General features: G+C 38.9%; 4 protein-coding genes and 2 pseudogenes across 6 annotated transcripts; 3 read left to right on the plus strand and 3 right to left on the minus strand.

Moving 5' to 3' along the window:
- Positions 1-14,047: 14,047 nt before the first annotated feature.
- Positions 14,048-22,539, minus strand: LOC137013827 (E3 ubiquitin-protein ligase TRIM39-like). Its single transcript, XM_067377797.1, has 8 exons — positions 22,409-22,539; positions 22,035-22,162; positions 21,354-21,889; positions 21,028-21,117; positions 18,736-18,969; positions 18,120-18,255; positions 14,874-14,900; positions 14,048-14,721 (listed from the first exon to the last, which is right to left on the minus strand). The coding sequence occupies exons 2-8, from the start codon at positions 22,120-22,122 to the stop codon at positions 14,177-14,179; spliced, it is 1,656 nt and encodes a 551-aa protein (XP_067233898.1). The 5' UTR covers positions 22,123-22,162; positions 22,409-22,539; the 3' UTR covers positions 14,048-14,176.
- Positions 22,540-22,937: 398 nt separating this feature from the next.
- On the plus strand, positions 22,938-31,968 carry LOC137013826 (E3 ubiquitin-protein ligase TRIM39-like; annotated as a pseudogene).
- Positions 31,969-37,136: 5,168 nt separating this feature from the next.
- LOC137013828 (interferon-induced protein 44-like) lies at positions 37,137-46,133 on the minus strand. The gene is made up of 7 exons (XM_067377798.1): positions 46,039-46,133; positions 44,454-44,487; positions 38,922-39,126; positions 38,621-38,767; positions 38,358-38,529; positions 37,920-38,020; positions 37,137-37,790 (listed from the first exon to the last, which is right to left on the minus strand). Exons 1-7 carry the CDS (start codon positions 46,079-46,081, stop codon positions 37,620-37,622), a joined length of 873 nt encoding a protein of 290 aa, XP_067233899.1. The 5' UTR covers positions 46,082-46,133; the 3' UTR covers positions 37,137-37,619.
- A 1,917-nt stretch (positions 46,134-48,050) lies between these two features.
- On the plus strand, positions 48,051-54,226 carry LOC137014424 (E3 ubiquitin-protein ligase TRIM39-like; annotated as a pseudogene).
- A 3,749-nt stretch (positions 54,227-57,975) lies between these two features.
- On the minus strand, positions 57,976-79,987 carry pdcd6 (programmed cell death 6). 3 transcript variants are annotated; one of them, XM_067378381.1, is made up of 6 exons: positions 79,809-79,987; positions 77,201-77,262; positions 66,173-66,217; positions 64,745-64,903; positions 61,952-62,061; positions 57,976-58,678 (listed from the first exon to the last, which is right to left on the minus strand). In XM_067378381.1, exons 1-6 carry the CDS (start codon positions 79,889-79,891, stop codon positions 58,580-58,582), a joined length of 558 nt encoding a protein of 185 aa, XP_067234482.1. In that variant the 5' UTR covers positions 79,892-79,987; the 3' UTR covers positions 57,976-58,579. The 3 variants fall into 3 exon arrangements, with proteins under 3 accessions (XP_067234482.1, XP_067234483.1, XP_067234484.1); XM_067378382.1 differs by lacking the exon at positions 79,809-79,987 and adding an exon at positions 79,711-79,729; XM_067378383.1 differs by lacking the exon at positions 77,201-77,262 and having other exon boundaries at positions 79,809-79,896.
- Positions 79,988-80,421: 434 nt separating this feature from the next.
- rec8b (REC8 meiotic recombination protein b) lies at positions 80,422-104,871 on the plus strand. Its single transcript, XM_067377951.1, has 18 exons — positions 80,422-80,839; positions 81,200-81,268; positions 81,401-81,543; positions 90,736-90,811; positions 90,952-91,075; positions 91,345-91,402; positions 91,495-91,562; positions 91,870-91,951; positions 94,915-94,996; positions 95,912-96,068; positions 96,252-96,392; positions 99,217-99,289; positions 100,419-100,576; positions 103,053-103,101; positions 103,510-103,585; positions 103,757-103,873; positions 103,958-104,064; positions 104,138-104,871. Exons 1-18 carry the CDS (start codon positions 80,784-80,786, stop codon positions 104,212-104,214), a joined length of 1,713 nt encoding a protein of 570 aa, XP_067234052.1. The 5' UTR covers positions 80,422-80,783; the 3' UTR covers positions 104,215-104,871.
- Positions 104,872-113,378: the final 8,507 nt, after the last annotated feature.

Consider the following 113,378-nt stretch of genomic DNA (forward strand, 5'->3'; position numbering starts at 1 on the left):
ATACCTCGCAATTGCGACTTTATATCTCAGAATTCTGACTTTATATCACGCAATTGCAACTTTATATCTCAGAATTCTGACTTTATAACTCGCAATTGCGACTTTATATCTAGGAATTCTGACTTTATAACTTGCAATTGTGACTTTATATCTCAGAATTCTGATTTTATATCACGCAATTGCGACTTTATATCTATGAATTCTGACTTTATAACTCGCAATTGTGACTTTATATCTCAGAATTCTGACTTTATACCTCGCAATTGCGACTTTATATCTCAGAATTCTGACTTCATAACTCGCAATTGCGACTTTATATCTCATAATTCTGACTTTATATCACGCAATTGCAACTTTATATCTCAGAATTCTGACTTTATACCTCGCAGTTGCGACTTTATATCTATGAATTCTGACTTTATAACTCGCAATTGTGACTTTATATCTCAGAATTCTGACTTTATATCACGCAATTGCGACTTTATATCTCAGAATTCTGACTTTATATCTCGCAGTTGCGACTTTATATCTCAGAATTCTGACTTTTTATCATGCAATTGCGACTTTATATCTCATAATTCTGACTTCATAACATGCAATTGCGACTTTATATCTCATAATTCTGACTTTATATCACGCAATTGCAACTTTATATCTCAGAATTCTGACTTTATATCTCGCAGTTGCGACTTTTTATCTCAGAATTCTGACTTTTTATCATGCAATTGCGACTTTATATCTCATAATTCTGACTTTACAACACGCAATTGCGACTTTATATCTAGGAATTCTGACTTTATAACTCGCAATTGTGACTTTATATCTCAGAATTCTGACTTTTTATCACGCAATTGCGACTTTATATCTCAGAATTCTGACTTTTTATCACGCAATTGCGACTTTATATCTCAGAATTCTGACTTCATAACTCGCAATTGCGACTTTATATCTCATAATTCTGACTTTATATCACGCAATTGCAACTTTATATCTCAGAATTCTGACTTTATATCTCGCAGTTGCGACTTTATATCTCAGAATTCTGACTTTTTATCATGCAATTGCAACTTTATATCTCAGAATTCTGACTTTATATCTCGCAGTTGCGACTTTATATCTCAGAATTCTGACTTTTTATCATGCAATTGCAACTTTATATCTCAGAATTCTGACTTTATAACTCGCAATTGTGAGATATAAACAGCCATCCTCTGCCCGTTCCTGAGAGACCCTGGTCACACCTGGGAGTGGACTTCGTCACCGATCTCCCTGAGTCTGATGGTCACACTTGCATCCTGGTGGTGGTAGATCGCTTCTCAAAATCCTGCCGTCTGATCCCCCTGGAGGGTCTACCTACCGCCATGACCACTGCAGAACTGATGTTCAACCATGTTTTTCGTCATTATGGAATACCCGAAGACATAGTCTCTGACAGAGGACCCCAATTTATCTCCCACGTCTGGAAGGCCTTCTTCTCCCTCCTGGGTGTGACCTTATGGAATGGAAGATCCAGGAGATAGGCCCCTTCCTGCGTACCTTCTGTCACGGCCACCAGAACTCCTCGAACCAGTACCTGGGTTGGGCCGAGTACGCACAAAATTCCCTCCGCCAAGCCACAACTGGACTAACACCGTTTCAATGCGTACTCGGCTACCAACCCCCACTGTTCCCCTGGGATGGGGAACCCTCCAACGTTCCGGCAGTCGACTACTGGTTCCGGGAGAGCGAGAGGGTTTGGGACTCAGCTCACCACCAACTGCAGAGAGCCCTGCGCAGACGCAAGATGGCAGCCAACCTTTGGCGCTCCGACGCTCCAGTCTACCAACCGGGGCAGAAGGTCTGGCTGTCCACCAGGGACATCAGAATGCGTCTGCCCTGCAAGAGGCTGAGTCCCCGCTTCATTGGCCCGTTCACCATCGTCCGACAGATCAACCCCGTCACCTATAGCCTCCAGCTTCCTGCACAGTACAGTAGAATCCATCCCACATTCCATGTTTCACTACTCAAGCCTCACCACCCTTCTGTTCTTCCCTCCACAGAACCTGACGTGGCAGCTGCCGAGCCCCCCCTTCCACTCATCCTGGATGATGGCACTGCTTACGTGGTTCACGAGATTCTGGATTCTCGGCGCCGTGGTGGTCAACTGGAATATCTGGTCGAGTGGGAAGGCTATGGCCCCGATGAACGCTCATGGGTTCCCAAGAATGATATCCTTGATCCTATCCTGTTACAGACCTTCCACACCAACCACCCGGACAGACCTGCCCCACGCCCTAGAGGACGACCACCACCACGCCAGGGTCCGCGGCCCTCAGGAGCGGGCCGTGGAAGGGGGGGTACTGTCACAGACACGTCAGGTTCCACCTCACTGCATTATCCACGCACACAATCACCAGAGTTCTAATCACCGCCACCTGCACGTCATCAACCCAGCAATCACCAGCACCATATAACCACTACACTCACACACAGTCTTTGTCCGGTCTCGTTTGCACTACAACCTCTGTATGCTTACCTTAAGGACTCCAAACGCCATACTTACCTGCTCCAGTCGTCTCCTTCATCTCCTTCATCTCCTGTTCTCCTCGTGTGCCTACCTGCCTGTGTGTGTGAGTGTCTCCGCCATCACCCTCCAACGCAACCATCCATCTGAATCTGAAAACATCACAAGGACAGTATCACTTCCTCTCCATCATCCAAGAACTGCTTTATCTGCTCATCATTACCATTTGCTCTGCTGTTTCACCAATAAACCTACCTGTATTGCTTTTACGCCTGCCTCCATGTCTCTGTTGTAACAGGGCTTCCATAGATTACTCATAAATCATGAAAAGTGGCAAGGCTTTATTTGATGCTCACTAGTCACAGTTGGTTGTGAAGAGCAGTGAGGAAACAGGATTTAGATGCAGCAGTACTATTTTTATTATGAAGATAACTGAACTCAAAAATGTAAGAGAATGAACTATATTAAACTATAGTTATAGAAAACTAGACATGACAATGGGCTATGCTTTATACTCTTTCAGGTCACATCACTCTTTCAGGGTTACATCACTAAGCATGCGTGTGACAGGAGTTGGCGCTAGTGAGCATCCAATAAAGCCTTGCCACTTTTCTTGAGAAGAATTGAAAATCAAGTCAATTCACCTTCATTTATATAACGCTTTTTACAATGCAGATTGTGCCAAAGCAGCTTTACAGTGATAACTGTCAAAATAATTTTTAAGAAGTCATGCAGTTAGTACTACCAGTACTGTTCCAACATGCTCTGAAGTGAAATTTTGTTTACTGATTTGATGGGTAAGCAGTGTTAGTTTATAGTTATCTTAAAGGGGACATATTATGCAAAAATAGCTTTTTGAAGAGTTTGAACACAGATGTGTGTCCACAGTGTGTAAACAACCAGCCTATAATGGTAAAAATCCACCCAATACGTTTTTATAATGCCCATTTATCATTTTCAATCTCTCAGAACACGCTGTTTGATATTTCCCCCCTACTCCTACGTAAGAATAGGGAAACCCCGCCCATGACTGGTAACAATCTGTCCTGTTAGCATAGACACATCCCTGAGTGAGAAGCACAGAGTCCGCCATTTCTATGTACTTGCTGTATCAGCTAGAGATATATAATGTCTGTGCCAAAACAAATAACAAATATTCTGCTGTTGGATGTACCAGCGAACATACGAGGCTCCTCGTATAGCCATCTCAGTCACTGAGGACACCGTGGGAGAAAGCGCGCACTTTATTTCAATCCATCGGAGTTGCTTTATGGATACAAAGTTTACCAGTTTATTAAGCACCCCGAAAAGGCATAAGGTAGGTCTGTATATATTTGTTTACTGTTGTAATGAGTGTTTTTGTAATTCGCTGTGTATGTTAATGATAATGCAAGGGAGAGTTTATAGATAAAAGACCCCAAAATGTGGCATGTTTAACATGTTATAAAGAATTCTCTGTGGGGTATTTTGAGCTAAAAATTCAGATACACACTCTAAGGACTTCAGAGACTTATTTTACATCTCTTAAAAGGGGGCATAATAGGTGCTCTTTGAACAAATAACGTCTCCGGTGCTCCCGCTTCTGTCGCGTGCAGGTACTGTGTGGATGGGCAAATACTAAAGTTACAGTATCCTTTAGCATGATATCAAGAATAATTATTAATTGCTTATTAATCGTTCAACAATAAAATATGTCACCAGGAAAAAAATACTATCTTCTGTGTCTGCGTTAATAAATACATGATTCACCTGTGTTCACTTTACATTAAGGTTCACTTTCACAGGTTATTAATGTTTATAACCCATGAATAAATGGTTCACATGTGTTTCCTTTACATTAATGTTCACTTTCACAGGTTATTAACATTTATACCTCATGAATAAATGGTTCACATGTGTTCACTTTACATTAGGGTTCAATTTCACAGGTTATTAATGTTTATAATTCATGAATAAATGTTTCACGTGACTTGTCTTAAAGGGACTTTGATTATTACTCATTAACAAACACCTTTATAAACCCTTTAAAAAGGGAACCTTAATATAAAGTGTTACCACTGATTCAAATATTCATAATCATAATAAGTCATGAATAATTATTAATATTTCCCCTCTAACTCACCAAAAATCGTGTTTCAAACTATTAATAGGTTTTTTAATCCAAATGCCATCATGATACAGTACCTTCATCTACAGAGTGTTGTAAGAAGTTTTCTCTGGAAAAGGTCCAGGTTTCGTGATTTGGATGGAAAGGTAGCAGATGACTCTATTAATGTCAACACTCTTGATTGAATTTGATCTGGTCACTTTACATTAAGGTTCACTGTAACGAAGGTTCTTTGTGTAATGGGAAGGAAGAGGACAGGAATCGGCTTTAGGGCTGCTGACAGTCTTTATTCTCACCAGAGAAAAATATCCAACACATAAACAAAAAGACGGTGCAACGCACACTCAATAATTCCACATCCAAGGACGGGCTTCACTCCACGACACGAGCACAGCTCACTTAGTCCGACTGTCAGCAGTCCCTCTCTCTCTCACACGCTCCTGCTTCTCCTGGCGTTTTATCCTGTCTCCACGCCAGTTACTGGAACGAGAAACAGGTGTTCGTGATTTACATTCAACCCGTTCAATCACCGCACATCCCCAGACACTCCCTCCTGCCGCAGACCCCGCTAAACCACGCCCCCCTCGCCACATACCCCCACCGCCCGACTCAGGCCGGGGAGCCGTCCGGCCTGCAGCCCCCCCCCATTTCTGGAGAGGAAGTCGGCCACAGCCATCTGAACACCCGGCCTGTGGATCACTTTGAATTTAAAAGGCTGTAAAGCAAGATACCAACGAGTGATCCGCGCGTTGGTGTCCTTCATGCGGTGGAGCCACTGCAGAGGGGCATGGTCCGAACAGAGGGTGAATTCCCGCCCCAGGAGATAATAGCGGAGGGTGAGGACGGCCCACCTGATGGCTAAACACTCTTTCTCCACGGTGCTGTACTTAGCCTCTCTCTTAGAGAGCTTGCGGCTAATGTACAGCACCGGCCGCTCCTCACCCTCTATCTCCTGGGACAGGACCGCACCCAGCCCTCTGTCCGACGCGTCTGTCTGCAACAAAAAGGGGAGAGAGAAATCAGGGGAATGAAGTAACGGCCCGCCACATAAAGCAGCCTTCACCTGGGTGAAGGCCTGCTGGCACAGCTCCGTCCACTGGACCGTATCTGGTGCATCCTTTTTAGTCAGATCAGTCAACGGGCTGGTGAGGTCCGAATAATTAGGAACAAACCTTCTGTAATATCCCGCCAGCCCGAGGAACTGTCTTACCTCCTTTTTGGTCTTGGGACGCGGACAGGTTGCAACCGCTGCTGTCTTATCAATTTGGGGACGCACCTGTCCATATCCCAAGTGGAAGCCCAGATACCTTACTTCCACGCGCCCAATTGCGCACTTCTTCGGGTTGGCCGTGAGCCCAGCCCCTCTCAGCGATCTCAGGACAGCCCTCAAATGCTGCATATGCCGCTGCCAATCATTACTAAAAATAATAATGTCATCCAGATAGGCAGCCGCATACGCAGCATGGGGCCGTAAGATCTTGTCCATGAGTCGCTGAAAGGTAGCCGGTGCCCCGAACAGCCCGAACGGAAGGGTCACGAATTGGTGTAATCCAAACGGCGTCGTGAAAGCGGTCTTTTCTTTGGATAATGGAGACAAGGGGATCTGCCAATACCCTTTTGTTAAGTCCAGTGTCGAATAAAAGCGAGCTGTACCGAGCCGGTCAAGCAATTCGTCCACACGCGGCATTGGATACGCGTCGAATTTCGACACTGCATTCACCTTGCGATAATCCACACAGAACCGTACTGAGCCGTCTGTTTTGGGGACCAAAACTATCGGGCTCGCCCAGTTACTGCTGGATTCCTCTATTACCCCCATTTCAAGCATTGCCTCTAATTCTGCCTGAACCACTTTTTTTGTGTTCAGGTAACCTATACGGCCGGCTGCGAATCACCACGCCCGGCTCTGTCTCGATGTGGTGCTGAATGAGGTCAGTACGGCCCGGTAGGGGAGAGAACACGTCGGCAAATTCAGCCTGTAATTTGGAAACATCAGTGAGCTGTGAGGGCGAAAGGTGATCTCCCCCCGGGGCCAGAGCGAGGGATTGTTTTTTTACATTCGCCTCTGGCCCGAGATCATCCTCCCCGCTAATCACCGTCGCCAGCATCACTGATTCCGCCTCACTCCACTTTTCCAGGAGGTTGAGGTGATAAATTTGACGTGCCCCTCTCCTATCGGACCGTATTACTTCATAATCGAGATCACCAACTCGCCGTGTGACCTCAAATGGTCCTTGCCACTTCGCCAGTAATTTTGAGCTTGATGTGGGGAGTAATACGAGCACTTTCTCTCCCGGTGCAAATTTACGCAGATTAGTTCCCCTGTTATACAACCGGCACTGTCTGTCCTGGGCTTGTAACAAATTCTCCATAGATAGCCGCCCCAAAGTGTGGAGTTTTGTTCTCAAGTCCAGCACATACTGAATTTCATTTTTTGATTGAGACGGTCCGTCCTCCCAAGATTCTCTTAGGACATCCAACACCCCGCGGGGGTGGCGCCCAAAGAGAAGCTCGAAGGGGGAAAACCCCGTGGAGGCTTGCGGGACCTCTCGCACAGCGAACAACAGGGGTTCCAACCATTTATCCCAATTTTTGGCGTCTTCTTGAACGAACTTACGAATCATGGATTTAAGCGTGCGATTAAAACGTTCGACCAGCCCGTCCGTTTGTGGGTGAAAGACGCTGGTTCGAATCGAGTTAATGCCCAACAATTCGTACAGTTCGCGTAGCGTACGTGACATAAACGCCGTGCCTTGATCAGTGAGGATTTCTTTCGGAATCCCCACTCGGGAGATTAAACTGAAGAGGGCGTCCGCAACACTCTTAGCGGAAATGTTGCGGAGAGCCACTGCTTCTGGATATCGTGTTGCATAATCCACAATGACCAATGCAAAACGATGCCCTCTCGCTGATCGCTCTAATGGCCCGATGAGGTCCATGCCAATTCGTTCGAAGGGGACCTGCATTAATGGAAGGGGGCGCAAAGGAGCTTTTGGAGTGGCCGGAGGATTTACCAGCTGACATTCACGACAAGACGCGCACCACCTGCGCACGTTCTCGTGAATGCCCGGCCAAAAGAATCGGGTCATGAGGCGATTTAGTGTCGCTGTTTGTCCTAAGTGTCCAGCCATTGGGTTGGAGTGAGCCGCATGGAAAAGCATTTCCCTGCGGCTCTTTGGTACTAACAACTGGGTTGTATCTTCCTTTGATTGAGTGTCTTGGGTCACTCGATACAACCTATCTTTAATAATCGCAAAATAGGGATAAGTTAGTGGTCGTCCAGGCTGGAGAGGCTGACCGTCAATCGTACTGACCCTCTCAAACGCATTTTTCAGCGTCTCATCGTGAGACTGCTCCAGGGGAAAATCATCACGGTCCGAGAGAATCAGTCTCCCGATCCCGCTCGGTTCCCCTGAGGCAGTCACCACTGGTCCCCGGTCAGTCTCCCCCGCCTGCACTCGCACTTCCCTTCCCCGCGTACACTTACTCCAAGAGGCACCCGAGCATAAATGCCCCAATAATTTATTAAATGCGGGCCAATTCGTCCCCAAAATTAACGGGTGCCGGAGGTGCGGATTAACTGCCACCTCCACACTATGCTTTTGACCCCTAAATAGAATCCCGACTGACACCAACGGATAACTCGCGATATCCCCGTGCACACACCGTACCTTAACCACGCGGCCTGTATCCAATGCCCCGGATGAAATCAGGCTTTGATGCACGGAGGTTTGGTTACAACCCGAGTCCACCAAAGCCTGATATGTACCCCCTTGATACTCACTGGTATCTGGTACTGACCAGCCTGACCGGGGGCGACCTGCAGGTCGTCCGGGACCCGGATCAATGTCCCCACCTCCATCACTGGACACCGGTCTATGAAGTGATCCGGGTCCCCGCAACGCCAACAGGCCGGCCCAGACCTGCCCGCCGCTCCAGTGGCGGAGAACGGGCCGAATGATTGGCGTGGAGAGAGGGGAGAAGCAGGCGCGGGGTCCAGCCCGGCGGTGGCCAGTCCCGCCCCCTGGGCGGGGCTCTTGGCGCCCCGAACTGCCGAGAATCCGTTCCACCCCGCCCTCGGGGCGGAACACGAGGCGGGCCGGGCGGACGGGACCTAGGTAGAGGGACAGGTTTAGAGAGAGAGAGGGGAAGAAGAGAGGGAGAGAGAGAGACAGATGGCAGGGATTCGCCGACCCCTGGGCACGCCACCAAGTGGTCCTCCGCCAATTGGATGGCCGAATCCAGCGACGTGGGCCGGTGGCACTGGACCCACTCGGCGGTCTTCTTTGGGAGCCGAGTGGTGAACTGTTCCAGCACCACGCGATCGATCATTTGCTCCGCGTCGCCTCCGTCGGCCATCAGCCATTTGCGGCACGAGTCCCGGAGCTGTTGGGCCAACACGAAGGGTCGGCCCGCCTCCCCCAGCTCCAGAGACCGGAAGCGCTGACGGTGCTGCTCGGGGAGCGGCCGACCCGCTGCAGGATGGCCCTCTTGAGGTCGTTGAAGACCAGGAGGTTCTGGACGGGCAGCTGCTGTGCTGCCACCTGCGACTCGCCCGAGAGCAGCGGGACGAGCCGCATGGGCCACTGGTCCCGGGGCCAACCTGAGACCTCAGCAGCCTTTTCGAACAGGTCCAGGAAGGCCTCCGGGTCATCTTGCGGGCCCATCTTCTGCAGTGGCAGCTGGAAGGGGCCAGCAGCTGCCGCGCTGGTCGCCGTGGGAACCTCCCGGTCTATCCAGCTCCGGAACCTCTCGCGGTCCTCGTGCTGGCCCTGGATGATCGCCTCGAAGCGGCGTTCCTGGTCACTCCGAAGATCCATCAGGGCCCGATGTTGTTCTTGATGCAGGACCGCGAGGGATGCAATGATGTCCGCAAACGGCTTTCCAGCGGCGGGGGATGCCTGCATGGCGGCGGCTTCCGTCTTCCTTCCCGGGTTTCGGCACCAGTGTAACGAAGGTTCTTTGTGTAATGGGAAGGAAGAGGACAGGAATCGGCTTTAGGGCTGCTGACAGTCTTTATTCTCACCAGAGAAAAATATCCAACACATAAACAAAAAGACGGTGCAACGCACACTCAATAATTCCACATCCAAGGACGGGCTTCACTCCACGACACGAGCACAGCTCACTTAGTCCGACTGTCAGCAGTCCCTCTCTCTCTCACACGCTCCTGCTTCTCCTGGCGTTTTATCCTGTCTCCACGCCAGTTACTGGAACGAGAAACAGGTGTTCGTGATTTACATTCAACCCGTTCAAACACCGCACATCCCCAGACACTCCCTCCTGCCGCAGACCCCGCTAAACCACGCCCCCCTCGCCACATTCACTTTCACAGGTTATTAATGTTAATAACTCATGAATAAATGTTTCACACGTGTTCACTTTACATTAAGGTTCACTTTCACATGTTATTAACATTTATACCTCATGAATAAATGGTTCACATGTGTTCACTTTACATTAGGGTTCAATTTCACAGGTTATTAATATTTATAATTCATGAATAAATGTTTCACACGTGTTCACTTTACATTAAGGTTCACTTTCACAGGTTATTAATGTTAATAACTCATGAATAAATGTTTCACACGTGTTCACTTTACATTAAGGTTCACTTTCACATGTTATTAATGTTTATAACTCATGAATAAATGGTTCACAGGTTTCCACTTTACATTAAGGTTCACTTTCACAGGTTATTATGAATAAATGGTTCACAATTGTCCACCGTACATAAAGGTTCACAGGTAACTAATAGTGGAATTAAATTTTTCATTATTAATATCAAGTTATGGTTATAATCTCATGTTTTATTTTCATAAAATTTATTTTAATGAAGTTTGAATTTCAACTTGATAAACTAGAAATCAGTTTTTATACACTGCTGTGGATAGGAATCATGACCTTTTTGGAGAGTATCATAAGTAAGAGAAACTTCTGGAAAGCAACATGGTAAGAAAAGTGGCAGTTATGAGATATTAATTAAATAAAACACCCTTCAGTCTAATTATGATAGTCAGTTTTTGCTGCATCATGAAATAAATCAAGAATCTAGTTTTGAGTTAAATACGTGTGAATAAATACTTTTTATTAAGCATTTATAGCATGTGAGTTAAAAACGGCTCACTATTTGGCAGGTATTGCATTAAAGTTGCCCTTTTTATTCATGCAGTTATAACTGCTTATTAATGATTTATAATGCATTTGTAAATGAATTATTACCAAAGACTATAGAATAACACAAGACGTGTCACTCGTATTGTTTTGAATGGGAGAAAGTGTAACGCAATATGGCGGAATAAGTCCCGCCTTCTAAATAAGAGCCAATCGCTGACAGGTAAAGTCATCTCATGACTGCAGTGGCCGTTAGAATCACCGGTTTCTATAGAAACAGTCAGAAGCATGCCTCCAAAGAGATGCGCATTTAGGTTTGCGCATGCGCATTAGCTTGATCCAGTCTGAAAAATATAGTTTTTTTGTCATGATTCGAGCATTTAGAAACTAAATTTATGAGCCAGTTGTTGTTAGATTTCATTGGTGATTTCAAATATGAAATTTAATCGTAAGGTTGGCGAAGAGTTTTGGAGAATTTGATGTTTCCCCATTCAAAGAGATTGCATGATGCCCAGGATGCCCGAGAGGCATTTCAAAGATGGCTGCCAAGTGAAATGACTTGTCTTAAAGGGACTTTGATTATTACTCATTAACAAACACCTTTATAAACCCTTTAAAAAGGGAACCTTAATATAAAGTGTTACCACTGATTCAAATTTTCATAATCATAATAAGTTATGAATAATTATTGATATTTCCCCTCTAACTCACCAAAAATCTTGTTTCAAACTATTAATAGGTTTTTTAATCCAAATGCCATCATGATACAGTACCTCCATCTACAGAGTGTTGTAAGAAGTTTTCTCTGGAAAAACTAAAAACATTAGGTCCAGGTTTCGTGATTTGGATGGAAAGGTAGCAGATGACTCTATTAATGTCAACACTCTTGATTGAATTTGATATGGTCATCTACCGATATTAATCATATTATTGCTAAATTGAAACGCCCAGCTACCAGTTGGGATGTTTTGCCTTCAAGTTTGCTTGGTGCGACAGCTGACTTTATTGGACTGAGTATTACATCTATTGTGAACTGTAGTCTTTCCACATGTATTTTTCCATCATGGTCATTCAACCTTTTCTCATTACCGGCCAATTTCGAAGCTGCCTTGTATTTCAAAAATATTGGAGAAAGTGTTGAGCTCTTTTTTTGGCTGATAATGATGTGCTACATGCAGTCTGGTTTTAAGGCAGGACACAGCAACGAATAAGCTTTATTGCGAGTTTCCAATGATTTGTTACTCATTGCAGACTCAGGTAGTCGAGGAGCTTTAATTATGCTCGACCTTAGTGCAGCTTTTGATCTGATAGATCATGACATCCTTATTAAACATTTAGAGCATGTTGTGGGTTTGAGAGGGACTTTTTTTAAAATGGTTTTCTTCTTATTTGAAGGGACGATCCTTTTCAGTGAATTTTCTTCCTCTTCAGTTCCTATTGACTATGGAGTACCTCAGGGCTCCATTTTGGGACCTATTCTGTTTTCACTATTTCTGTTGCCTTTAGGCCTTATTTTTTTAAAAACACAGTATGCCTTATCATCTTTATGCTGATGATATTCAGATTTATCTACCTATTAGATCTGGAGGAAGAGCTGGCTAGAGCAAAATCGCCTACAGCTTAATGCGCGTAAATCTTAAGTAATCATTTTTGGGCCAAATAAGGTTGACTGTGACATAAACTATGTGTTAGGTACAAGGACAACAAATGTTCAGTCCCAAATAAGAAATTTGGGTGTAATTTTTGACTCTGCTTTAACGTTTGATCGTCAGATTAAAAGTGTGGTGAAAAGTTGCTTCTTTCAGTTGAGGACTATTGCAAAAATGAAATCCTTTCTGTCTGTTGCTGACCTTGAGATAGTGATACATGCATTTGATGTACATGCAGTGATACCTCTCCTCCCACTAGTAATGCACTTTATTTGGGAGTAAGCCAAACTCTTATTTCAAAATTGCAATTGGTCCAGAATGCAGCTGCGAGGCTCCTTACTAATACAAAGAAAAAGGAGCATATTACTCCAGTTTTGGAAAAGCTGCATTGGCTTTCGGTTAAATTTTGGATTCAGTACAAGGTGTTGCTGTAAGTATTTAAAACTGTCCATGAGATGGCCCCAGAATATATTACAGACCTGATTCATATGTAGATCTCAAAGATCATTTAATTGCTTACTGCTCCTAGTTCCGAAAACTCACCTGAAAACAAAAGGAAAACTCGCCTGAATACTCTTCCACCTGACATCAGATCTGCACCCTCAGTTGATGTTTTTAAATCTTGTGTGAAAACATACTTGTTTTTTTATGGCTTTTAATTGTTGACTTTTGGATGATGTATATTGTTTTAAATGTTTTTCTCTTATTGTTGATTTTTTGTTTTTTTGTATTATTTTTGTTTGTTGTGTTGCTGTACATTCCTTTGGTCTACTGTAGTTGTCATGAATCCTGTCAAGTTCCGGACTACATCTCCCATCATCCTCTCTGCCACTCACCTGCACACACTTAACACTAATCACTAATCATCACACCCAGCTGCAGCTCATTACCAGGACTATTAAAGACTCTTACACACATCACCTCACTGCTAGGTCTTGTTTTCCCAAGTGTTGCATTTCCAAGCGTTATTTCCTGTCTGCCTGTCCTGTGTTACCGTTCCTGCCTGTTTCCTGTTTGTTGACCCGTTGCTGCCTGTCCTGACCATCGCCTGCACCTTGACTACGATTCTGCCTGTTCCTTGTTGTTCCCGTTTGCTCCCGTTTGACCCTGCCTGTATGACAACGCTCACTGTAAATAAAGCTTTGCATTTGGATCCCTACCTGAGTCCCGCCTTCGTTACAGTAGTGAAAAGGGCTCTATAAATAAAGTAGACTTGAGACTCGAGACTTTGAGCTAACTCGCTACAACATTGAGCCTGAATCAACAACACACTCAATCTGAGTACTCACAATTGCTGTACCACCTCGGGTATTGTGGGAATTGTCGTTTTCATCACTCCAAAATAATGAAATAAACTACATTTGTCTGAACTTATCTCACTTTACTAAGCTTTTCTGTTATTTTCTTTACCAATCATTTTTATATATGGGACTATGCAATGTTGTGACTTTTGGTAGCTACAATAAAATGGTGTTTCTCTTATCTTTAGATAATAAGATTTTTTTCCCAGCTTTCTATATTTGTTTTTCATTCATTCCAACATTGGGTCCACGAATAATTCACTAATAATTGTGTAAATTAGGCCCATTCATATTTATATTTATGCAGAGGTGAACTTCTCACAAAAAAACAACAACATGGAATAAATATATCAATTTTATTCAGGTACTGTAATCACTTTGATGTAAACCAAGTAGCTATGATTCTCATCCTTTGTGTAAGAACACATACATGTCTGATGTTTTAAACATTAATTACAAGAATCATTATTTTCATCAAGTATTTCCTATTTGGGGTGTACATTCATTTATTGTAATTGACAGGTGTGATGATCAGTGGAGTTGAGTTTTTACCTCCATTGAATGGACTTGGGCTAAAAAATGGATAGAGTTTGCCAAAGAAAGACTGAGCAGTGAAAGAATAGATATGAGAGTTGGACTCCACATCATTAAAGGAGACCAGACGCTCCTCATAATCCACAAACACACCGACCCGCTGCGGCTTCACTTTCAGATGCAGAGAGACAGGAGGATCAGCACTGGCACTATATACATTGCCATTACACTGAATTGACCAGTGTCCATTACTGGGACTCAGTGTGATCAATCCCTTCCTGTTAATGGATTCTCTGGCCACTCCTAAAATCCAGTCAGTCTTTCCCTTCACCTGCACCTCAAAATAAAATTTCCCAGAGGAGAATCCCTCCTTTCCCAGGACATTTCCATACATTTCAAATCTCTCTTTTTTGTCTGTGAGTTTCTGTCTAATGTCTCCATGTCTCACTTGTTTTCCATCATCAGACAGGATGAGGTTAGGATGAGCTGTATCAGGATCCAGAGTCACATCAACTGAGAAAACAAAGAATATCAATCTCAACTTTAACAATATAAAGATTTTATGATGATGTTTTAAATACATAATTCAGTTTTTAGTCAGTTTAAACTGCAGTGATGAAGCTGTGAGTATGAATATATACTGTAGGTCAGACAGCACACTGTACCTGCATACTGCTGCATCCTCTTCAGCTCTGTAGAGACACATGACAATATAACATCAACAGATCTTTACGTGTGAAATTACAGACAAGCTTTGAGGTTATATTTAAATAATTCGGTACAACATCATGCTTTTATCTGATCAATGTACACTATATTGCCAAAAGTATTGGGACACCCCTCCAAATCATTGAATTCAGGTGTTCCATGGCCACAGGTGTATAAAATCAAGCACCTAGGCATGCAGACTGCTTCTATAAACATTTGTGAAAGAATGGGGCGCTCTCAGGAGCTCAGTGAATTCAAGCATGGTCCATTCGTGAAATTTCCTCACTAGTAAATATTCCACGGTCAAGTGTTAGTGGTATTATAACAAAGTGGAAGCAATCGGGAACAACAGCAACTCAGCCACGAAGTGGTAGGCCACGTAAAATCACAGAGCGGGGTCAGCACATGCTGAGGCACACAGTCGCCAACTTTCTGCAGAGTCAATAGTTACAGATCTCCAAACTTCATGTGGCCTTCAGATTAGCTCAAGAACAGTGTGTAGAGAGCTTCATGGAATGGGTTTCCATGGCCGAGCAGCTGGATCCAAGCCTTACATCAGCAAGTGCAATGCAAAGCGTTGGATGCAGTGGTGTAAAGCATGGCACCACTGGACTCTAGAGCAGTGGAGACGTGTTTTCTGGAGTGACGAATCACGCTTCTCTGTCTGGCAATCCGAATGACAAGTCTGGGTTTGGCGGTTGCCAGTGGAACAGTACTTGCCTGACTGCATTGTGCCAAGTGTAAAGTTTGGTTGAGGGGGGATTATGGTGTGGGGTTGGGTTTGGCCCCTTAGTTCCAGTGAAAGGAACTCTTAATGCTTCAGCATACCAAGACATTTTGGACAATTTCATGCTCCCAACGTTGTGGGAACAGTTTGGGGATGGCCCCTTCCTGTTCTATCATGACTGCACACCAGTGCACAAAGCAAGGACCATAAAGACATGGATGAGCAAGTTTGGTCTGGAGGAACCATTAGTCGTGACCTCAACCCCATAGAACACCTTTGGGACGAATTAGAGCGGAGACTGCGAGCCAGGCCTTTTCACCAACATCACTGCCTGACCACACAAATGCGCTTCTAGATAAAATGGTAAAAAAAATTCCCATAAACACACTCTAAACCTTGTGGAAAGCCTTCCCAGAAGAGTTGAAGCTATTATAGCTGCAAAGGATGGGCCAACTCCATATTAAACCCTACGGATTAAGATTGGGGTGTCATTAAAATTCATGTGCACATAAAGGCAGGCGTCCCAAAACTATTGGCAATATAGTGTATGTCTTTTTCTTTTCTTTTTTGTAGTACTTAGCACTGCTAAAAACTACAGGATAAAATATCACAGAGCAATCTTCCTCTTAAAGCCAGGATGTTTATCAATTTGAAAGTCTGCTTTTGTGGCTTTGTTAAAAAAAAAAAACAAAAAAAAAACCGATTTGGTAAAACATTTAAAATTCTTCTCTTGAACTGCTAAATAGAGTGGTGCAAGTAGTGGGACAAACAGTGGAGTGCTGTGTTTATCTTTAAATATTTTAGTATGCCCTGAATGTGTGAGTTGTCCAATCACCCAATCTTGTGAGTATATAAAAGGGGACTTTTAAGGCACCGTTTGTGTGTCTCTGGGGGGATAAGAATCAAGGGTGATTGTATGTGAGCTGGTAGAGTAAGGTTAGGATTAGATTAGGAAGGCTGATGAACCATCTAGACCAGGGGTGCCCAACCCTGTTCCTGGAGATCTACCTTCCTGCAGAGTTCAGCTCCAGCCCTGCTCAACACACATGTCTGTATTTATCAAGTTCTCCTAAAGATCTTAATTAGCTGATTCAGCTGTGATTTATCAGGTTTGGAGCCAAACTTTGCAGGAAGGTAGATCTCCAGGAACAGGTTTGGTCACCCCTAAACTAGACCACAGAATTCAGACTCATCACCCATGTAAGTTTAATCTGCCATCCATTAAAGTAGGTGGCGATAATGCTCCCATGCTAACCAACTGCTTGTGTGTCACTGCACTAAGGCCCGCCCATTCCAGTTTTGCCCCGTTCTTGCAGGTACGTGTTGTTTGGCTAACTTGTTAGCATTGTCATGTTTGACTTATAGTTTATAGCTTTCCGAGGGACGATCGTCATTGTGACTGGTTGGCGGCTCCCTTCCTCTTCCTTTCTTTCAACCTTCTCCTTCTATAATCCCATGATTATTGGTGTATTGCTGTCCACGCAATTGGATTTTACGTAAAACGGTCAGGGCTTTGTGGTTTTATATCGACTGCTCGGCTATCTTTTGGCAGTCACCGTAGCAGACAAAGAGCTGGTCAAGCTCTTTGCATGCTCTGGTGGCTGTACTAAGGGACGAGCAGTCTCTAAACAGAGGCTTTTTCACTGGATAGTGGATGCTATCTCTATGGCTTACGCGAGCCAGGGTCAGGAATGCCCTTTCAACATCAGAGCTCATTCGACAAGAGCTATTGCCTCTTCATGGGCCTGGGCTAAAGGCAGGCCTATTTGGGAAATATTTTGCAGTTGGCTGGTCTTCACAGAAAATTTTTGCCAGTTTTGTATGTTCCATCTGTGACGTCTCTAGTGCTTTCGGTGAGTGAATAGCCTCACTTATTCTCTGGCTTATTGCTTCTGGGCACAGTTTGTTACCGCTTCTAGCTGTTGACACTGTGCATGCCTATGTGCATTACATATGAATGCTTACTTTGGGTGGTCTTTAGCATGCTTACAATCTTTAGTCTATTCATAAATTGAAAACCCAATAACAATTATAAACTCAATTATAAAACCCAATTATAAAAAATTATAAAATCTTGAAGGAACAAGCAGCGAATTAGTCTTCCAGGGTTCTGATGTCATACCTGCACCACACAACTATGAACACCCTTAGGAGATGTATTCATAAAATATCAATGGAACAACTGAATGGGCAAATAATCATAAGCTTAATAAAAAATGAAAGTTTCTCTTGATATTTTATACATGTTTTACATGTTTTCTGAAATTAGAGCTGAAAATGACCTGCTTTCTTCAAGAAGAACTGTGAGGTGATGATAATGAGGTACAAAGACATGATCATGATACTTTGACATACACATGTCATACATACACATGTACAAAGACATACACATACTAATTTCAGACTAATTCTACGTTACTGAAATTAAAAGATGATGAATTTATGTATCTGTATGGTGTATTTAATACTGATGTACCAGTTTGCATGAGCTTCTCCTGTAAAATGTCCTTCAGTTTAATCAGAGCTCTCTGAGTCTCCAGATTCTCATCAGTCTTCATACTGATCTCAGGCCAGTTCCTGTTTTTTCTAGGGTTGCACTGGGATGAGTAAATCTACAGCAGGAGAGAGGAGAAATCGTTTAGCATGAGGAGTCCCAGGTAAAAAAGTACACTTCCATGTACTTAAAGTGCTCTAGTTTCACATACTAATTTTGTACTTAATATACTAAAAATTCCTTAGTACTTCTTAAGATAATCTTAAGTACACTTGAACCTGTGTTTGAAAAGAAAGTGTATGAAAGATGGGTTCAAGTGCACTACAACTGGTGACTAAATACATTTTTTTTTAATACAGAGATAGTATGTTAAAAGCACATTTTAGTTCATATTAATGGTGTCTCAAAATAGCACAGTTGAGTATACTTAGAAGTTCTTAAGATTATATTAAGAAGTACTAAAAAATAACTTTTAGAATATTAAATACTTAGTATATTAAATGTACTTTAAGTACATTATGGAAGTGTACTTTTTTTCACCTGGAGTGTTCTGGTGTCATATACTGCACTATCATTGATCAGAGAGATGTAGACTGACCTGTAGGAGGTGGAGGTGATCTTCAGTGTTTGAGAGCTGCTCCAGCTCAATGTTTCTCATCTTCAGCTCAGTGATCTCCTGCTCCAGCTCTTTAATCAGCTCTTCCTCCTGTTTCTTTGCTGCTTTCTGCTGTTCCTCCATCATCTCCAGCAGTTCAGTCTGAAATATCTCAATGGAGCGCTTGAGATCAGTGAAGAGCTCAACATGGGCTGCTTTCTCCTTCTCTGTGTTTCTCTGGGGGCCAGAGTAATCAACAAATTATTAGTTATTAAATATAGATTATCTATGTCCAAGCACCAATGGCTTATGTAGATGAAATGGTAATACACTTGCCATGTCTCTTTTCAAATATCTATAAGTAGCCTATTACTTTACGGAAGTTTTGTATTATATATTATATTAAAGTAGAAGTGGATTATTCCCACTTCATTTTAAAAAAAAATATGTTTTCAAAATCTTTAGGATATAAACATAAAACAACATTCATTTTTTTAACTCTATTGTCTGATTCATTTAATCTAACGGATTAAACTCTATTTGGCTATAATAAACTGTAATGAATTAGTATGCATTTTTCAAGTTTTTAAACCAATTCAGATTTTATATGAGACCAAACAGGTTTTGTGTCCTGTGGCTCTCTGGTGGACAACATCAAGGCCATCCGCATCCGCGCACCGTTTAGCCCTGCGTAATTTTCCTCATCATGGTTTGCGGATGGGTTTGCAGACAGGAACCCTCCAGATGACAAAATTACGCAGGGCTAAATGGTGCGCGGATGCGGATGGCCGAAGTATATGTTGGCCTTGATGTTGTACTCTGGTGTACCAGTGATCAGGGGCCATATTCACAAAACATCTTAAGGCTAAAAGTAACTCCTAACTTGCCGATTTAGGAGAAACTCTTAAAAAAAAATGGGCGTGTCAGTCCTAATTTTAGGAGTCCTAAATTTTTGCTCTAAGAGTATTTCACAAAACATTTTAGCGCTAAATCTAGCTCCTAAATCTGTGAGACATTAGGAGTAGTCAAGAGGACTCCTAAATCACTAAGACCAAATCACAAACTGTCCTAATCCACCCAAAGACACTGAACACCATTGAGACAATAGCGATAGAGCTTTATACTATATATATATATATATAATAAGCGTATTTGGTGTGCTGTCCAAGGGGATTGAGGGCTCCGAGCTTGGAATTTAGCCCAAACCCAAAGTTCTTCCCGTATCCCCAGCCAAGAGTGAGGAACGGGGTGGTGAAGGGATGTAGAAACCTGTCAAAGTATCTATAGGCGAGTAGGCTCTCGTCTGTGTATATATTCCTCCTCTTGAGCTGATTAGAAAGACTGTTTGAATGTGTTTCTCCTAAACTTTGTTTATAAAACATAATTTGTCACTTGAATTCTGCAATCTCTTGAGATGAAGACATCCAAGAGGTGGACAATTAACTGTATACTAGTTTAATTAGTGACATTAGCCTACATTTTAAAACCTTTATGGCAACATTTTATTTTGACTATGGCAACATTTTTATTAAAACGTATTTATTTGAATAGGGCAACATTTGTATTTTAAAACATTTATTTTAATATGGAAACATGACACCTCATTCTACAATATTTCTGTGATTAAATCACTGACTCCTCCCCCATCAGCCAATCACTGTGTGTTTACTCCATAGCAACGAGGTCAACCCCGCCCTTACTCTTAGCTTAAGACTTCTGTCTATTCCTTAGTAAAAGTTTGTCTCAGCAGCTTTGTGAATAGGTTTTAAGAGAAAACTCTTAGCTAAGAACTTTTACTGCTATTTAGGAGAACTCTTAGTGGTAAGATAAAATGTTTTGTGAATACGGCCCCTGGTGTATCAAACTTCAGCAGCTCAAAATATGGCCTTCAGCTTTCATTCCCATTGATTTAAATGGCTAGCTTTAAGCAATTGCTGTTAGACTGCATCAAAATTCCTTTAACAACTTTAGGAAAAAAGTTACAATGGCAGATAAACTTAAATGTATTTGTGTCAAAACTAGCAAAATGTAAAGTTGCTTATTATAGGATCACCCTGTGGACTATTTGGTCTCATTTTGAAACTATATACAAACATGAAGCATGAACAAACTATAAACAAACATGGTACAAGCATGATATGTACCATGTTTCATGCAAATTGGACCAAGGTCTAAGAGAAGTTGGAAAAAAAGTCCCTGACCCCTGGATCACCTGCTGCATGTTTTAAGTGTCCAATAAGAAACCATCTAACAATAACCCAAAAAACACCCTGGAAACCTCCCATAACCACTTACTTTTCTGACTTCTGCTGAGCGTTTGATCTCTTCAATTTTCTTGACTCTGTCCTGGATCATCTGCTGCGTGTCTTGAACCATCAACTGAGTCTATAAACAGAGAACAGCACTGACACATTTATCATAACAGAGATTTCTATTTTATATTCTTCAATGTAAATGGCCAATCACATTTGAAACAAGTAACAGCACTTTGTTGCACTGACACACGTGCTGCAGTTTTCTGTCCTGGTCTAGAAATAGCAGCCTCAAATTTTCAAACCTTCATCCTCTTTTTAAAGATTTATCACTGAATGTACAGAAGTTTTAGTATTTATAGTACTCACTTCTTCTAAAGAAACAGTGTTGTGGTTCCTGTGGTCTCCGTCAGTACAGAACAGACACACGATTCTCTGATCATCTCTACAGAACAGCTCCAGAGGTCTCTCATGTTTCTGACATATATAGTCCTCCAGATTACTCACGGGATCCATCACTTTGTGTTTCTTTAAACCTGCCACTCTCAAATGAGGGTCCAGGTGAGTTGCACAGTAAGAGCTCTGACAAAACAGACACGACTTCAGTGCTTTCAGCTTTCTTTCGTCACAAACGTCACACAAAACGTCAGGTTTTTCCTCACACCTTTTCTTTTTATAGTGATCTACGAGCTCTCTGAGTGTGGTATTAATCTTGAGATCAGGTCTGTGCTTGAATGTTTCTTTACAATATGGACAGTTGCAGGTCTGGCTGTTGTCCCAGCACTTATTCAGACAGGTCTTGCAGAAGTTGTGTCCACATGGAGTGCTGACTGGATCAGTGAATACGTCCAGACATATAGAGCACCGAAACTCCTTAGTAAGTGGAGCGGATGATGATGTTTTCGCTGCAAAGAGAAATGATGAAGATAAATCTCTTGCACTATAAGTGAAAAGTCAAAATGTTGTTGAGACAATTTCCAGAAATGAATCTAGACAAGGTTACTTTCAAGTTAAAATTTTATATAGATATATGATTGGTTATTGACTCACATGGAGAAACATCTGTACTCCCACTCCTGGATTTTTGTTTTTTTGCTGGAGCTGAGGAAGATTCTGCCTTTGTTCTTCTTCTCTTCATGATTTTATTTATTTATTTATTTATTTTTAGAAACTGCAGTCTAACAAAGGAAAGGTACAGATAATAAATTCCATTAAAAATCAACAGATATTTTGTATGACCAAGTGTTTTAGTTACAAAAAGTTTTCAGATTGAGCATAGAAAGTTTGTGTTCAGTCTGCTTGTCATTTACTTCCTCTTTATTTAGCCTTTCTGTCATGTGACAAAATGACAGAAATGCCATTGCTTTACAAAACATGTTTAGAAACCTGTTCAACACAATCTCTCTTATATTTCTATCTCTTACCTGTTAGTATCAGATGTTTTCTCAAAGCTCTTTGAATGGCTCAATAAATATATTGTTGTTTAAATATACTGAGGTTGATCGTTTCAGGCATCCATGCGGTGGTTGTTGAAGTTAGTTTCACTTTCTCTGAATCTGTTACTGAACTGCAGTGATGTCAGAGCTCCTCCTGTATTTACACATTTACATTTGTCCCTCTGTTCAGTGTTTTGGGTTCATGTGTGTCTGTATTTGGGCCTGATACAAGTAGGCCTACTTTTGGTGCTTTCAGATGACTATAAGAAAGTTGAAATAAAAATTAAAAACAAATATATAAAGATGAAAAAAAAGTTGGAAATGGTAAAAAAAGATAATAAAGAAAGATAAGAGAACATAACTCTTAAAAATCTTGTCAAACAATAAAGCTTCTGTAAGTCTGCTGATGTCTCTTCATGACCTGATTGAAACATCAGGCCCAAATACAGACACACATGAACCCAAAACACTGAACAGAGGGACAATAAATGTGTAAATACAGGAGGAGCTCTGACATCACTGCAGTTCAGTAACAGAGAAAGTGAAACTAACTTCAACAACAACCATACGATCAGCATCTTTAAACAACAGCATTTACTGAGCCGTTCAAAGAGCTTTGTGAACACATCTGATACTCACAGGTAAGAAATAGAATATAAGAGAGATTGTGCTGAACAGGTTTCTAAACATGTTGTAAAGAAAAGTATGGCATTTCTATTATTTTGTCACATGAGACTAAAAGGCCATTTACACGTCACCGTTTTCAAGTAGGCCTAGTTTTGACAAAAAATGACGGAGTATTTTCCGCTGTTTGATCGTGCCGGTGTCACTGTGATTTTGCCAAGTATAAGACATGTTCCTGGAACAAAATTCCTGTATGAAAATTTAGTCTTAACCCTATTCCTACCCCTAAACCTAATCCTACCCGTAACTTATCCCTAAAATCAGATGGGAAAGATAGGTGAATAACATTGATGTAGAAGCACCTAACCCAGGTTGCAAGCCTAAACTTGACATAAACGTTAAACTTGTTCCTCAAATCTGATTGGTTGATTGGAATGTTGTTCAACAAAGATGTTGATCGAGAAACATTTCATACTTGAAATCACATTCACCGTCACAGCATATACAACCACTGCAAACGTGACATTATAAAAAAAAACATATAAAAATGTACACTGCTCAATTTAAAATTCATGAGCCGTTTCAATTTGGTGTTGACGATGGGGAGGATGATTTGAACTGCGTTTCTGACACAATGACAGGAAGACTAAATAAAGCAGACAGACTGAACACAAACCTGCTATGCTCCATTTGAAAATGTATTGTAACTAAAACCAAATTAGATCACACTTGGTCATACAAAATATCTGTTGATTTTTAATGGAAATTGTTATCTGTACCTTTCCTTTGTTAGACTGCAGTTTCTAAAAAAAAAAAAAAAAAACATGAAGAGAAGAAGAACAAAGGCAGAATCATCCTCAGCTCCAGGAAAAAAACAAAAATCCAGGAGTGGGAATACAGATGTTTCTCCATGTGAGTCAATAACCAATCATATCTATATGAAATTTTAACTTATAAGTAACCTGTTGTCTGGATTCAAGCTTTGTCAGTTTAGGACATTGTCTCAACAACATTTTGACTTTTCACTTAAAGTGCAAGAGATTTATCTTCATCATTTCTCTTTCCAGCGATATCATCCTCCAGGTCTCCACTTTCTAATGAGTTTCGGTGCTCTATATGTCTGGACGTATTCACTGATCCAGTCAGCACTCCATGTGGACACAACTTCTGCAAGACCTGTCTGAATAAGTGCTGGGACAACAGCCAGACCTGCAACTGTCCATATTGTAAAGAAACATTCAAGCACAGACCTGATCTCAAGATTAATACCACACTCAGAGAGCTCGTAGATCACTATAAAAAGAAAAGGCGTGAGGAAAAACCTGACGTTTTGTGTGACGTTTGTGACGAAAGAAAGCTGAAAGCACTGAAGTCGTGTCTGGTTTGTCAGAGCTCTTACTGTGCAACTCACCTGGACCCTCATTTGAGAGTGGCAGGTTTAAAGAAACACAAAGTGATGGATCCCGTGAGTAATCTGGAGGACTATATATGTCAGAAACATGAGAGACCTCTGGAGCTGTTCTGTAGAGATGATCAGAGAATCGTGTGTCTGTTCTGTACTGACGGAGACCACAGGAACCACAAAACTGTTTCTTTAGAAGAAGTGAGTACTATAAATACTAAAACTTCTGTACATTCAGTGATAAATCTTTAAAAAAGAGGATGAAGGTTTGAAGATTTGAGGCTGCTATTTCTAGACCAGGACACAAAACTGCAGCACGTGTGTCAGTGCAACAAAGTGCTGTTACTTGTTTCAAATGTGATTGGCCATTTACATTGAAGAATATAAAATAGAAATCTCTGTTATGATAAATGTGTCAGTGCTGTTCTCTGTTTATAGACTCAGTTGATGGTTCAAGACACGCAGCAGATGATCCAGGACAGAGTCAAGAAAATTGAAGAGATCAAACACTCAGCAGAAGCCAGAAAAGTAAGTGGTTATGGGAGTTTTCCAGGGTGTTTTTTTGGGTTATTGTTAGATGGTTTCTTACTGGACACTTAAAACATGCAGCAGATGATCCAGGGGTCAGGGATGTCCAAACACATTCAGTGGACGCTACAGGTGCTGGTCATATAATTAGAATATCATCAAAAAGTTGATTTATTTCACTAATTCCATTCAAAAAGTGAAACTTGTATATTATATGCATCATTACACACAGACTGATATATTTCAAATATTTATTTCTTTTAATTTTGATGATTATAACTGACAACTAAGGAAAATCCCAAATTCAGTATCTCAGAAAATTAGTGCAATTGTGAAAAGGTTCAATATTGAAGACACATTCTAATCAGCTAATTAACTCAAAACACCTGCAAAGGCCTTTAAATGGTCTCCCAGTCTAGTTCTGTAGGCTACACAATCATGGGGAAGACTGCTGACTTGACAGTTGTCCAAAAGACGACCATTGACACCTTGCACAAGGAGGGCAAGACACAAAAGGTCATTGCAAAAGAGGCTGGCTGTTCACAGAGCTCTGTATCCAAGCACATTAATAGAGAGGCGAAGGGAAGGAAAAGATGTGGTAGAAAAAAAGTGTACAAGCAATAGGGATAACTGCACCCTGGAGAGGATTGTGAAACAAAACCCATTCAAAAATGTGGGGGAGATTCACAAAGAGTTGACTGCAGCTGGAGTCAGTGCTTCAAGAACCACCACGCACAGATGTATGCAAGAGATGGGTTTCAGCTGTCGCATTCCTTGTGTCAAGCCACTCTTGAACAACAGACAGCGTCAGAAGCGTCTAAATACAAAACGGACTGGACTGCTGCTGATTGGTCCAAAGTTATGTTCTCCGATGAAAGTAAATTTCAGAGTCTGGAGGAAGAGAGGAGAGGCACACAATCCATGTTGCTTGAGGTCCAGTGTTAAGTTTCCACAGTCAGTGATGGTTTGGGGTGCCATGTCGTCTGCTGGTGTTGGTCCACTGTGTTTTCTGAGGTCCAAGGTCAACGCAGCCGTATACCAGGATTTAGAGCACTTCATGCTTCCTGCTGCTGACCAACTTTATGGAGATCCAGATTTCTTTTTTCCAACAGGACTTGGCACCTACACACAGTGCCAAAGCTACCAGTACCTGGTTTAAGGACCATGGTATCCCTGTTCTTAATTGGCCAGCAAACTTGCATGACCTTAACCCCATAGAAAATCTATAGGGTATTGTGAAGAGGAAGATGCGATATGCCAGACCCAACAATGCAGAAGAGCTGAAGGCCACTATCAGAGCAACCTGGGCTCTCATAACACCTGAGCAGTGCCACAGACTGATCGACTCCATGCCACACCACATTGCTGCAGTAATTCAGGCAAAAGGAGCCCCAACTAAGTGTTGAGTGCTGTACATGCTCATACTTTTCATGTTCATACTTTTCAGTTGGCCAAGATTTGGGATTTTCCTTAGTTGTCAGTTATAATCATCAACATTAAAAGAAATAAACATTTGAAATATATCGGTCAGTGTGTAATGAATGAATATAATATACAAGTTTCACTTTTTGAATGGAATTAGTGAAATCAACTTTTTGATGATATTCTAATTATATGACCAGCACCTGTAATTGTCACTATAATTAGTACTTATGCATTTTAGTCCAGAACTCTAGGGCTAGACAACAGTCAAAAGTCTTTTTCCCCTCTAAATCCTTGAGGCAAGTGCTACAAAATTTACATACACTGTTTTATTGGAAAATTCTTCCTCTTGCTCCTTTTTGAATTTTCTGAAAATCACAATTTTTTTTTCACATCAAAATCCCAACTTCTCTTAGACCTTGGTCCAATTTGCATGAAACTTGGTCCATATCATCTGGAGACCCCCATGACAAAACTTATCAAAATAATTTTGATACATTTAAGCATTGTGAAAATATAGGCAAACGAAATGGTCAGGTGTCACCCATTTTTGCGAATTTACTTGAATGCAATGTCCAAACTTAAATGATACAACAGCATGTTTTGAGGACACACAAAAATCGTGTCAAATTATAGCTATAGGGTTGATACAACTGAAAATTGTTAATGCTTGTAACTCCACAGCTTTATCATCAATCAAGTTCAAATGCTTGCATATGCTTTAAATATCATTTGGATAAAAAACATATTTATTTATAGTTTAAAAATGAGGCTGTGTACCAGAGAGTCCACAGAGTGATCCTATAATAAGCAACTTTACATTTTACTAGTTTTGACACAAATAAATTTAAGTTTATCTGCCATTGTAAATTTTCCCTAAAGTTGTTAAAGGAGTCTAACAGCAATTCCTAAAAGCCAGCCATTTGAATCAATAGGAATGAAAGCTGAAGGAAACTTCCATAAAGAAAATGGGCTATATTTGAAAAGAGACATGGCAAGTGTATTACCATTTCATCTACATAAGCCATTAGTGCTTGGACATAGGACATCATCTATATTTAATAACTAATAATTTGTTGATTACTCTGGCCTCCAGAGAAACACAGAGAAGGAGAAAGCAGCCCATGTTGAGCTCTTCACTGATCTCAAGCACTCCATTGAGAGATTTCAGACTGAACTGCTGGAGATGATGGAGGAACAGCAGACAGCAGCAAAGAAACAGGAGGAAGAGCTGATTAAAGAGCTGGAGCAGGAAATCACTGAGCTAAAGATGAGAAACACTGAGCTGGAGCAGCTCTCAAACACTGAAGATCACCTCCACCTCCTACAGGTCAGTCTACATCTGATCACTCTGATCAGTGATAATGCAGTATATGACACCAGAACACTCCTCATGTTGAAGGATTTCTCCTCTCTCCTGCTATAGATTTACTCATCCCAGTGCAATCCTAGAAAAAAACAGGAACTGGCCTGAGATCAGTATGAAGACTTATGTGAGTCTGGAGACTCCGAGAGCTCTGATTAAACTGAAGATTTTTTTACAGAAGCTCATGCAAACTGGTATGTCAGTATCAAATACACCAAACAGATACATAAATTCATCATCTTTTAATTTCAATAATGGAATTAGAGATGAGATCAGGTCTTTGTGGCTTATTATCATCACCTCACAGTTCTTCTAGAAGAAAGCACATTTCCATCTCAAATTTCAGAAAACATGTACAACATGTATAGAAGAGAAATGGCAAGAAGTAACATTTATCTAATAACTCTGTGATTGTTTGCCCTTTCAGTTGTTCCATCAGTATTTTGTGAATAATTTCCTAAGGGTGAACAGTTCAGTACAAATCAGTAGCAGCTCAAGAGACAAATTTTAAATGTTTTATGAAAAACCACAAAAGCAGATAGTCAAACTGAGAGACATCATTGGTTTAAGGAGAAGAAATGTTGTTCATGAAAAGACTGATATGTTGGTGACATTTCAGGCCCGTTGTACTAAATTATTAAAAAATATTACCTTAAAATTTGACTATAATTTAACATAAACATATCTCAAAGATCAGATGATGTTTTATTGTCAGGTGTCTCTTTGGTGTTGAAGAGGATGCAGCAGTATGCAGGTACAGTGTGCTGTCTGACCTACACTACACTGTGTTTCAAATTATTATGCAAGTGACATATCAGTAAGATTTCAGTAGAATAAACATTCAGATTTTAGTTTATCTAAGAAAATGTTTGTTTGTTTGTTTGTTTGTTTGTTTATCCATGTCTTTTTAGATAACTGGTATCAATCTCAGACAAAATAATTTGCAGGTCTGTGGAAACCCTACTTAGAGGTTGTTCCACATTATTAAACAAGTCACAGTTCTGATGCAATATGGGGAGGAAGAAAGATCTTTCTGAAAATGAAAAGCGTGAAATGGTGCAATGTTGTGCGCATGAAAACAACTAATATTGTGTGAAACTGAATGAAGATTATAAAATTATCATAAGATTTGTGAGTGATCCAGAGCACAGCAGAACTCGGTCAGATAAAGGCTTATTAATGAAAGTTCCTGTCAAAAAAATTATTGTATTAAAAGGGCAGCTATAAAAATAAAAAAAAAAGCTAGTGTTGAGCAGGTATTTGAAGCTGCTGGTGTCTCTGGAGTCTTGAGATCCTCACCATGCAGGCTGGCAGTTGTGCGTAAAGATGCATTTTAGCCACCATTAACCAAAGCTCACAAAGAGAAACATTTACAGTGGGTGTAGAAATACATTTTCAAACAGTTTTATTGCTGTGGTGTTTTTTTGCAGCATTGGATAGTGCATAGTGCATTGTATTTCAGAAGGCACTATCCTCCTTTTTATACCATAACAGAAAATGGCCAATTATGAACTCCATATATCTTGCAAAAGTCATTTTAATACCCTCAGAGACCCTAAAGGCACATTCCATCTCACTTCCCAATATTCCAGCCAAATCATCACCGACCAGCTCCCTGCTGACATCTTGTTGGAACGTGGTGGCCATTCACCAATACAGAAATCCATCCATCTAGACCATCCATTGTACGGCATTAGTCAGTGAATAAAACTATTTAAAAATGAGTCTTCATGTATTTCTACACCCACTGTAAATGTTTCTCTTTGTGAGCTTTGGTTTGGAGTGGCTGAAATGCATCTTTACGCACAACTGCCAGCCTGCATGGAGAGCTTCTCGAGACTCCAGAGACACCAGCAGCTTCAAATACCTGTTTGCTGCTCAACACTGGCTTTTTTTAAAGCTGCCCTTTTAATGCAATTAATTTTTTTGACAGGAACTTTCATTAATAAGCCTTTATCTGACCAAGTTCTGCTGTGCTCTAAATCACTCACAAATCTTATGATAATTTGATAATCTCCATTCAGTTTTAATACAATATTAGTTGTTTTCATGCCTTTTGCACAACATTGCACCATTTCATGCTTTTCATCTTCAGAAAGATCTTTCTTCCTCCTCATATTGCATGAGAACTGTGACTTGCTTAATAATGTGGAACAACCTCTAAGTAGGGTTTCCATAGACCTGGCAAATTATTTTGTCTGAGATTGATACCAGTTATCTAAAAAGACATGGATAAATAAATAAACAAACATTTTCTTAGAAAAACTAAAATCTGAATGATTATTCTACTTAAATCTTACTGATATGTAACTTGCATAATAATTTGGAACGCGGTGTAGTTTACATTCATATAGGCTTCATTACTGCACTGCATCTGATTAAAAACTGGATTATATTTTGAATTTGTGTTTCATATTCTCTGTTTTCTCAGTGGATGTGACTCTTGATCCTGATACAGCTAATCCAAACCTCATCCTGTCTGATGATGGAAAACAAGTGAGACATGGAGACATTAGACAGAAACTCCCAGACAACCCAAAGAGATTTGATCCATATGTAAATGTCCTGGGAAAGGAGGGATTCTCCTCAGGGAAATTTTATTTTGAGGTGCAGGTGAAGGGAAAGACAGACTGGGAATTAGGAGTGGCCAGAGAATCCATTAACAGGAAGGCAGTGATCCCACTATGTGCCAGTAATGGATTCTGGATTGTGATTCTAAGGAATGGGAATGAATATAGTGCCAGTGCTGATCCTCCTGTCCGTCTGCGTCTGAGAGTGAAGCCGCAGCGGGTCGGGGTGTTTGTGGATTATAAGAATGGTTCGGTCTCCTTTAGTGATGTGGAGTCCAGCTCTCTTATCTACTCTTTCACTGCTCAGTCTTTCATTGACAAACTCTATCCTTATTTTAGCCCACATCCAAACAATGGAGGTAAAAACTCAACTCCACTGATCATCACACCTGTCAGTTACAATAAATGAATTTACACCATTAATATCAAATACTTAAAACAGTTCTTTATGTTTAGAAACATTAAATATGAGCTGCTAGTCAAAGGATGAGAACGAGTTTGCATCTAAGTGAATCTGAATAAACATTATTTTCTGACATTGCTTGTATTTTTAATTGATTAATTGTTTAAGCTGTTGTATTGTGCTCTACCCTTAGAGACCATGCATGCATTATTTTTCTTTCTTTCTTGTTTTCCTGTGATTTTGACTTGAATTTCTCACGATCTCAACATAACATATGACAATATAAACAAACAGTTTCCTGTTGGACATTCATTAGACATTTGATTTTTTGACATTTTCTAGAATATTAAATGATATGTGTAATCACAAAATAGTGGCAGTTCATGCTGTATCTTGTTTAGATCATGCACATACAGTATATGTTCATATATTTGCCTACAGTATATGTGACCCTGGACTACAAAACCAGTAATAAGGGTCAAATTTTTATTTGGCCGAAATACAACTATTTGAAAATCTGGAATCTGAGGGTACAAAAAAATCAAAATGATGAGAAAATCGCCTTTAAAATGGCCAAATGAAGTCCTTAGCCATGCATATCCACTAACAAAAATACATTTTTGATATATTTACAGTAGGAAATTTACAAAAAAATCTTTACTTATTATCCTAATAATTTTTGGCATAAAAGAAAAATCGATAATTTTGACCCATACAATGTATTGTTGTCTATTGCTACAAATATACCCATGCGACTTATGACTAGTTTTGGGGTCCAGGGTCACATATGGACCCCATTGAGGTCCAAGTACCAATGGTACTCAGATTTATCTACCTATTAGATCTGGAGGATCAACTTCTCAGTCATCTTTGTTACTATGTCTTGAGGAGGTGAAGTGCTGGCTAGAGCAAATCGCCTACAGCTTAATGCTTGAAATCTAAAGTTATCATTTTTGGGCCAAATAAGGTTGACTGTGACATAAACGATGTGTTAGGTACAAGGACAACAAATGTTCAGTCCCAAATAAGAAATTTGGGTGTAATTTTTGACACCGCTTTAATGTTTGATCATCAGATTAAATGTGTGGTAAAAAGTTGCTTCTTTCAGTTGAGGACTACTGCAAAAATGAAATCCTTTCTGTCTGTTGCTGACCTTGAGATAGTGATACATGCATTTGATATACAGTACAGTCCAAAAGTTTGGAAACACTAAGATTTTTAATGTTTTTAAAAGAAGTTTCGTCTGCTCACCAAGGCCACATTTATTTAATTAAAAATACAGTAAAAAACAGTAATATTGTGAAATATTATTACAATTTAAAATAACTGTGTACTATTTAAATATATTTGACAAAGTAATTTATTCCTGTGATGCAAAGCTGAATTTTCAGCATCGTTACTCCAGTCTTCAGTGTCACATGATCCTTCAGAAATCATTCTAATATGCTGATTTGCTGCTCAATAAACATTTATGATTATTTTCAATGTTGAAAACAGTTGTGTACTTTTTTTTTCCAGGATTCCTTGATGACTAGAAAGTTCAAAAGAACAGCATTTATCTGAAAAACAAAGCTTCTGTAGCATTATACACTACCGTTCAAAAGTTTGGGGTCAGTAAGAATTTTTATTTTTATTTTTTTGAAAAGAAATTAAAGAAATTAATACTTTTATTCAGCAAGGATGCATTAAATCAATCAAAAGTGGCAGTAAAGACATTTATAATGTTACAAAAGATTTGATTTCAGATAAACACTGTTCTCAGATAAAAACTTTCTATTCATCAAATAATCCTGAAAAAAAATATTGTACACAAATATTTTGTACAATTGTACACATTAAATGTTTCTTGAGCATCAAATCATCATATCAGAATGATTTCTGAAGGATCATGTGACACTGAAGACTGGAGTAATGATGCTGAAAATTCAGCTTTGCATCACAGGAATAAATTAAAATAAATTACTCAAATATATTCAAATAGAAAACAGTTATTTTAAATTGTAATAATATTTCACAATATTACTGTTTTTTACTGTATTTTTAATTAAATAAATGTAGCCTTGGTGAGCAGACGAAACGTCTTTTAAAAACATTAAAAATCTTAGTGGTTCCAAACTTTTGGACTGTACTGTACATGCAGTGATACCTCTCCTCCCGTTTGGACTAGTAATGCACTTTATTTGGGAGTAAGCCAAACTCTTATTTCAAAATTGCAATTGGTCCAGAATGCAGCTGCGAGGCTCCTTACTAACACAAAGAAAAGGGAGCATATTACTCAAGTCTTGGAAAAGCTGCATTGGCTTTTGGTTAAATATCGGATACAATACAAGGTGTAAGTATTTAAAGCTGTCCATGAGATGGCCCCAGAATACAGTATATTACGGACCTGATTCATATGTAGATCTCAAAGATCATTTAATTGCTTACTGCTCTCAATTCCGAAAACTCACCTGAAAACAAAAGGGGATCGTGCATTTTCGGTTGCCGGCCCAAGACCGTGGAATACTCTTCCACCTGACATCAGATCTGCACCCAGTTGATGTTTTTAAATCTTGTGTGAAAACACTTGTTTTTTATGGCTTTTAATTGTTGACTTTTGGATGATGTATATTGTTTTAAAAGTTTTTCTGTTATTGTTGATTTTTTTGTTTTGTTTTTTTATATATATATATATAAATTTATTATTTTTGTTTGTTGTGTTGCTGTACAGTCCTTTGGTCTACTTTGTAGTGAAAATGGCTCTATAAATAAAGTAGACTTGAGACTTTGAGCTAACTTGCTACAACATTGATCCTGAATCAACAACACGCTCAATCTGAGATGACCCGGAAGTACTCACAATTGCCGTACCACATCGGGGTATTGTGGTAATTGTCGTTTTCATCTCTCCAAAATAACGAAATAAACTACATTTGTCTGAACTTATCTCACTTTACTAAGCTTTTCTGTTCTTTTGTTAACAAATCATTTTTATATATGGTACTGTGGCGGGTTAAATGTAAATCACGAACACCTGTAGACACTATATCACATATAAAAATGATACTGACTAAAAAGAACTAAACCGTCTTTCATGTCAAGGTACAATGCTGTTTCTTTGGTCAATTTGCACACTGCACATGGGTTGAAGCTCTTAATTTTGAGCTTCCAAAGTGCCCCAGATTGATGCATTTAACCTTAAAATGTACTAAATTTTCTTCCGGGAACATTTACATTTTCCCCGCTATAGGAGGTACACCTAACAAACTTTTACAAATTAAAGTGCCAAAGCCAAATCATGTACATTTTATGAACTTTATTCAAGAATAGCTACTATATAAAAAAAAAAAGCTTCTTTCATGTCAGTAAAGCTGTTAACAGAAAATTAAAATGCCATTGGAAAGATACAGATTTGGGCTAAGCCCCGAATGTTAACAATGTCTGGCTCTGCCCCTGTTTGGCTAACTGTGTGATGTTTGTGTGTTGCTGTGTTAAGAGTTTAGAAAAAGTACTTTAAGTATTGCTAAACGCTTGTTAGCAATTGGAAAAAAAAACAAACAACTGTATTAATTTCTCTACCCAGGCAAAGGGATTGTTTTGCGATCACAGCCAAAATGTTTTCAGTTTGATGCAGGACATGAACAAATAAAATAGTAAACATTGAATGCATGTTAAGACTTAAATAAAAATAAAATAAATAAAAAAATAGATTTTTGATGTTCGGGGAGTATGAAGAGGATTGCCTGGCAAGGTATACAAGATATATCAGTCTGGGGTGCGTTTCCCGAAAGCATCGTTGGTGAACCATGGTCGTAAGTCCCATTGAACTCTAATGGTAACGACGGAACTTGCGACCATAGTTCGCTTCGGGAAACGCACCCCTGGTCAGTCCGCCCTCCGTCGCGACTCGAGTCAACTCCAAAACATACCGTGCAATCAGATTCGTTTATTTCAGTGACGCAAACAGCGTCACTCTAGTGCGGCGAAAGTCCCTTCAATATCAAAAAAGACTGCGCACGGGAGACCCGAGAGTTTGTTATGGAAGCCCGTTTCCGCCACTAAAAAAAAAAAAAAAACGCCACTTAAAAAAAAAAAAAAAAAAAAAAAAGCCACCAAAAAAAAAAAAAAAAGATTAATTGCGACTTTTTATCTCAGAATTGCGAGTTATAAAGTCAGAATTCTGAGATATAAAGTCGCAATTGCGTGATATAAAGTCAGAATTCTGAGATATAAAGTCGCAATTGCGTGATAAAAAGTCAGAATTCTGAGATATAAAGTCGCAATTGCGTGATAAAAAGTCAGAATTCTGAGATATAAAGTCGCAATTGCGTGATAAAAAGTCAGAATTCTGAGATATAAAGTCGCAATTGCGTGATAAAAAGTCAGAATTCTGAGATATAAAGTCGCAATTGCGTGATAAAAAGTCAGAATTCTGAGATATAAAGTCGCAATTGCGTGATAAAAAGTCAGAATTCTGAGATATAAAGTCGCAATTGCGAGTTATAAAGTCAGAATTCTGAGATATAAAGTCGCAATTGCGTGATATAAAGTCAGAATTCTGAGATATAAAGTCGCAATTGCGTGATATAAAGTCAGAATTCTGAGATATAAAGTCGCAATTGCGTGATAAAAAGTCAGAATTCTGAGATATAAAGTCGCAATTGCGTGATAAAAAGTCAGAATTCTGAGATATAAAGTCACAATTGCGTGATAAAAAGTCAGAATTCTGAGATATAAAGTCGCAATTGCTTGATAAAAAGTCAGAATTCTGAGATATAAAGTCGCAATTGCGAGTTATAAAGTCAGAATTCTGAGATATAAAGTCGCAATTGCGTGATATAAAGTCAGAATTCTGACTTTATTTCTCGCAATTGCGACTTTATATCTCAGAATTCTGACTTTTTCTCACTACTGTGAAACGTTATTTCTCACAGTTCTTACTTTGCTTGCGTTTCCTTTCATTGCGACTGACCATCAGGATTACTGCTTTGTTATTATTATACATTAAATAGAGGACATCATAAAGGATTATTTTTAGCGCCGATTTACCAATAAAGAAATATTGAATTTACTGGATGAGACACATATAGATTAGTCTCCGGACATATGCATTACGCAGGAATATGCATATAGTGTTTCCACGGTAACCTTGTACACAGCGTTTCAAGGAGAAAAAACAGCTTTTACTGCCATCTAGTGGGCTTAATACTAAAACAACCAATACCTATCATGTTTCATTAACTTTGCAACTCAAGGGTAGAATCATGCAATTCTGCAAATTACAGTCGAGGTATTTGGACAATAAAAGTTGTTTTTAACAGAATGGATACACTAATGAATTTTACACGATAATAACAATATCATAATAATCATAAGAAGAAGAAGAATCAGCTGTGGCGGAGGCGCAATAAATCAGACAAAGCTGAAGTGGAACATTTTAATACATCCAACAGCTTCAGACTTCACGGCAGCACGTCTATCGTTGGATGCACTGTTACAGACAGAGATACTGACCATCAGTTAATTGCGAGAAAAAAAAGTCAGAATTCTGACTTTTTATCACGCAATTGCGACTTTATATCTCAGAATTCTGACTTTTTATCACGCAATTGCGACTTTATACCTCAGAATTCTGATTTTTTTTATCACGCAATTGCGACTTTATATCTCAGAATTCTGACTTTTTATCACGCAATTGCGACTTTATATCTCAGAATTCTGACTTTTTATCACGCAATTGCGACTTTATATCTCAGAATTCTGACTTTTTATCACGCAATTGCGACTTTATATCTCAGAATTCTGACTTTATATCACGCAATTGCGACTTTATATCTCAGAATTCTGACTTTATAACTCGCAATTCTGAGATAAAAAGTCGCAATTAATCTTTTTTTTTTAAGTGGCGTTTTTTTTTTTTTTTTTTAGTGGCGGAAACGGGCTTCCATAGTTTGTTCTATTCAGCCGTGAATTCAGTTTTAAATGACCAAAAACATTAATTATTTACTTTTCGCTGTTGACTCTCTTGTCGCTTTGCTAACGTCATATCTGCCCTTCTCTGATTGGTTTACTCCGCTTCCTGTTTGCTCGGACTTGCTCCGCCAGACTCATCCGCTGGTACAGTGGTGAGGCTGGATTTTCCAGGCAATGAAGAGGAAAACATGCTTATTAAAAAAAAATAATAATAAAGTTCATTGTCAATTTAGTTAATAAAAAGTGTCCATCACTGTTTAGTTTAATTTAATAACATTTTCTTTTTTCATATTTACAATTTAAAGATGTAAGCTACAACCTACTGTAAATCAGTTATTATAAAACAGCAATTTTTTTATGAGCACACCCAAAATATTCACTCAAAAATGAATATGTTGGTCCAAAAAAGATCCAGCACATAAATAGTCAACTTGTAATAAGCAGTTTATTCAGTACACTGAGGCATCACCACAGACTAAAATCCTCATAGCTATGTTTGTTACTCAATTTCAATTTCTGCATTTTACATTCATGGATTTAGCATGCACTTTTATCCACAGCATCTCAAATGAACAAAAGCAATTTGGAGAATTGAGAAGGTAGAACAAGCAAGAACAGAGGTAAAATGCCAAGACAATATATATTTCAACATAAATTTCAAGAAAGTTATGCTTTCTCTCAATCTGAATGTACCCATTGCTCCAGATACCCAAATTCACTGTTAGGACTGAATACATGTATTGTCAACAAAAATAAACAATTCAAGATTAAATAGGATTTATTCATCAGATCTCAATAAGCAAAGGTTATTTCACTCATAAATGTTTTGAAGGATCAAAAACGAAATTCAAAGAATTACCCACTCCAAATGCATTACATGTGATTTTGTGATGCGATTTATTTGCATTAATTACTATATATTTGTGATTTTGTCAGTATCTTTCACAGTCCAACAATCTATCATCAGCAACCTGAACAATCTGTTCAAGTGCCTTTAGTATCAGAACATCAATGTCATCGTCTGTGTCAATCTCCTCATGGTAGTTCTTCACTGGGAAGATGTTTGACATTGGCACACCTGTTTTGATGCTGCACAACTCCATCTGGACAGGAGCAGAATGTTAGATCAGAAAATTAGATGTGGCTGTTAGACAAAATCAAATCATGGGCAAGGTGTACTTTGCCATACATAAAATTGAAACACGTGTATGTCTTTGGATGATATCACATACCTTCTCTTTGATCTTCTTGCTACTGTAGATCTTCCTTAGATCTTTTTTGACCAGCGGACATGCTTCATCCACTTTGGTCATGACAACCACTTGAGGAATCCCTAAAGCAAATGGAGGCAATGTCAAGGTTTTATAACAAGCCTTTTTTCCCAACAAAATTGAGCACATTCAAGACAGTTTGTTGAAAGGTATATACATATCTACATAACTGACCCACATACATTGTCAGGGTTATATAAATAATTGAAATGGTGAGCCTGACATTCCCTCTTTGCACTTGGCATTACAATGCAGCCTGTATCTGAATTTTGTCCACCTACACATTGAAAAACACACACAAACCCAACCCACTTTATGCCCACTTCTCTCTCCCATGTAATGTAATGTATGTGAACTTAAGAATAAAAATCATAATCAAACAATCCAGGGCCAGTTTACCCTTATCCTTGATTCTGTGGCGGATGATCTTCAACTTGTCAAAAAGTCGATCATCTGTGAATTGGACTGTATCTGCGGCTATGATGTAAACCAGGCAGAAAGCCTGATCGGAAAGGGCAGGATCACAGATGTAATGTTGATCTTGATAAGTGAGTGCCTCCCCTTCATTGAACTAGATGAGAAAATTAGCAAAGTATGTTAAACGTCAAAACCTATTGCACACATGCAAACTTTGTTAAAATGTTGATGTAGTGGTTTATTACTTTATAGCCGTCCTTCACATGGCCAAACACAGCATTGATGATGTCATCTGTATGTGACCCAGCCAATGCTTCAGGTTCTAAGCCCATTATATCCTTGAAGACGAAGGGCAAACATTTTTTCCCACTTCTGATGGTGAATCCTGTGAGCTACAAATCAAGACAAAATATAGAAGCACAAATATTAGCGAACAATTACCAAGAAATCCTCATATGATTAGCTAAAATGCTTAATGCACATGAGTAGGTCAGCTGACATTTCTGGGTATTTTGAAAAAAAAAACATGCAACTACAAATACCTACTTCTTGTGTGAAACTACGACTGTCACCAGTAGGTGCACTAACTGTTGCTCTAGAAGAGATCCGTCCTTGAAAGACACTATCGATGGAGTTAATAAAGCTGGACTTTCCTGCTCCAACTTGTCCAGCTACCAGGATCTTGATGTCCTTTACATTTTGATCACTTGGAGAAAAATTGTCCAGTTTTTCTTTCAGAACTTCTTTCTTTCTGTCAAAACAAAATACAATTTTGTGCCCTAACTTAACTTGAAGCAGATTTGTTAAATATGGCAAAAATTAGTGGAATACAGTAGCATTACAAGATTTATTTATTTTTATTTTTTTATTTTTTTAGAATCTATCATGTTTGTGGGCCATACTCTATTATGGAAGCCCGTTTCTGCCACAGTTGATTAAAAAAATAAAATTCTGTAAGTCATAATAATGAGAAACTTTCTCATAATTATGACTTAGTATGTCATTATATTGAGAAAGTTTCTCATAATGATGACTTAGTATGTCAGAATAATGAGAAAATTTATTTTGAGTTATTTTCTCGTAATAATGACTTAGTATCACATAATAACGAGAAAGTTTCTCGTAATAATGACTTAACATCTCATAATAACAAGAACGTTTCTCGTAATAATGACTTAGTATCTCATAATAATGAGAAACTTTCTCGTAATAATGACTTAGTTTCTCATAATAATGAGAAACTTTCTTGTAATAATGAGAAACTTTCTCGTAATAATGACTTAGTATCACATAATAACGAGAAAGTTTCTCGTAATAATGACCTAACATCTCATAATAATGAGAAAGTTTCTCATAATAATGACTTAGTTTCTCGTTATAATGAGAAGCTTTCTCGTAATAATGACTTGGTTTCTCATAATAATGAGAAAATATCTCGTAATTATGAGTTATTTTCTCGTAATAATGACTTAACATCTCATAATAACGAGAAAGTTTCTCGTAATAATGACTTAACATCTCATAATAACGAGAAAGTTTCTCATAATAATGAGAAACTTTCTCGTAATAATGAGAAACTTTCTCGTAATAATGAGAAACTTTCTCGTAATTATGAGTTATTTTCTCTTAATAATGACTTAAAATCTCATAATAACGAGAAAGTTTCTCATAATAATGACTTAGTTTCTCGTAATAATGAGAAACTTTCTCGTAATAATGACATAGTTTCTCAAAATAACGAGAAACTTTCTCGTAATAATGACTTAGTTTCTCATAATAACGAGAAACTTTTTCGTAATAATGACTTAGTATCACATAATAACGAGAAACTTTCTCGTAATAATGACTTAGTTTCTCAAAATAACGAGAAACTTTCTCGTAATAATGACTTAGTTTCTCATAATAATGAGAAACTTTCTCGTAATAATGACTTAGTTTCTCGTAATAATGAGAAACTTTCTCGTAATAATGACATAGTTTCTCAAAATAACGAGAAACTTTTTCGTAATAATGACTTAGTATCACATAATAACGAGAAACTTTCTCGTAATAATGACTTAGTTTCTCAAAATAACGAGAAACTTTCTCGTAATAATGACTTAGTTTCTCATAATAATGAGAAACTTTCTCGTAATAATGACTTAGTATCACATAATAACGAGAAACTTTCTCGTAATAATGACTTAGTTTCTCATAATAACGAGAAACTTTCTCGTAATAATGAGAAACCTCTACGTATGCGCAGAGCAGTGACACGCTAGCAACATCCGCTGGTCAAATGCGAGAACTCCGCATCCATGGCACGTTTAAAAGTGTAATCTATAATATCATTAAATAAATCAATTATTGATAAATTATCAGTAGCCTATATGAGACGGGATATAGTCTTCATTTGTAACATTCATTTGTATGTTTATGTATGAACAAGCAGAAACAGAGTGGTGATCCATGGATTTCAAACAAATAGAGGAATGATAAGTCAGCACAAACCTACATATCCAACTCTGTTAAAGAACGCTTCACCTCGAAAGCTATCTTTTACATACATGTATGTATGTATTCTAATGAGTCATAAACATGTTAAAAGGTGTTTTCTGTAGGAATATCCCTGGAATGCAGGTTTATGACTGGGCAAGTTATAGGATCGGTTTATATTAGAACAGCTTTCCAGCGCCTAAGTCTAGGTAAACCCAGTTAAAGTTAACGAATAAATGTCATATTCCTTCGTTAATCTGATAGTTTTGAAAGCCTTCGCCTTCATACAGCAGTTTCCACTGTTACCACGGAAACCACTTTGCGTTCCACCTTCTCGTGCGCATGGAAAAGTATTGAAGATATACTGATAATTTATAACTGATGTTATTTAATTATACTATAGACTGCACTTGTATATTACACTAAATTTAACGAAAACAGAAGTGCACAAATGCAGAATGTGCCATGTTTGCTGTTCTCACATTTACGAGACTTTGACCAGCGGATGTCGCTAGCGTGCCATGTCCTTCTGCTCTGCGCATGCGTGGAAGTTTCTCATTATTATGAGAAAGTTTCTCATTATTATGAGATACTAAGTCATTATTACGAGAAAGTTTCTCATTATTATGAGATACTAAGTCATTATTACAAGAAAGTTTCTCGTTATTATGTGATACTAAGTCATTATTACGAGAAAGTTTCTCATTATTATGAGATACTAAGTCATTATTACGAGAAAGTTTCTCGTTATTATGTGATACTAAGTCATTATTACGAGAAAGTTTCTCATTATTATGAGAAACTAAGTCATTATTATGAGAAAATAACTCATAATTACGATGAATCTTCTCATTATTCTGACATACTAAGTCATTATTATGAGAAACTTTGTGAGAAATTATGAAAGTTTCTCATTATTATGACTTACAGAATTATATTTTTTTACTCAACTGTGGCGGAAACGGGCTTCCATAATAATAATAATTACAGTCATAATGTCTCAGGTTATGCATGTAACCATGGTTCCCTGAGAACAGGGAATGAGACGCTGCATCAGAGAGCTAGGGGAATGCCTTCGCGTGAACCGGTGTCTGAAACACATATTCAATCTCAGCAATATCATATTGACCAGTGACAGCCCATGACATCATAACAATGCGTGCGACCCGGATTTATATAAGGGGTGCCCAACAACATGTCATCCGCTTATTGTCTGAAGGGCCTGTAAGCAGGCGGGCCCCGAGGCATGGCTAAAAGATGCAGCATCTCGTTCCCTGTTCTAAGGGAACCATGGTTACATCATGTAACCTGAGACGTTTCCTTACGAAAGGGAACTCAAGCTGCGTCAGAGGGCTAGGGAAACAATATACCCACGCCGCCATGCTGAGGGGAGTGCATGCCACGCATGGCAGTGACAACTGTCAGAATCTGGCAAATTCAAATGAAATGCCAGACCCACTCACCCTACGGGTCACAAATGAGCAGTCAGTGACAGGCCTCCCAGTGGACAAAGCCTCGGCTACAAGCCTCAAAGCGGCCTCCGTATCTTACAAATGAAGGCCTGCCAAGGCCGCACAAAGGCCGAGAATCAACCACTTCAAAGGAAAGGGGTCCCTTTAAGGAAGTGTGGCTAGGGGCCAGAAGGAACCCCAGCCAGTCCCTTCTCAGGGGAACGCAGTCAACCCCGAATGCCACCAGGGAGGCTGACCTGGCTTCTAGCTGAACTAGTAACCTAGTTTGCCAACAACCTGTCTCTAGACACAGAAATTTCACGAAGAGACATGCAGAAAGAGTGACTGCAGAAAGGGCAGTAGACCAACTCAGACCTGGGCCTGTATGTATATAACTTCTCAGAAATGCTCTTAAGAATAGTCTTAAGTTTTGACTTAAGTGTCAAAAAATTCTTAGTAAAGAGTAGGACTTTTCCTAAGAGACTTTTAGAAAGAAACTAAAAGCAACTTTTAGTAAAGTGTAAGACTGATTCTTAAGTGCTCACTTAAGTGTTGTGAACTAAGGACTACAATGATGTCAACTCAAAATGGCTGCCCTCAACCTCTGAATCAGCCAATAGCGAGTCTGCAATGGTGAAGTCATAGCAGCACAGCACCAATCATTTAATGTTATTATAAAAAACAATAACAAAAAAAACAAAACACACAAACCTTTTAATATTTAAATTTATTTAAAAGCAATAGCTTTGCATTGTGCAAAATTATCACAAATTAGTATTGATGGTGTGGAATCTTTTTCTATTGATATATGTCTCCTCATTTACAGTTAGAGCAATGATGTGTCATGAGTTCATCAACGGCTCCAACAACTGCAAGGAAGCCCACAGTCAACATAAATGTGGCTTTCTTTTGCCACATGGTTTAATGGTCAGTTGGAAAGTAATGAACTGCCATAGAGTACTGCCATAGACAAATGTGATGTCCAGCCATATGAAACAATTGCAATTTTATATAAATTGCAATATATTTTGAACAAAAGTGCATTATATACAGTACAGTCCAAACGTTTGGAACCACTAAGATTTTTAATGTTTTTAAAATAAGTTTCATCTGCTCACCAAGGCTACATTTATTAAATTAAAAATACAGTAAAAACAGTAATATTGTGAAATATTATTACAATTTAAAATAACTGTTTTCTATTTGAATATATTTCACAAAGTAATTTATTCCTGTGATGGCAAAGCTGAATTTTCAGCATCATTACTCCAGTCTTCAGTGTCACATGATCCTTCATAAATCATTCTAATATGCTGATCTGCTGCTCAAGAAACATTTTGAACAACGGTTCAGTTAGCCATCAATAACGTAATTTGTGTTTGTATAATTTATAATATCAATACGGTAGTAATTTGTACCGGCATTTAAACGTTAAACTTTATTTATCTGACATATTTACTACTGTTATAACAAATGTTTGGTAACGTAAATATACTTACATTTGAAAGCATATTGCCCGCTAACGTCCAACATTTTTTTAAAACATTTTTGAACAAGATTGCAAAGCTGCACGCATAGGATTGTGGGTGATTTGAGAGCGCGAAGGATACACATATGCATCCTTTCCTGTGTATGGGATATTTTTCGAACGAAGGACTCAGTCCTTGTTTGAAATTCCGAGGATCCTCGACATTGGAACAGTCCTTTGACGGATGTCGATGACGTAGCATCCTCGAAATTCTGGCTTACGAGGATCCTTCCTTGACATTGAGAAACGCCTACAGCCTACGGCACAGAGGCTCTGGTGTAGGTCCGACGCAGAAGTATAAATCAGCCTTAACGAGCTGCCATGGCAACTGTAGTCCGCCGGCTAAACGCGGGACAGGGTGGCTAAGAGGAATAACTCACTCTCTCTATCCTCCTCAGCCATCTCCTGCTCGGCTGGAAGTGCACTCGCAGCTGGACCTGAGGATGCAGAAGACGATGCATCCTCTCCTAGCAGCTCACTCTCGCGAACCGAACAACAGTCGCAACATTCCCTAGTCTTTTTTTTTTTTTTTTTTTCAAACTAAAATCTACATATAGTTCCCAAAGAAAGTATTGTTTAGTGTAAAACATGCTGAAGATTAGCAAACAGGAATGAATAGCTTACCCCCAGTCAAATTTCCTCCATGGTTTATCCAGTTCTAAAAGAAAACATAAGCAATTAAGTTACAATAAACATTATTTGGTAGTATCTCTATGAGAATGAATCTATGGTGTGTACATATGTGTTCTGTATATATATATATATATATATATATATATATACAGGGGTTAAATTGGGCCGGGGCCACATGCCGGCACATAGGCTTACGAGGGCTCAACATAGGCTACGCTTGTCCGGGACTGCGGGACAAGTGGATTTTTTGAAGTGAAAGAGAATTTTACTTGCCTGACCAGATAAGTAGCTTGATTAAAATGTCAATAACAACCAAAACGCAAGAATGATTAATCTAGTTTAAGAGGCGACTGATAGTGGATGTACTACTGGCGGTGATACTGCGCTGTTGAGGATCACGTTAACCTCTTGAGGAGAATTCAAAACAAATGAGCTCTGCTCACACAAAGAAACTCAGTTATCATGTTGCAATAAAAATTTAATGGGGTTTAGCTTGCTATTTACGACATATGATAAAGTCAAGCATCACACGACCGAAAGTGCTGAATATCACCTCGATTGAAATTGACACTGATAATTTCATACAACAGTTCAATAAACAAGTAGTTAATATCAATCACTTACGTTTTAGATGCAATAATCCTGTTTTTTGTGCTATTGTAGCAGCGAAAATAGTTCCAAACAAAGCAGAAGCAGCGCATCTCGCAGCTCAGCTCAGCCGTTTTGAATGATTCAGCGTTTTGAACGAGTCGGTTGAGTGAAGATTCAATCGCCCATTCATAAACAACTGCTTCATTCTTGATTCAGAGTGAATCGTTTGAATAAATGACTCAGTGGCTCACTCATTAATATCTACTACCATGTTTAAAAGTATAAATTCCCCACCAGCATTTCTTATTTGTTTATTCAAAAATATTTAAAGAATCTAATAACATTTTTGAACGCAGTTGTACTTTTTCAGTGTAAATTATTTAATTTGGTAACAGCCTTATAGCCTAGTGTCTTACTATTTTAATTTATCAAATGTAAGAATATGAAATAAAAGATAAAAGATTTGAATAATAATAAATATTTTTTTTTCCAGACAAGCTACTTTTTTACTCTGACAAGTAAATGACCAATTTAGTTGTCCAAAGGACAAGCACAAAACCAGGCTTAATAGCACTGTATTTTGTATTTATATTCTGTCCTGTAGTGGTAGCATCACTCTTATATTTGATACTGACACAAAGGAGAAGGCACAGAAATATTTTATTGTCATCAGATGTAGCTTTCACACTACCAGCATCTATAGAATGATTTTGATCAGCATTTTATTGTTCATAGCAGAGGGCTCTCTCAACCTGTTATATTTTAGTTTGTCAAATGATACGATTTTGTAGTCTTTGCATACACATGCACCCCTCGAAATCCTGAAACCACAGAGCCCCTCCACATAACAAATCCCAATTTAACCCCTGTATATATATATATATATATATATATATATATATATATATATATATATATATATATATATATATATATATATATATATATATATATATACATTCAAATGGAAGAAACACCCTCTCACCTGGATTTGGTTGATCCACTTGTTTTGATTCTGATTGTCCCATTTTTTGTTTGTTTTCCCCCCTTCGATATATGTCAGCTCTGTCCTGGAACACAGTTGACTTTTATTAAGCAAATGAACTCAGACCTGCAGCAGATCCGTTATATATACTTCTCTCGATTTCAGTTTCACTTTCATTTTTGCAAGCTGCACTGTATACCGCATAATGACAAAGCAAAAAACTGATTGTTGATAACCTTAATAAAGCTGAAAAGGTCTAATATATATATATATATATATATCTATATATATATATACATACACACACACACACATACATACATACATACTTAATTGTATTTAAAATACATTCATTTCATGATAAGTAGCCTACACTAAAATATGTCTATACACAAATATAGCTATTTCTTGCTTCCATCGAGCACAAACTTAGCATACTACAAATTCATTTGTAAAGTAAGTATTTTACAAATGCAACTGGGGAAGGATAAAATATACTGTATATTCGTCTTTAAGAAAGTACACTGGCTAGGTTCTTAATTCCATCTACAACATGTTTGAAACTTGTTAAAAAATATTATCATATCGATATTTACTGAGCACAAAAAAATACTTTAAATATGACCAACAAACAGCCCAACTAGTTTTGCAGATGAATGAGGCAACTCATCTTATGATTCTGTAGATGTATGAAGGCCATATGAATGTTTGTCTGTGGGGAACTTAAACAAGGGCACTGTAACTATGACATGAGACAATATCACATTCTGTGTATAGATATTTGTTTGCTCCATTGCCCCTAAAAGTGTCTGAAGTATTGTAATAATAAGATTTTAACATAGGACTATAGGCTCCAGAGTGTGTGATCAGTGAAGGGAGTCAATCTCTCCTCAACGTACTTTCTTACTTACAGGCTGTAAAATGGAATTAATACGACAATCGATTTGCTGTACTTTTGCCAAGCAACCAAATTTGCTAAAGTGCACACTACTATTAATCTGTGTTGCAGATTTGGCACATTTCTCAGAAGGAAACCTTTAGAGTCTAGAAGCTCATTGCAGCTAAAGACACAAATATATACCATATATTCATATATTTTAAATCTGAGAATGATGAAATTATTTTAAGATGATTCTGTTTTTGTGCAAGAAAATGTAAAATATATTGCGACTTTTCTCTGCGATTCGTACACAGTGCACTTAAGTATACTTGGAATAGTTTAAGTAATTTATGGTGTGCCACAAATACATTTAGTTATACTAAAGTACTGAACTAGCACATGTGATCCTTCATTAACGAATAACTACACAGGAACAAATGAGTAATGAATTATTAACACTATATTTATTAATGAAGGATCAGTATCAGTGGCGGACTGGGACAAAAATTCAGCCCTGGCACTGTAGCCACACCAGCCCACATTTTACCACACCCACGGACACGCGCATTTACACTGTACAGGTGAAAAAAGTACACTTCCATAATGTACTTAAAGTGCTATTTTCACACACTAATTTTGTTCTTTAATATACTAAAAAATTCTTCTTTAGTACTTCTTAAGATAATGTTAAGAACATCATAGTGTACTCAACCGTGCTATTTTTAGACACTAGTAACCACTTGTAGTACTTGAACCCATAACACTTCAAATACAGAGATAGTATATTAAAAGCACATTTTAGGTCTAATTCATGGTGTCTCAAAATAGCACAGTTGAGTAGACTACAATAAATAAATAAAATGTATTATTATTATTAATACATGTTTTTAGTTTAATTTATTGAAAGCAGTTTACTCATCTACTTAATATGAAATAACATTCTGTTCGTGCTGCAAACTCGTAACATAATGTTAAAGGAGACTACACTTTGAAACCTTAAAATGAATACAATTTCTGTAATTGTTTAACCATTTTGAAATAATTTGTTTGTTCATGGAGCCATCGGATTTCAACTAAAATATCTTAATTTTTGTTCCAAAGATTAACGAAGGTCTTATGGGTGTGAAACGACATGAGGGTAAGTAATAAATGACAGAATTTTCATTTTGGGTGAACTAACCCTTTAAACAACATTATTTTTTTAACTCTATTGTCTGATTCATTTAATCTAACGGATTAAACTCTATTTGGCTATAATAAACTGTAATGAATTAGTATGCATTTTTCAAGTTTTTTAACCATTTCAGATTTTATATGAGACCAAACAGGTTTTGTGTCCTGTGGCTCTCTTGTGGACAACATCAAGGCCAAAGCATACTTCGGCCATCCACGTCGTCTGTGCACCGTTTAGCCCTGTGTAATTTTCGTCATCATGGTTTGCGGATGGGTTTGCAGACAGGAACCCTCCAGATGACAAAATTACGCAGGGCTAAATGGTGCGCGGATGCGGATGGACGAAGTATATGTTGGCCTTGATGTTGTACTCTGGTGTACCAGTGATCTGGTGTATCAAACTTCAGCAGCTCAAAATATGGCCTTCAACTTTCATTCCCATTGATTTAAATGGCTAGCTTTAAGCAATTGTTAGACTGCATCAAAATTCCTTTAACAACTTTAGGAAAAAAGTTACAATGGCAGATAAACTTAAATGTATTTGTGTCAAAACTAGCAAAATGTAAAGTTGCTTATTATAGGATCACCCTGTGGACTATTTGGTACACGGTCTCATTTTGAAACTATATACAAACATGAAGCATGAACAAACTATAAACAAACATGGTACAAGCATGATATGTACCGTGTTTCATGCAAATTGGACCAAGGTCTATGAGAAGTTGGGATTTTGATGTGAAAAAAACTTGTGATTTTCAGAAAATTCAAAAAGGAGGAAGAATTTTCCAATAAAATTTTCCAAATAAAAATTTGTAGCACTTGACTCAAGGATTTAGATGGGAAAAAGACTTTTGACTGTAGTCTAGCCCTTATGGTTGTAGAGTTCTGAAGTAAAATGCACAAGTACTAATTATAGTGACAATTAGTGTCACTGTGTGTGGACGTCCCTGACCCCTGGATCATCTGCTGCATGTTTTAAGTGTCCAGTAAGAAACCATCTAACAATAACCCAAAAAACACTCTGGAAACCTCCCATAACCACTTACTTTTATAGTGATCTACGAGCTCTCTGAGTGTTGTATTAATCTTGAGATCAGGTCTGTGCTTGAATGTCTCTTTACAATATGGACAGTTGCAGGTCTGGCTGTTGTCCCAGCACTTATTCAGACAGGTCTTGCAGAAGTTGTGTCCACATGGAGTGCTGACTGGATCAGTGAATACGTCCAGACATATAGAGCACCGAAACTCATTAGAAAGTGGAGACCTGGAGGATGATATCGCTGGAAAGAGAAATGATGAAGATAAATCTCTTGCACTTTAAGTGAAAAGTCAAAATGTTGTTGAGACAATGTCCTAAACTGACAAAGCTTGAATCCAGACAACAGGTTACTTATAAGTTAAAATTTCATATAGATATGATTGGTTATTAACAGACCTGCAACTGTCCATATTGTAAAGAAACATTCAAGCACAGACCTGATCTCAAGATTAATACCACACTCAGAGAGCTCGTAGATCACTATAAAAAGAAAAGGCGTGAGGAAAAACCTGAAGTTTTGTGTGACGTTTGTGACGAAAGAAAGCTGAAAGCCCTGAAGTCGTGTCTGTTTTGTCAGAGCTCTTACTGTGCAACTCACCTGGACCCTCATTTGAGAGTGGCAGGTTTAAAGAAACACAAAGTGATGGATCCCGTGAGTAATCTGGAGGACTATATATGTCAGAAACATGAGAGACCTCTGGAGCTGTTCTGTAGAGATGATCAGAGAATCGTGTGTCTGTTCTGTACTGACGGAGACCACAGGAACCACAAAACTGTTTCTTTAGAAGAAGTGAGTACTATAAATACTAAAACTTCTGTACATTCAGTGATAAATCTTTAAAAAGAGGATGAAGGTTTGAAAATTTGAGGCTGCTATTTCTAGACCAGGACAGAAAACTGCAGCACGTGTGTCAGTGCAACAAAGTGCTGTTACTTGTTTCAAATGTGATTGGCCATTTACATTGAAGAATATAAAATAGAAATCTCTGTTATGATAAATGTGTCAGTGCTGTTCTCTGTTTATAGACTCAGTTGATGGTTCAAGACACGCAGCAGATGATCCAGGACAGAGTCAAGAAAATTGAAGAAATCAAACACTCAGCAGAAGCCAGAAAAGTAAGTGGTTATGGGAGTTTTCCAGGGTGTTTTTTGGGTTATTGTTAGATGGTTTCTTACTGGACACTTAAAACATGCAGCAGATGATCCAGGGGTCAGGGATGTCCAAACACATTCAGTGGACGCTACAGGTGCTGGTCATATAATTAGAATATCATCAAAAAGTTGATTTATTTCACTAATTCCATTCAAAAAGTGAAACTTGTATATTATATGCATCATTACACACAGACTGATATATTTCAAATATTTATTTCTTTTAATTTTGATGATTATAACTGACAACTAAGGAAAATCCCAAATTCAGTATCTCAGAAAATTAGTGCAATTGTGAAAAGGTGTAATATTGAAGACACATTCTAATCAGCTAATTAACTCAAAACACCTGCAAAGGCCTTTAAATGGTCTCTCAGTTTAGTTCTGTAGGCTACACAACCATGGGGAAGACTGCTTACTTGACAGTTGTCCAAAAGACGACCATTGACACCTTGCACAAGGAGGGCAAGACACAAAAGGTCATTGCAAAAGAGGCTGGCTGTTCACAGAGCTCTGTATCCAAGCACATTAATAGAGAGGCGAAGGGAAGGAAAAGATGTGGTAGAAAAAAAGTGTACAAGCAATAGGGATAACCGCACCCTGGAGAGGATTGTGAAACAAAACCCATTCAAAAATGTGGGGGAGATTCACAAAGAGTTGACTGCAGCTGGAGTCAGTGCTTCAAGAACCACTACGCACAGATGTATGCAAGACATGGGTTTCAGCTGTCGCATTCCTTGTGTCAAGCCACTCTTGAACAACAGACAGCGTCAGAAGCGTCTAAATACAAAAAGGACTGGACTGCTGCTGAGTGGTCCAAAGTTATGTTCTCCGATGAAAGTAAATTTCAGAGTCTGGAGGAAGAGAGGAGAGGCACACAATCCACATGTTTGAGGTCCAGTGTTAAGTTTCCACAGTCAGTGATGGTTTGGGGTGCCATGTCGTCTGCTGGTGTTGGTCCACTGTGTTTTCTGAGGTCCAAGGTCAACGCAGCCGTATACCAGGATTTAGAGCACTTCATGCTTCCTGCTGCTGACCAACTTTATGGAGATCCAGATTTCTTTTTTCCAACAGGACTTGGCACCTACACACAGTGCCAAAGCTACCAGTACCTGGTTTAAGGACCATGGTATCCCTGTTCTTAATTGGCCAGCAAACTTGCATGACCTTAACCCCATAGAAAATCTATAGGGTATTGTGAAGAGGAAGATGCGATATGCCAGACCCAACAATGCAGAAGAGCTGAAGGCCACTATCAGAGCAACCTGGGCTCTCATAACACCTGAGCAGTGCCACAGACTGATCGACTCCATGCCACACCACATTGCTGCAGTAATTCAGGCAAAAGGAGCCCCAACTAAGTGTTGAGTGCTGTACATGCTCATACTTTTCATGTTCATACTTTTCAGTTGGCCAAGATTTGGGATTTTCCTTAGTTGTCAGTTATAATCATCAACATTAAAAGAAATAAACATTTGAAATATATCGGTCTGTGTGTAATGAATGAATATAATATACAAGTTTCACTTTTTGAATGGAATTAGTGAAATCAACTTTTTGATGATATTCTAATTATATGGCCAGCACCTGTAATTGTCACTATAATTAGTACTTATGCATTTTAGTCCAGAACTCTAGGGCTAGACTACAGTCAAAACTCAGCAGAAGCCAGAAAAGTATAAGTGTGTCAAATTATAGCTATAGGGTTGATACAACTGAAAACTGTCAATGCTTGTAACTCCACAGCTTTATCATCAATGAAGTTCAAAAGCTTACATATGCTTAAAATATCATTTGGACATTAAAAAAACATGGCTGCCAGCAGCCAATCAAGCCCCAGAAGCTCAAAATGGCCAGCTGATATGAAAATTAGTTTTGTTTTCATGTTTGTTTATAGTTTTAAAATGAGGCTGTGTACCAGAGAGTCCACAGGGTGATCCTATAATAATCAACTTTACATTTCGCTAGTTTTGACACAAATAAATTTAAGCTTATCTGCCATTGTAACTTTTCCCTAAAGTTGTTAAAGGAATTTTAATGCAGTCTAACAGCAATTCCTAAAAGCCAGCCATTTAAATCAGTAGGAATGAAAGCTGGAGGAAACTTCCTTAAAGAAATGGGTTATATTTGAAGAGACATGGCAAGTGTATTACCGTTTCATCTACATAAGCCATTGGTGCTTGGACATAGGTAATCTATATTTAATAACTAATAATTTGTTGATTACTCTGGCCCCCAGAGAAACACAGAGAAGGAGAAAGCAGCCCATGTTGAGCTCTTCACTGATCTCAAGCACTCCATTGAGATATTTCAGACTGAACTGCTGGAGATGATGGAGGAACAGCAGAAAGCAGCAAAGAAACAGGAGGAAGAGCTGATTAAAGAGCTGGAGCAGGAGATCACTGAGCTGAAGATGAGAAACATTGCAGCTCTCAAACACTGAAGATCACCTCCACCTCCTACAGGTCAGTCTACATCTGATCACCCTTGTCAATGATAATGCAGTATATGACACCAGAACACTCCTCATGTTGAAGGATTTCTCCTCTCTCCTGCTGTAGATTTACTCATCCCAGTGCAACCCTAGAAAAAAACAGGAACTGGCCTGAGATCAGTATGAAGACTGATGAGAGTCTGCAGACTCCGAGAGCTCTGATTAAACTGAAGGACACTTTAAAAGGGAAGCTCATGCAAACTGGTATCAAATACACCAAACAGATACATAAATTCATCATCTTTTAATTTCAGTAACGTAGAATTAGTCTGAAATTAGAGATGTGATCATGTCTTTGTGGCTTATTATCATCACCTCACAATTTTCTTGAAGAAAGCACATTTCCATCTCAAATTTCACAAAACATGTAAAACATGTATAGAAGAGAAATGACAAGAAGTAACATTTATCTAATAACTCTGTGATTGTTTGCCCTTTCAGTTGTTCCATCAGTATTTTGTGAATAATTTCCTAAGAGTGAACAGTTCAGTACAAATCAGTAGCAGCTCAAGAGACAAATTTTAAATGTTTTATGAAAAACCACAAAAGCAGACAGTCAAACTGAGAGACATCATTGGTTTAAGGAGAAGAAATGTTCATGAGAAGATTGATGTGTTTGTGAAACAGTGTAGCAACGCTCAGCTTCAAGATCTTTTTCTTTCTCATTGTACTAAATTATTTAAATATTACCTTAAAATTTGACTATAATTTAACATAAACATATCTCAAAGATCAGATGATGTTTTATTGTCAGGTGTCTCTTTGGTGTTGAAGTGGATGCAGCAGTATGCAGGTATGTGTGCTGTCTGACCTACAGTTTACATTCATATAGGCTTCATTACTGCACTGCATCTGATTAAAAACTGGATTATACTGTGAATTTGTGTTTCATATTCTTTGTTTTCTCAGTGGATGTGACTCTTGATCCTGATACAGCTAATCCAAACCTCATCCTGTCTGATGAAGGAAAACAAGTGAGACATGGAGACATTAGACAGATACTCCCAGACAACCCAAGGAGATTTGATCCATATGTAAATGTCCTGGGAAAGAAGGCATTCTCCTCAGGGAGATTTTATTTTGAGGTGCAGGTGAAGGGAAAGACAGACTGGAGTGGCCAGAGAATCCATTAACAGGAAGGCAGTGATCCCACTATGTGCCAGTAATGGATTCTGGACTGTGATTCTAAGGAATGGGAATGAATATAGTGCCAGTGCTGATCCTTCTGTCCGTCTGCGTCTGAGAGTGAAGCCGCAGCGGGTCGGGGTGTTTGTAGATTATAAGAATGGTTCGGTCTCCTTTAGTGATGTGGAGTCCAGCTCTCTTATCTACTCTTTCACTGCTCAGTCTTTCATTGACAAACTCTATCCTTATTTTAGCCCACATCCAAACAATGGAGGTAAAAACTCAACTCCACTGATCATCACACCTGTCAATTACAATAAATGAATTTACACCATTAATATCAAATACTTGATTAAAACAGTTATTTATGTTTAGAAATATTAATTATAAGCTGCTAATCAAAGGATGAGAACGAGTTTACATTAAAGTGAATCTGAATAAAGACATGTTCTGACATTTTTTGTACTTTTAATTTGATTAATTGTTTAAGCTGTTGTATTGTACTCTGCCCTTAGAGACCATGCATGCATTATTTCTTTCTTTCATTCTTGTTTTCCTGTGATTTTGAATTGATTTTCTCATGATCTCAACATAACATATGACAATATAAACCAACGGTTTCCTATTGGACATTCATTAGACATTTGATCCTTTTCTACAATATTAAACAATATGTATAATCACAAAAAAGTGGCAGTTCATGCTGTATCTTGTTTAGATCATGCACAGTATATGTTCATATATATTATTCTACAGTATATGTGACCCTGGAAACCCTTTTTTGAACCCTTTCAAGCTTTCGATTGATGTATGGTTTGTTATGATAGGGCAATATTTGGCAGAGATACAACTATTTGAAAATCTGGAATCTGAGGGTGCAAAAAAATCGAAATATTGAGAAAATCGCCTTTAAAATGGTCAAATGAAGTCCTTAGCCATGCATATCCACTCACAAAAATAATTTTTTGATATACAGTGGTGTGAAAAAGCGTTTGCCCCCTTCCTGATTTTTAATTTTTTTGCATGTTTGTCACACTTTAATGTTTAAAGTTTTTAAATGGGAAAACAAAATCCAAACTCACATGGCCCTGTGTGAAAAAGTGCTTGCCCTGTTAAAACATAACTGTGGTTTATCTAACTTAACTCAGTTTCTCTAGCCACACCCAGGCCTGATTACTGCCATACCTGTTTGCAATCAAGAAATCACTTAAATAGGAACTGCCTGACAAAGTGAAGTAGACCAAAAGATCCTCAAAAGCTACACATCATGTTGAGATCCAAAGAAATTCAGGAACAAATGAGAAAGGAAGTAATTGAGATCTATAAGTCTGGACAAGGTTATAAAGCCATTTCTAAAGCTTTGGGACTCCAGTGAACCACAGTTAGAGCCATTATCCACAAATGGCAAAAACATGGAACAGTGGTGAATCTTCCCAGGAGTGGCCGGCCGACCTAAATTACCACAAGAGCGCAGTGACGACTCATCCAAGAGGTCACAAAAGACCCCACAAGCACATCCAAAGAACTGCAGGCCTAACTTGCCACAGTTAAGGTCAGTTTTCATGACTCCACCATAAGAAAGAGACTGGGCAAAAATGACCTGCATGAGACGAAAACCACTGCTAAGCAAAAGGAACAAAGGCTCATCTCAGTTTTGCCAGAAAACATCTTGATGATCCCCAAGACTTTTGGGAAAATACTCTGTGGACTGACGAGACAAAAGTTGAACTTTTTGGAAGTCGTGTGTCCCATTATGTCTGGCGTAAAAGTAACACAGCATTTCAGAAAAAGAACATCATACCAACAGTAAAATATGGCGGTGGTGGTAGTGTGTAGTGGTCTGGGGCTGTTTTGCTGCTTCAGGACCTGGAAGACTTGCTGTGATGAATGGAACCATGAATTCTGCAGTCTACCAAAAAATCCTAAAGGACAATGTACGGCCATCTGTTCGTGACCTCAAGCTGAAGCGAACTTTGGTTCTGCAGCAGGACAATGATCCAAAACACACCAGCAAGTCCACCTCTGAATGGCTGAAGAGAAAAAAATGAAGACTTTGGAGTGGCCTAGTCAAAGTCCAGACCTCAGTCCTATTGAGATGCTGTGGCATGACCTTAAAAAGGTGTTTCATGCTCAAAAGTCCTCCAATGTGGCTGAATTACAACAATTCTGCAAAGATGAGTGGGCCAAAATTCCTCCACAGCACTGTAACAGACTTATTGCAAGTTATCGCAAACACTTGATTGCAGTTGTTGCTGCTAAGGGTGGCCCAACCAGTTATTAGGTTTAGGGGGAAAGCACTTCTTCACACAGGGCCATGTGGGTTTGGATTTTGTTTTTTTTTTCTTTATAATAAAAACCTTTATTTAAAAACTGCATGTTGTGTTTACTTGTGCTATCTTTGATTAATATTTAAATTTGTTTGATGATCTGAAACATTAAAGTGTGACAAACATGCAAAAATAAAAAAATCAGGAAAGGGGCAAGCACTTTTTCACACCACTGTATGTGGTGTGAGAAGGAAATTTACAAAATATCTTCATTGAACATGATCTTTACTTAATATCCTAATAATTTTTGGCATAAAAGAAAAATAGATAATTTTGACCCATACAATGTATTGTTGGCTATTGCTTCAAATATACACGTGCGACTTATGACTGGTTTTGTGGTCCAGGGTCACATATGGACTGCATCGAGGTCCAGGTACCAATGGCTCCTGACCATGTAAACACTTTAATAAATAAATAATTTTTATTTAATCAATATTTTTACAGAAATTATACCAGAAAGCAGAAAGAGTACACATACCAAACTGTCATATAACTTAGGATGGGGAAAAAAATTAAGGTAACGCTTTATTTTACAGTGCTGTAGTTACACGTTACTTACTATAGTAATAACAGTAAATTATTCATAATTACAACAAGTACTAACCCTAAACCTAACTGTAACTCTATAGTAAGTACATGTACTTAATAATACTCAGTACTTATTTGAGTAATTACAATGTAACTACGGCACTGTAAAATAAAGTTTAACCAAAATTAAATGTAATAATTCTTGTGCTGCATGTGCTTCTGAGCTATATACCCAGATATCAACAGTGTCAGACCAGATCCGGTTGGTTATTTTTGAGTATTTGTCATTGGTTTGATTTGTATGCAAAAATCATGCACTTTTAAGTGTTTCATGAGTTCACACTTACAAATAATCAGAGTAAAGTAGTATGCAAGCTCAGTATTTTGGCCCAAACCAGGCGAGTGCGTGGAGATGGGGTGGTGGAGGGATGCTGAAAACCCTGGAGAAACATGCTGATTGGATAGATAATTGATTGCTGAGACACATTAAAACAGTTCATGAGAGTACAGTGTTTCAAGGTTTCAACCTTTACGGAGCTCTTAAGGGATGTGGTGGTAGAAAAAAATTGGGATGGGAGGAATTTGTTTTTCCTTCCTTTAAAACACTTTTGCGTTCCCTCGCAAAACCATTTGTGAACTCGGACAAACACTTCGCTGGCTGGCAGTGTTTCAGTCAGCTCTGTACGTTATTAATGCACACAAATAATGTATGGCCAATAGTTAGAACTTGGACTCAGATATAAAGAAATGCGATCATTACCCACAACGAACAGCCATAACACAACTAACTTTTTTAGCTTGTGTGTATGAAGTTAGCATGACAACAACTAATGCTGTGTTACACTCCACGGTCTCCCCTACTAAAGCGCGCATACACAAGTAAAGTGGAGGCGGAGAAAGAAATCCTCATTAAATCAATGTTCGTTGTTATTTAGGGGTGAGTCTTTATTCTAACGTTTTAATGGATTGCTAAAGAAGAAATATATTTAGCATGCCCAAGCATGTATTACACAATCTATACACTAGGGGGCAGAATTGTGCTATATATAAAGAGAACATGAAATCTAACCTAAAAAAAATAATAATATAACATTTGACAGTAATAACACTCATTTATCTTTTGTATGCTGTCAGACATTTGGTAGGTGTCAATCTAAAATCAAAAATTGCTCAAATAGCTCATTAGTGGCATTCATGAAAAGATGCGCATACAAATGAAAGACTCATTTTTAAACATGTTCCAGTTTTTAATAAAACAGATTTTTTTTGTTTTGTTATTTTAACAGTTGTAAGGCATCATGCATGAAAAAGGCATACAAAAGCATATGTACCTCCTTCCTAAAATAAAAGGTTGAATTACATTATTGTGCAGATTAAAAATATAATTCTTTACAAATATATGGAAGAGCTGACAGTCAATCCAAATAAAAGGATCTTATCATGGTGAACACAACCTGCACTCACAGTATTTCATTGTAAACATGAATTCAGCCAAAGAAAGAAACATTAGTTCATGCTTTGACATTAAGGAGGTTTATCAGAAAGCATGCAACTGAGTCTTAATATGATTTTCACAATGTTGACATTCATTAAACAGAGAGAGAGTGATATTCCATAATTCTTTCAATAATAACGGTTAAGAAATATGATATGGCTACTAACAGACGAACAAACAGACAAACAGACGGAATGAAAAGTCATAAAGATCCCATCCCCGTGACGTCCTGTAGAGGGTAGTAGTGACTAGTCTCTGCTGAAGACCGCGTGGGGAGGGACATTTGGCGTTTGGCACAGGAGAGTGCAGGTGTGCTTGTGTTGTGCTATACCACGTTGAAGACCATTGACAGATACTGCTCATACGACACCTGGATCCAGCCGTCCTGATCTGTGTCATATCGCCGGAACACGTCAGTTAACCTCTGTTTAAATAAAAATATATCCAATCAGTTTTAGGTGTACATCACTGCATTATGACAAACTGTTCCGAACCCATTTGACTTTCGTTCTTCTGCTGAACACAAAACAAGACTGTGGTCTTCTATGTAATTACAATGAACGAGGACACAAGTGTCAAGCTTAAAAAGGGACACAAAAACACCATGAAAGTATCACAAAAGTGGTCTATGAGTCAAAAGCAGTGTATTCCAAGTCTTCTGAAATTCAGATATGGTCAAGTCAAGCCCCCTTTATTTATATAGCGCTTTATACAATACAGATTGTTTCAAAGCAGCTTTATGGTGATAACAGGAAAATGATTCAATGATACAAACAGAGTTTATTTCAGCAGTACAGCAGCTCTAAAAGAAAATAGTGTAATTGTTCAGCTGAAGTCAGTTCAGTGTGTTGATTCAGTTCCATTGTAAAGATCATCAATTATTAAATTAGTTCATTTCAACTATAAAGCAGTTCTGCAGAAAACAGTGATATTGTCCAGCTCAGTTCAGTTCTCATCCAATAAAGTCAGTGCAGTCAAATCAGTAATATTGTTATGGTAATGTTCATTTCGTTTCTGACATGAGCGGTTAGCAGTAGACCAATCACAACAGGCTGGGCCAATCACAGCAGAGTAGGCTCCAGACAGGAGGGGTTTAGAAAGACTGATTAGTCTCAATTTGGTGATGTACAATGTACATTATGAGAAAATTAAAGTGTATTTTGACATTGGAAGCATGTTGTAGGAGACCCTTTAAGACAAAATCAGGAACCTTTTAAATAGCATAATAGGGGCACTTTAAAGGGATAGTTCACCCAAAAAGGAAAATTATCCCATGATTTACTCACCCTCAAGCCATCCTAGTTGTATATGACATTGAGGTGTATATTCTTTCAGACTAACACAATTAGAGATGAATCTAAAAATATCCTTAGTCCTCCAAGGTTTATAATGGTTGTGAATGGGGGCTGCATTTTGAAGCCAAAAATAATGTATCCATTCATAAAAAATAAAAAAAAGTAATCCATATGACTCAAGAGGGTTAATAAAGGCCTTCTGAAGCGAAGCAATGCGTTTTTGTAAGAAAAATATCCTTATTTAAAACTTTATAAATTCAAATAACTAGCTTCTGGCAGACGACCGTACGCAGAATGCGCAAGTCGACTTGCGCCAAATGAGTAATCGTCTGACGCGATGTATGACACAGGATGTAGGAGTAGCTTAGATGCCTCTCACGGTTCAAACAAATAGGGCTGTGCAACAAATTCAAGCTCCTCTTCTCTTATATCAAAATCCTCCGACATTTCTCTTTAAAATTTCTTGTTTTAGACTTCTAATTCGTGACCCGGGGTTTTGTTTTGCTCTCTCCTCTGAGCTTCCACGTTCGTCATTGCATCATGCGTAGGGTTACTCTTCTGCTGCAAATCGACTTACGCATTCTGTGTATGGTCATCCACCTGAAGCTAGTTATTTGAATTAAAGGTGCCCTAGAACTTTTTTTTAAAAGATGTAATATAAGTCTAAGGTGTCCCCTGAATGTGTCTGAAGTTTCAGCTCAAAATACCCCATAGATTTTTTTTTAATTCATTTTTTGAACTGCCTATTTTTTGGGGCATAATTATAAATGAGACGATTCAGGGCTACTGGCCCTTTAATTCTCGTGCTCCACGCCCACAGAGCTCGTGCTTGCCTTGAACAGTGCATAAACAAAGTTCACACAGCTAATATAACCCTCAAATGGATCTTTACAAAGTGTTCGTCATGCATGCGGCATGCATGCGGCAGATTATGTGAGTATTGTATACTGTTATATTGTTAACATTTGATTCTGAATGAATTTGCGGCTGTGCTCCGTGGCTAACGGCTAATGCTACACTGTTGGAGAGATTTATAAAGAATGAAGTTGTGTTTATGCATTATACAGACTGCAAGTGTTTAAACATGAAAATAGCGATGACTCTTGTCTCCGTGAATACAGTAAGAAACGATGGTAACTTTAACCACATTTAACAGTACATTAGCAACATGCTAACGAAACATTTAGAAAGACAATTTACAAATATCACTAAAAATATCATGTAATCATGGATCATGTCAGTTATTATTGCTCCATCTGCCATTTTTCGCTATTGTTCTTGCTTGCTTACCTAGTCTGATGATTCACCAGTGCAGATCCAGACGTTACTGCCTGCCCTTGTCTAATTCCTTTCATAATGTTGGGAACATGGGCTGGCATATGCAAATATTGGGGGCGTACACCCCGACTGTTACGTAACAGTCGGTGTAATGTTGAGATTCGCCTGTTCTTCTGAGGTCTTTTAAACAAATGAGATTTATATAAGGAGGAGGAAAACATGGAGTTTGAGACTCACTGTATGTCATTTCCATGTACTGAACTCTTGTTATTCAACTATGCCAAGATAAATTCAATTTTTCATTCGAGGGCACCTTTAATAAAAGTTTTAAATATGAATAATTTACAAAAATGCATACGTTCACTTCAGAGGGCCTTTATTAACCAACTGGAGTCATATGGATTACTTTTTTAATGGATGAATGCATTATTTTTGGCTTTCAAAAGCGGCCCCCCATTCACAACCCTTATAAACCATGGAGGACTAAGGATATTTTTAAATATATCTCCAATTGTGTTCATCTGAAAGAAGGTAGTCATATACACCTAGGATGGCTTGAGGGTGAGTAAATCATGGGATAATTTTTAGGTGAACTATCCTTTTAATACATTTTCAGTGTATAAAACTCAAAATGTGTTTCTGGGTAAAAGTGACTCAAAATGATGAAGCAGGTTACAAATCATGCAGACTGGTCAGTCAATTCATTGAAAAGATCTGATTCTTAAGAACTATTAATTCATGAAACATACATTAATTAATCTATCAAGAACTCTTCATTGAGAGCGGTGGGGAATGTCAATGTCTGCAAATAACAGCAAAAATTCAGTTTGTTGCTCACACAAAGCTATCGAATGATATCTTAAAATTACGAATATAGCGCACACCTTGCATTGACCAATTATATGCTTAAGGTTATTTTTGAGCTTTACAGTCCAAGTACACATTTACTTTCATTATTTGAAAAAGGATGGAAAGGATATTCTTCAAAAATTGTCCTTTTGTATTCCACAGAAGAAAGAAAATCATGGATTTGGAAAGTGTGGAAAAACTGACAGCATTTTCATTTCTGGATGAACTATCCTTATAAAGAAACTGCAAATGTTGCATATAACACAGATCATTACCTGTAGTACAATACAGCACTGAATGAAGTCATCAAAAGCCACTTGGCCCCTCTTCTGACGGTCAAATTTCTCTATCAGTGTGTTGTAGAACTGATCTGAAAGACGATAACCTGTGCAGAGAGAGAGAGAGGGAGAGAGAGAAGCGTTTGAAGTTAATTCAATATTTCCCTCAAGGGTGACATTACAGTTTTTTCCAATTGTTAACACACTAAAATGACATGCACAGCACAATTATTTAAACTGACACACAGAGAGCAAAACTTCTTCTCAAGTCTCCAAAAGTCTAAACACCTTTTCTGTTTTACACACATTTTGCATTTTAAAATAGCACTTTTTAAATTCACTAAATACAGTTCTCTGCATAAGACACAACAATCTGACATAAAGTCACATGTTTGCCATTTCAAAACACTGCCATTCAAAATGACACTACATGAGCTAATTGGCCAATTACATGTGCCACCTGGCCAAACACTTCAGTGGTTAATTGTTAACACTTCAATCAGGATGTAAGCACTATGGAAAGACCACAGGTGAGAACCTTTTTTTTTTACAACAACAATGGAAGACATTGCAGAGAGAGGAAGAGGAAGAGGAAGAGGAAGAGGAAGAGGGAGGTTGAGAATAAGAGGGGGAGGAAGAGTGAAAGGTAATGGTAGAGCAGGTAGAGGAGTTCATGGCCAAAGAAGACAAACACTTTCAAATGAAATCAGAGCAACCTTAGTAGATCATGTCATCAACCATGGGTTGACAATGCGTGAGGCTGGACAGAGAGTGCAGCCAAACTTGAGCCGTTTTACTGTAGCCTCTGTCATCCGGACCTTTAGACTGGAGAACAGGTATGTAACCAAAATTTCATGTAGTACACATGTAGTATACCCCATGTCATAGTGTATCAGTTGGGTGACACCTGTTTACTTAGTGTATGACATCAGCCATTCATGAACTGTACAAGTTTCCTGTACAATGAACTCTACTGTGGGGGAAAATATTTAGGCTGCATTGTCCAAGCCCTATATATATTTTTATTTTATTTTTTCTAAAGGACTGAGAGACGACACCATGGTGGAGGAAGGGGCCAAATGTTCACCGGGGTACAGGAAGCTGCCATTGTAAACTTGGTTTTGGAAAATAATGAAATCAGATTACGAGAAATTCAAAGCCACATCATCCAAGACAACACCTTATTCAACAACATTCAACAAGTTAGTCTGTCCACATTGGCTCGCATTCTCAAGCGAAACCAAATCAGAATGAAACAACTTTATAAGGTGCCGTTTGAGAGAAACTCTCAAAGAAACAAAGAGTTCAGACGAGCATATGTGGATGTAAGTACTATATTAACTGCAGTACACTACACACAACATTGTTTCCCAGTGTACTGGATAACACCATATTGAGTGATTTTTGTTCTTTGTTTTCAGGGAGTACTGGAAATGGATGCTCATGCAATCCCACATGAGTTCATCTTTATAGATGAGGCTGGGTTCAACCTAGCAAAGACCAGAAGAAGGGGAGAAACCTCATTGGCCACAGAGCCATTATAGATGTTCCTGGCCAACGTGGTGGGAACATCACAATGTGCGCTGCCATCTCCAATATGCATGGTGTCCTCCACCGTCATGCCAAACTTGGACCATACAACACAGCCCATATTCTCACATTTCTGGACAGACTTCACAACATTCTCATACCACCAGAGCGTATGAATGATGCAGACCATCAAAGAAACCGGTACGTTGTAGTATGGGACAACGTGAGCTTTCATCGTGCAGCCCCAGTCCAAAACTGGTTTGCTGACCACCCAACATTTCTCGTGCAATACCTCCCACCATACTCACCATTTCTGAACCCCATAGAAGAATTCTTTTCGGCATGGCGGTGGAAGGTATACGACCGGCAGCCCTTTGTGCGCATGCCTCTTGTGCAGGCCATGGAAGAGGCATGTGATGAGATTGATGTGGGTGCAATTCAGGGATGGATAAGGCACTCAAGGCGCTTCGTCCCTAGATGTCTGGCAAGGGAAGATATTGCCTGTGATGTTGACGGGCGTTGTGGCCAGACCCGGCTGTGCGGCAAGATGCTGCCTAATTATTTTTCTTTTTTTTTTTGTTTTGTTTTTTTTACTGTAATATTTTTTTTTTCAGAAATTTTCTTTTTCAGTTTACTTTTTTTGTAAGAATATTTTTGTTCAGTCCCATGTAAATATATCTGCTGTGCTTATGTTGTACTGACTTGTTTACTGTAGTGAAGGAAAAAAAATAAAAATGTTGCAACAGCATGTGTGTGCATCTGCAAATATTTCTGTGCATGTGAACAATCTGATACATATTTTAGTATTATGGCAAAGCATACTAAAGATGGGGGTGCTTTTCATTATGCCCAACAGTGTGTAGGTGGTTAGGCAAAAATCTGGTAATATGAATGAAGTGTGTGCCATTTCATGCAAAAGTTTGATTTTGATAATGTTATGTGTAGTTTCGGTTGCAGTGCTTCATTTTGCAGGATATATGAGGTATTTTGCAGTTTGGGTGTGTGGTTTTGTGAATTGTGTTAAGTGTTTTGATAAAACCAGACTAGTTTGAAAAATTGTGTGTTAGCAATTGGAAAAAACTGTAATAATTTTCCATCAGTGGTTCCATCAGTTTATTTGTCCTTCCTCTTATTGGTTTTGTGCATCAGTGTCCCTGCCTCTCATTCCTACAGGATTTTCTTCTAAACACCTCACTGAATGCATCCATCACCTCCGGCTTTCCATTAATAGCAGTCAACAAGTAAGCATTACGAACTCACCAAAGCCGGTGAGAGCCTGTTTGAGCTCGTTCTTGTCGATAAACCCTGAGTTGTCCCTGTCGTAGGTGCGGAAGATGTTCTGCCAGTCTGTGATGTACTTCCAAACGCCAGCAAACTCATTGAAGTTGACACCGCCTTTGTTCTCCCGATCAAACATAGCTGAAGAGAAAAGAAAGCATTTAGGCAATATTTAGTCACATTTAATCCTCAAATTTTACGGTTTATTGCGCTACTTTGCTGTTGTGGTAAAGTGACTGGTGAATGTCTGTCAAAACCATTTATTATGTTTACAAAGTACGGTTCATAACATTTTGCCCTGGATTGGAAAAGATTGAGTACAAGACCGAAGCTTAAAAACTGTCTGAGATCGACAAAAACAGGTGGTAATGTATCCCAGAAAGATCATGATTGAGCTGTTACAATGCCCAAGTGTATTAACTTGCTGTGCTGAAAGCGATTGACTTATTCTGGAGTGAAGAATCATTATACATGGTCAATTATTATTGACTAACTTTCTCAAGAAAAGCTCTGATGATTTCGGTTGCTTAAGAAAAAAATCTTCAACTTTAAAGGCAGATGACAGCTCCATGCTTCCAGTTTGAGCTGAAACAACTAAACCTTTCTAAGCTAAATGTGGTAATAGGAATCTAGGTTGTCATGGAGCTCACAAACAAACAGAGGATCGTGGGACAAAAGAGAAAAAGCGAATAGCTATTTCTCAATTCTAAGAATGCAAAGAATGGCTTGTGTTTTCGTGGAGACCGGTCTTGCCAGGCTACCTTGAAAGAACAAACTGGGAAGGACATGTGGACAGAGAACGCATCCTTGTGAGAACTGAGATCTTGTTGCTCGACTGACCGTTCAGCACATATTAGGCAGTGGGACAGCATCAACCAACGCATAATAAATAAAGCATAACATCGCAGATGTCATTACCTATTAAAATGTTTACTTGCGTTATTGTTATTATTTGATATCTTTTACTTTATATGAGTATGTATATTTAATGTTCGCTCTGTCAACGACAAGATTCTTTTAAAGCCGCAGGCTTTCTATTAAAAATTTATTTAAATTATGCTAAACAAAACAGCAAATGCTTACTTTCACAAGCTGTCTAATATTTGCGAACTTTCAGCAGGAATCTCTTGAATGAGAACAGAGAAGATGTTTAAAGCTTACAGGCTTACGCCGTCTGCCCACGATGACTTTTGGGTTTTTTAATGTTTCTTTTGAGTCTGCACATCCTCGATATCAAGAACACATTCAGGTACTTTCATGCATTCTCTGTACTTGCGTTCTTGAGTATTGAAACTGAACTTTGACGGTTGATGATTACGTAGTATGAGAACAGAAGATCGCTAAAGAACGCACATCAAGAAACGGCCAATGAATATGGTTTTGTGAATACAAGACAATAATAATACTCACATATAATTGATCTGACGGTCACAGGGTTGAAAGGTGTCCATGTACCTGGAGATGAAACAAAACAGATAACAATCAGTTTCCATTTAAAACTAAATTATTAAAACAACAAACAGAAGCTTGAATCAATTTGCCAATCATTCCTGTAAGCAAAATGTTGATAAATTTATGTTATGTCATGCATTGGGACGTATTTAAGTATATGTATATTTATATAGTAATATACAGGGCAATAAATATTTATTTTTCATGTCTGTATAATTAAAAGTTAATGGCCTGGTTTCACACACAGGACTTAGGATTAGGATTCATTTCAATTAGGGTATTTAAGTAGCTTTTATAAACATACCCTAGAAAAAAAAACATTACTTGTGTGCATCTTAAAGGTGCCCTAGAATCAAAAACTGAATTTACCTCGGCATAGTTGAATAACAAAAGTTCAGTACATGGAAAAGACATACGTTGAGTTACAAACTCCATTGCTTCCTCCTTCTTATATAAATCTCATTTGTTTAAAAGACCTCCGGAAAACAGGCGAATCTCAACATAACACCGACAGTTACGTAACTGTCGGGATCATTAATATGTATGACCCCAATATTTGCATATGCCAGCTCATGATCAAGGCATTACACAAGGGCAGGTATTTAACGTCTGTGCACAGCTAAATCATCAGACTAGGTAAGCAAGCAAGGACAACAGTGAAAAATGGCAGTTGGAGCAATAATAACTGACATGATCCATGATTACATATTTTTAGTGATATTTGTAAACTGTCTTTCTAAATGTTTCGTTAGCATGTTGCTAATGTATTGTTAAATGTGGTTAAAGTTACCATCGTTTATTACTGTATTCACGAAGACAAGAGCTGTCGCTATTTTAATTTTTTAAACACTTGCAGTCTGTATAATTCATAAACACAACTTCATTCTTTATAAATCTCTCCAACAGTGTAGCATTAGCCCATTAGCCACAGAGCATAGCCTCAAACTCATTCAGAATCAAATGTAAACATCCAAATAAATACTATACTCACAAGAGTCGAAGCATGCATGCAGCATGAATGACAAACATCTTGTAAAGATCCATTTGAGGGTTATATTAGCTGTGTGAACTTTGTTTATGCACTGTATAATTGCACTTATAGTCAAGAGCTCGGGAGGGCAGGGAGCGAGAGATTTAAAGGGGCCGCGCAGCCTGAATCGATGCATAGTTAATGATGCCCCAAAAATAGGCAGTTAAAAAAATCTAATTAAAAAAAATCTATGGGGTATTTTGAGCTGAAACTTCACAGACACATTCAGGGGACACCTTAGACTTATATTACATCTTTTGAAAAGACGTTCTACGGCACCTTTAAGACAAAACAATGGCAGTGACGTATTTTAAGATGTGTCAAATGCAAGTTGCTTTCAGTTAAAACAGCTCAAACCTGCATTTTAGTCTTGGACTAGCTTTAGCCTTGTCTGTGAAACGAGGGGTATATTTTGCTTATTTGCTTAACTAGCTTATCTTTATGCATTACTAACTTTATTATTAGTTTTTGATATATATTCTATAATATAATTTATATTTATACTACAGAACTGTTGAATGCTTGATTCTGGTGAAAGTTCTGATTGACAGATGTTGAATTATAAGAAAAATGTTGCACACCTGAACTCTGCTTCAAGTGGTGGCCGCATTACCACCTTGGTTGTGCATTATTTTATAATAATTCAGAGTCCCGTCATCAATATTCCCTTACAATATAATATATTCCTATACTGTGTATGAGTCAATTAATGATATAGTGTCATATTACAGAGATTACTTTAGCAGAGAAGATTTACTTTCAATGTGTCCTTGTTGCAGTATGACTGCACAATTAAGTTCTGAAGAATATTAATTAACATGTACTTACTATAAGTTTAGCGTTACTTGTAATTATGCATCATTTACATTTATTACTATAGTAAATACACAGATCAGGCATAACATTATGACCACCTTCCTAATATTGTGTTGGTGTTGGCCAAAACAGCCCTGACCCGTCGAAGCATGGACTCCACATGTGCTTTGGTATCTGGCACCAAGATGTTAGCAGCAGATGCTTTGAGTCCTGTAAGGTGTGAGGTGGAGCCTCCGTGGATCAGACTTGTTTGTTCAGCACATCCCACAGATGCTCGATTGGATTGAGATCTGGGGAATTTGGAGGCCAAGTCAACACCTCAAACTCGTTGTTGTTCTCCTCAAACCATTCCTAAACCATTTTTGCTCTGTGGCAGCGTGCATCATCCTGCCGAAAGAGGCCACAGCCACCAGGGAATACAGTTTCCATGAAAGGGTGTACATGGTCTGCATCTATGCTTAGGTAGGTGGTATGTGTCAAAGTAACATCCACATGGATGGCAGGACCTAAGGTTTCTCTGCAGAACATATTCCAAAGCATCACACTGCCTCCGCCGGCTTGCCTTCTTCCCATAGTGCATCCTGGTGCCATGTGTTCCCCAGGTAAGCGACGCACACACACCCAACCATCCACGTGATGTAAAAGAAAACGTGATTCATCAGACCAGGCCACCTTCTTCCATTGCTCCATGGTCCAGTTCTGATGCTCACGTGGCCACTGTTTGCGCTTTCGGCGGTATATAGCGGTCAGCATGGGCACCATGACTGGTCTGTGGCAGTCTACGCAACAAACTGCGATGCACTGTGTATTCTGACACCTTTCTATCAGAACCAGCATTAACTTCTTGAGCAATTTGAGCTACAGCAGCTTGTCTCTTGAATCGGACCACACGGGCCAGCCTTCGCTCTCCACGTGCATCAATGAGGCTTGGCCGCCCATGACCCTGTCACCGGTTCACCACTGTTCCTTCCTTGGACCACTTTTGATAGATACTGACCATACAGACCGGGAACACCCCACAAGAGCTGCAGTTTTGGAGATGCTCTGCCCATTTTTTCTGCTTCTAACACATCAACTTTGAGGACAAAATGCTCACTTGCTGCCTAATATATCCCACCCTCTAACAGGTGCCGTGATGAAGAGATAATCAGTGTTATTCACTTCACCTGTCAGTGGTCACAGTGGTTATGCCTAATTGGTGTAAATCAGGGATGGACAACTCCGGTCCTGGAGGGCCAGTGTCCAGCAGAGTTTAGCTCCAACCCTAATCAAACACACCTGAACCAGCTAATCAAAGTCTTTAGGATTAGTAGAAAGTTATAGGCAAGTGAGTTTTTATCAGGGATGGAGATAAACTCTGCAGGACACTGGCCCTCCAGGACCGGAGTTGTCCATCCCTGGTGTACATGTACCAAGAGTAACGAACACATTCAAATAGCAAGTGTTACCAAAAGAGTTACCAAACCTTTATGCACCTTTTAAAAAGGGAATGACATTTTAATAAAAACTCTTTTTCTACATTACAAAAATCCACACTGGGTAACACTTATTCAATAGAGTCAGATTTCATATCATTTTTAAGACAGCCAGTGGTCACAACACAGCTGTATGTTTCTATTTTAATCATGTTCCTCTATTCATGTACAGTCTCCTTTGGGCTTGATTTGTAATGCCTGTGGTGAGATCACTAGTGAGTGGCATTATGGTCATAACATGAAGGTAGTAAGAAAGACATTTCAGGTACACTTCAGTAGGCACCCTTTACTGACCTTGAGGAACACACTTTATAGTCTATTTAGGTCAGTCTCTGATCCCAGCTCAGTGAACCCTCCCTTTCTGCTCTGGCTGAAATAACACTATCATTTGTTTGAGCGTGCTTATCTTAGCACACCTACAACACAGAGTGGGCGTACTCTGACTAACACCACCAGAAGACACAGGAGTGAAACGTACAGCTGTAAAATAAAGCCATTCTTCTTCGCAATGCTGAGTCATGGCCTCACACACACTGACAGAGCCGCTATGAGAGAGAGGAAGGACTTGCACTGGTGAATAATCAGGATGCTCCCCTAGTTAATGGAAAGAGGATAAATGTGAATAGCCCAGGGAAGCAGGAAAAACAGAAGGGAAAAATAACCTTTGTAATGAAAGGAAGTGTGTTCCTGCCCAAAAAAAAAACAAAAAACAACACACACACACACACAAAAAAAAACATTTCAGCCACCAAGGTCACCCTGACCATATTAGGTAGGCTACTGGAAATAGTGTGAATAGCATGGTGCCATCTCAGAGGGAGAATGGCTGCTAGTAGCAAGGACTGGAGAGGAGGCGGGTCTGAATTCAGGCACAAAGACGCCCCTATGTGCTGCACACTGGCTCCAGTCACAGCACTGCCCACTCCAGAGGAATCATGGAAAAACAGCAACATTCACATCAATTCACTAGACAAGTCTGCCGCATACAACAACACTGCATGTTAACACAAGGACTTCTTTTAAAAATCATATTCAAGAGACAAACACAGCTGATAAAACATAATTTCATGTTAAGAGACTAGGCTTAGAAAAAGATGCTATAATAGCATAAAGGGCCAAAAATGAGCTTTTTACTACAGCTTTCAGAGGTGAGTGAACTAAGAAATTTACTGGATGTACAAATTTATTTTTATAAAACTTTATTATTATTAAAAAAAATACATAAAATATATTTTTGTCCTTATGACAACAGAATTACGGCTGTTTTTGAGTATTTGTGAAACAGCACAGGCAGGCTTATATAAACCAGTCTCCGTTTTTTTGTGAAACCGAATATTCAAGAAACATAGACTTTTTTCTTTTTTACAGAAATTAATCATTTTATTCAGCAACTATGCAATTAAATTGACCAAATGTGCCAGTAAAGACTTGTTCATGATTACAGACTTATATTTCAAACAAATGTTGTTCTTTTGAACTTTCTATTCGAAAATGTACAACAGTTTTCACAAAAACATATTAAGCAGCACAACTGTTCTTAACATTGCTAATAATAAGAAATGTTTCTTGAGCACCAAATCATCATGTTAGAATGATTTCTGAAGGATCATGTGACACTGAAGACTGGAGTAATGGCTGCTAAACAAAATTAAGCTTTGCCATCACAGGAATAAATTACATTTTATAGTATGTTAAAGTAGAAAACATTTTAAATTGTAATAATAATAATAATATTTTACAACATTACAGTTTTTACTGTATTTTTGATTAAATGAATTCAGCCTTGTTGAGCATAAGAGACTTCTTTCACAAACATTAATAAAACTCACCAAGATTTTTATTTTTAGTTTCTCATATTTCTGTTTTGTTGATCTACAGTGAGGAATTTTCCTCATAAATGTCACTGTGTCACCACATGGAAGTGAAAAAAAAGAACAGATAAATGTCTAGTGATCCAGTAAATTGTCCTCTGAGTTCAAAGTTGTTTGTAACAGACACTTTTCTATATATCTGAGTCTACTGTATCACTTTCATCAGTGAAGGTCAGACTGTCATTCATAAAATATGAATTTTAATTTTTAATTTTAAAGGGATAGTTCACCCAAAAATGAAAATTTGATGTTTATCTGCTTACCCCTAGCGCATCCAAGATGTAGGTGACTTTGTTTCTTCAGTAGAACACAAATTATGATTTTTAACTCCAACCGTTGCCGTCTGTCAGCCGTATAATGTGTCAATGGGAACTCCATCTATGTCCAACTGCGTTCAGCACTCGCATAGTGAGGTCTGATCATGCTCTGACAACGGAAGTGATGTCTCGCTCTCATTGAAGTATAAGCACGAGACATCACTTCCGTTGTCAGAGCGCGATCAGACATCACTAAGCGAGTGCTGAACGCAGTTGGACATAGTGGTGTATTAGAGGTAAAAAAACTATATAAATACTGTTCTGTTTCTCACACAAACCGATCGTTTCGTGTCTTAGGACATCAATGTGTCGTCACGAGCCGCAGGGTTTAATTTGGACTTGTCTAAGCAAGTTTTATTTACTCTTATAAAAGAAGTTCCCATTGACACACATTATACAGCTGACAGACTGAAACGGTTGGAGTTAAAAATCATCATTTGTGTTCTACTGAAGAAACAAAGTCACCTACATCTTGGATGCACTGGGGGTAAGCAGATAAACATCACATTTTCATTTTTAGGTGAACTATCCCTTTAAACCATGTAATGTTACAGTTGAAGTTCACATCAAAGTTTGTTAAACTGTGTAATCAGACTTGTATAGCATTTTGACCGTACATTGTGTTAATTAAATTAGGACTGGTATAGATATGTAAATGTGATATGTCAATGTCTGATTATACATCTCTGAATCCAACCACACCACAAGCAAACAACCCTAAAAACTCTGCTTTCAGACACCAAACCACATCTCAGAGAAATAAGTGAGTCAGGCACTGTAGTCCTATAAAAAGGTCAAACATGGCTAAACAGTCCTAACAGCAAGTTTAAATGTTTTCATTTCCATTTATCCTTTTTGAGTAAAATTCATTATGCTCTGGTCACAGGAGTGAAATTATAATGCAACTTGGCTGGAGTCAGTGAGCTGAACGGTTATGACATGGTAAATCACAGCTGCCCACTGCCACTGCCTCACTTCCTTACAGCAAAGACCTCTGATATAAATCTATGTGAACAGCAGCTCTCCAGCAAACACCTAGAGCAGCATCAGAGAAAATCAAGAGTGCATAAATATGTTGAGCCAGCTAAACGACAGAGCTGAGAGGGGACCACTTTTACTGTAAGATAAACATAAAATCAGACACCCTAAAAAAACAACAGTTAGAGACAAAAGCGGGGTAGGGATCAACAGGAATTATTATTTTTTTTGAATAACAGTGACGTCTTGGACAATTAAAGGTGGGGTCAGCTATATTTGAAAAACACTGTTTGGAAGTTAGTCGGACAGACACCAACAACAAACGTGTAACGAATCAGCATTGGGGGTGTATGATGGTCGAGGAGAGAGAATGAGCAAGAGGGAGATTTTAAGAAAGTCTGCAGAAAGAGATGAGACACAATACAAAAGAGCTCAAAAGAATATCTCTGGAATGAAGGTTTATGACTGGGCAAGTGCTTTAGGACCCACGTTAACATTAGAAAAGCTTTCCAACGCTGGAGAGAGCTAAGCAATAAAATCTGAAAACAGACGCAGTGTTTAGCGTCATTGTTAGCGCACTTGTCTCGCCTGCCAGCAGCGATCGGAGTTCAAGACCGACTCGGAACAGAGAGGTTAGGATTGGAGGGTGAGTTTTGGAGGCGGAGGAATTAAGAAAGGGGTGTGTTTGCTTTGGGTTGATTTCAAATATCAACAAAGTCCAACAGCGTTTTTGAAATATGGCTTACCCCACCTTTAAGAGAAGTGTTAGTTCAACATAATGATAATAATTTTGTATTTTTTATGAACAGCTGTCAATGGATAATAAACATTTTCTATATTTTAGTGAGTAAATATTGTGGTAAAAATGTAAATGTCATTTGTCATTACTGAATTGTTTATGTATCAGCATTGTATAAGTCATCCTGTTCAATAATGTAATTTGCTAGTAATTTAAAACTAATACTCGAATCTGTTTGGTCAAAATGATGCTTGCTCTGAAAAAAAAAAAAAAAAAAAGCTATTTCAGAGGAATTTCATTAATATCAAGATACAAAGCTGGAAAATATTGAGAGATGCATACACTCTTAAAAATAAAGGTTCCAAAATTAGGTTTTTGCAGTGATGCCATATTAGAAACATTTTAGGTTTCCCAAAGAATCTTTCAGTAAACAGTTCTTAAAAGAACCTTTTTTCTTAGTGTAAAAAACTATAAAGAACTGCAGAGTGCAGACATATATAGACATATTCAGCATATAAGTGTTTAAGGTCAGACCCATAGCATGACTGCTGTGTCCCTGAGGTGCATTCAGAGACTCAGAGAACAGAGTAATGGACATTTGCAGTGCTGAAAGGCTTGACCTGACCACAGAACCAATAATCTAAGCACAGAATGCAGGGAGGCACCAACCATACACTACATACTCAAACAATGTGTGTCTGTTTTCAAACCTCTGCAAAAGAACACAATTGGTGTATTACTTCATAATATCACATGGTTACTAGTACAATGTTACACAGATCTATACATCATGATGCAGTGCCACTGAAATGTATAGAGTGCGACAGTGGCATATGTGCTGTAACACAGCATTGCGCTGCAGCAGTGTTGACAGGAACATGCGCTGGGATCATTGAACCGTTCAGCTTAAACTCACACAGCCAACTCTCAAGAATGATTACAGAGTTTCCTGCTAATTCTGCACCTTATTGAAATGAAGACTACATCAACCTTTCTGCTCAGAGCAGATAACAGCTTCTGGCAGTAGTGAAAGAACTCTGACCCACTTTGGCAGCAAAGCCATATGCTCATGAAGCAGAATAGGATAAGGAGATATTAGAGATATATGGCACATTTCATGAGTAAGACTTTGGTGTCCTATTACTTTTTAAACATTGGTGGCACAAAAATTACAATGTTTTCAGTGAGAAAGCCTGGAAGCCTTGTTTCCGCCATGGAATAAAAAATAAAAAAGGTACTTGTGACTTTTTTATAGGGCTGCAAATATGATTATTTTGATAATCTATTATCAACTAATATTACATCTGGAATACGTAATATACTGCACTTTTTATTTTATTTTTTTGAAAAAAAAAATAATAATAATAAATTCTAGCTAACTACCAAGTTTATGGTCACTGAATGGCTTTTCTGAGGTAAATGTAATGCTGTTTACAAGCTGTTTTATTGATGTCTTTCCCCAGTTGAAAATTGTACTGATTCTTTCAACATACCTTCTGATGTTCATTCATGTTTATTATAACTAGTAGTAAAAAAGAAGAGATGATACAACCCTCTACAATGCGACTAAATCTTCACTCTGGGCGACTAAATAATGTCTATCATTAGCCAATGGCTAATAAATTCTTAGGTTTTACTTGCCAGTGTGCGTGTTAGAGGATAATTTTAGCATAGATATATTTTCACTCGCTGACTGAGCACTTGAGAGTTTTGCTCTCCATCAAGCGATCTGTAATATTACAAATTTTAAATGCAAATGCAAATAAATGCAAATTTAGTGTGAAGACACATGACTCGCCGTCGCTTTGCTGAGAGCGCTGTTTCTCTCACACACATGCAAAAAAGAGAGAGAGAGCGAGAGTCTTACATATCATGCAGGATAAACGCGTCACATGTAAACGACATTCTTTGTTGTGTTTTCCTATCAAATTACAGAGATCATTTGGAATTATTCAGCTTTTAACAACAGCTTTGAACTGAGGTGCTAATGCGATCTGTCATGACACATTAAAGAGCTACAAAACCTCATTTATTGCTTGAATTTCATAGTAAAATTGACAGAATTTAAAAGCTGAAACTTTGTTTTATATCATAAGTAACCTGCTCCATCTCGTCTGTTGGCGCTTTGTCAGTGTTCTCTTTGCTCCGTGATGCATTTTTCGCTGCGTGAGAAAATGGCATGAGTCTGAATGTGTGAGAGTTGACAGCCCTACATATGACAGAATTTTTTTATTTAGTTTTTTAGTTATGTTAAACTTTCCCACACTCTACTGTGGTTCGTCTTCCTTCGCGCTCCGAAACGCTGTGTCGTCTTCTATTGGATTTCATCCAGGAGGGCTGCATTAGTACTGCGCTAGAGCACCCCACTGGTCACATTGTGTTATTGCAGGCCCTTATTGCCAACATTGCAGTTAGAATTGCGAGATATAAATTTGCAACTGAAAGAAAACGTCAAGAAGTTGCAATTACTTTTATTCTGTGGCAGAAACAAGCTTCCATAGATATGTTTGATAGTATTAGTTAGTATTAGCTAAGTATTAACTAGAATAAAGTTAGCCTTGCATGAAAAGTAGCTAATTTTTAAATGCATCAAATGTCTGGATCCTTCCTTCAGCTGGTGATTTAGGCCTGTTACCTCAGAGGTCTCGACTTCCTGTCCCACATTTTGCATTTTATATTTTCTCCATTACAAAAAAGAAACTTTCCTTATAACACTCCTTATAACACAAAAATAATATCATGTCGGGGAGACATAACAGTTAATTTCATTCCATTTTCTCAATTTTTACACAAATTCATTGACTGCACTCACCAAGTTAAAGGGATAGTTCACTCGAAAATTAAAATTCTATCATGATTTACTCACCCTCACCCAAACCTGTATGAATTTTTCTTCAGCTGAACACAAAAAAAAAGATATTTTGAAGAACGTCAGTAACCAAGCAGTTGATGGACCCCATTGACTTCCATAGTATTTTTTCTCCCATACTATGGAAGTCAATGGGGTCAATCAACTGTTTGATTACCCATATTCTAGTAATATATTATTTTGTGTTCAGCAGAAGAAAAATCTTACAGGTTTGGAACAACTTGAGGGCGAGTAAATGATAGAATTTTAATTTCTGGTTGAACTATCCCTTTAAATCTTCAACCCTCTTATGTAAGTTATTATAAGAAAAAAATTAAACAAATTCTTTGATTTCTGGGAAATATAAGTTTATCAAAGTGCACTGAAAGTATCTGGAATCTCCTATAGTTACCCTCAACATCGAACAGTATTATGGTAATTGCATGAACGAGAACTTTTGTCACTTTGGACATCTTCATTAAGCAACAATACGGTTAACAATCTTTAAAGATCATCATACAGAATGTGATCACTGAAATAAAAAATAAAAAATAAATGAAAGACCCATTTATAGTTCAACAAAATTAAAGAATATTTCCATATGGAAATATCAGCATGGCACATGTAAATGCAAAAAGTCATCCGCCAAAAAATCATACCACCAAAAATAATAGTGTTGACAAAAGCATCAGATGACTGTTGACGTAAAACATTTACTGTGTGTATAAGAAACACATTTTTCTGCTGTAAAAGAAACCTGGTTCCTTAAATAGCCTGATATTCTCTAAAATAAAAGCTAGAATGGATAACACACCATGTTTATACTTAACGCCCTTTGCTGAACATTTATCTTTCATTCGTTTGACTACAAAGTAAGAAAAAAGGGAAAAAAATGGGAAAAAATAAACATACCATTTGATAATGCCTGCTGAAGCTCTGTGTCTGATATTGCCCCGCTCCTGTCTTTATCTACCCTGGAGAAAACAGAAACATTTTTGATCATTTGCTAGCCAAAATAATGTAATTCATGTTAAAAACCTTTGTTTTAGTGAATGGCTGAAATACAATAATGAGTTCTAAAACTGTAATGGGACAAATAGGAAACAATCTCAGGATGTGTGGGCCTGCTCAAATGAAACTGAAAGTAAAAGCTTATATGGAGAACAATTCAGAAACTACAGGTTTCTGAAAACATGAAATAATCAGGGTTTTTTGTCCAACTAAAAACATTTTCTTCTCCTTTGAGTTTACATATGGCACATTTTAGAAAAGCATGTCTTGGGAAGCCATTTGATTTGTTCTTTCATTTGCTCACATATTCATTCATTCGTTCATTGAGGTTGCGAAGGCGCGGCCCCATGCTGATATTTTTATGATTCATTTCAGTCAAGGCATGTCAGAGACTTTAAAGGAGGGAAAGTTTGTCTCACACAGAGCGGGTTGACTATTTCTGCTTTTGGGAGTGTCTTTTTCCATTACACATAAGCCATAAATTGTAAAAAGGACACGTTTCCATTACAAGCCTTCTGAGCTGAATTGAAGCGAATGTTATTCCATGTGGAAATTGCATGTATTATTTGGTCTGTTTTGTAATAAAAAGCTTATGGTAGAAAAGGATTGGCTTTTACAAAATCCTCTGCTACACTATGATGAAATAAGCACCAAGCAATATGCCTAGCACACCAACAAAACCCCAGTATTTCTAGCCAGCTGAGGAAAAAAAAAACATAGAAAAACAGAAGTGACGGGCAAGAGAGAGGCCTCCTCAATAATTCGGACAGCTAAATCCTTGAAAGAGAGTTTAGTCTGGGCTATAACCACAGTAAACTGTGAAAGGAATGTCTTGTTGGCTTGTTTATCCAACAAGACCTTGCCCAACCAGGCAATATTTGAACTCGTGACTCTTATTCACACAAGGAATTCAGAAACAACTGTCAACTTCAGTCACTCTTTATGTACAAGTAAATTCTGATAAGAAGTGGTTTGAGAATCATTTTCTAGCTGGACTGACTAAACCAGAGACATCTGGATCATTACTCACTTTTACCTTTATGGAAAGTGGAAAAAAACACAAATTTCTCCAGCTTTATAAAGTGAGTGGCTTTGGTTTTCCTAGTGTTTCAGTAGACTTTCCAACTGAGCTTTTTCCACTCACTTCCCATTCCCAATAACATCACAGCGACCATTATTGCTATGAGTCCATGGAGTCCAAGGAGCAACACAGAGAATAGAGAAGTTCTGATAGAAAATTCTGTGAAAAGTGTATAAATAAATAATAAAAAAAATATGATTAAACTAATAATAAAAATTTTATAAAAAGACTAAGAGATTTTATTAAACAAATAAATAATCCATCTAACAGTACAGTACTATAGTGAGTAGAAATGTGTAATAATGGAACATAATAGCAAATAATATTTTATACATATTTATAATATACATTTTTCACAGTCTTTATATATAGATGTCTTTTACATACTTTCCCTCACACGAGGATGATAATAATTGGGGGTGTGTGGTTTCTAACAGATTGAAAACCCTTGCAATAATAATAATACACTACTAGGTCATATACACCAAAAGCAATCATATTCCAGCCATAAAATGACACTATTCACTTTGCAGTTCAACGGTGTGACGGAAACTCTTAAGTAATACACACGCTCACATATGACTCACATGTAATGTACAGATAAACACTGGTGACTCACTAACTTTAGACATTCCCGAGTCATATGACCAAGGAACAGTTTGATTTGATATTGAGGATATTACTTCAACTTGAATGTTGCTAGGTTACGCTGAGTCTGTTTCAGCGTTTGGAAGGCAGCGTAATGTTCTAAGAAGCGTTTGTACAAGTTCAAAACGAAAGTTGAACTACTTGTAACTTGCCACGGCATCTCAAAATCGTCAACATAGTGACGCGAAGGCCAGATACGTCAGTATGTGTACATAAACCAACAATTAAAAAAAAAAAAAAAAGAAGAACGCGTCCCGTGTGAACGACTCAATCCTCTGCAGTATTACGTTACATAATTTATTACTATAGAGACGAGCAACTTTGTTAAACCAAAACAACTCACTCTCCGCTCACTTATATGTTGCTTGTGTGTTTGTGTGTGCATATATAACATTTTCGAATACCATATTAAGACGGCATTTCTGTGTGTGTAATAATACGCACAATTGGATAGTATTCGAAACTTAAAAGCTACGCAAAGGCGTATTCGAGTTATTCTCGTTTGCAATAGAAACTGAGTAACTGTGTTGAATGGCTTGATAATGAAAGTCAGACGAGAAGAGTCTGCTCTCCGCTGAAAAGCAATAGAAATGCGGCGGGAGTAACTACAAAACATTTTTGCGACAACATGCTTTTGCGAGCTATACAACCCTCTACTAAAGTTTCCTAGCGCATTTCGTACCTTCTTGTACGTGACTTGCAAGAACATGCTCTTTCCTGCTGCGCTTGTCAAATCGACAGGCGTTCAAATGCGGAATCGGTGGTCGTGTTTTCACTCACCTCTGAAATATATTCCATAAAAAGCCTTGATCCGGCGGCGCGCTGTTATAGTGAGGTGGTCTATACTGGTTATGGTAGGCCATGTCCACGGCTTGCCACGCTAAATGATCAAATGTGCTCTATGAGCAGCTAGATTCAACTTGCTTAAATCTGACTAAAAAATTCTTCACGCAGAGGCGTGGCGTGAAACTCCCCACTTCCCATTAAAAATTAGCGGACGTCACACGGGACCGCCCCCTTCGAGTTCTGCCGGGGCTTTCTGCTGTTTTGATTGGCTCGTCTCATGTCAGCGCGGAGTGTTTGCGCTAAATGGGCGGGACAAACAGTCTGACTAATGGAAAATGTGAACTGTTCCTAAATGAAATATTTCTGTTTGCTTCAGAATGACAGATTTCGACAGGATAAATTTATTTTTCCACAAAATCCAAGGGTATTCAAGGCCAAAGTGATAAATGTGATGGCGTTTGTATGGTAAAATAATTTATTAGACAATCTTACAGTGAATAAATTGTCACAGAAATAAATCATTTGTCATTGTGTCACCTTTGTTAAACTATACGTTAAAAAAATGTGTTTTTGATCTGAGTGTTAAAGTCATTACACGCAGCACAAATATTAAATAAAATATTTTAAAAAAAATAATTAGTCCCTCAGACCATCGTATGTGTGTCAAAACCTACTGAGCTGCCTACCTAGACAGCATTTTGAGCCCCGAACAGCGCGAAGATGCTGTCTATCTAGGCAGCCCAATAGGCTTTGAGACGCAGCCTTCGTTGCATCTGTCAATCAAACCTCACAGAACTAACTGAACTGAAGAAAAAACATCGCTGTATTGATTTAGCGCGTATCTGAGGAAATTCACATTATCTACGGGTGTTTTGGCAGAAGTAAAGTGTGACCAAAGGTTATCAGATTAGATTTTAAATTAGATATCGATTGTGCTCGGGTTTGTGAACTGAACAACTCTGAGGTAAAATGTTTTATTATCCAAACGTGCTTCAGCGTCACACTGGCTGCTTCTCTACTATCTGGTATGTACTTCATTATAAACATGATTACGAATTTAATAAATAATAGCAATAACAATAACAATAATTATTTAATTTTTGGCCGTTTGTTTGGACAAAACAACTACGTATCGCTGAGGTGGCTTTTAGAAAGTTTTTAGTAACTCGCTAACTTCACAAAATATGCAGACTTAACGTTAACTCTGTGAAATGTGTAAAACTAAAATAAACTCTAAAATAAAATATGTACAGCTGAATCTACATTTAGACAATTTGAGTAAACAGGACGTTGAAGAACAAGTGGAGTAAGTTATTTCAAAACATTGAATTAAGTTTTGTTTGTTGAAGATTGTTTGTTTGCTTGTTTGTTTGTTTTGTTTTCAGGCTGGCAGCCACTAAAGGCATCAGGATTTCCAGAAGAGAGTACCTCAAGGTCAACGTCATGCGCACTTGGTTAGAGAAATCTTTGTTTCTCCTTCAAAATATCACCATATAAATGTGGGTGATAATGTATGATACTCTTTCTTGCAGGTTATTTTGTCAAAATTTAAAAATGTTAGTAAGTTGTGTTTGTGTATATTATAGTGAGGACATTGTGGATTATGTGATGGTCCAGGTTCCTCCAGTCCATCCCAGTCTTCCCCGGCCCCGTTTCTCTCTTTACCTGTCCTCTCAGCTTCAGTATGGCGTAGTCATCGTCTACCATCGCCAGTGTGCTCTTCTGCTGGGTGAGATAGTCAACATGACTGTAGAAACAATGACTTCTAGTGTAGATGATAGATATATGTAGTTTTGCTTGACATTTATTCTACAACACACCATTTTAAGACGGCAATCCAACCAAAACTGATCAAAGCAAAATACACACAGGCCTACTATCCCTTCAGAAAAAGTACACATTAGCACACTTTTAAAAAGAGTACTTATTACGGAAATAATATACTTTAAAAGAATATACTTAAAGGATTAGTATACTTTCAAATAAGATTTTCCAGATAATTTACTCACCCCCATGTCATCCAAGATGTTCATATCTTTCATTCGTCAGTCGAAAAGAAATTAAGGTTTTTGATGAAAACATAGTGGACTTCAGTGGCCTTCAGATGGTTGAAGGTCAAAATTCCAGTTTCAGTGCTGCTTCAAAGAGCTTTAAACGATACCAGACGAGGAGTAAGGGTCTTATCTAGCGAAACGATCGGTCATTTTCTAAAAAAATACAACTGTATATGCTTTATAAACACAAATGATTGCCTTGCACATGCTTCCGCTTTCCGTATTCTTTAAAAAGCTTACGCTGTATGTCCTACGCCTTCCCTATTCAACTTGTGGAATGAACACGGCACCAGTTTCGTTTTTATTTTTTTCGTAAGTAGAATAGGGAAGACGTAGGACATACAGTGTAAGCTTTTTGAAGAATGCAGAAAGCGGAAGCATGTGCAAGGCAATCATTTGTGTTTATAAAGCATATACAGTTGTATTTTTTTAGAAAATGAGCGATCGTTTCGCTAGATAAGACCCTTATTCCTCGTCTGGTATCGTTTAAAGCCCTTTGAAGCTGCACTGAAACTAATTTTGACCTTCAAATGTCTGGAGGCCATTGAAGTCCACTATAAGGAGAATAATCCTGGAATGTTTTCATCAAAAACCTTAATTTCTTTTTGACTGAAGAAAGAAAGACATGGACATCTTGGATGATATGGGGGTGAGTAAATTATCAGGAAAAATTTATTTAAAAGTGGACTAATCCTTTAAGTCTGAACTACTCAGTTCAAAACATTTAATTGCATGTTATTTGCAATTAAATATAGGCCTATAGTTTTAATTTTTTTTACAGATGCATAACACATTTCAGTTTAAATTATAACAATGTGCTTAGTATGTGTAATGAAGTGTCAACAGAGTGCGGATCCATTTGCAGCTTTTTATTAAAACACAGCAGTGTTTACAAACAAGGGCAAAGCAGTACCGTAAACAGGGACAGGCAGGGGTCGAGGCTGGCAGCAGAGAATCAGAGTCGGGTCACAGGCAGAGATCAAGACAGGCGGCAAACAAACACAGTCCAGGGCACAGGCAGAGATCGGGGTAGGCAGCAAAGGTTCAGCAGAGAGTAACAGTCCAAGAAACAACGAGATAACAGTCCAGGGAATAACGCTCAGAAATGACCACCGTAGCAAAACAAGACTTCGCGATGTATGAATGCAAGTGTGTGTGTTATATAGGGTGTGTGTGATGCCGTGCAGGTGTGTGCGCAATCAGTCCCAGGAATGAGGGCCTATGGGTAATGGAGTCCGAATGAGATTCAGTATTCCGGTGATGGCTCCCTCCGGCGGTCCGGAGGATGAGACGAGGGAGCCACATTCATGACTGAGCCCCCACCCTGCGAGCGGCTCCAGACGCAAAGAGGCGGACGCCGGGGTCTACCACGTGGTCGAGGGGCTGGCCTCTCCGGGTGCGTCCGATGGAATTCCTCCATGAGTGTGGGGTCTAGGATATCATCCCGGTTGACCCAGGATCGCTCCTCCGGTCCGTACCCCTCCCAGTTGACCAGGTATTGTAGTTTCTGACCCCGACGCCTGGAATCGAGCAGTTCCCGAACTTGGTAAGCCTCCTCGCCCTCAATTACCAGCGGTGGGGGATGACGGCCCTCGGCTCCCTCTGGTTCTCCTCTCGGACCCCCGGAGGGTTTCAGCAGCGAAACATGGAAAGTGGGAGAAACACGATAGTTAGCAGGTAAACTTAACCGAAAAGAGACAGGAGTGATCTGTTTAACAATTTGGAAAGGCCCTACAAACCTGGGACTGAGTTTCTTGGATGGAAGTCTTAGTCGGAGGTCTCTCGTGGAGAGCCAGACCCATTGACCCACGGTGTACTGGGGATTGGGACGCCGGTGTCGATTGGCCTGTACCTCCTGTCGCCGAACTGCCCGTTGTAGGTGGCGATGAGCCAAGTTCCAAGTCTCCTCGCTCCTTTGTAACCATTCGTTGACAGAGGGTAGGTCAGAGGGTTCACCAGACCACGGGAACATTGGTGGTTGAAATCCTAAGACACATTGGAAGGGAGTGATACCCGTGGCCGGTTTTCTCAGAGAATTCTGGGCATACTCCGCCCACATCAAATACCGACTCCATTCAGCCTGGTTCTGCTGACAGTAGGTGCGGAGGAACCGTGTGATCTCCTGGTTTAGCCGTTCTGTCTGGCCATTAGATTCTGGGTGGTAGCCCGATGTCAGGCTGATATTGACGTTCAGTTGTTTAAAGAACGCTACCCACACACGAGAGGTAAATTGTGGTCCCCTGTCTGACACGATATCCTCAGGCAGCCCATAGAACCTGAACACGAAGTTGCATAGTAGTTCCGCAGTCTTGAAGGCAGTGGGAAGTTTAGGAAGGGGAATGAGGCGGCAGGCTTTGGAGAATCTGTCAACAACCGTGAGTATGGTGGTGTTGCCCTGTGACAGTGGTAGATCGGTTACAAAGTCTATGGCTATGTGTGACCAGGGACTTTGTGGAATGGGTAGTGGCTGAAGCAGGCCAGCGGGAGATTGATGTGGTGTCTTGGATGTCTAACAAGCGGTGCAGTGGTGAATGAACTGGGTGACGTCACGGAGCATGGTGTCCCACCAGAACTGGTTTTGCAAGAGGTGGTGAGTGGCGGTAATTCCTGGGTGTCCAGAGCTGGGCAAATCGTGAACATGATGCTGGAGCCTCTCTCTCAGAGCAACTGGTACGAACAGACGGTTAGGGGGACATGTAGCTGGAGGAGCAGACTGTTCGTTGGCCTGTGTGATCTCGGATATTACATCCCACTGGACGGGTGCGAGAAGCAGAGTGTCAGGAATGATATGTTCTGCGTGTTCAGTACGTTCTAGGTGTTCAGCTTGCCGGGATAGTGCGTCGGCTTTCGTGTTCTTGGACCCAGGTCTGTATGTCACCTTGAACTGGAAGCGAGTAAAGAACATTGCCCACCGAGCCTGGCGAGGGTTAAGCCGTTTGGCTGAGCGGAGGTACTCTAGATTTTTATGGTCCGGGAGTACCGTGAATGGATGTTGGGCTCCCTCCAACCAATGACGCCATTCTTCCAGCGCCGCCTTCATTGCCAGCAATTCACGATCTCCCACATCATAATTACGTTCAGCCGCGGATAACTTTCTGGAGTAAAAAGCACAAGGAAACATTTTCTCTGGGGTACCTTGGCGTTGGGAAAGAATGGCACCAATGCCCGTGTTGGAGGCATCAACCTCGACGATGAAGGGCCTTTCAGGATCAGGATGACGGAGTATGGGAGCTGTAGTGAACCGTTCCTTCAATCCTTTAAAAGCCGCCTCTGCCTCTGGGGACCAGTGCAGCCGAGATATGTGACGCTTAGTCATGGAAGTTAAAAGGGCTGCAACACTGCTGAAGCCTCGTATAAACCGCCTGTAGAAATTAGCGAGGCCCAGGAATCTCTGTAGTTCCTTTAGCGTGCGTGGTTTCGGCCAGTCCAGTACGGCTTTCACCTTCGTGTCATCCATTGCGATGCCGTCTTGACTGATAACATACCCCAGGAAGGAGGTTGAAGTCTGGTGGAACTCACACTTCTCTGCTTTTGCGTATAACTGGTGTTGGATGAATCTTTGTAGCACGGCCCGAACATGTTGTATGTGTTCCTCCAGTGTATTGGAATATATGAGGATGTCGTTGATGTAGACGATAACCCAACGGTTCAACATGTCTCTGAACACATCATTAATGTAGGATTGGAAGACGGATGGACTGTTGGAAAGCCCGAACGGCATAACAAGGGTCTCATAGTGACCGGTGGTTGTAGAGAATGCCGTCTTCCATTCGTCCCCCTCACGTATCCGAATGAGGTTGTAGGCACAGCGGAGGTCGAGTTTCGTGAAGTATCTGGCTTGTCTTAGTTGCTCCAGAGCGGCAGGTACTAATGGTAATGGGTAGCGAAACTTGACTGTGATCTCGTTCAGACCTCGATAGTCAATGCAGGGTCTCAGACCTCCATCTTTTTTTTTTAACAAAGAAGAACCCTGATGATGCAGGGGACGTGGATGGTCGAATAAAACCTTTGGCTAGTTCCTCCTCAATGTAAGCTTTCATGGCCGCGGATTCTGGTTGTGACAGGGGAAAAATTCTGCCTTTAGGAGGCGAGGTGTCGGGTAGCAAGTCTATAGCGCAGTCTCCAGGTCGGTGAGGTGGTAATTCTGTAGCTTTTTGTTTGCTAAAGGCTATGGCCAGGTCTGTGTACTCAGCTGGGATGTCAAGCTGTCCAGGGACGGTTTCCTGTATTTCCACAGAGCGAATGGGTAAAGGAGTGACGTGTTTTAAACAGTTTTGGTGGCAAAGAGTGTCCCACTGCAGGATTTGACCCTCCTTCCAGGAGATATGTGGGTTATGGATACGAAGCCACGGTATACCAAGGATGATGGGGTTGTTAGGTGAGTGGATGACGTAGAAGCGGATGGGTTCTTGATGAAGGATTCCTACTTGGAGTTTAAGTTCGTCGGTGATATGAGCGATCTTTCCTCCTCCAATGGGTTTCCCGTCTAGCGCCTCCACTGTTAAGGGAAAGTGGCAGTCAGTTAAGGGGATATGGTGATCTTTAATGAACGTGTCAGACATGAAGTTTCCCGCAGCTCCAGAATCCAGCAGGGCGTGAGTGAGTATGTTCCGTTCATGATAGGTGATCTGGACAGGAATTTTGAGGCAGTTAGATGCGTAATCAGAGGGAAGAGGAGAACTCACCGCCCGGGAGCTGGTTGACGGGGGTCGAACTGGACAGTTAGCCTTGACGTGGCCAGCCTGGCCGCAGTATAGACAGAGATGCATCTGCCATCTCCTCTCTCTCTCCTCCGGCAGAAGTGGAGTGTATCCGATTTGCATGGCCTCAGGGGCAATGTTGGTTGCGCTGGGAATCCGTGCAGGACGCCTGGTACGAAGGAGGTTATCAATGTGAATAGCAAGTTCGATAAACGTGTTTAGTGAGCTTCCCTCATCGCGGCAAGCGAGTTCTGCTTGTAATTCCAGCGATAACCCTCGACGAAACAGCAGTTTCAGTGTATCCTCCACCCAGTTAGTTTGAGCTGCTAGAGTGCGGAATTGCAGGGCATATTCAGAGGCTGTTGTTTTACCTTGCGTGAGAGAGATTAACTGGTCACCCGGGCTCTGGCCGCCTGCAGGATGTTCGAACACCTCTCTGAATTGTTTCAGAAACTCAGTGAAAGTGGGGAATACTGAGCTGTCATTCCTCCAAACAGCAGTAGCCCAGTCCAAAGCCTTACCCGTCAGTAACGAGCAGACAAATGATATTCTACTCATCTCGGTGGTATACAGAGAGGGCTGTTGGTTAACATACAGGGAGCACTGTAGCAGAAAGCCCTTACATTTGGCCGGGGTACCGTCAAACTTCTCAGGAAGGGCCAGGCGGGGATTGACAGCAGGAGGAGACGGGAAGGTTGGTGTTGCAGACGCCATGGGAGGCGGCGTGGCGACCTCGGTGGGGTTGAGCCGTAGGCCCTGCAGTGTCTTTACTAATTCCTCCGTTAATGAAGTTAGTCGACTCAGCTGATGGTGATGCATCGCTAGCTGGTTGGCTTGAGCTGAGAGCTCGGAGGAAATCTGTATTAGAGCTGCTGGATCACCGGGTGGCGAAGTCTTCTGTAATGAAGGGTCAACAGAGTGCGGATCCATTTGCAGCTTTTTATTAAAACACAGCAGTGTTTACAAACAAGGGCAAAGCAGTACCGTAAACAGGGACAGGCAGGGGTCGAGGCTGGCAGCAGAGAATCAGAGTCGGGTCACAGGCAGAGATCAAGACAGGCGGCAAACAAACACAGTCCAGGGCACAGGCAGAGATCGGGGTAGGCAGCAAAGGTTCAGCAGAGAGTAACAGTCCAAGAAACAACGAGATAACAGTCCAGGGAATAACGCTCAGAAATGACCACCGTAGCAAAACAAGACTTCGCGATGTATGAATGCAAGTGTGTGTGTTATATAGGGTGTGTGTGATGCCGTGCAGGTGTGTGCGCAATCAGTCCCAGGAATGAGGGCCTATGGGTAATGGAGTCCGAATGAGATTCAGTATTCCGGTGATGGCTCCCTCCGGCGGTCTGGAGGATGAGACGAGGGAGCCACATTCATGACAGTATGTTAGTCAACATATCAAAATAGGTGTACTTTAAAGAAATGATTAAAACAATGATTTACTAAAATGTACTTTACAGTAAAACTATTAATTTGACATTAAAAAAGGCACTTTTTAAAAGTGTACTGCAGCCTCACAACGTGATAAGTCATGAAAGTGCACTGTATTTAAGTACGCTTATGGCCTTTTATTATATATTTATTTTATTTTATTTTTTAGAATTATACTTTTAAGACTTGAAGTACAGTACAAGTGCACATTCAATACACTTCTTTTTCACAAAGGATATGTGCAGTACAGGCCCAACAAAACAATACAAAACATACTTGCAATCATGCTCTAATAGTACTTGATGTAACACTTGTGTTTTCAGATGGTCCAAATGAGTCTATCTGTCTTTACGTGACCATATGAGGGAAGCCCATATGGTCAAATAGCACACCACATTATCTTGTATTGATCAGCTGCTTATATGAGAGAAACCTGTTATTTCTCAGCAGAATATTTGGCTGCTTCAGTTATTAAAGTTTAAAACAGCTGCCAATACTGTTTGCACTCAGGAACAGATTCATGCTGTTGTAAGATCTTCTCTTTGTAGTCTAACTATAAAACACATTGTCATGACTGAAAGCGTTTAGAGATTAGCATGGAACCGATAAGCAAGTAAGCTGAGATTGAATGCATTCATCAAAATGACACAGATTTCAGAGAATAGCAGACGTACGTATTTAAAGATGTGCAAACAGATGCACTCGCTTAAATATGGAAGTGTCTCAAGGTGGACAATTTGAACAAACAGCTTAATCTATGGAGGTATTTAATTTATGAGCAGGAGAAAATTAAACAGAATTAAATTGAATATCAAATGACCTTAAAGCGTTAGTTCACCCAAAATTTATTACTCACCCTCATGCCGTTCTACACCCGTAAGACCTTCGTTCATCTTCGGAATGCAAATTAAGATATTTTGGTTGAAATCCGATGGCTCAGTGAGGCCTCCATTGCCAGCGATGACATTTCCTCTCTCAAGATCCATTAATGTACTAAAAACAGTGGTTCAATATTAATATTATAAACCGACGAGAATATTTTTGGTGCGCCAAAAAAAACGCATTTAGTGATGGCCGATTTCAAAACACTGCGTCGGTAAGCTTCAGAGCATAATGAATCAGCGTATCGAATCATGATTTGGATCGCGTGTTAAACCACCAAACTGCTGAAATCATGTGACTTTGTTGCTCCAAACCGCTGATTCGACACACTGATTCATAACTCTCCGAAGCTTCCTGAAGCAGTGTTTTAAAATCACTATATAAGTCGTTATTTTGTTTTTTTGGAGCACCAAAAATATTCTTGTCACTTTATAATATTAATATTGAACCACTGTACTCAAATGAACTGATTAAATATGTTTTTAGTACCTTTATGGATCTTGAGAGAGGAAATGTCATTGCTCCCTATGCAGGCCTCACGGAGCCATCGGATTTCAACAAAAATATCTTAATTTTCATGTATATGACTTTCTTCCTTCTGATGAACACAATTGGAGATATATTAATAAAGATCCTGAGATTCCTGACGAATTCGAGCTTTATATAAATTTGAGGGAGAGTATGAGCTGAAGAAAGTGCCTCCATCCACATCCATCCATCATAAAAGTACTTCACACGGCTCCAGGGGATTAATAAAGGCTTTCTGAAGCGAAGCGATACGTTTTTGTAAAAAAAAAACAAACAAAAAAAAAAACCTGGAGCCATGTGGAGTATGTTTACGATGGATGGATGTGGATGGAAGCACTTCAGCTTCATACTCGTTGGTCTCGCTCACTGCCATTATAAAGCTCGGATGTGTCAGGATATTTATTAATATATCTCCGGTTGTGTTCATCAGAAAGAAGAAAGTCATATACACCTAGGATGGCTTGAGGGTGAGTAAAGCTTGGGGTAATTTTCATTTGAAAGTTGAAATCCTTTAACAGCATATATAGCTGTAGGTTCAGTATATTACGCTGCTTTCACTTTAATACACACATCTAATATACACATGCGATTTCTTTACTTGCTGTTTATGTTCACAGACATAAACGACTGTGTTTATGTGAGCTTTGTGTATTTTTGACATAACCTTGTGTGTATTTGACAGTTTAAGCTCAATGAGACGTGAAAGAGAACTTCACTTCAGATGTGTGCATTTAGAAAACCATATATCAGAAGTTTAGACTGATATGGCTTTAAAACACATGCAGATAATATTCTTTCATGATGATGAAGAACTGCAATGTCACATGAGCATGACCACAATAGAGATGATAATCAAAATCAAACAGATCTTTTCGTTTTTTGCAGAGTATCCAAGGCACAAGCTGCAAAGGCTCTGCCGCCTTCTGGAAAATGGGGTGGGGAGTAGCAGCTCATTTGCATTTAAAGATGCATGTATGAAAACAGAATGTTTTTCATGTTTTACAACATGGTATAATAAAGGATCTGTGTGGTATTTTGAGGTGAAACTTCACAGATGCATTCTGGGGACACCTGAAACTTATATTACCTTGAAAAAAAGGCATAATAGGTCTCCTATAAAATGAAATTAAAACTAAATAAATATTTTGGTGCAAGCAACCTTGACTTACATTATAAACAGACATTTAAATTAAAACATTAAATGTTAGTGAATGCATTTTCCTTTTCCAACAAATGAATGCAGGCATAGTTTTCCATTGCATTGTCCGCAAATGTGTTTTTATTATACTGAAATGAATTGTTTTCTGATTGATTTCCCCACAGAGGAGGTTCAGCAAACCATCGAGCGCTTTCTTCGCTCAAAGAGACACTTGAACATTGACATGCCGGACACTGATAGGTCAGATTCAGGGTTGTCACTCTCATGTTGTGTCACTAAAGTAATTCATTCTGACACAGACGTTCATATTGTTCTTTATATACCCGTGACTGCTGTTTATATCACTACTGTTGCTGTTCTGGAATTGTGTTTCCTTCTAGGTTGGTGCTGAATGTCCCTGACTCTCTGTTCCAGCTGGAGGAGGCGGAATGGGCACTGGAGCCATTTTTTGGAGTGATGGGGGTTGATTGTGAGCTGCCTACTAGTCTTTACTCGCCATCTCAGGTGATGACCTGAAGCATATACATACGGTTTGCGTGAATTATGCATTGGAGCCATATCTGAGACCAGAATATCATAGAGGCTTGGATCCACTAGCAACAGCATATATAGCAATATGCAAAAAAAAAAAAAAAAACTGACTTCCAACCTCAATACTATTGATCTAGTACTGTAGAGTTCATAAAAGTGAATTTAACATAAACACATCACATTAATCTCATCTCGACATTTTCTAAGCAGTTCAACCATGGATTTATTGTTTATTGTCACAGCAATTTATGGAGGCCTCACCTTCTCTGATGGTCAGAAAGGAAATTACATTACTTAAAGGTGAGATTTTGAAATATCGCAAGATCTGATGTAGGTCAAAGAGTTGATCTTTATGGTTTTCACCTAATCTCTCCTTCTCTTTCCTTTTTAAGACCTCATTGCTTCTCCTGAATCAATCACCATCAAAGATGCAGAGCTGGTGCCTGTGCTCGCAGCGGAGGTGATTTTCACTCTACATGCATATCACTCCTCCATACTGGCAATAGAAAACTCACAGAGATCTATTTTTGAGTCTGTGTCCACAGTCTTTGCTCACACCAAACTCATGACGGCACTTCTCTACCATTTGCCTCCACAAAATTCATACAGCTCTTAGTGAAGTTTTAGTTGAGAACAGATCATCTACCCACATGAAGCTTAGTCACGAATAACACCAGATGATATTATTCATTCCTTTTTATCTGTGTTTACTGTACCACACTCTTCATATACCGTTTCCTAATCTCATGTTTCTGATCATATTCCAGTTTGGTGGGGCAGAGTTACCTGAAGCCACAGCTCATGAGATTGACATGCTCATGGAACAGCAAGACCAGTTCCATCTTGGTGGTAAGAACGATAGATAAATGGATGGACTGATAGATACATACATACATATTGATCTCAATTAACATTTAATGTTTCATTATTAGACATTCACAGGCCCACACAGAATCTTTGCCCACTACAGATGCACGGATCAGCTCTGACGTCACCCGAACCTGCTGTTAAAAATTGATCATCCACCCGCAACCCACCCATTTTCTCTGATTTAGATATCTGCACTTGATTGTCATATTACAATTACTCAAATTCTAAGTGTTGAAGGGTTAGCTCATCCAAAAATGAAATTCTATCATTAAATACTCACCTTCATGACGATTTGTGAACTTCGGGAACACAAATTAAGATATTTTGATTAAATCCAACAGGTTTTTTTAAGCAACGAAATAACCACATTCAAGGTTCAGAAAAGTAGTAAAAACATTGTTAAAACAGTCAACGTGACTACAGTGGTTCTACATCATTGGCCAATACTGAGTCGGTGTTCTGATGTAGAACCTGGAAGCGCTGCAAAGTAAATAGTGTAGCAGAATGACAGGGGAGAGATGAATTTGTTGAATAAAGTTGTTATTTTCATTTTGTTTTTGCAACCAAAAAGTATTCTCATCGCATTCTAAAATTAAGGTTGAACCACTGTAGTCACATTGACTATTTTAACCATGTTTTTACTACTTTTCTGAACCTTAAATGTGGTAATTTCGTTACTTTCAGTGGAAAGTAACGAAGAAAGTATTCTCAGATTTGATCAAAAATATCTTAATTTGTGTTCGAAAGATGAACGAAGGTTTTACAGGTGTAGAACATCATGAGGGAGAATTAACCCTTTAAAGGTGCCATCGAACATTTTTTTTTAAAAGATGTAATATAAGTCTAAGGTGTCCCCTGAATGTGTTTGTGAAGTTTCAGCTCAAAATACCTCATCAATTTTTTTTTTTATTCATATTTTTAACTGCCTATTTTGGGGCATCATTAACTATGCACCGATATATAGGTTGCTGCCCCTTTAATTCTCGTGCTCCCCCCGCCCCTGGAGCTCCTGCTTGCTTTAACCAGCATAAAAACAACTAATATACACAGCTAATATAACCCTCAAAATGGATCTTTACAAAGTGTTCGTCATGCATACTGCATGCATGCGTCGGATTATGTGAGTATTGTATTTGGATGTTTACATTCGATTCTGAATGACTTTGAAGTTTTGCTCTGTGGCTAAAGCTAACAATACACACTGTTGGAGATATTTATAAAGAATGAAATTGTGTTTATGAATTATACAGACTGCAAGTGTTTAAAAATGAAAATAGCTACGGCTCTTGTCTCCGTGAATACAGTAAGAAACAATGGTAACTTTAACCACATTTAACAGTACATTAACAACATGCTAACGAAACATTTAGAAAGACAATTTACATATATCACTAAAATATGTCAGTTATTATTGCTCCATCTGCAATTTTTCGCTGTTGTTATTGCTTGCTTACCTAGTCTGACGATTCAGCTGTGCACATCCAGATGTTACTGGCTGCCCTTGTGTAATGCCTCGATCATGGGCTCATTGGGCTGGCATATGCAAATATTGGGGGCATACACCCCGACTGTTACGTAACTGTTACTGTTATGTTGAGATTCGCCTGTTCGTCTGAGGTCTTTTAAACAAATGAGATTTATATAAGAAGGAGGAAACAATGGAGTTTGAGACTCACTGTATGTCATTTCCATGTACTGAATCTCTTGTTATTTAACTATGCCAATATAAATTCAGTTTTTAATTCTAGGGCACCTTTAAGAGTGATGATATGGTAACATATTATACTGAAGTAGGCTGCTTTTATATGAACATTTGTTTAAAGTAAAAGTTCTTCTTTAGCAAAATTACATTTCCTTAATAGCATAAACACAGGCTTTACTCCCTTCAAACTTAAATTGTCACCGTTTCCATCACTGCAACTTCCTGAACACACATATACAAGAAATGTAATACGTTCATCCCAAGCAAAGGCTGAATGTAGGCTTTATTATTTTATTGTCACATAACAGCGCATAACAGCTGTTATCTCATACCCAGCTCTTGATTCTTCCTGGTTTACTATTTCAGTAAAACATTCCTACATGGATTTGTTCTGCTTAAATTGCTGGACCCTGCAACTACGTGGTTTAATGAGAGTGCAAATTAGTGCCTGACGAAAAAAAATAAGCTTTTAACACATTAATATTTCCATTATTATGCTGGAAAACATTCTTTTCAGAATAATTTATGTTAAGCTTGTGTATATTTTTAGTTAAAGCTGTTAAGATATTAAGCAATATCTTTTTTCCTTTGTTTCCTTTATATAATGACCACTAAATACTCAGCGCATGGTTTGCCTTAAAGCATATTAAAAACCACATGGACATATAAACAACATTAAAAAAACTTGTTTTCACCACAGGGGGTCCTTCATTAAATGACGGCCAATATTTATAAAGGATTTGATCTGCTGTAAAGTGTAACAACACCAGGCCGTTGGCACCCTCTGCAGGCATTTGTTATAATACATAATGTACATGATTTTTTTATATTATGTATTTTTAGCGTTGTTCTTTAAAACCATATGTTTACTTGCTTTTGATAGTTTATTTGAACCAAATATTCATTGTTGTTATATATGTATTTTAAGTCAATTTAAAAGCTTAGGTCTTTGCTTAGGTCTGTTTTTATTACTACAAAAAAGTCTGATTACTTGATTAATCGTCAAAATAATCGACTGATTACTTGATTACAAAAAATAATGGTTAGTGGCAGCCAGTTTATTAGAAATATAATAGTTCTGCAGATTTCCCCTAAAACTCAGCACAGAAAATGCCAAAATGATACTGTCTGGGCCCAATTCTTAACCTGTTTACATAGTTGACTATAATTGTCAGCTACAAGCATGTTTTTATAAAAATATGTGTCTAAAAGTCAGATGTTTTTTTCTATTGCCCCATAGATGAAGAAGATAAGGAGAGAGAGAGGGCGACAGAAGGGGAGAAATCAGGATATATGGATCCTGCTATGGTCTCTATAGAACAGTGAGTACCATAAAGATGAGATGAGGGACATAAAGATGAAAAGGTTAAGAAGGAAAAACTGCTGTTGATTCAAATTTGGTTAGTCGCACTGCACCCAGTTCTGATTTGTTTGTCATATCTGATCTTTAGTTCTGACTGTCTGCACTTTAATGTTGCAAGACCTGCTTGTTCAGAAAATGTAGTCAATATCTTGTATATCTACGTAATGGTAATGACTTAAGCTTCAGCGCAATGACAACGGTTTCTACAATGAAAATAAATGAGAGTGCCATTGTGGAAAATAGGCTTCTCTTCATGTCTGCCCTGAACTCAGGAGGTGCTACATAAGCTTGGAGGCATTACTGTAGTTTACAGATGAATGCATAAGTTGTGTCTGAAACTAAGCACTTATTCATTACATAGTGGATGCCACATAGTTCACTATAAGAGAAGAGTGAGCAAACATGAGTGAATTTGGACATTTACTGAGCATTTTGTATGACATTACATACACATTGCACCCTAAATGACTAAAACTACTTCAGATCCAATCATTTAAGGCTGAACAACATTTCCAAAAATTAGATTTTAAACCACATGTGGTGTGGTTTTGGTTGTGCTTTGGATTTTTCATGTTTTTCTTTAACCAAAAATCAATTGTGCGCTGCCTGTATGAACAAAGCTGTTGAATTTTTCTGTTAGTTGTGATGCGGAATATGGGACAAAATAGAGCAGTCAGAAAAACTCTTGGTTTGGTTTGGACCCAACAAAACATCAATTTAGACAGACAATAACAGTTTGATGGGCCAAATGTCCTTGACCTAGATAAAAAATAGAATTCCTTGACTGCACAGTTTAATGGAGCCCATAATGTGTACCTGAAATGGCCGCTAGTGTTGAACGGTGAATGCTGAATCACCGAATGCACGTTTGCAGACTGAAGAACAGTGAATGTATCGTGGATGAGGGGAATGGGCGTCTTACAGAGGTCACCTTAGATCGGGTCGCTATGGAGATGACCCCACCCCCCATCACCTTGCCAACAACCACAGAGGCCAGTGAGAAAGACATCGAGATGGAGCGCTCCAGTGAGGTTTGTGTGTGTAGCCTTGTCCACATTACCTTGCCCATTATGCTCTAGTGTTACATAATCCATATGTGTTCTGAAGCGTGAACGCCTTTGTAGCAAAGGCAGTTACATTGGCCTGAGTCTACAACTATGTGTTTAATAACCTCTCACTTTCATTTTTCCTCTGGTTTTGTCCCTCTTTCTCAGACACTCTTAGTGGAGCAATCTGTGCCTCCAAAGAAGCGAGGTCGCAAACGGCAACTGATCTTCGCCGATCAAAACACACAGATTTCCCAGGATGCAATGCGACAACAAATCAACAACCCTCTGATTGAAACCCAATCTCTGGTGGGAGCTCTTTGATAGATAACTAATCTAATCAGTAGCACTGGAAATCTTTATGCACCTCATGATTTAATTTGATGTAGTTTGAGGGAGCCGTGATGTAATTACAAAAACGATTCTTGATGCATCTCAATTTTTCATTAACAGCATATGGGTGCAAATCTTTAAGGAGTTAAAGTGGCTCTCTGGCTTTCTCATAAAAGCCATACTACATGCTCTAACTACCAATAGAGATTACATTTTGGCAATTTTCAGAATTATTTACTCCAGTCTTCAGTGTCACATGATCCTTCAGGAATCATACTCTGAATTCTTATTATGAGTAATGTTAAAAACAGTTGTGCTGCTTAATATTTGTAATGTATCCCGGCTATATAAAATTAAACAATTCTGTCATTAATTACTCACCCTCATGTCGTTTCAAACTTGTAAGACTTTCGTTCATCTTTGGAAGACAAATTATGATATTTTTGATGAAATCTGAGAGCTTTCTGTCCCTATATAGACAGCTACACAACTGACACTTTTCAAAAAAGTTAATAAACAGATCGTAAAACTAATCCATAATGAAATGAGCAATTTAGTCAAAAATTTCTGAAGAGACACGATTGTTTTATATGATGAACAGTTTTAATTTAGGCTTTTATTCACATTTAAACATTCATCAACTCTCACATCAGTTGTGGTAAACAGAAGCTCAAGCATGTTTGCTTGACGTGTGAGAACCAGTGAGGGTTCATTCTTGTGTTACACAGCGCGTTTGAGCTTCGGGAAGTGGTTTGTTCTTACGAGTCAGGCAGGTTCAGTCGAGCTTCTGTTTATGTTCACTGATCAATGTTTATATATTAATAAAAGCCTAAATTAAATCTGTTTTTAAAAAATTAAAAAACTAAATTAAAAAACTTTTTGAAGTGTCAAAGTGTCAGTTGCTTTGCTGTCTATGGAGGGACAGAAAGCTCTCCAATTTTAATCAAAAATATCTTAATTTGTGTTCCGAAGATGAACGCAAGTCTTAAGCCCGGAACACACCAAGCTGACAGCGATGAACTAGTGCTGACGAAAGCAGACTGCGGGGTTGGATCACGTTGACAGTGTCTGGGTCCAAAGATGCCCTGACACACCAAACGCTCGACACCCGACGGCCAAGTAGCACGTCCATTCTGTGTCTGCGCAAGAAGAAATGCCTTTCCATACCAGCAGTAGGTGGCAGTAGCTTAACAGCCAATCAGAATGATCAGATGGCCTGACTGACCGACGAGCTCTGACGCCGATTCAACATGTTGAATCGGCTGAAAAAGAAAAAGGCGGCGAGGACCAACTTCAGCCGACAGTGTGGAACACACTGAGAAAACCGTCGGCTTGGTGTGTTCCGGGCTTTACAGGTGTGGAACGACATGAGGGGTAATTAAGGAGTAATTAATGCCTTTAACTTCTTTTTAAAACTCTTACTGTCCCCAAACTTTTAAACGGTAGTAATGTAATATTTTTAACCATATTAAATACACTATATTGCCAAAAGTATTGGGACACCCCTCCAAATCATTGAATTCCAATCACTTCCATGGCCACAGGTGTATAAAATCAAGCACCTAGGCATGCAGACTACTTCTACAAACATTTGTGAAAGAATGAGTCGCTCTCAGGAGCTCAGTGAATTCAAGCATGGTGCAGTAATAGGTTGCCACCTGTGTAATAAGTCCATTCGTGAAATTTCCTCACTACTAAATATTCCACGGTCAACTGTTAGTTGTATCATAACAAAGTGGAAGCAATTGGGAACAACAGTAACTCAGCCACGAAGTGGTAGGCCATGTAAAATCACAGTTGGGGTCAGTGCATGCTGAGGCGCACAATGTGCAGAAGTCGCCAACTTTCTGCAGAGTCAATAGCTATAGACCTCCAAACTTCATGTGGCCTTCAGATTAGCTCAAGAACAGTAGAGAGCTTCATGGAATGGGTTTCCATGGCCGAGCAGCTGCATCCAAGCCTTACATCACCAAGCGTCGGATGCAGTGGTGTAAAGCACTCTGGAGTGACGAATCATGCTTCTCCGTCTGGCAATCCGATTAATGAGTCTGGGTTTGGTGGTTGCCAGTGGAACAGTACTTGCCTGACTGCATTGTGCCAAGTGTAAAGTTTGGTGGAGGGGGGAATATGGTGTGGGATTGTTTTTCAGGGGTTGGGTTTGGCCCCTTAGTTCCAGTGAAAGGAACTCTTAATGCTTCAGCATACCAAGACATTTTGGACAATTTCATGCTCCCAACTTTGTGGGAACAGTTTGGGGATGGCCCCTTCCTTTTCCAACATGACTGCGCACCAGTGCACAAAGCAAGGACCATAAAGACATGGATGAGCGAGTTTGATGTGGAGGAACTTGACTGACCTTCACAGAGTCCTGACCTCAACCCGATAGAACACCTTTGGGATGAATAAGAACGGAGACTGCAAGCCAGGCCTTCTCGCCAACATCACTGCCTGACCTCACAAATGCACCTCTAGAAGAATGGTCAAAAATTCCCATAAACACACTCTTAAACCTTGTGGAAAGCCTTCCCAGAAGAGTTGAAGCTGTTATAGCTGCAAAGGGTGGACCAACTACCTATTAAACCCTACAAATTAAGAATGGGAAGTCATTAAAGTTCATGTGCACATAAAGGCAGGCGTCCCAAAACGTTTGGCAATATAGTGTATTTTACATTTTTGATATTTGACAATTTTTACAATTTTTGATCTTTTGATCTTCCAACCCTGTTAATCAGAAATGATTTGCTTATATGATTTTCTTTCTGTCCATCTGTCTCAATCTTTCTTTCTCATTTTTCCTTAGTCTGACATACTCCTAAGTATTCCTGCCTCTCGGAAGACATCAGCAGCAGTTCTGCTCAGCACACCGTGTAACAGTACGTTGTAACACACAGTGGCCCAGCACCTCTCATAAATTATATATAAACTTGTTTTAAAGGATTAGTCCACTTTCAAATAAAATTTTCCTGATAAATTACTCACCCCCATGTCATCCAAGATGTCCATGTCCTTCTTTCTTCAGTCGAAAAGAAATTAAGGTTTTTGATGAAAACATTCCAGGATTATTCTCCTTATAGTGGACTTCAATGGCCTCCATTGTTGAAGTTCAAAATTACAGTTCAAGTGCAGCACAAGTGCAGTACAATTCAGTGCAGCTTCAAAGGGCTTTAAATGATACCAGACGAGGAATAAGGGTCTTATCTAGCGAAACGATCGGTCATTTTCTAAAACAAAATACATCTGTATATGCTTTATAAGCACAAATGATCACCGTGCAAGTGGTTCCGCCATTTCACCTTCCGTATTCTTCAAAAAGCTTATGCTGTATGTCCTACGCCTTCCCTATTCTATTTACAGAAAAAACGGAACTGGCGCCACGTTTGTTCTGGAAAATTCTATTTGAAAGTGGACTAATCTTTGAATATCTTTGGGCATAAAGTCATCAACAGCTCTAGAAAACCCTTTTTTTTATTCCAATACTTATACAGCACAAATATTTATCAACTAAATGGAAACTACTGCATCAGCTCCTTTAACTCACACTCAAGAGTTTAACAAATCTTAATAATGAAACCACTGGACCATCAAATGGCTCAGCAGTTTCAGCAGGAGTCAGGAAGCACCCTTAAAGCCGATCACACCAAGGACAGTAACTATAAAGATATTGTTCTAAAAAATATAAAAGTATAGCACACACCACAACGATAACAGCACAGAGAAACAATATCGTTGGAATCACTTTCAGAACTATTTTTTTTCCAGCTGATGAATGATAAAAACATTGACAGCCAATCAGAATTCATCCTGCTTTAAAGAGGGCAAGCATAGGCAAGCAGCATAACCGCAACGCACACTAAGAATAAACAGAACAATTTTGTGGATTGGTGTGGACACTAATATAGTTATAGTTATCTTTATAGTTATTGTTCTTGGTGTGATCAGGCCTTTAGCCTTGTACACTCCACTCTTATAACGACTGACATGCCTCCGGTTCTTGCATTGCAGTGCTCATCCACCCTGACCTCCAGGAGCTATGGAAATGCTGCAGCGTTTCTTCCACCCTCCCCCGTCCCTCCAGGAAACGGCAGGTGCAGGAGGAGGGTGAGCCTTTGGAGATGGAGAAAGAAAGAGGAACAGAGAGGAGTCGGGAGTCTAGCAGAGAGGTGAAGAAGTCTTAGATTGCTTATCTGGTAAATAGTCAGTAACAGCCACTGCAGTATCATTTGTTTGCGCAACTTTTTTTAAATGACTTGCTTTAAAAGGACCGTCGCACGCAACTTGAAAAAAAAGAAATGGCTACATCGTGGTCATTAGACGAGGTGCAGACTCGTTAGTAGCCGAGGTGGTGCAACTATAATGATCAGTCTATAATCCACTTTGAAGCGGTACTAAACTGAAGTGGAAAAGCAAACCGAAAGTAAAGCGAGCCAAGCCAAAGCGAGCCGAGCCGAAGCGAACTGAGCTGAGCCGAGCCGAGCCGTTCCACGCAGTGGAAAAGCGGCATTAGTTGTATTGAATGTGCACTTAAAGTGTATTTCAAATCTTAAAGTATATTTGGTTACACTTTATTTTAAGGTGTCAGTATTACAGTGTAATTATACATTTAAGTACTGAGTAATGACAATTAACTACATATACTTACAATAGGGTTAGGGTTTAGATGAGGGTTTGGTTTAGGGTTAATTGCACGTAATTATGCATAATTTTTAGTTATTACTACAGTAAATACATGTAACATATGTAATAATGACACTGTAAAATAAAGTGTTACCGTATATTTTTTAAAAACTGTACAGAAATGATAATATTAATGAAATAAAATGCCACTTAAGCATACTTAAAGACAGAAAACGTTCATGACTGTTTAACATACTGAAGTGCACTTTGTAATAATGTTTAATTAAAAGTTTTACTTTACTGTACACTTTAAAACATTGTTTTAATAATCTTTTGTCATACTTCAAAGAAGTACACTTAAAGAACATGTAAAGTACTTGATTTGTTATAACGTTAACTGTTGTGTTATTCAGTATTACATTTAAACTTAATATTTTTTATCTCCTGGTTTCATAGATAAGGCTTAAGCTAGTCTCAGACTAAAATGCATGTTTAAGCTATTTTAACTGAAAGCAACTTGTAATTACATATCTTAAAATATGTCAGAGCCATTGTTTTGTCTCTATTTTTTTCTAAGGCACGTTTATAAAAGCTACTTAAATGTCCTAATTGACCTAATGCTTAGTCCTGGCTTAATCTAAGCCTAAATGTACTAAACTGCAACTTCATCATAACAAATGTTAAATATATTTAAAGGGTTAGTTCAGCCAAAATGAAAATGTAATTTATTACTCACCCTCATGTTGTTCCACTCCTGTAAGACCTATGTTCTTCTTCGGAACACAAATTAAGATATTTTTGATTAAATCGGATAGGTATATGACTTGTCCATAGTCAGCAATATAATCAAAACTTTCACGGTCCAGAAAGGTACTAAATACATAGTTAAAACAGTCGAAGTGACTGCAGCGGTTCACCCTTGTTTTATGAAGCGACAAGAATACTTTTAATGAGTCACCATTCTGATGTAGAACCAGGAGGTGCTGGACGTAAACAACATATGAGAATAACAGAAGAGAAGATTAAATATAGTCGTTATTTTTGTATAGGCGTTATTTTTGCCGGCCCAAGGCATAAGCGGCTTCTTGGGGCCCCCATAAGCATATGAAACGACAGCTTGATTTTTACAGCGCACAATCAGTTGAAGTTCCCGTCACAATAATACCGTACAACTCTACTTACATTCGCATCACATGATAACGCAGCAGTAGAGTTACACCCACGGGACACTGCACTTATTCACAATCACAAAGGTTCATTATTTGCATGTGCTTTAAAGCCTTGCCGGTTAAACATTTAAATATTCTGTTCTGACATGCGCTTTTTCTGAGCACATACGCCCGAAGCGTGCGCATACTAAAAGCCTGTCAAACAGCGCCATATTTGTTAATACATTTATTATTGTTATCTTGTTACAGGTCCATTTGATCTGTTCATTTTATGTCATTATTTAAGTATTTAATTTAATATTGTGCATTTTGTACATTTATTTTTTTATATAAGAAGATACTGTTTATCTTAAGTTATTTTAAACGAGGGGTCCCCAAATGAAATTCTGCTTAGGGCCCCATAAAAGCTTGGGCCAGCCCTGATATTGCCGTCTATGGACCTCTCGAATTTCATCAAAAATAAAAACAAAATGTGTGCAACGACATGAGGGTGAGTAATTAATGACAGAACTTTCATTTTTGGGTAATACAGTAAATACATGACAAGTTTCCATAGTTTACAATGAATGCTTCGCAGTTCATTCGGCAGTACACTTTAACCATATTTATAAAATTACATAAGATAATATTACATAATTAAGTTCTACTTATGTGGGTAAAAAAATTACTCTGAAGTTCAGCTAACTACATTTAATGAAATACATTTTCACTTAATTGCGATTAACGTGATAAAGTGTCAGAAAACATTACATTAAGTTTGCACTTATTTCCATAATAAGTATTGTATTTTAAAGTATTTTCACAAGATTGTCTTTAACTCACTTCCCTTTCTGTGTGTTTTGTGAATGTTTAGGTGGTCAGGGAGTCTGGCGAGGCTGCTCTGCTTCTATCTGAGCTCTCAGGTGACAACCAAATGCTCCACTTTTTATAATTAAATCAGTGAGGTTTCAGTGTGAAGTCTACTTTTTGGGATGTATAAGACAGTGTCCAATTACTTTTTGATTTACTTTAACCTCCAAGCTCAACATTTTAATAATCTAAAGTATATAGTCCCATCAGTTATATCCCAACAAGGATAGTAAATTCAGTTTTGTTTTTTTACATTTTTGACATTTCTTTTTGGTTCCCATGAACAGCCTATAAATCATACAAAATGTTTTTTTAATGTAAAATGCAAAAAGTTTTCTGAGAGCCCTGTTTAGGGGTAGAGTTAGGGTTAGGGGATAGAATATACAGTTTATACAGTATAAAAACAATGATGTATATGGAAAGAAATTGAAAATCCAACATGTGTGTATGTGTTTGTCCAGTTGGTTCAGATGTGCCGCTGGATCTGTCTAAAGGAGACAAGTCTCAGAGTGACATCATCACTCCCACCCGCAGATGGTGAGAAGTTACAAAAGGAAAAACAAAATGCATAAAAATAGAGATAGTTACTAAACACCAATGTCAGAGCATGTGTCATATTGAAGGCTGCAGTTTCACGTCATGCGATCTTACTGGCACATGCACACACTGTCAGCCTGAAATCCTCTGAAATAAACATTATGTACATAGGTCTCCTATAGAAGAGGCTCCTGTTTCTATGGAGGTGATATTAGAGGAGCATGTTGAACTGCCACAGGGAGAGACGGAGCCTGAGATGAGTGACATCACCACCGCTGACTTGCTCAGGTTCACTTAGTAGCTGAACACGTCTTTGTGTGCATATATATTATCTGGTGTCACCCATCAGGTGTCATTCTTTCTGTCATACAGACTGACCATTGGCTTCATCAAGCGCTTTGGAAAGGTCTCCTTTCACTCACTGCTGCCTCCAGAGGCCGAGCGCAGCACTACAGCTCATCTGTTCTACAAAATACTGGGTAAGATACTGTAGGTGTTTGCTTTTTACTGTCTCTAAGTATGTATATGACATGTGATCTGTTTGTTCTACAGAGCTGCTCTGTGGTCTGAAGTTAAGTGTATGTCAGACCGAACCGTTTGGAGACATCGCCATCACCATGAACCGCTGAACACACACACCCAAATGCAAACAGCAAGTTGAAACTGTTAAATTGTTTTACACTTTTGTTAAGCACAGACAATTTTATACTGCCAGTTTATAGGCTAGTTTAAATGCTAAGATTGTTGTTTTGTATTCATAAAGAGAAATGTAGAAATACTCTGCATAGTAATTGATGATTATGAATAATTGGTTACTATTATTTTAATGTAAATTATCTCACATAGCAGTTGCATGGTCAACAATAGTGTTCTTTTTAAGTTTTTATTATAAAAATGTATGTGTTAATTTTTATGATGCTTTTTTATGAAGTTGATGTTTTTATGTATTTTTATGAAGTTTAATGTTTCATGTTTTAATATATAACTTTAATATTTTTAATCACTCAAGATATTTTTAGCAATGGGCCTTGTGAAGTTTTTAGCTGTTCTCAAGTTATGGAAGAAATTTGTTGAATGATATATATAGAATTTGTCTCAATGCTAATTTCAATATAATAAATGCATTAAAAAGTTAGTAAAATTGTTTGTTTATATTTGCTGTGAAAAAATAAGCATTTGTTGTCTGCTGTCAAATTATGTTCTACATTGATTCATCCATCACATACAAATTACTGTTATTATAGACCTATCACTCTAGTCAAGTCACCTTTATTTATAGAGCTTTATGCAATATAGTTTCAAAGCAGCTTTGCAGTGATAAACAGAAAAATGATTAAGTGATGCAAACAGAATTCATTTCTGCTATAATGCAGCTCTAAAAAGAATGGTAAAAAAAAAAAAAAAAAAAAGATGTTCGGTTCAGATGTTCGGTTGAAATGAGTTCAGTGTTGATTCAGTTTAATAACTGTAAAGTTTGTCAATTATGTAATAAGTTAAATTAATCTATAATGCAGCTCTAAAGAAAACCGTGATGTCATCATGCAGTTCAGTTCTCATCCAATACTGTCAGTGCAGTCAATAATATACACAGATCAGGCATAGCATTATTACCACTGACAGGTGAAGTGAATAACACTGATTATCTCTTCATCACGGCACCTGTTAGTGGGTGGGATATATTAGGCATCAACTGAACATTTTGTCCTCAAAGTTGATGTGTTAAAAGCAGGAAAAATGGACAAACATAAGGATTTGAGTGAGTTTGACAAGGGCCAAATTGTGATGGCTAGACGACTGGGTCAGAGCATCTCCAAAACTGCAGCTTTTGTGGGGTGTTCCCGGTCTGCAGTGGTCAGTATCTATCAAAAGTGGTCCAAGGAAGGAACAGTGGTGAACTGGTAACAGGGTCAGGGGCGGCCAAGGCTCACTGATGCATGTGGGGAGCCAAGGCTGGCCCATGTGGCCCAATCTTAAATTGCTCAAATAGTTATTGTGGTTCTAATGGAAAGATGTCAGAATACACAGTGCATCGCAGTTTGTTGTGTATGGGGCTGCATAGCTGTAAACCAGTCAGGGTGCCCATGTTGACCCCTTTCCACCACCGAAAGTGCCAACACTGGGCACATGAACATCAGAACTGGACCACGGATCAATGGAAGAAGGTGGCCTCTGATGAATCACGTTTTCTTTTACATCATGTGGATGGCCGGGTGCGTGTGCATCACTTACCTGGGGAACACACGGCACCAGGATGCACTATGGGTAGAAGGCAAGCCGGCGGAGGCAGAGCGATGCTTTGGGCAATGTTCTGCTGGGAAACCTTTGGTCCTGCCATTCATATGGATGTTACTTTGACACGTACCACCTACCTAAACACTGTTGCAGACCATGTACACCCTTTCATGGAAACTGTATTCCCTGGTGGCTGTGGCGTCTCTCAGCAAGACAATGCATCCCGCCACAGAGCAAAAATGGTTCTGGAATGGTTTGAGGAGCACAACAACGAGTTTGGGGTGTTGACTTGGCCTCCAATTGCCCCAGATCTCAATCCAATCGAGCATCTGTGGGATGTGCTGAACAAACGAGTCTGATCCATGGAGGCTCCACCTCGCAACTTACAGAACTTACAGGACCTGCTGCTAACATCTTGGTGTCAGATACCACAGCACACCTTCAGGGGTCTAATGGAGTCCATGCCTCGATGGGTCAGGGCTGTTTTGGCAGCAAAAGTGGGACCAACACAATTAGGTAGGTGGTCATAATGTTATGCCTGTTCGGTGTAATAATAATATACAGTCCATGCCTACCTAGTTTGCACTTAGTGTACTTAGTTTTAAAGCCCATTTGATTTGAACAACTTTACCACATTGGAGGAGAATGAAAATCATTATAGCATAGGAAGTTTCATTTGTATTTTAACATACTTAAAGGTGGAGTATTTATTCAAAAACACTGTTGACCAGACTAACTTCCAGACAAACGTGTAACTAATCAGCATTAGGGGGTGTATGACGGTCGAGGAGAGATAACGAGCAAGAGGGAGTCTTGCTCGTTAGTGCACTCGCCACGCCTGCCAGCAGCGAACGGGCCGGGTTTTGAGACAGATTCAGGGCAGAGTGGTTAGGATTGGAGGGTGCGTTTTGGAGGCGGAGCAATGAAGAGAGGGGTGTGTTTGCTTGGGTTGATTTCAAATATAAACAATGTCCAACAGCATTTTTGAAAATCGACTGATCCCACCTAACCTGGATGCCAGCCGAACTTAGCCCGCCCACAACATTTTGAGGTCGGGGAGTTCGGTCTGGACTGATCCGTAGAGGAGTAATTATGCCCGAACAGAAACTGTTCGGACCAATCACATTGTCAGGGCGATGATTGACAGATTATCACCAGAAACGTAATCAGCCACGTCATCAAAGAGCGCTTGGGGAGTTTGATTGACAAGCGATCTAACCAATCAGAACGCCGCATCCGCTATTTTGTCCGACAAAGCAGTCAGGAGTTAGAAGATTAACATCGGTGGAGTTAAACTTGAAAAATTGTGCTGTTGACGTCTTTCCGCATTTGAAACAACATTCATTCTCATGTTCATTCATGTTTATTTGATGCTATAAATCAGGGATGGACAACTCCGGTCCTGGAGGGCCAGTGTCCTGCAGAGTTTATCTCCATCCCTGATAAAAACTCACTTGCCTATAACTTTCTACTAAAGACCTTGATTAGCTGGTTCAGGTGTGTTTGATTAGGGTTGGAGCTAAACTCTGCTGGACACTGGCCCTCCAGGACCGGAGTTGTCCATCCCTGCTATAATGGACTAGTAGGAAGAGATGATCAGTTAACGAGCCTCTTGAACTGAGGCGCTACAGCAATCTGTCACGATCATGGTCACAACACATTAAAGAGCCACAAAACGGTTTTTATTGTTTTAATTTTTTTAATAACTACACAGTTTGAAAGCTGGGACTTTGTTTAATATCATAAGTAACCTGCTCTGTCTTGTCTGTCGAAGTGTTGTCAGTTTCCGCTTTGCTCCGCGATGTATTTTCCACTCTGTGTGGCGTGACAGCGCCACGGCTTGTCGGACAAAGCAACAGTAACTAAGGGGGGCGAGTCTTTGCGAAAGGTCAATTAGTTTACAACAATGATAGCTGTTGTTGAAGAACTGAGAAGTGTAGATTCCGCCATCGCGTCCTTTATAGAAGATATCGACAGCGCATTAATTTTAAAAGAGGAACAGAGGACCGCGATCAAGGCATTTGTCGATGGGAAAGATGTCTTTGCCGTCCTTCCTGGGATTCGGCAAAAGTTTGATTTATCAGCTGGCCCCGATGGTCGCTAAGAAGAGTTCTGTTGACAACTATGCGTCGCTCAACATACGTCACTTACTCTGTAGCTCTGATTGGTTGTAGGTCTATCCAATTGAGGTCTTTCCTGGATCGGTTGAAATACGCCCCCATAATCAAAGCCCAATAGAGCAGTATCAGACTTATATTCAAACTAGAATTGAGTACGACCACGTCAGGCTAGATCCCACTTTTAATTCTATCCAACTTTGGATGGAGCCAGATTCGAATGTACGGAAGAGGATTAGGGCCAAGCAATAATAAAAAAATAAAACCATCTTGAGATTAAAGTTAAATTTCGAGAAAAAGGTCAAGACAAAATGTTGAGAATAAAGTCATTAAATTACGAGAAAAAAGTCATTAAATTATGAGAACAAATTCGTTAAATTATGAATTTGTTCTCATAATTTAACAACTTTTTAATTGTAATTTAATGACTTTATTCTCATAATTTAATGAGATTATTCTCAACATTTTATCTCGACTTTTTTCTCGTAATTTAACGAATTTGTTCTTGTAATTTAATGACTTTTTTCTCATAATTTAATGACTTTATTCGTAACATTTTATCTTGACTTTTTTCTCATAATTTAACGAATTTGTTCTTGTAATTTAATGACTTTTTTCTCATAATTTAATGACTTTATTCGTAACATTTTATCTTGACTTTTTTCTCATAATTTAACGAATTTGTTCTTGTAATTTAATGACTTTTTTCTCATAATTTAATGACTTTATTCGTAACATTTTATCTTGACTTTTTTCTCATAATTTAACGAATTTGTTCTTGTAATTTAATGACTTTTTTCTCATAATTTAATGACTTTATTCGTAACATTTTATCTTGACTTTTTTCTCATAATTTAACGAATTTGTTCTCGTAATTTAATGACTTTTTTCTCATAATTTAATGACTTTATTCGTAACATTTTATCTTGACTTTTTTCTCATAATTTAACGAATTTGTTCTCGTAATTTAATGACTTTTTTCTCATAATTTAATGACTTTATTCTCAACATTTTATCTTGACTTTTTTCTCGAAATTTAACACGTTTTTTCTCGAAATTTAACAACTTTAATCTCGAGATGGTTTTATTTTTTTATTATTGCTTGTCCCTAATCCTCTTCCATACGAAGGTCTGGAAAATTAAAAATGAGCTAAAACAAAAACATTTAAGATACATATGGTTGAATAACATGCACACAAAATAGATAAGGTGAATTTCCATTTCCTGATGACTTTAAAGGACAAGTCCCCATGAAATCAAAATTGAAGTTTTTTGGCTTTTAGTATCAATATGTTAGTTTTACTGTTATCTATAAGCTAGCATGCTCCAAAACAATGACAAAATTCACATTTAGAAGATATAAGTATTCAAACTTGCCATTATGGATCCACGATTGATGACATCACCCTGCACTTCAGCTTCTCATCAGATTTTCTTTCCAATCAAATGCTCTCTATAATATACAGCATCCCGCCCCCAAATAGACGCTGAAGCTGCAACTGAAATCGGTCACTTGTTCACACATTTACTATTTTCTACATAGTGAATGGCACATAGTACACTATACAGGGGACAGGGAACGACTCAGTGTAAATATGATTTCCATTGAGGCGAATGAAGTCTGGTTTCACGTTACACTGCATTCACACAGGACGTTGGCGTCTTGAGCTTGGTGCTGACGCAATCGTCATAGTGACAACAGCCAATCACATTACTTTCCGGTGTTGCATGAATGCAACTGGCTAGTGTCTGTGCTAAGGCGATCTGATTGGCTAACGCCTGCTTTGATGCTTGAAAAGTTGTGAAATTGACCAACTTCTGCTGCGAGCAACGCAAGTCAAACGACGCAATGGAACCCACAATTTAGTTCGGCAATGCCATCACCCATTTAAAGTAAACGTACCGTTTGAATGCAGAGTCCAGAGAAACAATAGCACAGAGCAACGAAATGGTTAAAGATTAGGAGGAAACTGGCTATTGGCTATTTTAAAAAAAGGAGAGGAGCAGTTCGATATGTTCCGCCCCATCTTCCTGTTTCAGTAAAAATTACGTCAACGCATTGAATAATGCTGCGCGTTTCAAGGCACTTCAGTGGGCCTTTAAATGTTAGGGGAAGTGAAATTCAAATACCCCTATCAGTTTTAGTCCATAGGGTGCAGTGTAGGACCAATGTATCAATTAACCCACCCAGCAGAATCCCTTTGTTGTGCCTTGTTGACAATGATCTCATACAGGTCATGATCTCATGCCTGACTTACCTCACACTGTTAAACTAGAGTCATGAAGCAGTTCTCACAAATGTAACACCAGCCAGAAACAACGACAGACAACCAGCAACCCACTGGGCACAATAAAACCCATGCCAACCTTTCTGTTGCACTGATTACGAAATGTGAAGTGTGATGTATGCAAAACAGACATATATGGTTAAGCAATAGTTAGCATATAGATGAAGAGTCACGGTAAAACTATGAACGATCAACAACGGCTTCACACCGTCCTCAGACAACTGCTATCCCACCCCATAGCTCAGATGCTGCGAATTTCAAAAGGGCTGTGAGGAATATTCAATATCTGACCTACTCGGGATCCCCAATCAGATGTTTACATTACCCATCTTAAGTGGCTACATATTGACTTCACATATTGACATATGACATCACAATTAAGAGTGTAATCATGATTTATGTAAAATGGCATAAAATACTCATTGACAGGACAGAGACGTTTAAATTTAGGGCAGTATTTACTGTTGTAGCACTTGGTGAGCACAGCATACTGGAATGTTGCGTATCCTAATCAGCTTGTATTACTGGACAAAATAGGACAGAAGTTCATAGGCCAAGCTGAAGGAGCGGGATCCTGCATTCCTGTAATGCGTGCCACACGATCATGAACATGCAGAGTTATGAGGGTGACATGTTTTCCGAAGGCATTAAAATGTGGCACTTTGCCGTAAGGATACAGTAAATCGCTCAGTTCAAGTAATCACCTGTCAGACAGAAAAACAAAATCTGCACTGCATGCTTAGAATCTAGTTGTGTTAGGATCACTTTAGTTAATTATTTTCCAAACAGAGCAACTATCAAACTGAAAAGTACTTTTGACCCCACCATATAAGACCAACTTAAAATAATGATTCTCCAGCACTTGTTGTTGAAAGAATTGTGAAAACATTGACATCTTTACACATAAATTGCTGTGCCATTTAACAGGCTTCTTAATATATCTGTGTACCGAAGTTGGTTGGCTAGTTTTAGTGTTTAGTCTAAATTGTAGGGCAATCAGTTTTCATAGGGCAAAGGATACTAACTTTTGTTTGTTTGTGTGTTTGTGTGTGTGTGTATTTATTTATTTTTTTTATGTAATCCCAAATAAGTTAACCAACCAAGCAAAACCAACCTACCAAATTTGGTGAAAAAAAACCCACTTATTTACTTAAGTGAGTGAGTCTGTTGGTTGGTTGGTTAGTTAATAGTATTTAGTGCAAATTTTAGGTATCACTTTATTTTACAGTGTCATTGTTACATACAGTGGGTACAGAAAGTACTCAGACCCCTTAAATTTTTCACTATTTGTTATATTGCAGCCATTTGCTAAAATCATTTAAGTTAACCCCTCATTAATGTACACACCGCACCCCATATTGACAGAAAAACACAGAATTGTTGGCATTTTTGCAGATTTATTAAAAAAGAAAAACTGAAATATCACATGGTCCTAAGTATTCAGACCCTTTGCTCAGTATTTAGTTGAATCACTCTTTTGATCTAATACAGCCATGAGTCTTTTTGGGAAAGATGCAAGTTTTTCACACCTGGATTTGGGGATCCTCTGCCATTCCTCCTTGCAGATCCTCTCCAGTTCTGTCAGGTTGGATGGTAAACGTTGGTGGACAGCCATTTTTAGGTCTCTCCAGAGATGCTCAATTGGGTTTAAGTCAGGGCTCTGGCTGGGTCACAGAGTTGTTGTGAAACCACTCCTTCGTTATTTTAGCTGTGTGCTTAGGGTCATTGTCTTGTTGGAAGGTAAACCTTTGGCCCAGTCTGAGGTCCTGAGCACTCTGGAGAAGGTTTTCGTCCAGGATATCCCTGTACTTGGCCGCATTCATCTTTCCCTCGATTGCAACCAGTCGTCCTGTCCCTGCAGCTGAAAAACACCCCCACAGCATGATGCTGCCACCACCATTCTTCACTGTTGGGACTGTACTGGACAGGTGATGAGCTGGTTTTCTCCACACATACTGCTTAGAATTAAGGCCAAAAAGTTCTATGTTGGTCCCATCAGACCAGAGAATCTTATTTCTCACCATGTAGGCAAACTCCTTGCAGGCATTCATGTGTCATGCACTGAGGAGAGGCTTCCGTCGGGCCACTCTGCCATAAAGCCCCGACTGGTGGAGGGCTGCAGTGATGGTTGACTTTCTACAACTTTCTCCCATCTCCCGACTGCATCTCTGGAGCTCAGCCACAGTGATCTTTGGGTTCTTCTTTACCTCTCTCACCAAGGCTCTTCTTCCCCGATAGCTCAGTTTGGCCGGAGGGCCAGCTCTAGGAAGGGTTCTGGTCATCCCAATCGTCTTCCATTTAAGGATTATGGAGGCCACTGTGCTCTTAGGAACCTTAAGTGCAGCAGAAATTTTTTTTGTAACCTTGGCCAGATCTGTGCCTTGCCACAATTCTGTCTCTGAGCTCTTCAGGCAGTTCCTTTGACCTCATGATTCTCATTTGCTCTGACATGCACTGTGAGCTGTAAGGTCTTATATAGACAGGTGTGTGGCTTTCCTAATCAAGTCCAATCAGTATAATCAAACACAGCTGGACTCAAATGAAGGTGTAGAACAATCTCAAGGATGATCAGAAGAAATGGACAGCACCTGAGTTAAATATATGAGTGTCACAGCAAAGGGTCTGAATACTTAGAACCATGTGATATTTCAGTTTTTCTTTTTTTAATAAATCTGCAAAAATATCAACAATTCTGTGTTTTTCTGTCAATATGGGGTGCTGTGTGTACATTAATGAGGGAAAACTTAAATGATTTTAGCAAATGGCTGCAATATAACAAAGAGTGAAAAATTTAAGGGGGTCTGAATATTTTCCGTACATAAAAGAACTGCCAAAAGCAGAACTGAGATCTAAAAGAACAAGGATTGCTAAGTTTCCCAAGAGTCCTGAATAACTTGATATAAATAAGATCATTTAAAACCCTAATCAAGGCTGTTTCTGTGCTGTGGTTTGCCCGGAAGCCAGACTGAAATGTCTCATTAATGTGTATTGGCATTGAGATAGTTATTACCCTGTAATATGTTTTTTCAATTATTTTACCAAGAAATGGTACATTAGAGATTGGTCTGTAGTTACGGAGTACAGAAGAATCAAGATTGCATTTCTTTAGCAGGGGCCTAACAATTGCAGTTTTGAAAATTATTGGAAAAACTCCTT

The sequence above is a fragment of the Chanodichthys erythropterus genome, chromosome 23 (assembly GCF_024489055.1).
Source record: "Chanodichthys erythropterus isolate Z2021 chromosome 23, ASM2448905v1, whole genome shotgun sequence".
NCBI lineage: Eukaryota > Metazoa > Chordata > Actinopteri > Cypriniformes > Xenocyprididae > Chanodichthys > Chanodichthys erythropterus.

Bases quoted from the DNA above. Each gene is read 5' to 3' on its own strand.
- LOC137013827 (XM_067377797.1), bottom strand. From the start codon at position 22,122: ATGAAGAGAAGAAGAACAAAGGCAGAATCTTCCTCAGCTCCAGCAAAA. The intron at 21,890-22,034 runs GTGAGTCAATAA...TTCTCTTTGCAG, and splicing joins GAGTACAGATGTTTCTCCAT to CGAAAACATCATCATCCGCT. The intron at 21,118-21,353 runs GTGAGTACTATA...CTCTGTTTATAG, and splicing joins ACACTGTTTCTTTAGAAGAA to ACTCAGTTGATGGTTCAAGA.
- LOC137013828 (XM_067377798.1), bottom strand. From the start codon at position 46,081: ATGGGACAATCAGAATCAAAACAAGTGGATCAACCAAATCCAG. The intron at 44,488-46,038 runs GTGAGAGGGTGT...GTTTTCTTTTAG, and splicing joins AGTGGATCAACCAAATCCAG to AACTGGATAAACCATGGAGG. The intron at 38,768-38,921 runs GTAGGTATTTGT...CTTGATTTGTAG, and splicing joins GTCGTAGTTTCACACAAGAA to CTCACAGGATTCACCATCAG.
- pdcd6 (XM_067378381.1), bottom strand. From the start codon at position 79,891: ATGGCCTACCATAACCAGTATAGACCACCTCACTATAACAGCGCGCCG. The intron at 62,062-64,744 runs GTGAGTTCGTAA...CTCTCTGCACAG, and splicing joins ACAGGCTCTCACCGGCTTTG to GTTATCGTCTTTCAGATCAG. The intron at 58,679-61,951 runs GTAATGATCTGT...TTATTTAAACAG, and splicing joins AGTGCTGTATTGTACTACAG to AGGTTAACTGACGTGTTCCG.
- rec8b (XM_067377951.1), top strand. From the start codon at position 80,784: ATGTTTTATTATCCAAACGTGCTTCAGCGTCACACTGGCTGCTTCTCT. The intron at 91,952-94,914 runs GTAAGAACGATA...ATTGCCCCATAG, and splicing joins AGACCAGTTCCATCTTGGTG to ATGAAGAAGATAAGGAGAGA. The intron at 103,102-103,509 runs GTGACAACCAAA...GTGTTTGTCCAG, and splicing joins GCTTCTATCTGAGCTCTCAG to TTGGTTCAGATGTGCCGCTG.